Source organism: Perognathus longimembris, chromosome 21, assembly GCF_023159225.1.
Source record: "Perognathus longimembris pacificus isolate PPM17 chromosome 21, ASM2315922v1, whole genome shotgun sequence".
NCBI lineage: Eukaryota > Metazoa > Chordata > Mammalia > Rodentia > Heteromyidae > Perognathus > Perognathus longimembris.
Window position 1 is genome coordinate 30,092,128 of NC_063181.1, and position 117,168 is coordinate 30,209,295.

General features: G+C 44.1%; 3 protein-coding genes and 1 pseudogene across 4 annotated transcripts; 2 read left to right on the plus strand and 2 right to left on the minus strand.

Annotated features, from left to right (window-relative positions):
• The first annotated feature begins 16,813 nt into the window (after window positions 1–16,813).
• On the plus strand, window positions 16,814–50,784 carry Plat (plasminogen activator, tissue type). The gene is made up of 14 exons (XM_048330438.1): window positions 16,814–16,941; window positions 28,522–28,616; window positions 35,695–35,737; window positions 38,648–38,785; window positions 39,404–39,514; window positions 39,798–39,972; window positions 40,979–41,070; window positions 42,456–42,630; window positions 43,172–43,257; window positions 45,306–45,501; window positions 45,612–45,748; window positions 45,852–45,992; window positions 47,484–47,650; window positions 50,039–50,784. Exons 2-14 carry the CDS (start codon window positions 28,545–28,547, stop codon window positions 50,195–50,197), a joined length of 1,692 nt encoding a protein of 563 aa, XP_048186395.1. The 5' UTR covers window positions 16,814–16,941; window positions 28,522–28,544; the 3' UTR covers window positions 50,198–50,784.
• On the minus strand, window positions 48,896–49,997 carry LOC125339321 (40S ribosomal protein S24-like). Its single transcript, XM_048330441.1, has one exon. The coding sequence runs from the start codon at window positions 49,817–49,819 to the stop codon at window positions 49,433–49,435; it is 387 nt and encodes a 128-aa protein (XP_048186398.1). The 5' UTR covers window positions 49,820–49,997; the 3' UTR covers window positions 48,896–49,432.
• An 8,724-nt stretch (window positions 50,785–59,508) lies between the features above and the next one.
• Ap3m2 (adaptor related protein complex 3 subunit mu 2) lies at window positions 59,509–80,688 on the minus strand. 2 transcript variants are annotated; one of them, XM_048330440.1, is made up of 9 exons: window positions 80,578–80,688; window positions 78,130–78,474; window positions 74,006–74,177; window positions 69,164–69,301; window positions 66,625–66,710; window positions 66,295–66,428; window positions 63,462–63,669; window positions 63,114–63,258; window positions 59,509–62,025 (listed from the first exon to the last, which is right to left on the minus strand). In XM_048330440.1, exons 2-9 carry the CDS (start codon window positions 78,400–78,402, stop codon window positions 61,925–61,927), a joined length of 1,257 nt encoding a protein of 418 aa, XP_048186397.1. In that variant the 5' UTR covers window positions 78,403–78,474; window positions 80,578–80,688; the 3' UTR covers window positions 59,509–61,924. The 2 variants fall into 2 exon arrangements, with proteins under 2 accessions (XP_048186397.1, XP_048186396.1); XM_048330439.1 differs by lacking the exon at window positions 80,578–80,688 and adding an exon at window positions 80,435–80,539.
• Window positions 80,689–109,474: 28,786 nt separating this feature from the next.
• Window positions 109,475–110,743, plus strand: LOC125339318 (annotated as a pseudogene).
• Window positions 110,744–117,168: the final 6,425 nt, after the last annotated feature.

Genomic DNA, 117,168 nt, shown 5'->3' on the forward strand with positions numbered 1-117,168 from the left:
AAGAAGTACAGATCCCAGAGGGGCCGGTTACCACTACCCAACAGTTAATAGTGAGCCTTCTACCTCCTGGAGACCTCCTCTCTGAAACCCTGTCATTCTCTAAGTTGTCCCTGCTGGCAGAAGAAAGCATGAATGTGACTGGGCCTGGCCAGAGGTGGCAGCCATAGTGCAACGGGTAGTTATCTGGCCTAGAGCAGACTTGAGTTTGCAACCTGCTCCTGTCCTTCAGGGTAGGCAGTGGACTTTGGCAAGTGTAGTCAGATGGAATTAATCACACCAACCTCATGGTATTGATGAGAATAAATATGAGATCATTTATATAGACTGTCCAAAAGAGTGGCTGGTACACAGTGGTGCATCTATGCTCAGTCCTATTTAATCCCCCCTCTACATCATGATGATAGGGGCCAAAGTCCTCAGAATGGCCCAAGGGGCCTCCCTGAGCTGCCCTTACCCCCTTCTCTAGCCTGTTCTGTTTTCCCAATTCCCCTGGTCACACTGATTGATGGTGGCTGCCTAAAGTTCAACACAGTGCTATCCTCTAGGGTCTTTGTTACAGTAACTTAGACTTTGCCAGAAAACCATGCTGACTTTCAGGTACAAGAACAAAGGAAATGTTTATTGCCAGCAAAGGGATTGACAAGATCCCTTCTCACACAAAAGAAGTAAGAAGAAGTGCCAGCTATTGTGTTAGGTGACCTTTATAACCTCCGAGGTTTGGGAGATCTTGCTGCCTTATATGGTTATAGCTGCCCCAAAGGAGTGCTATCTCAGGTGACCTATATGTCCAATCTCCAGTTCCTGCCTCAGACAAAAGTTAGAGGGGTTATTCATTTGGGCCAGGGCATACCAGATATTATGCATGCAGTCCTGCAAGGGCTCTGAGGAGGAGGAGCTTCCACATTGTATAGCACAGCTGTTTAGGGAAAACAAGCAGAAAATTACTGTAGGAAGTTGCCTGGTAGGAAATAGAGGAGAGACAGAAGGAGATGTAAAGGATATGGTAATTTTAGGTTACCAGTATTTGAAGAGGCAGGGGCCAGTTTGATGGTGCTTCTGCTCCTAAACCCTCCCCAGGAGGAAACGGGTTAGATGTTATTTGTTTGGGGTAGATAGGCTGGCTGGTGGGTTGTTTCCACACTTGACATCTTCAGTGCCTGGTGTTTCTGTGACAGGAAGGCAACTGGATCTGAGTTGGTTTGTCTGGTCTGGTAGACTCAGAGGATTGAGAAGGCTGGTTAGACCAGCAGCATTTGACATACTGAGGAATCCAGCAGTGCTTGGTGGAAACCTTAATGGCCCCCAGTGTCTGTGACAGGCACTGTTCGGGAATGAATATTTGTCAGGTCTCCAACATTTATAGAGTGCTCAGAAGGCACAATGTTAGGTCTGGGGGCTGTAAGGCACCTAGATGTTAAAGGAGGGAAGGCAAAGGAGAGCCTGAGACCTGAGGTGAGGCAGGTAGAGGTGGAGTGACGGTACAGTCAGAAGAAAGCATGTGAGAGGAGAAGAAGGCGAGTAAAGAGGTAAATCTCAGAGGTCTTGAAGCAAAAGGAAGGGTTCAGGGCAGAAAATTAGATAACTTTGCTAGGCTGTCTAGTTCTTATCTCCTGCATTCCAGGCTGTCCTGGAGTTGGTGGAGAATGTCCCTAGCTACTGCAGCTACCTGGCAACTAGGTAGGGGAGGCCATGTTAGACTGGTCAGCATCCAGAAGCTGGGCTATGTTGGGGTGGTTAAGGGGCTGATAGGAGGCCTTGGTAGATCTCTAGATTACAGAGAATATATGGGAGACCCAGGAAACTGCCAAGGCTAACAGTTCTGAATATAAGACTCACTATAAATACAAATAGTTTCTGTCCAGTTACAAGGTAGACAGGTATGGACATTAGGTGGACAAGCTTCTTAACTTATTTCCCTTGACCTTCCGGCTCTGGTTAAATTTGAAAGAGCAGGCACAGAGTGGCTCTACTTAGGATGTGACATCACCTCCATGGTTCCTCATTGTCAGGACTGACCCAAAGGTCCAGGTGCTTGCTGCTGGGATGGCTGGTCCCAGTTGGCATTTACAGGGTTTGAACTCAAGGCCTAGGCACTGCCCCTGAGCACTTCTGCTCAAGGCTAGTGCTCTACCACTTTGAGTCACAATGGCACTTCAAGCATTTGGCCATGCTTCCAGCCTGGCTCTTTGCTCGTTAGTTGGAAGATGGAGTCTCAGAGGAATTTTTCTGCTTGGGCTGGCTTTCCTCAGATTGAATGAGGGTTTTTTGCCACAATAAAAACCCAAAAACCAGGGCTAGGAATATGGCTTAGCAGTAGAGTGCTCACCTTGCATGCACGAAGCCCTGGGTTTAATTCCTCAGCACTACATAAACAGACAAAGCTGGAAGTGACACTGTGGCTCAAGTGGTAGAGTGCTAGCTTTGAGCAAAAAAGAAGCTAGGGACAGTGCTCAGGCCCTGCGTTCAAGCTCCAGAACTGGCAAAAAATAAAACAAAGCAAAAAAACAAAACAAAACAAAGACAACCCCCCCAAATCAATTATGTCCAATTAAAGCAACAAGGAGACTAATGGGAATAAGTAGAGCTTACCTGCATCTTGTCAAGAATTGACCAACAAATACTTTCCAGTGTTCTGCAATGACAAAACTCAGTAGATGTGACTAGAGTTTTAGCATAGTTTTAGTATAGCTTGGCTGCCTGGAGAAGCAGATTTCTGGTGACCCTAACAACACCTATGTTAACCAAGTTACTTTAACCAAAGTTCACAAGAGGCTTTCCTGGCCTACACCTGTTTCCCTAGCAAAACAACAGTCTTTTCTCTGGCATTCTGTCCAGTAATACTGTTTGTCGCTTGCCCCAGTGAACTTGGCAAATTTATAAATCTGTTCTACTCAATGCCTCTTCCACATAAACCCTGCTCATCCTAGCCCCACCCATCCCCCCAGTAAAAGTGACCTGCCCCTCCCTCGGGCCACTCTGTACCCGTGTTTACTTCTGTCCTGCCCACCTACACACGAGTGTAGGGACTAACAAATTGTGACATAGTGCAACTTACTATCTGATTTTATAAAGTTTTTTTTTTTTTTTTTTTTTTTTTTTTGGCCAGTCCTGGGCCTTGGACTCAGGGCCTGAGCACTGTCCCTGGCTTCTTCCCGCTCAAGGCTAGCACTCTGCCACTTGAGCCACAGCGCCGCTTCTGGCCGTTTTCTGTATATGTGGTGCTGGGGAATCGAACCTAGGGCCTCATGTATCCGAGGCAGGCACTCTTGCCACTAGGCTATATCCCCAGCCCTGATTTTATAAAGTTTTAACAGAATGTACTCACACTCGTTTGTTTACATGCTAAGGCCACTTTTATGTTAGAATGATATGTTAGATTTCCATTGCTGAAATGAAACACCTGCGATAACACTTTATAAAGAATCAAAGTTTATTTGGGCTCACAGTTTCAAAAGTTTCAATCCAAAATCTCTTGGCCACATGGCTTTTGTGTCTGTGGCAGTGCTATATGTCATGGTGGGAATTCCTGGCAAAGGAGATCACTCACCTTACTGGCCAGGAAGCAAAGAGAAAAAGGAAAGACAGAGGTCCTCTAGAATGGCATGCCCTTAATGCCCTAACTTCCTTTATGCTCCAATCAGCATCAGTATGTAGGCCTTTGGAGTATTCTTTTTTTTTATTGTCAGGATGATGTACAGAGGGGTTACAGTTACATGCTTAAGGTAGTGAGTACATATACATTTTTTGTCATACCTGTTTCCCCTTCCTCGTTTTCTTCCTCCTTTCCTCCCCCCAGCCTCTTACCCCACCCCCAAGCTTTCTTAATTAGTTTTTCAAAAAATCAAAGTTTAAAATAAAATAAACAGAGATCTTATTCTTAATGTCCATTGTCACTCTAGTCTACAATGCTCTCTATGCTCCTCTATGATTAGTGACTGTAAAACAATTCCTTCCAGCTCAGCTCATCTATTTTCTTTTGCCTCGTATAATCTGTTCCTTCTTTTTCTCTAATTTCCCCCACCCCTGCTGCCCTTGAGTTACTTAGCTTGTTTTCCTCAGTGCCCATTGCAGCTGTTGGGCCCTTTCTACTGTATTTCCCCCCCACACCCCATCTTCCATTCATTCTGTGTCCTTCTTCCAGCTTCTTTCAGATGTGCACCTGTGTACATCTTGCGTGAGGAAAGGATATAGGGTCCTTTAGTTTGTTTCTCTAAGATTGATTACAGGAAGTCCTTTGCTTCTATATCTTTGGTGTTCTTTACAGCCTGGGTATTAAATTATGTACATATGAATTTATGTACATATAATTTAGAGTTTGTGTTTCACTTTTTGGTGCCTTTCTCCCAAGGTGGCCCCCTCTTTTTTGAGGGGTCTCCCTGTGAATTGGCACCTTGGATCCTGCTTTCTTTGTCATGTCTCTCTTTGTTTTTGTTTTTTTCTAACATCTACATATCAGGGAGACCATGCACCTTTGTTCTCTGTGTTCTAGGCATGTCTTGCTCAACATTATTTGTTCCAAATCTGTCCATTTCCCTGCGAATGCCATTCTTTTATCATTTCTAAGCGCTGTGTAGAATTCCATTGTGTACAGTACCACATTTTTTTTGATCCACTCATCTGTAGAGGGGCACTGGGTTGTTTCCATATCTTGGCTACTGTGAACTGTGCAGTGATAAACATGGATGTGCAGATGTCCTTGTGATATCCTGGATCCTGTTGCTCAGGATAGATGCCTAGAAGTGGTATGCCTGAGTCATAGGATATGTCTACCCTAAGTTTTTTTAGGAACCTCCATAGTGTTCTCCAGAGTTGGTTGTATTAGTTGACACTCCCACCAGCAGTGCAGTAGTGTTCCTCTTTCTCCACATTCCCTCCATCATTTGTTGTTACCTGAGTTGAGAGTATAGGCCATTCTGACTGGAGTGAGGTGGTATCTCATGGTTGTTTTTATTTGCATTTCCTTTACTGCCAGGGATGTTGAACATTTCCTTATACGTTTCTTTACCATTTTTATTTCTTCTTCTGTGAAGTCTCTCTTTAGTTCCCTTGCCCATTTAATAACTGGTTTACTAGGTTTGGAAGGGGTTAATTTCTTGAGTTCTCTGTAGATTACGGATATTAGGCCTTTGTCTGTTGCTTTGCTGGTGAAGATCTTTTCCCAAATGATTGGCTGTCTATCTAGTTTAGTGGCTATGTCTTTAGCTGTGCAGAAACTTTTTATTTTGAGCTAGTCCCATTTGTCGAGTCTCTTCCCAATCTATTGTGCCCCTGGGACTCTATTCAGGATGTTCCTACCTATGCCTGTAAGCTCTAGTGTCCGTCCTACTCTGTCCTTCAGTAGTTTAGGGGTTTCAAGTCTCCTATTGAGGTCCTTAATCCATTTTGAGTTGATCTTGGTGTTGATGATAGGCATGTGGCTGCCCAGTTCTCCCAGCACCAGTAGTTGAAGAGGCTATGTTTCTTCCATTGTATGTCTTTGGCTCCCTTGTCAAATATCAGCTGACTGTATGTGTGGTTTTATTTCTGGATCTTCTACCCTATTCCTTTGATCTTCAGGTCTGTTTTTATGCCAGTACCAGGCTGTTTTTGTTATGATGGCTCTATAATAAAGCTTGAAGTCTAGTATTGTGATACCTTTTGGAGGATTCTTGATATTCAAACCACATGGATGGTGGGGATGTAGCTAGGACATATGATAAAGACTGAAAGACTTACCATCTGGCCCTTTATCAGATCATTTTCCTGCCACCTACCTTTAGTACACATTTCTTTCCCCTCAGCAGTTGGTTACTTGAGGGTAAGGAATGGGTGTGACTCACCTCTGTCGCATACAGTATGTCACACACATGGCAAGAACCCAACAAATGAGATTTATCTAAGACTAGATAGATAACTAGTTGAATATGTTTTCTTTATCTCTAGGTAGAGTGAAGGTCCATTATGTAGTTTGAATACATAGTCAGTCATAGGATCTGTCTGATTAGGACAAAGTTTTCTTCTCTAGGATACCAGAATGAAACAGTGAAATAAAGCAGTTATCAGAGTCATGAAAAGCTCCACTAAACACAAAATACTCATCCTCCCACAAAGGGCTCCTGAGAAAGGTGCTAGGAACCCCCAGAACTGTAGAATAGACCACAGACAGAAGATTTTGTAGAAGATGTATGGATCTACCTCTGTCTGAGGACTTGTTTACAGTTAGGTTTTTGTGTGGATCAGAGATCAGGGATCAGGAATCAGCAATCAAATCATCATAAAATGATAGTGACATTAAACTGAAGAAGACATTTTATACTCATGTTTGTGGAGGGTTGATGATCAAATCTTCCTTCAGATAACAGTAGCTATTTTAACTTAGTATGCATTGATGTCCTTTGCAATGCTATTTATTTCACAATGTTCTAGGAAGAGTCCTGGCATCTAGTCCCAGTTCTGCTCCTGACTAGTTGAGTATTCCAGGGTCCAAAGAAGTAAAAAATGTGAAATAACAGACTAGACCAAGTGAAAGCTAAAGCAGCCACTTCTGGGAACACAGCCTCACCCAGAGACCTGAAACCTGGGGAAATAAGAACTTCTGGGTCCCCAAAATGTTCTCTCAGTGGGGCGTGCCTATGCGTGCTAATGGAGAAGTCACAGTTTTCTGACGTTTGAGGAAGTCTGAACCATTGATTGAAATTCACGTTCCTTTCAGCAAAGGACTTGAGTACACTAATAAACAATGGTGTTTGACTTTTTGTCCAGCTCCAACCAGATAGTACAACTTCAGATGTATTCTTGTTTATTGCATTACCTTGAATCATTTATGGGAATTCAGCACTCAGCCACCATTTCCTGTTTAGGAGAGACAGAAGAGCTTCAAGGAAATGGTGCTGTTTAGCCTTTTGTGCCCTATGCTCCCTGGACTAGCCATCTTCCAATACTGTCAATCCCCCTTTTTTAGCTCAACTAGATGGCTTTGAGGGGACCCAACAAAATCCATGAGGCTGTGTTGCCCTCTGCGTAAGCAAAGGTAGTTGTGCCTCCTTCCCCAGCATTTCTGTTCCCTGCCTCTTTTCTGGCCTGTATTCTATGAAGTAGCATCACAGAGAAGAAGTTGTAGCTCTACACCTGTGGGCTATCCCTGTGATCTTAACAATCAGGAAGCTGAGATCTGGGGATTGCAATTCAAAGTCAGCTTAGGCAGGAAAGTCCATGAGACTCTTATCTCAATAAAAACAACTAGAAAGCCAGAAGTGGTGATGTGGCTCAAGTGGTAGAGAGCTAGCATTGAGCAAGAGAAGCTCAAGGACAGGATCCAGGTCTTGAGTTCAAGTCCCAGGACTGACTAGAAGAAGAAGGAAGGAATGAAGGAAGAAGAAAGAGGAGGAGGAGGGAGAGGAAGAAAGTAGTTATGTTACTTTGTTTTGTTTTTGTGTCAGTACTGAGGCTTGAACTCAAGACCTTGGCATCGGTTTTGTTTGGGGTTGTTTTTTTTTTTTTGCTTTTCCCTTCAAGACTGGTGCTCTACTGCCTGAGCCATACCTCTATTTCTGGCTTTTGGGTAGTGAATTGGAGATGAATTTCACTGATTCTCTGGTCTGGGCTGGCTTTGAGCTTAGACTTTACTTCCTGAGTAGTTAAGATTGTAAGTATCACTGTTGTCCAATGGAAGGGTTTTTTTTAAGCTTTTTATTTTTTCTGCTTGGGAATGGAACCAGGGCCTTGAACATGCTAGGCAAGTGCTCTACCACTGAATTATATCCCAACCAGGGAATGATAATGTGCTTTGTATACTGGTGTCACAAATTATCATTTGGTTTTCCTAAACCCCCCTCCAAAACCAGATAGCATAGAGAAGCTGTCTCTAAGAAGTTAGATGGTTTGTTTGGTGAGCCTTTAGCAAGTGATCCCAGGAATGGCTTGACTTCTTGACCATGTCACTCTGTGGCCACAATCAAGTCGTCTCTGGGCCTGTTTCTTATGAGTATGAATGACACTGTTGTGGCTTGTGTTTTGAATGTCCTCAAAGATTCACTCATTCAAGCCTTGTCACCAAGGTTATGCTGTTGGTATTGTGGACCTTTAGAATGCCATTATGTCTTTGGAGGCATGCCTTTGAAAGTGATTGTGGAATATCAACCTTATCCTTCTGTTTCTTGGCTCACAAGGTCAGTAGAGCACTCGGCCAGACACTGTCACCATGACTGTCAACCATGATGAATTTCTTCATCAGAGGCCCAAAGCCTGGGAGCCACTTCATCTTGGACTGGGGCCCCCAAATACATAAGATTGCTCCTGGGGCAGGGAATATGGCCTAGTGGTAGAGTGCTTGCCTCGCATACATGAAGCCCTGAGTTCGATTACTCAGCACCACATTTATAGAAAAGGCCAGAAGTGGTGCTGTGGCTCAAGTGGCAGAGTGCTGACCTTGAGCAAAAAGAAGCCAGGGACAGTGCTCAGGTCCTGAGTCCAAGCTCCAGGACTGGCAAAAAAAAAAAAAAAAAAAGATTGCTCCTCCCTGCTCTTTCTTGCTTGCTCACTCTCCTGTGTGCTGGTCCTGGGGCTTGAACTCTGAGCCTGGGCACTGTCCCCGAGCTTTTGTGCTCAAGGCTAGCATTTGTGAGCCATTGCTTTGCTTCTGGCTTTTTCTGGTGATTTGTCAGAGATAAAAGTCTAACAACCTTTCCTGCTCAGACTAGTTTCAAACTGTGATTCTCAGATCTCAACCTCCTGAGTAGCTAGGATTATACGCGTGAACCATCAGCTCCCAGTATAAGCCTTTTCTCTTTATTAGTTACTTTCAGTACAGAAAGTTGACTGTTCCAGGCACACCCTTTACACATCTCACAGGAAGAGATGTTTATGAAGACAGATGTGACAGTACATGAAGAGCCTCAGATAAAGCACCATACAGAACAAGGTTATTAGCACCAACCCTACCGAATCTGCAAAGCAGACTCAATGAGCAGTCGTAAGCTCTCGAGGTCTTCTACTCTCCCTTCTGTTTTTGTCTCCAAAAGGTTGCTAAAACTGAGGCCTGCAGTAGTCTGCTGAGTATTTACTAAAAGAAGGCTTATAATTGTAAATATTGTCTTCCTCTGTTCAGAAACCTTTTTCAAAAATAAGGGGGAGAAGCATTCCCAGGAATGTAGACACCCAAACAATGTTGACCTCAGGCTCCAGGGGAAGACTCCTAATTAATGTGGGTAATCACTGGTCAGCAAACACAGCTGCCATAGTTTCAATAACATCTTTGGTACTTTTACTTTGTACATCTAGCCATCTTTTTATTTCTCTGATTCTAGCCCCCTCCTCTTGCTTAAGTAGTTGGTTTTAGAACTACTACTATTGGTTTTAAAACTACAGCTACATTGCTGAGCTATATACTGTTACATATATTAGATTATCCCACTTTTTTTTTGTACTGACACTGGGGTTTGAACTCAGAACCTGACACTCTTGCATGGCTTTACTATTCAAGGCTTGTGCTATATCATTTGACCTACACCTCCACTTCTGATTTTTTAATAGTTAATTGGAAATAAACATTCACAGACTTTTCTGCCTAGGCTGGCTTTGAGCCACAATCCTCAGATTTCAGCTTCGTAGTAGCTAGGATAATTATACTTTTAATATCAGGAAGTGGAGAACTCCATGCACAAATAATACTAACTTTGTCATTTTTCTAAATTTCTATAATAAAGAGCCATGCATGCACAGGGGACTGATTATTCCTCCAGTCACTTTCTCCATGCCTTTATTTGCTCTGCTTTTTTAACCTATAAAAACTCCCAGATGCTACTGCCAGGGAGGTAGATTTGAGTCTCCCACCTCTAAGCTTTGCTGCTTTTCAAATAAACATTTTCTATTTTGTAAAACTCATTGTTTTCATGATTGGCATTCTACACAAAAGACAGCATGAACCAGGGTTGGTAGCATCACTATCTCTTGGGAGTGGCAATTTGGGGAACTCCACCATCATGAATTAGAAATCATTTCCACTTTCCATAATGATTCCGAAAGCGGTTCACTTTCCCACAGTTCCCTCCTTTCCAGCTTTATAGTGCCTGATAGCCTTTCCATTCTCCTTCCTCTGGCCTTTGAATCTGCATGGCTCTTCAGAGCAGTGCCTATCCTGAAGTCCTCTGCCAGCCATTACCACAGTGTCCCTTCACGTATGGAACTTTCTTATTTCTATTTATTTATTTTGGCCAGTCCTGGGCCTTGGACTCAGGGCCTGAGCACTGTCCCTGGCTTCTTCCCGCTCAAGGCTAGCACTCTGCCACTTGAGCCACAGTGCCCCTTCTGGCCGTTTTCTGTATATGTGGTGCTGGGGAATCGAACCTAGGACCTCGTGTATCCGAGGCAGGCACTCTTGCCACTAGGCTATATCCCCAGCCCGGAACTTTCTTATTTCTATTCCTAGGGCCTTGTCTCTGGATATTCCCTACTGGTCCTCACCAAGCAGTGGTTCAGGTGTCATTTCAGAGCAATTGCAATTCAAGTCTTTAGTCATAACTTCTTCGTCCTTCAGGAGCATACATGAGAAATAGCATTGAAATGTTTTACAGGCTGACTTATTTGTTCCCATTAAAAGGTAATTTCCATATAAGCCCCCATATATCCAAAGGTAATTTTAGTAGGGGTGGGTCTTTAGATGGTCACAATAGGTGGATGCTGACAGAGGTTTTTCCTCTGTATTAGAGTTTAGGTTGGATGATCTGGATTACCAGAGTCTATCCAGTGCTCTGTGCTCTGGTCATTTCCCTTAATTTCCTTCCCTTACCCTTCCTTCCTTCCTTTTCCTCCTCGTCCTCTTCCTCTAGTTGTTGTTCCTCTCTCTCTCTCTCTCTCTCTCTCTCTCTCTCTCTCTCTCTCTCTCTCTCTCTCTCTCTCCTCTTCTCTTTCTTTTCTAAAGTTGAGGTGCAATACAGAGCCTTGTGCATGTTAGGCAAGTGTTCTACCTCTACCTGTTTTTTTTCTTTTTCTCTTTTGCCAGTCCTGGGTCTTGAACTCAGGGCCTGAACACTGTCCCTGGCTTCTTTTTGCCCAAGGCTAGCACTCTACCACTTGAGCCACAGCACCACTGCTGGCTTTTTCTGTTTATGTGGTGCTGAGGAATTGAACCCACGGCTTCATACATGTTAGACAAGCACTCTACTGCTAAGAAACATTCCCAGCCCATCTACCTATATCTTTATCTCTTTTCCTTAATTTCTAATAAAAGCCACAGACTCATCCACTTCTGTACATGTAATGAGACAAGTCAAGGGATATTTGAAATGTCACCAACCCAATCTATGACAAAAATCAGGCAGGAAGCTCTGTGCCCCATAGATAAAGGAAGCTTGGGAGGAAAATTATCTCAGCTTTGTTTGGATTGGTGCAAATCCATCAAGGGAAAAAAATTTCTGATTCCATTAGAATGAAGTAGGAAAGCATGTCTACCTCCCTGGGGCTAAAAAGGAGTTGTGCACTAAGCAAAAATGGCTGGTTCAGGAAGCAAGTGGGAGCAGGGAGTCATGGAATGCTGCTGCAGGTCCTGTGTGAACAGTGGTGTTCCTGTCACCGTGGACACGTACAACCCATCACCAGCTGGAGATCAGAACTGACGTAGCAGCCGCCCCCTGTGTAAGTCACCATGCTGGCTAGTACCTGTCTCCCTCCAGGATGGGCAATGGATGAGTTCACTGATGAGGTAAAGGGGACTTGGGCAATCTCTCTGGGCCCAGACTAAGCCCACCATCAGTTGGTGACACCTTAGGGTCACAATGGAGTCAAAAGTGAGTGACTGTATCTACTTGACTTCTGTTATTGCCATTGTTGTTACTTTAAAACAAACAAAAAAAGGGGGGGTTGATAACCAGAAAGGCTGAAAGGAAACCAAGTCCTCCATGTAAAGATACAGGGTCTGGTAGCACTAGGAACAAGGCAAGGACCTTAAGCAGAGGTGACCATCATCTTAGCACTGACCTAGAAGGCCTGTCAGTATAACTGAGAGGCCTTCTCAAACTTAAACACAAAGGTTAGGGCTGAGGTGGAGCTCAGTGGCCAAGCATTTGCCTTACTTGAACAAGACTCAGATGAAATTTCAACACACACACACACACACACACACACACACACACCAGTAGAAATCTTATATTACAATAGCACAATTTTCCTAAATGTATTGACCACCAACCACTTTTTTAAAGCTCCAAGGTAATGACAGAATACCGACAGACATTCATTAGATATAATATTGATACTGAAAAATTGCAACACCTAGATGAGGTCCTTTATCTTTATGGTCTCACAGAACGAGTCCATAGGCATGAAGGTATTACGTGAAATGGCAAAGATTTATTGCAGAAAATATACACGCAACTCTTGCTAGACACAAGGGAAGGGGCAATACCTGGACATTACCTGCAGGAGTTAATAAGGTGTCTCTAAGAGAGAGCCATGTGACTCTCAAGATTTGACAGCCTGTGAACCATATCAGTTCCCAGGTCCCATCAGAGGCTCCATGCAGTCTCATGCAGCAGTTCTTGTGTCTGTTAGCGCTCTGACCTGTAGCCTTAGGATGCACCCCTCTTGGGGTCCAATTAGTCCATTGTTCCATGCAAGTCTTCGGCAATGGACCATGACCTGATTGATCCCCAGGGGTCTCCATGTGAGACTGCTCAAGGCCATGGTGATGTGATGTTTAGGAGCCTGAATGCAAGAGTGCTCAAGGCCATGGTAAGGGATGAATAACCTCTATGGGAAGGTGGCCTTTCCCCTGATTTCCTAGCCAGGCTCCTTTTCTGCTCTCAGTATGTCAGGTTGTAAGTAGATGCTAGTGAATGGTCTCACAATTTCTACAAAAGTTCTTAGGTAGAACTGGGCACTGGTGGCTCACATCTATAATCCTAGCTACTCAAGAGGCTGAGAACTGAGGATTTCTGTTTGAAGCCAGCCCACATGGGAAAGTTTGTGAGACTCTTATCTCCAATTCACCACCAAAAAGCCAGAAGTGGTTCTGTGTGTAAGTGGCAGAGTACCAACTTTGGGTGAAAAAGCTTAGAGATAGTACTCAGGCTCCTGAGTCCTGGTATCCGTGTGCATGTGCATGCATGCATGCACGTGCACATGTGCACAAACACACACATATGAATCTTAGACATAAATACATGCAGTAACATGTTATTAATATCACTTTATAAAACTTGAAATAGTTATTGTTAACTGGGTGCTGTAATCCTAGCTACTCGGGAGGTGGGGATCTGAAGACTGCAATTGGAAGCCAGAAGAAAAGTTGTGAGACTCTTATCTCCAATTAACTGTAATTTGGAGGTCAGATGTGGCCAGCACCATCATTGGCCACATGGCGAGTTGTACTACCTGGCATCTTGTCTTGATGGGTGTGCCTGAATTCCTAGAGGAAGGGAAGTCCCATCCCCAGGTGATGGGTGTTCCTGAATCCCTAGAGACAGGAACTTGACTGTCAGTCAAGTGCCTGGAACTGGGAGCTTCCTGTGACCCAGCCCCCTGACCTGACCCTATCTTGGGTCAGATCAGCCCAGGTGGCATTATGCCATGCCACATGTCTCTGTATTCTCATCCTATGTCCTGTTTTCTGGTTTGTCTCTGGTCACCATGACAACCCAAGTCAGCTCTCCATCGGAGCTGAATTGGTTTGTTGGTATTGTTTTTGTTCTTTCTTCCCTCTCTGGCCTGTTTCCTAATAGTGTTAAATGTATTTGTGGGCTTCAGGCCTTTGTAACAACTGGCTGCCTGCAGACTGCTAATGCTCTAATAAAAACTCCAAGATTTGATCTTTCAAAATGTGGCTTCTTGGATAATTTACTATATAACATAACCACCAGTAAACCAGAAATGGAGCTGTGGCTCAAAGTGGTAGAGCACTAGCCTTGAGTGAAGCTCAGGGACAGTGCCCAGGCTCTAAGTCCTACTAGCTTCAGTCCTGGCAAAAAAAAAAAAAAGTTATTGTTTGCATATTCAAGTCATTTTTACAAAATTAAAACACATTTTCTCATAGTAGTTTTAGGTTTACAAAACTGTTAAATGGAAAGTAGAGCTTCCATGCACAGCTTGCTCTCCCCATACCCTAAATGAGCTGTGGTGGCAGTATTTTCAAAGGAAAAATGTATCAGTCCTGATTTTGTTCATGTATATGACGCTAATGTTGTGCAGCCCCAGGTTCTCTGTGCTGGACGGCACAGCTCGGTAGAGCATGCTCAGATAACCCACATTTATTTACTGGTCTTGGCCTTGGAATAGTGAAGCTAGGTTCCCGGTGCTGCCTCTTATCAGGAAGCTTAGGATCAAGGAAAGTTGTCTCTCGTTCAGAAGTCCAGGAAAACAACCTGAGAAAACAACGTGAGAATGTGACTGACTGCTCAAGAAGACCTTGAAAAACTTAATGCATAACTCCATAATAAATTAAGGAGCTGGGCACTGATGGTTCATGTCCATAATCCTAGTTACTCAAGAGGATGTGATCTGAGGATCCTGATTTGAAGCCAGCAGTCAGAAACGTTCCTGAGACTCTCATATCCAATGAACCATCAAAAAGCCAGAATGGAGCTGTGGCTCAAATGGTTGAGTGCCAGCCTTGAGCAAAACAGCCTAGTGAGTATGAGTTCCTGAGTTCAAGTCCCCTGCCCCCACTCTACCACACACATAAAGAATAGTGCAAAGATCTCCCTGAAGAGCTTGGTGAAGAATTCTAAACAAGAACAGCCCTTCCTTCCTTCCTTCCTTCCTTCCTTCCTTCCTTCCTTCCTTCCTTCCTTCCTTCCTTCCTTCCTCTCTCTCTCTCTCTCTCTCTCTCTCTCTCTCTCTCTCTCTCTCTCTCTCTCTCTCTCTCTCTCTCTCTTTCTTTCTTTCTTTCTGGCCAGTCCTGGGGCATGAACTCAGGGCCTGAGCACTGTCCCTGGCTTCTTTTTGCTCAAGGCTAGCACTCTGCCATCTTGAGCCACAGCGCCACTTCTGGCCTTTTCTATATATGTGGTGTTGAGGAATCAAACCTAGGGCTTCATGTATACAAGGCAAGCACTCGTGCCAATAGGCCATATTCCCAGCCCCAAGAAAGGCCATTTCTAAGGGCTCCTTTCAGACTTGCAGCTTATTTCTTGGGTGTGGAGGTAGGAATGTAATTTACATGACAGTCCTCTGACCCTAGTGAGGGTCTCTATATAACTTATGCCACAGTACCACTGATTTCAAATCTAGCCTGCTGGGAATGGAACTCAGAGCCTGCCACACATAGGAAAGTTCTTCACCACTGACTGAGCCACACCGCAGCCCTGGTTTCCAAAACTTTGGCAGTTTGTGAACAAAACTTCTACCTTCTGTCTCAAACCACATCGTCTAGCTTCTTGTCTACTTTTTTTTTTTTTTTAATTCTCCATGACCTCACATCACCTCTTACTCAGACGGTGCTTCAGCGCCCATCACCTCCTTTTGGTGCCCCATTCCTGCCCACAGTTGTGATAAAGGGTCCTGCGGCCTTGTCAATGCCCCTCCCGGTCCCCAGGTGAGGCACACTTTGAATGGGGAAGGTGTCTCACCGTAGAAAGCAGGCTGGCCTGGGACACCTCTGGAAATTCTCCCTTCCAGTTTTTCTGGGCCACTTTATCTCCTTGGTCATCAGGGACTAGGTTTTCTTTCTTGAAATAAAGGGCTTTAATACAAATTTCCCGGGATGTGATGTCATCACGATTTATTTTCATTCCTTCCTCCTACCCTCAGTATCCTTTGACTAAAATCAAAGTCCCTATTGTGGCTGTTCTAACCTCCCTATTCTCAGGCTTCCTTGGAGTTTCCCCAAAGGGAAAACAACCTCCTCTACAGGAGGAACACAAAAGCCTGGGTTTCCAGCTCTGCAGGGTATCAGGGCTTTGAGTCAGCTGCAAAGCTTGGGCACCTATAATGACCCCCAAACACAATCCTTTCAGCAAGAACAAAGACATGCTACTTTGGAAGCCCCAACCAGTGTGTTCACATGCAAGCTCTCTGTCTGTGATCCTCACAAAGAGACTGCAGAAGCAAGAGCCCCAAATCAGCAGGTGGAAAGGCTTCACTATAGTCCTCCCCCCCTGGTGACTTTTGAAACAGGTTGTTTTTAGGAACACTTCCCCTTAAAAGTGTAGAACACCGGGAAGGCCAACATTGGGTTAGGGGATGGATGATGGCTCAGGATATCTCAGATCCCATTTTAGGCAGAACACTCAGCCCCACTCCAGGAATGTGGAGCTGATAAGGCATGCAAGGCTCCTCGGTCCAGGCCTTGGCTGGACAGAGAGGCAAAATGATTCTCCCAGAAGGCCTCGGCTGGGGAGTGGCAGGGCCAACTCAAGGCCAGGGCTCTTTTCACTACAGATGAACCAGGTCAGCCCTGTCCTCTGTGTTGCCCCCTTCCCCAACTGCCCCAACCTTGATGCTTCCTCTGTCTGGAAGCAGCTGGGCCCCTGATCTGAGTGGCCAGTTACTGCTTCAAACTCCATTAGTCCCTGTCCCCCTGCAGTGACCTTCTGGGTATGTTTGTTTAGAAGTGGAAACTCCTACTCAGGGCAGCTTAGGGCCAGCTGGTCCTGAGAATCCCTTAAGGCCTTTGATACTACAGGAAGGTGATTCTTAAGGTCCTGTCCAACTCCCAAATTCCTGTGACTTGATGACATCAGGACTGTGAATAATCAGGCTGGCTCTAAGCCAGGACTGGCTGTGCGGTGTCCACAGTGAACTTCCCTTGCCCCTCCTTCTAAGCGAAAGCCCGCCCCATGCCCCCTGGTTCCCTCCAGGCCCTGTCCACTAGAATCTTCCAGCTCCAGAGGCCCGCCCACCCAGCAACCATGGCCACACCCCTGGGCCTGGAACCTTAAAGGGGGACGGAGCTGTTCAGGGAGTCTCAGCTGAGAGCCTGCAAGAGAAGCTCCTGTGAAGAGAGAAGAAGGCAAAGGGGAGAGAAGCAGGGTAAGCTGGATTTCTGCACCTCTCTAGCCACCTCTGACTTTTTAAAGTCTTTCAGGTAAACTGAGCTGATGGCAGAATGCTTAGATGAAGAGACCAACTGTACAGTGTAGGAATAAAAACGACAGCTAGCTCCCACCCAGGGCATGGCATCTCTCTGTATCTGTACTGCTTGGGTGTGGGCTGGGCTGATGGGATTCGGAAAGGCATGGTAGGGGAATGGGAGGAAAGGAAAAAAGAGAGATGTAGTTCCTACAGAGCCCTCAGCTGCAGAGAGAGGGGAAAGTGAAAAGAATTACACAGAAATGCTCTCCACAGACCCTGGGAGCACTCTGACTAATGGCAGTAGATGTAAAGCCATCTGCTTTCAGATATGTGGCCTCAGAGTTGGGAAGTGTGGTCTGTCTCTCCCTCCCACCCCCGCCCCCCATGAGCCCATGAAGAAACTGAGGCTTGGGATTTGGGGGCAGAGGATGACTTATCTAGAATGCATGATTAACCAGGCAAAGTGCAGGTGACTTTAAAGGACCTTTCATTTCCCTTTGGAGTCAGGGGAAAAAACACACTGACTTCCTTTCCAGTTCTCCATGAGCTCTACCAGTCCATTTTATCTCCCAGCCTTTCTCCCCCCATTAAGCATCAATCAGGCATGTAGTCTTCCTTAAAGACTTTTCAATTGGGGGGAAAATAACATCAGTGTCTTTCCTTCTTAACTCACTCTGCGCAGGAGGTCAGGAAGCGTTTCAAGGCTTCCTAGAATCTCACCATTACTACCTTTATTTTCCTACCTCACTGGGATGATGGGGGGAAAGGAAGGAGGAAAACCTTGCTCAGCTTCCAAGTAATTGGAAAAAGTCAAGTGCAAGGAAGCGCAATGCCAATGGTTTGCTTTGATAATGGAAAAATATTGTGTGTGTGTGTGTGTGTGTGTGTGTGTGTGTGTGTGTGTGTGCTGTCTGTCTGCGCCTGCATTTGCAGTCTTGTGAACAAATCTCACAAACACAGAGGCAGGAGTTTTCTGATAGGTGACTTGGCAATTCTTTTGTGTAGTCAGGATCCAGACTTTTGTCTGGTCCACAAGCCTTCTCTCATGGTCAGCGGGAGTGTCCATTGCTGCAGTCTGGGAGGCCTTAAATGTGTTGCACCAATGCCAGCAATGCTAGCTGCCCTCCCCAGTTTATTCCATGTTTCCTAGCAGCGTCCCAGTGTCTGTGCTGCTCTAGGCTGTTGGAGCCAGACCTGGGCCCTTTCTTCAGCAAGAGAGGAGCTGGGGATGCAGTGATCCTGCTAGTTTCTAACTCAGGGTAAGATTCTGCCTTACTTTTTCCCCAGGATCTGGCAGGCAGATGAGTGCAGCCCGATACATTTCACATCCTGTAACAGTCAGCCCAGATTGGCACTTCGCTGGGTGAATGAGTAGAAGGACCATAACATATTCCAGAAACTCACTAATTGGGTCAGGCCTAGTTCTAACTTGCCAGCTGGGATGTTTTGCTAGCATGGGGTTTTATAGCAGGTCACAGGACAGGGGTCCTGGCTGGGTCAACAATTTGGACTACTGTGAGCTTTGGGACTTCCACTGCTGAAATGAATGATGGATGTTTTCACTCTGATAGCTGAGTGGAAAGGAACATGGCTCATAGGTAATGGGAGTGGATTTAGTTAGCTGCCCTAAAGATTCAAAATCTACTACTTCTGAGATACTGGTATCTTGTAGTGAAGAATTTTTGAGTTTTTAGTTGAAGTTAGCTGCCATTTGATAGCACTAGATCTAAGAGTAAAGTTTTCTGTTATTTGTGAGTGGTCATCAGATTTGTTTTGATAAAACAACGCAGATGGTTAGGGTCTGGAAAATTCTCTTCAGTCTTTCACCCACTGGTTTTGTATATACGGGGGGAGGGGGGAGGGGGAAGCTAGAATATCCTACTAGTTTCAAGCTATAGCCTAACCCTCGTTAGCAGTTCAAAAGCTGGATTTCACACCAAATTTGGCCAGAGTGAGCATGACTTAGATTTACAGAAAATTAGAGCTAGAAAGAGTCTTTGAGGTCATCACCTGGCTCAGGCTTATGAGGAACAAGCCACAAGGTCTTCTGCTACTGGCTTTGTTGTCCCCTTACACCCTGCCGGTAAAGCAGGCTTCTGTAGGAGCAGGAACAGCTCAGCAGAGCTCTGTGCTGACTGTGAGTGCTCAGGAAAGGCTGGCCAGCCTGTCTCCCCGTAGGACTTACCGTTGGGTGCCTTCAGCAGCTGCCCACTGCTGATCACACACCCACTGGCCACCTTCTAGAGAGAGGGTGGCCATCGGCCGGCAGGTCCAGCTGAGGTGTACCTTGTGACTGTGCAATGCCTGATATAGTCACTAGGGGCTCAAGATGCTCATCTGGAAATGGAACTAGATGTCACTTTTAGACTCTGAAATAATCACTCCAAGGCTGGACTGACCCCAGATGCTACTGTAGACCTCTACATGGAATGCCTTTCTGTCTTATACAGTTACAAAGATTGCATTAACTTACAACTAGATTAAGAATTTCAAATTAAACTCCCCCAGAGACTCCGCAACCCCTTCTAAATCTTTCCAACTCTCTAAAATTCAAATTGTTGAAGAGTGTGGATGCCCACTGAGTTGTTTGTCCTGAACCTTGAGGGGCTCTGGCTCCTGGCTGCCCCTACCCTGCAATCCAGAAATGGACTCATCTTGGAGATAGGCTTTGTCAGGAACTCCTTCACTATCTGGTGAATTCTTTACTTTCGTTCAATAAACAGCTTCTATATTAGGAATTCCACCTCTCAGTCACCCTCTTCTTTAATTCCCTTTCCATCCCCAACACAGCGCAGCTCCCAACACTCTTAGACTGTGACTAGCTATTGGTCCACCCTGTGGCGCTAGAGTTTGAACTCAGGGCCTCAAACTTGCTTAGCTTGCTCCCTTGGCTGATGTTTTACCTACCGTGTGAGACATGCCCCCAGCCCTGCTTTTTGCTGTTTTGTTTTGTTTTGTTTTGCTAGTCCTGGGGCTTGGACTCAGGGCCTGGGCACTGTTCGTGGCTTCTTTTTGCTCAAGGCTAGCACTGTACCTCTTGAGCCATAACACACTTCCAGCCTTTTCTGTTTATATAGCACTGAGGAATCGAACCCAGGGCTTCATGCATGCCAGGCAAACACTCTATCACTAAGCCACATTCCCAGCCCCTTGCCAGTTATTTTGAAGACAATGTGCCACAAACTTTTCTGCCCTGGCTGCCTTCAAATCATGATCTTTTGGATCTCAGCCTCCTAATTACATGTGTAAGCCATCAGCACAGAGCTGAGTTTTTGGAGCATAGAGTATGTATTGTCTTTGACTCTCAGAGCCTGGGGCCCCTGCATTTCAGCAGACACTTGATGATAAATATGTGGCTGAGTAAATCACTTCTGAGTATGCCAAGAGTGAGGAATTTTGGCTGAGCAAGGCTTGAGGATCTGCTAGCATTGGGAAGAAGCAGCCTGGGAGATTCTCGAGCCCCTGGTGTCAGTGCAGACATCTAGAAGGCTGGGGGAAGAAGTAGGGATTCCAAACCCAGGAACACCCCCCAACCCCCGGCCACACAATGTAAAAGAAAGACTGCTGGTGGCTCCGTCTCCTTTGGCTGGCCGCACTGTATTGCACTCAGAAAAGAGGCTTGTTTTGTTCTGCCTTGTGTCAAGAGCCAGTGTGTACCACACGGCTACAGAGAGAAAGGACAAGGTTTTGTGGTTGATGTTGCTGGGTTTTCTGGGATGCTCCAGTCCTTTCTCACAGAGCTCACTGGCCTCCAGACACAATGTGCTTCTCATTAGACAGGTCTTGTCAAGAGGACGTCTAACACAGCTGGAGAGATGCCTCAGCTGCTAATCTGAGTTTCCTCTGTGAGTTCACAGTAGCCTTGGCCATGGTGGTGTAGATTGGCCTGGGAAAGGCAAATAGAGAAACAGATTAAAAATCAGGTACAGGTCAGCACCAGTCTATCTATATTCAGGAAATGACTCTTGTTCCTTCTGTCCTTTGAGCGTGGATAAAGGGCATGAAGTTTTGTGTCACTTGTGGGGAATCTAGTCATGAGCTGTTACAACATGCCCAAATGAGTGAGGACACGAGCCTGGGTGCTGACATGGGGCAGAGCGAGGGCTCGTGGAGCCTAGCGCCTTCCAAGGCCTCTTAAGCAGCTTCTTAAGCTGCAACCCAGCTGCCCTCCATGATTCCCTTGGAGAAAGGTGTTCACAGCTGGCTTTTTGGGTTTTGTTGGTGGTGGTGAACATGAGGCTTGAACTCAGGGCCTCAGCACCATTCCTGCGCTCCTTTTGCTCTAGACAAGCACTCTGCTACTTTGAGCCACAGCTATACTTCTGGTTTCCTGCTGGTTAGTTGGAGATAACAGTCTCATGGACTTTCCTGCACAGGCTGGCCTTGAACGGTGAGCTTCAGATCCCACCTCCTGAGTAGCTAGGATGATAGATGGGAGCCACTAGACACCTGGTGTGTTCACAGCTTTGAGTACAGCTCATATCTGCTGCTTATCTGGCCCAGAGCCACGCCTTTATCTGCTGCCTCTAACCAACAGAACAATGTAGGAAGGAGGATGACTAACCCACTAGAAAACCGAGGAAAACCACGCTTCAAGGCCATGCTATCCGCTCAGACCTGTCAGCGGCAGCATCATGACAAGCTGCTCTTAGACACCTCAAGGATGGCACTAGCAAGGTAGCATGCACCGCTCAGTGTTAGCGCCCATGCTTAGCTCGCACAAGACTTTGGATTTCCATCCCCAATTCTGGGTGGTGGGGAGGGGGTGGGTGGGAGAGGTAGAAGGGTGTCAGGTTGCAGGTTTCAACTGGGAGGACCCAGCATTCAGGTGTGAGTACCAGTGCTACCTCCGACTATATGGCGTGCCACCTTGAGGCAGTTCCTTCTGCTTCTGGAGGTTCAATTTTCACATGTTCAAAAATGAGATAATATTGGCTTAAGTGATTTAATGGATGTAAATAAAGTGATTTGTAAACTCAATACCAGGTATTGGCTAGGCAGTGCCCTGGTATGTGCTGAGTGGCATGAGTGTACCCACATTTCTCGCATACAGTACTCTAGTTTTCACATGCTAATTCAGATAAAGTTGCATAAAAATACAATGAAAGCTTCTGATCATTATTTCCTGATTCAAGTGTGTTGTAATCTAGAGACATCTATAATTACACTGTGTGGTACTTGCTTTAGGGAGTGGAGGGAACACAGAGCCCACTGTCATGGCCTAACAAGATGTTCTTTCAGATCGATGATAGATGTCAGGCTTTGCTTAGGTTCCGGATCTATTGTGCTAGCTAACTTCACTTTGACCAGTTGGCCCTGGATTTCTCTTCAGTGGGATCTGCGTGTATTAAAGGTCTCTTCCCTTCCAGCCACTGCTAAGTACAGTGGCTCAATCCTGTAATACCACCTACTTGGAGGTGATACCGAGGAGGATGCTTTTGCTGGCCCAGGAATAAAGCTCATGACATCTCAGATCAACCAATGAACAGTTAGGTATGATGGCACATGCTTGTCATCCAAGCTATGAGGGAAGCATACATAGAGTCACAGGCTAGACCATCTTGAGTATAAACACGTCAGTATTTATTTATTTATTTATTTATTAAACCCTTTTTGGTGCTGCATGTGGCCACAAGACACTATTTTCAAAAATAACTAAAGCAAAAGGGATAGTGCTATGCTTAAGTGATAAAACACCAGCCTGGCCAGTGCAAAGCCCTAAACTCTAAACCCCTGCATCACAGAGAGACACAGACAGAGACAGTGACAGAGAGACAGAAGAGACAGTGGGAGGAAGAAAGCTTTTTAAAAAAATGTGTGACATGGGGCTGGGGATATGGCCCAGTGGCAAGAGTGTTTGCCTCGTATACATGAGGCCCTGGGTTCAATTCCTCAGCACCACATATATACAGAAAATAGCCAGAAGTAGCGCTGTGGCTCAAGTGGCAGAGTGCTAGCCTTGAGCAAAAAGAAGCCAGGGACAGTGCTCAGGCCCTGAGTCCAAGCCCCAGGACTGGCCAAAAACAAAACAAACAAACAAACAAAAAACAAAACGTGTAACACAAAAGGGGCAGAGACTACTGTTTTCCTAGATCCCAACCAACACTTTCTTAATTCTTCCAAAGAGCCAGGTTAGCTGGTAGATGGCAGAGCTCGAAGGAGATGGAGCAGGTACCCCCGTGGATTTTCCCGAGGTTAATTTCATGGAGCTTAGCTGCAGATCGTGCCTATATTTTGAAGATGCTTTGGAGAGCATTTTTCCCTGATAGTGGGCATCAGGGCACCAGGAGAGAATTCTACCTTATTCATCTCATTTCAGTTAATGGATTACATTAGACTAGGTTTTGTTCAGTAAGAGACGGCTGGGGGTGGGGGCTGCAGCCCCCAGCTCTCAGGAAGCTTAAGGGTTATGAGTTCTAGACCAACTTGGCATGCATCACACATATCAAGACCCTGTCCAAAAAAAGTAAAAACAATATAAAGATTTTTTTGGAAAAAAAGGAAAGGAGAGGGGCTTGGGGATTTAGCTCAGTGGAAGAGCACTTGCCCCTTGTCAGAAATGCAAAAACAAAGGGAGGGGGAGGGAGGCAGAGCAAAAGGGAAGGAAGGAGAAAAAGGCCATTTCTAAAGGTAAAGAGTAAGAAGATCTCTAGATTTGGGGCTAAAACTGCCAGGCCTCAGGTTCTTGTCCTGGGGTCTGACCCTGCTAGAACAAAGGTACCTGACCAGGGAGCTCACTGCCTGTTCCACTGCCTAGATCTTTCTCCTAGAAAAACATCTGTGCTGGTGCAAGGAAGGGGATTTGGCCATTTCTTCTCTAACTTGGCTCTAATGGGGGTAAGATCATGGGGGCAGGGGTAGGGTTAAAGCTGGAGTAGTTTTAGGACATTGATACTCTTCGAGATCGACTCTCTCCTACTCAAATTTCCAGAGAAAAGGTAAGAATATAAGACTCTTACTTTAGCAATCCTTGTACATGGTGCAAAATTATGGAAGAGTAACAGTTTACTTGTTTTCCTCTTGCAATCGCAGTCTCCTGTAGTTTGCTGTACAAGCTACAGGTCCTCCAGTTCACCCACATCTAGGGCCTTCTGGTTTGCACCTAGAATCAGACTTTGTTGGATGGGCTGCATTTGTCCAGTACTTTTGTTACAAGTCACTTTCCTGTATTTAAATGAAAGCATTTCTACCTAGGAACTTCTCCATCACCACTGAGCTGTGAGCACTGTGTAGTTCATGCTTTAGATAGCCAGGAAGCTGACATGTGAGGATTGTGGCTCAAAGCTAGCCCAGGCAGAAAAGTTCTTGAGACTCTTCTCTCAATCAGCAAAAAGCCAGAAGTGAAACTGTGGCTCAAGTAGTAAAGTTTCACCCTGATGAAAAAGCTAAGGGACAGTATTCAGGCTCTGAGTTTAAGCCCCATTACCCCCCCACACACAAAAAAAAAAAAAAGTAAGAAAGGAAGGAAAGAAGAAGAAGAAAAAAAGAACATTAGCAAAACCTCTTGGTTTTGCATGGCTAGGAGCAGGTTTGTGCCTACAATAGTAGGTGCTTTTTGAAGGGATGGAGGGATAGAAATGACAACTTCATTTTCAGCTGGCCATTTTTACCGCCTATGAATGTGTTCAGTAGTTCCTTTCCTTAGTGCAAATTACGATGGAGGGAAGATAGAGAAGGTAGGGGAGAGGCTGAGAGGGAAGAGTGGGGAGGCTCAAGATGCCACCTACACGTCCTCAGGTCCTTCTGCCAGGTCTCCTATTGCCAGTGGCTCTGCCCAATCCACAGCAGAGGATAGGACCACGTGGCTGCTGGTCCCTCCCCTGCTTCTGCCTTCCTCCCTCTCTCCTTTCTTCCTCTTCCTTCCTCATTTCCTTCCTTTTTCCTTCCTTCCTCCCTCCTTTTCTTCCTTCTTTCCTCCTCTTTTTCATTCTTCCTCCTCCCTCCCTTCTTTCCTATCCTTCTTTCCTCCTTCTTTTTCCTCCCCTTCTCTCCCTTCTTTCTTTCTTCTCTCTCTCCTCCCTCTCTTACTTTCCTTATCCCTCCTTCCCCCTTCCCTCTTTCTCTTCGTTCCTTCCTTCGCTCCTTCCTTTCTTTCTAGTTTAGTTATTTGATGATCTTGGAAAATTATTACATAGTGCCAAAAGAAGAAGGTAGGAAAACAAAAACTACATAAATACCCCTAAGGGGCTTCTTGGATTTTGTCCTTCAGTCTCACCTCCCACCCAGCCTCCTCACACACATGTGAACCTGCTTCCCTACTGTCCACAGCATCGAAGTCTGCCCAGGCCCACCGGCCTCAGAGTCTGAGTCCACATTTCTGGCGTTCATTTTGTTCTTCTTCCCGGCACCACTCCAGACCTCCACACCCACTTTTCTAACAAAGGATACACTTTCCCCCCCTCTTCACTCTCCCATCTTGGGATTGCACTGTTTTTCGACGGTTGGTGGGTGACTAATTTCTCTGTCATCCTCTTCCCCCATGTGGCCATCCAGAACTCTGGCTGTCTCCATGGAGACGGGTGGGAGCTGTCACATTGCTGATATGAAAGTCATCTCCACTGGACTCAGGGCCTAGCAAGGAGAAAGGCAGCTGGAAGACAGAAAATCAGGCTCTGTCTCTTCCTGAAGCCCACACCATGTGTTTCCATCCCTTGTGCCCACTTGGGAAAAGGCAGAATGCCGTCTGCCTGTTGGTGTCTTCTGCCCTGCCTGTCTTTGAGGCTGATCCCCCCCCCCCAAGCCATGATACCCCTAGTACTCCAGGACAAGGGCTGGTCTTTGGGGAGGAGCAAATATTGTTCCTATCTCACTTTGTCTTGTCTGATTTGTACAACTGGTTCTATTTAGAAAGACTTTGAGTACTTGAAATACAAATTCACTTGGCATGTGTGCCGGCACTTGCCTGTGGTCCTGTGACTGCAGCACCAGAAGTACAAACAGGTGGACACCAAGGGCAAAGGGCAGGCGACTGTAAGCTGAGAAGGCATGGTAGTTTCATGTGCAGGATGAAGAAGAGAGCGTTCGTCTCTGGGTGGTTTGTTTCCTTGCTCGTGTAATTATGTGTTTCATCCAAAAAGGCGCTGAGTTGAGCATGCAATCTGTCCACCCCCTCGGTTACCTGAGACAACAAAAGGTGGGACAAGCTGGATATGGTGGCTCATGCCTGTTATCCTAGCTACTTGGAAGGTGGGGATTGCAGAGTTGGAGCTTGAGGCCATCCCAATCAATCAGTCAGTCAGTTGATCAATTTTATGAGATCCCATCCTGACCAATGGTGGTATGGTGGCATGGTGGTAAGCGCCTGTCATCCCAGCAATAAAGGGAAGCACAAAGAGGAGTACGATCCAAGCCAGCCCAAGCATAAATCAAGACCCTATCTTAAAAATAACCAACCCACTATGTAACTTGTGGGCAGGGATGGGAGGGGAAATGGGAAGAAAGCAAGGAAGAGGTGACATTATCCATAAAAAGAAAGGTACTCATTACTTGACTTATGAAATGGTAACCTCTATGTATAACACCTTAACAATAAATGATAATGAATAATGACGATGATGATGATAAATTATATTTAAAAAAATAACCAACCCAAAGAGTAGTTGGTAGAAAAGCCACGTGGTAGAGTTCCTGCTTGCAAAACGGAAGGCCTGAGTTCAAACTCTTAATACCTAGTACTGCGCTTCTCCCTCCAAAAATCCATCTAGGGAAATGTCAAGATGGAAGTACAGGATCCATGAAGATCTGTTTCTAAAAGTTTGTAAATACTGAGATAAAATTAAGGGAAATTTAAGCAGAATTTTGCAAAATTTAGGAAAGGAAAATTGAAGAAAGATTTGCAAGAGAGATTCCTCAAGATCAGAAGATTATACCACAGGCTCCTGTTTTTGAGTGGCCGTCACCACTACTTCCTTTCTCCTTTGGCTCCTTGGCGCCAGTGAGCAGTGGCATCACTATCCCTCCGGTGCAGAAAGGCCCTCAGAGTGCTCAGCCTGCCCTTCCGGGAGCCGCTGGAGAACAGAGGCCCAGCGTGGAGAGAGGGTGGTACTGCCTGAGCACTTGTGTGCTCTGTCTCCTCTCTCTCCCCAGCCTCATCCTCCTTCATGCCTCATACATATCCCGAAGGGAGATGGCTGATGGTGCTTCCAAATCCCAGACAGTCGGAATCCTGGCAGTCTCTGATCTCATGGCTTTGGGTCCTGAGGATGGGGGAGGGGTGGGAATCAGGGTTGTTGTGACTGAAGAGAAGTGAGTCAGGGAAGGAGGTCCTGCTGTGACTCTGTGGAATCAGACCACAAAACAGTACTGGCCAACTAACCTACTTTCAGCCACTCAGGGCAAGATCTAGAGAAAGGCTGATGGGAATCTGGAATTTGAGGTCTGGGAAGATCTGAGTATAGTGGCCAAAATCCAGGTGCTTCCTCTGTGCAGATCTTCACTTTACTGGGTCTGTCATAGTCTAAAAAAAGGAGGGCGTAGGGCTTCTCCTGGGATGAGACCAAGGGGCCTGGAGCCAGCTCTGGCCCTTGCAAGCAAGAGAGCTGAGGGGTCAGGTAGGTGGGCTATGCTGGGATGTGCCAGCAATGAAATCCCTGCAGCCGACTCTGAAACAGCCAGAGGGCTCCGGCGACATTACTCCAGGACAGGAAAGCCCTTTCCTGGAAGCCAGTGACTGGGACTGTGGTCCCCAGGCCCCCAAGAAGTGCCAGAAATGGCCTTGCCCTTCTACCTGCAGAAATTTCTAAGCAAAATAACCCTTTAGCAACCAAAGCTTCCATCGGCAGATGAATGGGTATATAAAATATGATTTATCCAGACAGGATAGGCAGAAACCTGGATGAACTTCAGGACACAAGGCTGACTGAACTAAGCATTGTGATTCATGGCCACCATGTATGAAAAGTAGTCAGGAACTGACAGAACAGAGGATGTCAAGGGCTGGGAGAGCAGGAGACTACTCTTTAGTAGCTACAGAGCTTCAGGTCCTAATGGTTAAGTTCTAGACAGGGCCAAGCGCTGGTGGCTCACTCTGTAATCCTATCTCCTCAAGAGGCTGTAATCTGAGGATCACAATTCAAAGTCAGCCTGGGCAGAAACGTCTGTGAGATTCTTATTTCCAATTAACCACCAAAAAGTCAAAGTAGAGATGTGCCCAAATGGCAGAGCGCCAGCCTTGAGCAGAAAAAACTTAAGAGCATCCAGGTCCTGAGTTCAAGCCCCAGGACCAGCATAAAAAAAAAATTCTGAATTGGATGGTGGAGACATTTGCACAATAATGTTTATGTACTTACTAATGAACACTCACAAATGGTTAAGGTACTATATTTTATGGTATACATGTTACTATGTATATATGTATGTATTTATGTATGTATATACTATATTCATATATACAGTATATATATGCAAATAGATCTATTGCAATTAAAAATCATCTTCTAGACACTTGCCCCAGGACTGATGGTGGAAAGATTTAAATCCCAGGCTCTTAAACTTTTGCACTCTTTGACCTCCTGCATTACTGCCTTCCTCTTCTTCTAGAATTGAGAGAGACTGAAGAAAGGATGAATCTGATGAGGAGAGAGCTTTTGTGTGTACTGCTGCTCTGTGGAGCGATCCTCACCGTGTTCAGCCAGGTAGGTATCACCATGTCCTTGAACCTCGCCCTTCCAGGCAGCTGTGCTTGCAGATCCTCTTGGTATAACCAGGAGCCCACCCCTTCCAAGCACCCCAGGAAGGGAATGATGCCCCACAATAGAGAGCATGACCACAGGACACAAATGTACTGTACACGGTCCCATCTGGGTGAGACACTTGAGGTCTAAGCTCCCACAGTAGAACCTAGGCACTTATTCTGAGAACCCTCTGCTTTTGATTGCCTTCTTTGGAGCTATTTTAAAGAATATATTTGAGCCAAGAGCCAGTGGCTCATACTTACAATCTTAGCTATTCAGGAGGCTGAGATCTAAGGATTGCTGTCCCAGGGAAGAGAAGTCTGTGAAGCTATTATCTCAGCTAATCACCAAAACTCCAGAAGTGGAAGCTGATACCAGTGGCTCATGCTTGTGATCCTAACTACTCCGGAAGGTAGGTCTGAGGATTATGGTTTGAAGCCAGCTCAGGCAGGAAGGTCTATGAGACTTATCTCCAGTTAACCACCAAAAAAAAAGCCAGAAGTTGAGCTGTGGCTCACATGGCATAGCACTACCTTAATTAGAAAAGCTCAGGGACAGTGCCGAGGCCCTGTGTTCAAGCCCTAGGACCAGCACAAAGCCAGTAGAGGTGAGGCTCAAGGGGTAGAGTGCCAACCTTGAATGAAAAACTAAGGAACAGTGCCCAGTGCCCAAACCCCAGTACCAGTACAAAAACTTAAAAAAAAAAAAAAAAAAAAGAATGTATTTGAGCCATACCTGTAATCCTAGCATTTGAGAGGCTGAGGCAGGAGGATCTCAAGTTTAGGGCTTACTATAAAAAGACAGTCTCAAAAAAAGGGTCGGGGCGGGGGAGGCTAGCTGGGAGCCAGTGGCTCATGCTTGTAATCCTGTTTAGAAGGCTGAAATCGGAGGATTGTAGTTTGAAGCTAGTCTAGGCAAGAGCAGTCCATGAGACTTTTATCTCCAATTAATCACCAAAAAAGCTGGAAGTGCAGCTATGGTTCAAGTGGTAGAGCACCAGCCTTGAACACAAAAAGCTCAGGGACAGGGCTCAGGCTCTGACTTCAAGCTCCAGGACTGGCACTGAAAACAACAATAATAACAAAAATTAAAGGCTATAAATGTAGATTGGTGGCAGATAACCTGCATGGTATGTGTAAAGCACTGGGTATGATTCACCAGCACTGGAAAAAATATTTGAATAATTCATCAAGTATAGAAGACAATGCAAGCACTATGTGTGAGCCATAGAAGAAAACAAATGGATAGGAATGGAATCTACACACTCTTCAAAAATTCACACAGCAAAGGCTGCCATACAAGGGCAAAGATAAGATGTCTCTATAACAAAGTTTTAGAGAAGAAAGAACTGGACTAACTACTTAGAGAACATTGTGCAATATGACAGCCACTGATCGACATATGGTTAGGTAAACTTTCAATTAATTAAAATTACCTGAAACTGGAAAATCAGTTCGTTGGTCATGTTATCAAAATTTCCATTGGCAACTCTATTGGATAGCATGGATAGGAACCAGTTCTACTTATGCATAAAGTTCTGCTAGTGAGGAGGGGAAGGATTAGAAGAAGACAGGAAATGGACATTCCATCCTGGCCATTTCCTGAGAAGGGGGTCACCTGAGCAGATAGCACCTGATTGACAGATTCTTTTTTCCCCCAAAGATTTCTTTATTGAGATTAAGTAACTACATAAATTTCACAGTACTGTGGCGTAGTTATACTGAACCAAAGTCACAATACACATTTTAACCTTCACAATGATAAATACCATCGTTCTAATCTACGAAGTTTATGAACTCTACGAACATTAACAATGAAACTATTTCTTCCAGATCGTTTGATATGTACATTTCCTTTCTTTTGCTTAGTGTCAGCTGTTCCCTCTTTCTCTCTCATCCCCTCCCTCCCATCACCACCTTTGAGTTGCTTAGTTCACTTTCATTAATGTCCAGTGCAGCTGATGGGCCCTCTGCTGTATTTTTATAGCCACTTTCCACTCATTCTGTGCCCTCCTTCCAGCTTCCCTCAGATGCGCATGTGTATACACCATATGTGAGGTAAAGAAGGCTTCTTTTTGCTCAAGGCTAGCACTCTGCCACTTGAGCCACAGCGCCACTTCTGGCGGTTTTCTGTATATGTGGTGCTGGGGAATTGAACCCAGGGCCTCATGTATACGAGGCAAGCACTCTTGCCACTAGGCCATATCCCCAGCCTGCATTTTAACTCTTAACACCTGCATATCAGGGAGACCATGAACTGTTTGTCTCTCTGATCTTGGCTTATCTAGCTCAACGCAATTTGTTCTAGTTCTGTCCATTTCCCTGCATTTGCCATTATTTTATCCTTTCTAATGGCTGTGTAAAATTCCATTGTATATAGGTACCACATTTTTTGGATCCATTCATCTGTAGTGGGGCATCTGGGTTGTTTCCCTATCTTGGCTATTGTGCAGTGCAGCAATGAACATAGAGGTGCAGGTGTCCTTGTCGTATCCTGGTTTTTGTTGCTCCGGATAGAAGATGCCAGGGAGTGGTATGGCTGGGTTGTAGGGTATGTCTATGTTTTCTGATAACCTCCAGACTGCTTTCTAGAGTGATTGTACTTGTTAATCTTGCAAGAGGTCTGTCAATTTTATTTATTTATTTTTAAAAAAACAGCTTTTTACTGGCTCCAGAGAGCCCTGTTCCCATTTGATAAGAAAATGTGTCCTGCTTGAGTGATGTTCTGAGTGTTGCATCTCTAGGATCTGACATCTAGACACAGCATGGTCATAGATTTGTCTTCTGCTCTCTAATGTGGCAATATGAGCAGGATGAAACAATGTACTTATTGTTCTTTCTTCTTTTTTTTTTCACTTGCTAGCATTCACAACCACATGAGGATAGTCACATTTTTAGTGGCAGTGTTTTTGCCCTTTTCAAGTTGTTTTCTACTTTATAAGTCCATAATGCCCAATCAGAATTCATGTTTTAGAGGGAAAATTAGAAACTTAAACAGAAAGGAATAACTAAAGGCATGATGTCAAGTGTTCAATATTAGATTCAGCTTATAGGAGTGAAAGAATTTTAATAAGTAAAAGATTGCACAAGACTGCTTTAGCTCTGCCTTTCCAGAGAAGCCAAGTGGTGGGTAAAGGGTATAGGAGAGCAGCAGTATGCAATAAAAATGAAATTGGCGGGAAGGGGTTGGTTGGAAGGGATGGGTGAGAATATTACAAGGGGCAACATTGATCATGATGTATTGTATTCATAAACTTTCTTTAATAAATGGCAACTCCTTTGTACAACTACTTAAAGATAATAAAAAAGAGAAAAATGAAATTGGAAAGCACATTTAGAAACATTAGAAGTGGTCTACCGAGGATACAAGGAAATTACAGCAATTAAACAATTCACTACTAGAGTAAAAATAACCAGCTTTTTGCTTCATTAATTTTATGTATAGTTTAAATTTTTTTCTCTTGTTAATTTCTGCCCTAATCTTAGTTATAGCTGTCTGTGTAGTAACTTTAGATTTAATTTTTTCTTGCTTTTCTAGAAGTTTGAATTGCATCATGAGATTATTCACTGAAGCTGCTTCTATTTTTTGAAGTGTGAACTAAGCTATGAGCTTGCCTCTCAGCACTGCTTTTGCTGTGTCCCAGAGATTCCTTTGTGATATATTTTCATTTTCATCGTATTATAGGACCTCTGGGCTGGGGGTGTGGCTTAATGATAGAGTGCTTGCCTAGCATGCATGAAGCCCTGGGTTCCATTCCTCAGTAAACAGATAAACAGAAAAAGCCGGAAGTGGTGTAGTGACTCCAGTGGTAGAATGCTAGCCTTGAGCAAAAGAAGCTCAGGACAGTGCCCAGATCCTGAGTTGCAAGCCCCAGTTTTGGCAAAAAAAAAAAAAAAAGGAACTCTAATTTCTTCTTTAATTCATTCTGTGATCCAGGTGTTATTCAGTAGAGTGCTGTTCAGCCCCCATGTACTGAGTAATTTCTGCAGTATGCTTTGTTGTTAAGAACTAGTTTGATTCCACTGTGGTCAGATAGAATACAAGGGATTGTCAACCTTCTTGTATTTGCTAAGGCTTTGTGTGTGAACTATGATATGATCTATTTTGGAATATGTTCCATGGGCTGCTGAAAAGAATGTGTGTCGGGTCATTGTTAGGTAGAAAACTCTGTATATGTCTGTTAAGTCCGTTTGGGATATGGTGTCATTTCGATCTGAGGTTTCTTTGCTTATCCTTTGTGTGGTTGACCTGTCTCGGTGAAAGTTGGGTATTAAAGTCTCCCACTACTACTGTATTTGAGTCTAGCTTGTTCTGTAAGTCTGAGAGCATTTAATGTATTTAGGTGCTCCATTATATGATTAAATATAAATGGATGACTGTTATATCCCCTGTGTGGATTGTTCCCTGTATTAATATGTAATGACCCTCTTTGTCTTTTTGAACTGATTTTCATGAGAATGCTAATTTTTTAGAAATCAAAATGGCAACCACTGCCTTCTTGCTGGGTGCATTTGCTTGGAAGATCTCTTTCCATCCCTTCACTTGGAGTTTGTTTTCAAATTTAGCTGTGAGATGAGTCTCTTGGAGACAACAAATGGATGGATCTTGTTTTCTGATCCGCTCTGCAGTTCTTTTTCTTTTGATAGGAGAATTTAGTCCATTAATGTTTATAGTTATTTATTATAGAGAGAGGTGTTGTGTTTCCTGCCATTTTCCTGCTTAGTTGTATTTGGCTTCTTTCCTTCTCTTGTGCTTACTAAATTGATCTCCTAGTGATTTCTATCTGATGTAGTTCCCTGATCTTGATTGTCTCCTTTAGATTATATTCCTCATCTCAATATTTTTGTAGAGCTGGCCTATTGTTCATGTATTCCTTTAATTTTTCTTTGTTATAGAAAGTTTTAGTTTCTCTGTTGAATGTAAATTCTAGCTTCGCTGTGTATATCAGTCTGGGTGAGCAGTTGTTTGTTTTCAGGGCTCGGATAGTACCTTTCCAGGCTCTTTTTGCATTGAGGATTTGTGTGGAGAGGTCTGCAGTGATTCTGATTTTCTTTCCATTGTAGTGTAGCTCCTTTGATTTTGCCACATTTAAAATCAGCTCTTTGCTACTCGGATTTAATGTTTTTACTATGATGTGTCTAGTATTTCTTCTAGGGTCCTCTCTACTAGGTATTCTGAATGCTTCTGTTATGTGGTACCACTTAAGTGAATATTATACTTCTTGGCTTTGTGCCAGTTCTTGGTCTTCCCTTTGATGGATTTTGAGTGCTTTTTCCATGTCTATGGCTTACTGCTCCAGCTCCTCTGGTTTTGTTTGTTTGCCAATCCTGAGGATTGGAATCAGGGCCTGAACACTGTCCCTGGTTTCTTTTTGCTCAAGGTTAACAGTCTACCACTTGAGCCACAGCACTACTTCTGGCTTTTTCTGTTTATGTGGTGCAGAGGAATTGAACCCAGAGCTTCATGCATGCTAGGCAAGCACTCTACAGCTAAGCCATATTCCCAGCCCAGCTCCTCTATTTTATCTCTAACTCCTGATATTTTATTTTTCATCTCACTTACTCTGTTACCTACCATTGTAGTTTGCACTGTGGCAATTGAACCATTTATGGTTCCTGTATCGGTTTTCAAAGTATTAATTTCATCTTTTAACAAGGTATATGCTGTGTCTATTTTTATCGGCATTTCTTTTTTGAACTCATGAATTCCTTTGAGATTTCTTCTTTATGCTCTTGAAATTGCTTTGGAACTCCCCTTTTAATTTTTTGGCCGGTTCTGTCCTCCTATCTTTAACTGTTCTTTGTTGGGCTCTCCATTTCTGCGCTCTCACTGGATGGCTGCTGGCTTGTTGGATTGCTACAAGGCTTTTCCCTCGGCCGTTCCTGACTCACGCGTCTGGGTACTGGGCTGTGTCCCACGCTCTGCCTGGCTTGGACGGCCCGTGGCAGCCTTCGCTTTGCCCCCGGCTGGTTCACACGGGGTCTCTAGACCCAAGCTGGGTCAAGCTCCCGGGATGGGCGTGGCTTCAGAAGGGTTGGGTTCCCATGGGTGCCCTGGGTTTTTTGGGTCAGTTGTTTCTCGCTCCCCAGTGGCCGGTGCCTGGTCTGCCACTGGGTCCACCTCGTCTTAACGTGCACGTGTGTGCTCCGCCCCCTGCCAGCGCACTTGCACCATTTGCCTGTCCGCTGTTGGAGCACTTACTTACACAGTTCACGCTTCGAGATGAGGCAGCTGGTCCAGCAGCTCCCTCCAGGCCCCAACCCGGGTGTGCCGTCCTTGGCAGGCACCTTGCCAGCTCGTGCTTCCTGCCAGGGGCTGGCGTGCAGGCACACCCACGTCCTGGGTCTCCCCTGGCTGCTGCCCCACGCGGTTCCCGGCACAGAGCCCTCCACCAGCTGCTCACCCGTGCTGAGCTCCCAATAGCCAGCACGATGGGAAAGGCAGGGTGCCAAGGCCTGTCAAATACCCGCCCCTGTGGCCTTGCACCGGAAGCCAGCCGGCGGCTGGGTTAGGGTTAGGGGCACTGGGAAGGGTTCCGGCCTCTTTGTCTCCTTAAAGTGTGGGGGGAGAGGGTGGCGTCCAGGCCAAGCCTCCTGGGTCACTGCCAGCGCTGGTCTCCCGTGGGGCAGCAGGGGTCCTGGAAGGGGTTGTGGGCTGCCCGGCAGTGGGAGCTCTCGGGGTCTGGATGTCAGGACTCCTCGCCTCTGGTCTCCATCTCTGCCTGTCCCCAGTTTTCTGCGTCTGGGTTCTGCAGGCCGCTGCGCCAGGGGTCGGGGAGGCCCTTGCTATTTTCCCTCTTTGCGTGCGCGCAACTTGTGAGCTTTTTTTTTTTTTTCTTTCTTCTTTTCTGGTTCCTGTGATTCTTCTGTTCGTTCTATTTCTCGTTGTTGTCGATCTCTTCGGGGAACTGTGTGTTGGGACCCCCAACTGGAGGGAGCTAGGGTGCTTCCCTATTGCTTCCACACCATCTTCGGATGGACAGATTCCTAGGTGGTCTCTTCCCATCACATGCTGATCCTTCCTCCTGGTCTCTTTGCAGGAAATCCTCACCCGATCCCGAAGAGGTGCTAGATCCTTCAGAGGTAAGAAGACAGGGTGGATGGAAGCAGAAGGCAGGTTCAGTCTGAGGTGCTTTATACTGTCAGGAGATTCATCTTCTACCCATTGCCTACTTACTTTTTCAGGGGCATTCTGCCTACATACAGCCAACCAATTAAACTCCCCAGATGGGATTGAAGAGAAACAATCAAGTTGTCTGGGAATCATAAGTCTGTGGGAACCCACCAGCCCAGTGGTCCAATGTTCTTGTTATATGCATGAGAAAGTGTTATATGCACAGCCATAGCTGTGCAGGTCCTGTGGAGTCTTCCTTGTTCCATGATTGCTTAACTAGCTCTGTTCTAGTACTTCCTGTCAGTAAAACGAAGGTAACTAAGTGGGGCTATCTCATAGGCACAGGGGTGAATTTTCTTTCCACTACTCTATGTTTAGAGTTCTCTCTAGGAAGCAGAGGAACATTTTTATGAGGATTCCAAAAAGAATGAAAATTAATAACAGCTGCTTTTTCTTGATTTGGATTTGAAGAACTCAGTTGAAATCATAAGTTACCAAGCTGGGGCCCCATCTTTTCTCCCTTATGTCTTGGTTCCTTTAAGTTTGGAAGACAACCCCCTCCCTCTTTGGGGGAGGCTGTCAATTGGCAGGCTTGAACTCAGGGTCTGGGCACTAGCTCTGAGCTCTTTTGCTCAAGGCTAGCACTCTACCACTTTGAGCCACAGTGTTACTTCTGGTTTTCTGGTGGCTAACTAGAGATAAGAGTCTCACAGACTCACAGACTGCCCAGGCTGGCTTCGAACCATGATCCCCCAATCTCAGTCTCCTGGATTATAGGTATGAGCCACTACACCTGGCTCTATCCTCTCCTTTTTTGGAGGGGAGTGATGCTAGGGGTTGAACCCAGGACCTCAAACCAATGAGGTACACATATGCCTGCCCTCTAGAAATCTTTCCAACATCCCTTTAATAAGTGAAAGTTTTCTTACACTAAGCCTCCCCTTAATGACTTTGTTGTTGGATGGCATGTTGTTTTACAGCAGTATCCTGGAGTCAGCAGACCCTCAAAACAATTAACAGTTCTATTTATTTAATTTGTTGATACTGGGGGCAGAACCCAGGAATGGTATGTGCTAAGCAACTACTCTGTTACTGAACCACATCTCCAGTCCCATATGTTACTTCTTTAGTTAATCAAAAGTAAAGTTGCCAGGTGCTGGTGGCTCACATATATAATCCTAGTTACTTGGGAAATTGAAATTGGGAGGATTACAGTTCAAAGCCGGCCAGGGGCGGGAGGGGGGGGGGAGGAAGTCTGGGAGACCACATATCTCAAGGGAAGATGTTGGGTGTGGTGATGCTCATCTGTTATCCCAGGTTTGATATGAAGTGAAAAAAGGGAAGATTGTTGCTGAGTGCCAGTGGCTCACACCTGTAATCCTAGCTACTCAGGAGGCTGAGATCTGAGGATTGAGGTTCAACGCCAGCCTGAACAGGAGACTCTTATCTCCAATTAACCATCATAAAACCAGAAGTGGTGCTGTGGTTCGAAGTAGTAGAGTGCTAGCCTCGAGCACAAAAGCTCAGGAATAGTGCTCAGGCCCTGAGTTCAAGCCCCAGGACTGTCAACAAAACAAAACAAAAACCAGGAGGACTGTTGCCCAGGCCTAGAGACAGACAGGAATATCCAAAAAAGTAACCTAGAAGTGTGGCCCAGCAGTATTGCCTAGAAATCATGAAGTCCTGTGTTCAAACCCAATATTGCCCCTGCCCCCCCAAATAAGGAAAATGTTTCTAAGTTAACATTTCTCTTTAAATACAGAAAAAGGAAGAGAACATCAGCGGAATACTTTGCCTATTTCCCTCATATCAAATTAATAGGGTCTGGGAATATGGCCTAGTAGCAAGAGTGCTTGCCTCATAGACATGAAGCCCTGGGTTCGATTCCCCAGCACCACATATATAGAAAATGGCCAGAAGTGGTGCTGTGGCTTAAGTGGCAGAGTGCTAGCCTTGAGCAAAAAGAAGCTAGGGACAGGGGGCTGGGAATATGGCCTAGTGGCAAGAGTGCCTGCCTCATATACATGAGGCCCTGGGTTCGATTCCCCAGCACCACATATACAGAAAATGGCCAGAAGTGGCGCTGTGGCTTAAGTGGCAGAGTGCTAGCCTTGAGCAAAAAAGAAGCCAGGGACAGTGCTCAGGCCCTGAGCCCAAGGCCCAGGACTGGCCAAAAAAAAAAAAAAGAAGCTAGGGACAGTGCTCAGGCCCTGAGTCCAAGGCATAGGACTGGCAAAAAAAAAAAAAATTAATAAAGGTCGTATACTTCTACATAGGCTAAACTATATTAACATTTTCTTTGGGGCAAAAATATGCATTCTTTCTGCATAGTGGTGCTTATTCAGATCTAAAACCTTGGGAAGTAGCTAACTCAGATGTATTTTCAATGAATTAAAATGAGCACTATTTAATGTTATTACATACATATTAATAAATACTTTTAAAATGATGCACACCAGAGGAAAACCAATAAGAGGAGTCATTGATGATATAACTTTAGGCATTTTGACTGTGTCTGCAGGGCCTAGCACATCCTGAGGTTGTCAAAATCCAAACCATGGATGTGCGGATTCCTTATCTAGGAAGGGTGCTGATGCCCCCATACTTTCAATCATGTCTAGATTCCCTATGATACCTAACATACATGCAAATCATCATTATATTGTATTACTCAGGAAATAATGACAAGGAAGAAGTCAACATTTTCATCAGTGCAGATACATTACTAACTACCTTGTCCCTATAGAAGGCCCACTGTATATTGAAAGTGTAACACTACTGAAGTGAGAGACTATTTTCAGTAGGTCCAGGGGTGTGAGCCTTTATTAATATTTTTGTTATATTCTGAAGAGATCAGCTTAGGGTGTCCTGTGTTACAGGGACCTGCAAAGATGAGAAAACACAGAGGATTTACCAGCAGCGTGAATCATGGCTGCGTCCCGTGCTCAGGGGCAACCGGGTGGAATACTGCTGGTGCAACAGTGGCAGATCACAGTGCCACTCAGTGCCCGTCAGAGGCAAGTATCCAGGCCAGACAGGGTGGTGCACACCTGTAATCTCAGTATTTGGGAGAGGGGGACAGGAGTATCCTGAACTTAAGGCCAACCTGGGCTATATTAGTGAGATAGTGAGCCTTTGTCACCCCCCACCCCCCGAAAGTGTATTGACTTTCCAAATGCCATCACTCTACCATGTAAGCTTCTGGCTTTTTGCTGGTTACTTGGAGATAAGAGTTTTACAAAGCTGTCTCCCTGGGCTGGCTTTGAACAGCAATCCTCAGACCTCAGCCTCTAGAGTAGCTAAGATTGCAGGCATGAGCCACCAGTGCCCAGCTTGTATTGACTCAGTGCTTCCTGCCTGAGTCTCAGCTCTGGCCTGATCCCATCTCCAGTGTGTGTGCACCTTCAGCAGAAGGCACACACGGCGCCCTTTGAGCAAAGGTGAAGGAAGGTGACTGTGGTCCTGGGCAAGTGCTGTAGGCCTCTGTTTCCTCAAATGTAAAATGGGGTGACACTTTGTGGCTAGCTGGGACATCCCTTTTGTGCATTGCAAAATAGTTGTTTAACATCATAATTCACATTGTTCTTGGAACTGCTTCCAAAATAGCTAGAGGTTTCCTCACTTGCACTTGACAGGTTGCAGCCAGCCGAGGTGTTTCAATGGGGGCACGTGCTGGCAGGCTCTGTACTTCTCAGACTTTGTGTGCCAGTGCCCTGAAGGCTTTATGGGGAAGAGCTGTGAAATAGGTGAGTGCAAAGGGGGGGTGTGTAAGATGGGCTGTGATTGGACCCAGAAAGAAACGGAAGTGTATGGTGGAGGGAGCAGGGAAGAGGGACTGGAAAGAGCTTAGGGAGCCCCAGCATTGGGGCCAGTGGGTGGAACCTGTCTTGGCACTGCCTGCTGGACAGCTCTGGCCACCTCGCTCACTGGCACCAGCAGCTTCAGCAGCCAGTCTGACCCACTGGGCTGAGAGAATGCAGAGCAAAAGGGTCTTGAAAGTGAGTTGTCACACGTCTTGCTGTTAATCAGATGCCAGAGCCACATGCTACAAGGGCCAGGGCATCAACTACAGGGGCACATGGAGTACGGCGGAAAGTGGGACCGAGTGCATCAACTGGAACAGCAGTGCGCTGGCTCTGAAGCCCTACAGCGGGCGGAGGCCGGGAGCCATCAAACTGGGCCTTGGGAATCACAACTACTGCAGGTGAGAGGTGATTTTCCTCCAGTGTACAGCTGCGACACAGACAGGGTCAGATCCGTACAAACAGCCAAGGCCACACAAGATAGGAGCTAGGTGGCAGATGGGCGGATCGATGGATGGGTGGCTTAATTGGACAAATAGGAGATAGATAGATAGATAGATAGATAGATAGATAGATAGATAGATGATAGGTAGTTGGGTAGCTAGATGGATAGACAGACAAACAGGTGAGAAGACAGAGGCTGATTTTGGGGGAGCACTGGTGAGGCTGAAATTCTAGGGCAGGCCAGAAAGCTGAACACTTGGGCAGGAGTTAATATTGCAGTCTTGGAGCCAAATTTCTTGTGCTTTGTTTTTTTTGTTTTGTCAGTCATGGGGCTTGAATTCAGGGCCGGGTGCTGTTCCTGAGCTCTTTTTGCTCAAGACTAGCACCTTACCACTTTATGCCACAGTGCCACTTCCAGTTTTCTGGTAGTTAGTGGAGATAAGAGTCTCACAGACTTTCCTGCCCAGACTGCCTTTGAACCAGGATCTTCAGATCTCAGCCTCCTGAGTAGCTAGGATTACAGGCATGAGCCACCAGCACTGGCTATCTTGGGCTTTGCATGTAAGGCCTAATTAATTGGTTGCATGAAGTTCAGATTCATGATCTAGGATAATATACTTAAAGTCCACTGATTGTCAATGCCAACCACAGCTATAACATTCCTGCATAGAAGCCCCTGGATTAATGTTTGATGACCTACCTGGTGACTGTAGCCTAGTCATGTTGATTCAAAAACTGGCATTGTCCACTGCTTGTTAACTCGGCATCCATGTACATTTCCTTCAATTATACTTAACTTCTAAATATAGAGAATAAGTGAGTCATATTTCTGCATAACATGGTGCAACCATCCAGTGTTCAATCCACAAGGCACTAGCTTAGCCCCAGAGAGTAAACAGTCTTGGGTCTAAAGTAGGAGGCTTCTTTTTAACCTTCCCTGGTCTTCCCTGGCTGATTTTTCAGAAATCCCGACCGAGACTCGAAACCCTGGTGTTATGTCTTTAAGGCGGGGAAGTATATTGCAGAGTTCTGCAGCACACCACTCTGTTCCGGGGGTAAGTGAGAGCCAGAGCCGGCCCACCGGCCCCTGGAGTGGTCCTACGGGAGAAGCACCTGGGGTAACAAGCCAAGAGTCTTTCTTCATTTGAGGAGAGGAGGAGCAGGCCGGGAGTGAGTGGTCACTCCCTTAGAAAAAGCAGAGGGAAGAACTGAGGAGACTTAGGTCCTCCCAGGCCTGGTCAGCCTCCTCATCTACCAGGCTGAGAATGGGACTGAATCAGTGCTTTCTAGTTCTTGAGAATGAATGAGGATTTTCCCTTGTGGATTAATGGTGCCTCTTTCTTCCTTCATCCCTCAAAACTTGTAATGTGAAATAACTTCCTATGTTGGAAAAAATGTTACAAAAGAGCAATCAGTGATTGCTTCACAAGTAATTATATTATTGATCATAATAGCATGAAATGTTTTAAGTTCTAAACACACACACACACACACACACACACACACACACACACACACACACACACTCCTCTGCAGGTCTCCAGGCAATGCTGATGTACCTGTGAGGACAGATACAATCATTCTAATGCGTTCTCCGCATCTCTAGACCTAGTCTAATTGAAGAGTAACAGATCTTATCTTCCAGATCCCTCCTAACTATGCCATTTTGGCAGAGGTGAACTTTGTCAGTCTCGTGGGGAGAAAAGAAGGGGAGGCAGATGGCATACCACAGGAAACCCCAAACTGCTTTCAAAGCAGCTTCAAATCCATCACCCCCGTGTCACAGGGCATCTATTCTCATGCAATCTGATGGGATCCGGAGCTGTTCCCAGAGCTGTCAGGGGGCCGCAGCTGGTGGAAGCTGGCACAGGAGATGAACTCTATTAGTCAGCCTTGCATCACATCTGAGATCACATCTGAGATCTGCATCACAACTGCTCCAGAGGAAGGATTTATTTGGGCTCACAGTCTTAGGAGTTTCAATCCAGGATCACTTGGCCCCATTGCTTTGGGCCTGTGGTGGCACGTCATAGTGAGAGTGTGTGGCAGGGAACTGACTGGCCACCTCATGACCAGGAAGTGAGAGACAGAGGGATGAGACCAGAATGTCCCTGACCCCTCAGAGCCACACCTCTCTGATCCATGACCTCTGACTTAAAAGTTTCCACCTCTTAATGCTTCCACCACCCCCAGTAGTGCCCAGACAACAATCAAGCCTCTGACACCTGGGATCTGGGGGACATTCCTGACCTAAAAATATAACAAAATCCACCTGCTGTCTCCATGAATGAAGAAAGGGAAAAAAGGGGGCCGTACAAACAACCACTCCTCTTCATGTTCAACTACCTCCACTTCCCTCGCCAGCATATCTAGTTCCTGTACTTTGCCCACCCTGCCACACAATTGGCATTGCTTCAACTTCATACTTCCTTTGTTCCAGGAATGAGTGAGGACTGTTACGATGGAAAAGGGTTGGCCTACCGTGGCACCCACAGCCGCACCACATCCGGGGCCTCTTGCCTCCCATGGAATTCCATGATCTTGATAGGCAAGAGTTATACAGCATGGAAGAGCAACTCACAGGCCCTGGATCTGGGCAAACATAACTACTGCCGGTAAGTCGCCCAGGGTCGGAGGGAGTCAGGGCTTGGCAGAGAGGAGAGCTGGGTATGGGAGGGGAGAAGACTGAATGCTACATGATTGGTCTCACATGTGGGAGGGAACCATGCGTGTTACCTAGTCCAAGCTATTCACTTGCCACAATAACACCTACTTTTGAAAAGCAAAGTATACCTGTTTTAGAACCAAAATCTCAAGTTTGAGATATGTGTCCTACAACGACTTCATCTTTATCTGTTGTGTTCACATACAACATTCTATGAGGATGCATACAGAACGTTCTTTACAGAGCAGCTCCAGTTCCTCTCAGCATTCCTGGGAGATTACTCAATTACTGATGGAATTACTGATAGAAAAACAGATATAAAGGGAAGTCTACTTCCCCATGCTAGAGTCAAGCTGAGTTTGAGACCTCCATCCCTCCTTCCCTTTCTTCCTCTCTCCCTCCCTCCCAGCTCAATAGCACTCCTTTCACTTCCTCTATGGCTTCTAATGTGATTGTCAATGTGACAGAAAACCTGACTTCCATGTATGTAGGAATCCGGATGGAGATGTGAAGCCCTGGTGTCACGTGCTGAAGGACCGGAAGCTGACGTGGGAATACTGCGACCTGCCCCAGTGCTGTGAGTGCTGGCTCTGCTTCAGGCTGTAGCTGCCAGGTGTCCATGGAGGCCACGCCTTGTTGGGGCGGGGCTTCCATTCCTGACAGAAGCAACAGGGCTAGTTGGCACTCTTGGTCAGCCCCTGATGGGGGGAGAGCCAAAAAGAAATACAAAGCCGGGTGCCAGTGTCTCACGCCTGTTATCCTAGCTACATAAGAGGCTGAGATCTGTGGACTGAGGTTCGAAACTAGCCCCGGCAGTAAAGTCCATGAGACTCTTACCTCCAATTAACCACAATAAGCTGGAAGTGGAGCTGAGGCTCAAGTGGTAGAGTGCTAGGGTTGAGTACAAAAACTCAGGGACAGCACCCAGGCCCAGAGTTTGAGCCCCACAACCAGTGCACACGCATGCTCACACGCATGTGCGCACACACACACCATTGAAGCAATTTCTGTTATATTTAGTAGAAGCTAAACGGCCCTGTCTTGGTGCCAGTGTAATGATGGCAGTGGTGAATAGGAGGAGGAAGCAGAGGAGGAGGAGGAAGAAGAGGTGATAATGAAGTCTCTCATACATGGTTCCTTGGACAGTGCCTTTGCCACATTTTCCTAGTAATACAGTCTATCCTGGTAAGGGGAGGCAACCTATCTCCATTCACTGGCTAGGAAACACTCAGAAATCATGTTCCTGCCAGGCTCTGGGCTCTGAGGGGTAAAGCTGGGCCTCTGGCTCTAAGGCTTGTACTTCTATAAACTCTTCCACATTTCCCCTGGAGCCCATTTAACACAGAGTGACTGGGTTAAAGATACAGGGTGGAGCCGAGCACTAGTGGCTCACCCTGTCATCCTAGCTACTCAGGAGGCTGAGATCTGAGGATCACGGTTCAAAGCCAGCCTGGGCAGGAAAGTCTGTGAGACTCTTATCTCCAATTAACCACCAGAAAACCTGACGTGGCACAGTGGCTCAAGTGGTAGAACACTAGCCTTGAGCTGAAGAGCTCAAGAACAGCACCCAGGCCCAGAGTTCAAGCCCCACACCTGATTTAAATTAAAAAAAAAAAAAAGGCAAGATACAGGATAGGAAACTAAGGGCAAATTCAAGTTGGCATGTGTTCTCAGAAAGTCCAAGTTTAATTTGGAAATTACTTGAGCATAGATGATCACTTAGTTCCTATGAACTCACAGACAAGCCAGAACATTCCTCAAGGAATGGAATCTGACTGGAAAGTAAGACATAAACTACCAGTTGACTCCCAACCACAGTCATGTGCAATGGGCCAGTTTAGGCTGGGATGCTAAGGAAAGCTTTGTAAGTGGGATATCACCTGGCCCTAGAGGACAGATGAGGCTGAGTAGTTGGAAGAGAAACTGAAAGGCATTTCTCAGAAGCAAGCTTACAGTATTTCCTTCCTTCCTTCCTTCCTTCCTTCCTTCCTTCCTTTCTTCCTTCCTTCCTTCCTTCCTTCCTTCCTTCCTTCCTTCCTTCCTCCTCTCTTACCTTCCTACCTTCCTTCCTTTTTTTTCTTTCTGTGCCAGCACTGGGGCTTGAACTCAGAGCCCAGGTACTGCCCTTACTTTTTGTTCAAAGCTGGTGCTCTACCACTTGAGCTACAGCTCCACTTCCTGCTTTTGGGTGGTTATAGAGATAAAAGTATCAGACTTTCCTAACTAAACTGTATTTGAACCACAATCCTCAGATTATACCTCCTGAGTAGCTAGGATTACAGGTGTGAGCCAGTGACCAGCTTTATTTCATTATTTCTTAGACCAGGAAATGGGAGCAGGAAAATTAGAAGGGATGAAGCACAGCAGAAAAATCTTTAGTTTGTGAATCAAATAGACCTGGCTTCTAATCCAGTTGCCATAGTGACCTTGAGCAAAATTTCTCCATCTCTGCAATTTGGTGTTGGGAGGGATAAAGATAATGCATGCACAACATCTGACAAGTCATTCAGTGTTCTCATGCAAGCTGTGGTTTGGAGGCCTTTGGAGGCTGTTCTGCCGAGGACAATGGCCTGTGGGAACTTGGGTTTGCAGGAGAAACAAACTCTCCGCTCCTCTCCTTTGCAGCCACCTGTGGCCTGAGACAGTACAAGCAGCCTCAGTTCCGCATTGCAGGAGGGCTCTTCACCGACATCTCCTCGCACCCGTGGCAGGCTGCTCTCTTTGTCAAGAACAGGAGGTCCCCGGGAGAGCGGTTCCTGTGTGGAGGTGTGCTGATCAACTCCTGCTGGGTCCTGTCTGCTGCCCACTGCTTTCTGGAGAGGTAGAGAGGCTTGAAGCCACATGAATTCCCCCGCCCCTGGGAGGACTCGAACCCAGGACCATTAGAGTAACTCAGCCAAAAAGCACTGAGCAGCTATTCCTCTGCCTTAGGTTTCCTTATCAGGACCTTACAGTGATCTTGGGCAGAACATATCGGCTGGTGCCTGGAGAAGAGGAGCAAAGATTTGAAGTAGAAAAATACATCGTCCACAAAAAGTTTGATGATGACACTTACGACAATGACATTGGTAAGAAGCCATTGTGTGCACCACTGTCCGCACGCACAGCCCTCCTTCCAAGCCGGGCGCCTCCGCTTCCTCCCCCACAGCGCTCTCTTCCCTCTCCCTCCAGCGCTGCTGCAGCTCAAGCCCAGCGCCGGGCAGTGCGCCCAGGAGAGCAGCTCCGTGCGCCCCATCTGCCTCCCAGAGCCCAACCTTCAGCTGCCCGACTGGACCGAGTGCGAGCTGTCCGGCTACGGCAAGCACGAGGAGTGTAAGTGCCCGCACGCTGGGGCCCGCACGCTGGGGCCCGCTGGGGCCCGCTGGGGAAGCGGCTGCCGAGCAGCGGGAGGGAACGGCGCCTTGCGCGGCGCCGCGCCGGGCAGCGGGGGAGCGGGCGCGGCCTACCTCGCCTCCGCGGAGCCCCGCTTCCAGGACAGCGCCGGGAGCCGGGGACTATCCGAGCTGTGGGCTGTGCGGCGCGCCCCCTCCCCGCCCCCCCGCGCCCCCCTCCTCCCCGCAGGCTGGGGCTTTTGAAGTTGAATCCAAACCTCAGTCCTGCATGTGCTTTAGCTGTGCGCCCTGGAGGCCCACTTCCTTTCTGTCATGTTAACACATGTCCGAGTAAACCAACTTAGGAAGAAAGCTTGGTTTTTGTCATCCAGTTTCAGCCCCTGGTCAGTTAGCATATTGTTTCCGGCTGTCCCAGAGAAAGGGCCTCACTTCGTGGTGACCCCAAAACGGAGATAGGAAAAGGAAGAGCTAGGATCCTAGGCACAACTACAAAGACCTCCCTTCTCACAGGGTTCCACCCACAAAGCTCTGCCACCTCCCCAAACACCACTGGCTGAGTCACATCTTCAACATAGTTCTTAGGAAACACTCAACACCCAAATTCTACCACAAGCTATGGATTTTTAAAAAATTATATGTATATATGTATACACACCACACACACACACACACACACACACACACACACACACATCTTTTTTTTTCTTTTTTCTTTTCTGAAGGGCTATCACAGTGCTGCCCAGGCTAGCCTCAAACTTGATTTTCCTTGCTCAGCCTCCTGAGTAGCTGAGACTAATGTGAGCCGCTGTACTGTACCTGGCTTGGACGTGGATGTTTTTATTTTAAACTATTATAAGCCTCAGATTACTCCCTGCAAAATGTAAGCTGGAACTAGATCCCTAATTAGATTGTAAAACGTAAATGGGCTATTTCACTGAACTGGTGAATGGAGTGATTTTGCGCAGGAAACACTTGGCAGCGAGCAAGTGAGAGCCAGGGCTGGGAATATGGCCTAGTGGCAAGAGTGCTTGCCTCGTATACATGAAGCCCAGGGTTCGATTCCCCAGCACCACATATATAGAAAACGGCCAGAAGTGGCACTGTGGCTCAAGTGGCAGAGTGCTAGCCTTGAGCAAAAAGAAGCCAGGGACAGTGCTCAGGCCCTGAGTCCAAGGCCCAGGACTGGCAAAAAATAATAATAGTAATAATAATAGACACTTGCTGCATAGGACTAAGAGCTGCCTGGCACGCTGTCCATCAGCCGCCATTGAGAAACCCCGGAGTGAACCTTAGAAAACTGCTCTTTTTTTTTTTTACATAAAAACAAAGTATTGGTAAGTGTCACAGAATTCAACTGAATAGATGCAAACACTTTATGAATGTTAGCTGTTTTGAGAATATTTGCCTTCTCTTTCCAAAACATTGACAAATAGCTTTCCCTAAAATAACAAGACACGTTCTTCTCTTTCAGCTTCTCCTTTCTACTCCGAGCGGCTGAAGGAGGCTCATGTCAGACTGTACCCACCCAGCCGCTGCACATCACAACATTTGTTCAATAGAACTGTCACCGTCAACATGTTGTGTGCAGGTGACACTCGGAGTGGGGGAAGCCAGGCAATGCTGCACGACGCCTGCCAGGTAAAGACAGACGCCTCCACTCCGCGTCCTCCTGGAGGTAGGAATGTTCCTTGGCCAACAGGTTCTGAACCAAGGAAAAACATTAGAGCCAGAATGGAGTAGTTTCATCTTGACTGAGGCCCTGGGGACCCTAAATGCAGCCTCAGAAAAGAAAGCAATTGGAGAAAGATCAAAGTTACCTTAACTTAAGAAATTTAAGCAGCAGGAAATCTCCCTAATGTCTGTATAGGAAACTCTACTTGCTACAGGATTTCCTGTGAGCCCAGGTGAGTCAGTAGTTACTGAAAGGATGGGCAGAACAACATAATTAAGAAGTTCTTGACTTCTTTAGGTGTTAGAGAATCAGGAGTCTGCTTTGTAGAGGCACAAGGAAGATAGGAAACTCACCAGGGAACGAGATATGGACTCATCACTGTGAGGAATTAGTTTTAAAAGCTGATGTTCAAGCTAGCAGGTGCTAGTGACTCACCATCTAGAAAAAGAACTTTAGTAGCTGGTTGTGGCAGAGAAGAAAATTGCCAGCCACCTGTGGCTCAGAGCTGTAATCCTAGCTACTTAGGGGGACTGAGATCTGCCAGAGCAGGCAGCAAAGTCTATGAGACTATCTCCAATTAACTACCAAAAAGACAGAAATCTTGAAGCAAAAAAGCTAAGGGACAGTGCCCAGACCCTTAGTTCAAGCCTGGTACACACAAGGAAAAAGAGGCCTAGTGCTCATATCCTGGGAAGCAGAACAGTTTAGGTTCTCTGCGTTTGGATCCTGTTTAGAGTGAGCACTGTTTCATGATTAAGATGACCTTGGAGCATGGGAGGGATGACCAGCTTGATGACATTAAGAACTAAATGTAGGGGCTGGGAATATGGCCTAGTGGCAAGAGTGCTTGCCTCGTATACATGAAGCCCTGGGTTCAATTCCCCAGCACCACATATATAGAAACGGCCAGAAGAGGCACTGTGGCTCAAGTGGTAGAGTGCTAGCCTTGAGCAAAAAGAAGCCAGGGACAGTGCTCAGGCCCTGAGTTCAAGGCCCAGGACTTGCAAAAAAAAAAAAAAAGAACTAAATGTAGGCCAGGAATTGCTTTTGCTTGGCCATCTGGGTGCTAGGCTCTCCTGTCTGGGTTGTGGCTGTTGAGGATACCGAGGCCCGCCGGGGGGGGGGGGGGGGGCAGCGTGGAGGAGATGTGTGGTCTTATTAAGGTATGCATATCAGCATTCTTCCCTGGGTTCCTTACATTGTTTTGTCTCTTCATATGTTTCTTTTCAGAAACCTCAACTGTACCACCTAGTCACAGTCAAAACAAGCTAGCACACAGAGTGAAACCTTGTTTCACCCAAGTGTGTAGAGTTAAAAACAAAAAGTCATTTTGATGCAACACAATGATAACAGCTAACAATTCCCAAGTTTGCCAGCTTTTCATACATCTTCCCACTTAATTTCCACAACAACCTCATGAAATAGATAATATTGTCTCTATGTTACAGTTAAGGAAAATGAAGCACAATGAACCTGAGACATAGCTAGTGGTAAAGTCAAAACCAGAGTTTTGATGAAGGGTTTAAGATGAGATCTAAATTTCTGCCCACGGTGGCTTCAAACCACTGTCCTCAGGTTCCATCATCCAAGTAGGTGAGATTACAGGTGTGAGCCACCAAACCCAGCCAAGCTTTTGTTCTTTTTTAAGGTTTTTACAGTTTATTAATCTGTTCATGAAAAGTTCACCATCACCACAGTTTAACTCATTGAAGGATCTTTATTCCTTTGACTGTTACCCAATCTCTAGCTCACTTTTTGCCAGCTCCAGCATTAGCCTCTCCAATCCTTCTGACTTTCCTCATTCTGTTTTTGTGTTCCTTTCGCTGTTTCCTCAAGGCCTTTTTCTCTTCATACAGGCCATGTCTTGCAAGTCTGTGTTTGGGCTCATTTTTCTTTGCACAATCCAAGGAATCATAAATCATGCCAAAGCCAGTTGTCTTGCCACCACCAAAATGGGTTCTGAATCCAAATACAAAGATGACATTGGGTGTGATCTTGTATATTTTAGCAAGTTTCTCCCCAATTTTTGTCTTTGGCACTGTTGCCTTCCCAAGGCCACTAGTGGCCATTTGCTTCCTCTGAAGTAATTGGTTGGTCGTGAACATCCTGCTCTGGACAGTGACTGTGTCATTCATGATGGTGGCAGACTGGCAGACAGCCAAGGAGGAAAAGAATATTTGCTTTGTTTTTGAAACAGGCTTTCATTACGTAGCCCAGGCTAACCTCACCCTTGTATCACCCTCACCAGACTAGGTACTTAGAAGAATACCATTTCACCACAAATAGTAATGCCCATTTCTCCCCTAAATATTCTGCCCTGTTTACAAACAATGGGCCTGTTCTGTCTTTTGCAGGGTGACTCAGGCGGCCCCCTGGTGTGTGAGAAGGATAAGCGCATGACCTTGGTGGGCATCATCAGCTGGGGCCTTGGCTGTGGGCAGAAAGACATCCCTGGGGTGTACACCAGGGTCACTCGTTACCTTGACTGGATCCACGATAACATTGAGCCATGACTAAGAAGATCTAGCTCCCTGGAACCCGAGATCTTGCCACCACCCTCTTCAGGAGCCACTGTGCAAGGATGGAGTGCTTCTCCAAGCCAATTTCCCCACAAACCACTGCACACTAGCAGGGGAGGAGCCAGAGGCTTCCATTTTGGAAGCTTTCAGGGATGAAGGTCTGATTTCAGGATATATTCTGTCAGATGAGAAGACATCAAAAAATGCCCACCCCTTTTAGAAGCCCATTGTCTAGAGCCAAGGGCCTACTCTCTTAATCACTTGTAATAAGCTTTGGAAAGGGGATTACAAAAACTAAAGCACATCTCTGATAAAAATAGTTCTGGAAGGAAAAGCTGTAATAAGTTGTGTGTTTATAGTCACAAGGGAAATGGACAGAGCTCCAAATAAGAGCTGAACTGGCTGGCCAGATCCTGTTCCCAAAGCAAGTATCCTTGCAATCAAGTATTCTTCCAGCTTTCCACTCCACCACTCAGGTGGTATTCTTTGGGTGTACAGTGTAAATCATTTTTCTTTATAAACTTTAGAGTTGGATGGGAGTATATACTATATTTAAATAATAAATTCAAATGTATTTTTCACATTTTTCTCAAATTGGAGTGGAATGGTTTTGTTGCATATGTAAGAATCCCACAGCTTTTTTTTTTGTTTTTCTTTTACACAGCTGACTTTTTATGTCACTCACATTCACATTGGAATTGCTTTCTTTTTCTTCTCCAGCATGCAGGGAATATCCTGAACACCGTTGGAGAAATTTGGGGTTTTCACAAACTGAGTGAGACTAGATTGTGGGCAAGTACAGAAACAGCAGAACTGAGACCAAGAATTTCACTCCTTGGAACTACAAACACTTGGAGACATGGAGTGTAGGGGGAGGAGAAGTGAGTGTCACAAACCCGAGACTGCAACTTAGATTGTGGGGCTCAGAATACCATCTGAATTTAGGCAATTCTGTAGGCAACAGGGAGCCATTGTGTTTGGTGGGTGCTGAGCAAAAGCGTCCGCTTGGTGGCGAGAGTGAGCAGAGGTCATGGAACAGGAACACGGTGAAAGGAGTCCTCTCGCAGCAGCATCACATTTGTAGGTTCACCGTAGAGCCAGCACTGGAGCCAGTGTTTGTCATTTATGTTTCTGCATCAAAATTAACTGCTAGTCTACATCTGTACTTAAGTCCTGCTGCTCTGTTTCTCACACAGCTTTCTATCTCTCGTGCTCTTCAGCCTTCATCACTAATGCCCTAGTTAAAAGAATAAATCTAGCAATGCTATGGGCATGCCTGGGTGTCTGCTGACATTGAGTGAAAGGTCTTAATCTGTTGATGAGCTGACAAAACTTCTCATCTTATTAGTTTATTAATTCTTGGACAAAAAGTAGCTTGAGAGAAAATCTCTATAGCCCAAGATCTTGGTGTGGGAAGGGGAATCTTTCCTGAAATGCTGATGTTCCCTAGGTTAGTTAATCAATGGAGCTTACACACTTAAATCACAGATTTCTTTTTCTTTGATGGTACTGGGGATTGAACTCAGACCCTCACGCTGGCTAGGCAAGCACTCTACCACTTCAGCCAAACCCTTAGTCCCTTTACTTTCAGTTTGTTTTTCATATAGGGTCAGTTTCAGACCGTGATCATTCTACTTGTACGTATGGAGAAGCAGGAGTTACAGATATGCACCACTGTCCCTTTAAAATAAAAGACTTCCTGGTTTCGTACAACCTGCTTAGGTTCTAAAAGGTTTTGCTTTGGACAGAAATTACCTAGCACAGCTGTTTCCAAACACTTGAGGATGGTAAGAAGCAGGGCCCGCCTCACCCCCTCCCAACCAGCTTTCCTTCAGATACGGGGTTAATGAGGTGAGGCAGAGCAGAAAGGCCTCTAGGGATGGAACTAGAGTCAAAAGGACCCAACATTCCAGAGTGGAGTCCTGGAAACTTCAGACCAGATGAAGACAATGGCTTAGGTCAGGCTGAGTTACAGCACAGAGGCCCAGCCCAGCAAGGCAGTTATTTGAATCACACTAAAGTATCAGAGGACAACATATCACAACCTAGTATGAATTAGGAAATTCAGGCTAAATGCCTGGACCTTGCCAGGGAAAGAGAAAGAATCTAAGAGTAAGTCAGGCATTATTTCTTGGCTGGCCCTGGCTGATTTATAAAACAAGTAACTGCTAACAGACCAAGAGGGGAATGCAGCTGTGCAGTTCTCTTCAATGGGTCAGACAGAGGGCTCCCGCTGGAGTGCTACTCTGGCCTATTTATCAGAAAATGTCAAGAACTTCTGGCTCCATCCTTAAACACTGAAGACTCATACATTTCCAGTATTTAGAACCTTGGAGAAAGCTGGAGTTTCCAATTAAATTCACTTTGAAAAATCAAATCATGGCAAATGACAGGGCACTGGAGGCTCATGCCTGTCATCCAAGCCTGCTTAGGGGGCTGAAAACTGAGGATTGTGGTGACAAGCCAGCCCAGACAGGAAAGTTTGGCAGGTTCTTATCTCCAATTAACCAACAAAAAATTGAAGTGGAGCTGTGGCTCAGGTGGTAGTGCTAGCCTTGAACACAAAAGCTAAGGGAAAGCATCCGGGCCCTGAGTTCCAGTCCAACGACCCATGTGTGCTTGCGCACACACACATACACACACACTCAAACTTAACCCTTGCAAACATTGGTACTGATGGCACCTAGTCACCACCTACTGGCCATAAAAGAAAGTTCAAGTACTTACATTTCCTGTCAGGCCAGAGCAACTACACCTAATCAGCTGGCTGGCTGCCGCTTGTTACTCAGAAGGTCCCTTGCCAAGGATGTAAAGGGTCAGTACTTCATGGTGCAGCACATCAGCAACTGGAACACATGTTCTGCTCATGGTTTCCACTCACACACTTGACACCTTGCCATCCTAACCAAACACTCATAACATTTTGACAGTAGCTTTTTACAGTTTATAGTGTGAAAACAAAGCTGGTTAAAATGGTTTCTTCTTTATAATTTCAGATAAATGTTTCATTCTAACTGTAGATGTTATGTGTGGTTTGCTTTATTAATCTGACAACTTTTGCTTTGTTAATTAGAGGAACACTTCTTTTGGGCACATCCAAATTGCCAGCATCAATCTTGTGCTTTGGAGCCATTATTTAAGGGTTACTTGAACACAAAGCACTGTCATACTGTAACAGTCAATCTGATAACCAAGACAGCTTCTTAATGACTATCAGGAAGAGTGTGAACACTGGGGGCACCATGGGACAGTGTAAGATCTCACCAGGTAGCAAGATGGGAGATTAGAAGCATCTACCATTTTGACTCTGTGAATGAGACAGGTCAGGTAACATAGAAGTAAACCACATTCTGTAGAGAGAAAGAGAAAGCGCATCAGAACTTTGGAAGGCAGCAAGATAGCAGAAAAGCAAAAAGAAACCAAGGCAATGGAGAAAAGCAACAGGAAGTTTCAAGCTGTCCCTGGCTTCCTGGAAGGTTGAGGGGAGATGAAAACACCATCATCAGATAAGACGATGTCATGGTCAGAAGTCTCACCTTCCATGACCAGGGATGAGTTCCATTGGCTGAGGTCTGAGGGAAAACAACACTGAGGCTGTGGCTGGCTTACTGTTCAGTTTCCCGGGGCCTGCTTCCTGACTGAGCGCGTTGACTGCTGGGTGGGCCAGAGCCTTGCATTCAAATCCTCAAAACAAGGTGACACTCACACCCCCAGTACTCGGGAAGGTGAATCATCAGGTAGGGCTTGAAAGCATGGGACTTGCACTTGCTGATATTTAGGACCAGGGGCTCAAGTCCAGACCCTCTGAACCATAAAACTAAGCATTGAGACTAGCCAGCAGGGCAACTAGGTCCTTCAGGCCTTTCCAACCCAGTACTCAACTCAGTACTCTGTTTGTTCCTCCCACTCTCTGACATACTGAGGGCCACCCCAAGACTTAAATGCTTGTTGCCCTGGTGAAAAAACTGGACACATGAAGCAAGGAAGAGCCTGTCCAGCCTACAGGCTATGAAACTCCCCGAAGCCAACAGGAGCACCCAAGACACAAAGAAGGGAGGTCTCACATAGTGAAAACCAGCATAACAACTAGCCCAGCATAAAAGACTTTTGCTAGTTTACCTTAATCTAAGCAATGCAGGTTCAGGCCTGGTGCCCCTAGTCCTAGGCAAATGCTTGGCTACTGAGCCATAGCCTCCATTCCAGAGGTGAGAAATAGGACTCCGAGCAGGCCAGCATATTATTTTGTTTACAGGTGGAAGACTACAAGTGACTAAAACTCCACCCAATAACTTTGCCTCAGATACAAAATCCCAACATAGAAATACAAGTAATTGAAGAAACAAAACAAGGCAAAATATCCCAAGCAAAAGTCAACAATTCTGCAATAAAGGACTTGAATGATAGTAAATTTTTAATAAACTCAAATGAACCCTGATAAGAATGACCAATGAAACTTCAAAAGGCATGCATAAGTACCTGAATTAATTAAAATAGACTATAAGTAGACAGTGGGATAAACTCATTGAGAATTCAGATGAACAGCCTAATAAAATAAAGAAGACAATACAGGATATGAAGGAATTTGATAAAGATACAAAAATCCTAAAAAAATTAATTTCTGATATTGAAAAGCTTAATAACTCAAAAACTCAAATAAAAGCCTTACTAATAGCATGGAATAAATTGAAAATAGAGGATCAATGATTAAAGATAAAGTAGAGAATGAGATCCATCAAGTAAAGACAAAAAAATACTAAGATAATACCAACAAAACACACAAGACCTCTGGGACACATTAAAAAAAAAACAAAACAGATTTGCAATTCCAGATAAAGGAGAAGCAAAAAAGAGAGAAGCCACAGAAAACACAATCATTAGAGTAACTGCAATCTTAAAAAGGTCATCTAGGTAGAGAAAGCTTTCTGAAAACAAAAAAGGCAACATCCTAAAAGAAACACCAAATAAACAGAATACAGAAAAAAATTGGGAGCTGCAAGAGAGAAGTGATAAGTCACAAAGGTAAACTCATAAGTTTTTCCAAGATAAACTCTATAAGCAAGGAGGGTATGGAATGATGACATCTATCATCATCATTTGGTTACCCAGTAAAGATACCCTTAAAGAAGAAATAAAAGCCTAAAACTAGAGTTCATGACCACTAAAGCAGCACTACAAGAGACTTAAAGAAATCTTACACACAGAAGAGGACAGTAAATGCAACTAAGAAAATATAGGAAAGAATGAATTCTACTAGATGAGTAAATTAGCAAGTGAGGATTAGATTCGTTGAAAAACAACAAAATAGGGCTGGGGATATAGCCTAGTGGCAAGAGTGCCTGCCTCGGATACACGAGGCCCTAGGTTCGATTCCCCAGCACCACATATACAGAAAACGGCCAGAAGCGGCGCTGTGGCTCAAGTGGCAGAGTGCTAGCCTTGAGCAAAAAGAAGCCAGGGACAGTGCTCAGGCCCTGAGTCCAAGGCCCAGGACTGGCCAAAAAAAAAAAGAAAGAAAGAAAAACAACAAAATAGGAAATACTACACACTGTACCTTTCAATTATTAAAATTGAATGTTAATTATCTCAACTGTTCAATCAAAAACAGAATAAGGCTTAAGGTATGTCTCAAATAGTAGAGCTCCTGCCTAGCAAACTCAAGGTTCTAGGTAGGAGAGAGACAGAGAAAGAGAGAGAGAGAGAGAAAGACAGAGACAGAGACAGGGACAGGCAAGCAGGCAGGTAGACAGAGAGACATAGAAAGGGAGAGGGAGATGGGGACAGAGACAGAGCGACAAGTAGGTTGGATTAAAAAGCAAGACTCTATCCTTTGTGGCCTACAATAAACTCAACCCACTAACAAAGACAGTGTATTGGGATGAAAAGATAGAAAAAGAGTTTCAAGGTAAATGGATCTCCAAAGCAGGCAAGAGTAGTTATAATATATGAATATATACTGACAAAAACAGACTTCAAACCAAAATTAGTCAGAAGAGACAAAGACGATCACTTCAATAAAGTAACAATCCACCAAGTCGCACTAATAATTTTCAACATATACACACCAAATATTGATGGATACAATTTCAAACAGACATCACTGGGCTTATAAGCATAGATAATAGTGGGAAACTTCATAATTACAAGAAAACAACAAAAAACTTCAGAATTAATAAACACTACAGACCAAGTGAATATGACCGACATCCAACAGCTGCACAATTAATACTTATATCTCATATTTTAGAAAACAAAGTAAATCTTAACAAATGTAAGATAATTCAAATAACTCCCTGTTTTCTATCAGGACACAACAGAGCCAAACTAGAACTCAACAGCATAAGAAGCCACAGGTAGTATTTAAACACATGAAGACCAAAACATAAAGACTTGAATTAAAGAGGCTGATGATGTACTCTAAGTTCTAAACAAGAACAAACCAAACCCCAAATTAGTGGGAAGGAATAAAAAAGTTTAATGAAAAAAGTTAATGAAATAGATTTTAAAACAATACAAAGAATCAGTGAAACAAAAAGCTAAGTCTTAACTCAGTGTTTTCTGCCTCTGGACCTGCGCGTGTCTTATTCACAAATCAATGCTCCAGGCCTTTGGAATTAAAGTCCTCTGACAACCCACCAGCAATACCAATAAAAGATTTTCTCCTCCCCCCAAAAAAGTTAAGTCTTTAGAAAGATATATATGATTGTAAGCCCTCAGCAAAACTGGCCAAAAAGGAGAGAAAAGACCAAAATTAATAAAATTAGAGATGTAAATGTAGATATTACAGCAAAGACCAGAGAATCGTGAGAAAATATTTTGAAAATGTATATTCTGATAAAGTAGAACACTAAGAGAAATGGATGAAATTCTAGATACATTTGACCTACCAAAACTGAAACTAGAGAATTAAGCCATTTAAACAGCAATGCGATTGAAGCATTAATAAGTTTCCCAACAAAGAACTACTCAGAACCAGAGAGATTGACAGCTCAATTCTAGCAGACCTTTAATAAAGAATTAACACCAGTGCTCCTCAGTCCTAAAATGGAACATTAAACACCTCAAATAACAAAAGTAATCCTGAGCAAAAGGAACAGTGCTGGAAGCATCAAAAACACTGGATCAAACTATACTTCAAAGCCATAGTAAAAAACATGGCATAAGCCAGGTGCCGACAGCTAACGTCAGTAATCCTAGCTACTCAGGAGGCTGAGATCTGAGGATTGAGGTTTGAAGCTGGGCAGAAAAGTCCCTGTAAGACTCTTGTCTCCAATTAACCACTCAAAAATCAGAAATAGTGTTGTGACTCAAAGTGGTAGGTCACTAGCATTGAGCAAAAAAGAGCTCAAGGATAGTGCTCAGACCCTGAGTTCAAGCCCCACAACTGACAAGAACAACAAAAAACCCAAACAAGCAAGCAAATAAGGGAAAACTACCCAGCATGCTACTGGCACAAAAATACACAGGAAGACTAATGGAACAGAAAACTTAGAAATAAACTGACACAGCCACAACCACCTTAATTTTGATACAAGTGCAAAAAAATACACACTAAAGATAGCCTCTTCAATGGTTCTGGAAAAACTGGAATCTACATGCAGAAACCTGAAACTAGACCTTTATGTCTCACCCTGTACAAAAAACAACTCAAAATGGATCAGAGATCTTAAGGAAAGGACAGAAACTTTGAAACTACTATAAGGGAACTGAAAACACTTCAAGGAACAGGAAAATATTTTTGAACAGGACTCCAATTGCCTCAAAAATAAAAGTAAGAATCTATAAAGGGGACTTCCTTAATTAAAAAGCTTCAGCATATACATGGAAACAACAAACCACCAGAATGAAGAGACAACCCACAGAATGGGAGAAAATATTTTCTAGATGTTAAACAGGTAAAGTACTAATATCCAGAATATACAAACAGCTTAAAATATTAAACAGCAAAAAATAATCTGATTACTAAATGAGAAAGTGAATTGGACAGTCCTCAGAAGTACAAATAGCAAATATATACATGAAAGAAAACATCCTTAGGTACAGAGGAGATATAAAACGACACTGAAATTCCATCTAAGCCAAGTCAGAATGTCTGTCATCAAGAAAAAAGATGCTGGTGAGAATGTACAGGAGCCTTCATGCGCAGTTGGTAGGAATGTAAACCAGTGGAACCACTATGGAAATCAGTAGAGAGGTTTCTAAAATAGACCAAAGGAGAGTATATCAATATACATGCTTAGAGCACTTTCACAAAAGCCAACCTGTACATTAATGGATGAAGTAAATGTGTAAATGTGCCATAGGTTATTATTCAGCCATAATGAATAATAAAATTATGTCAGTTGCAGGAAAACAGATAGAATTGGAGACCATCATGTTAAATAAGAGAAGCCACAGTCAAAAGGCCCGATATTTCTGGATGCCAGTGTCTCATTCCTAAAATTCCTAGCTTCTCAAAAAGTGGAGATGAAGAGAATCACAGTTCAGAGCGATCCAAGGAAAACGTTTACTCATTGTTGGAGACCCTCCCATATCAAATAGCTGAGCCCAGTGTGCATGCCTGTCATCTCAGCTACTGCGGAAAATATAAAGAGACTGTAGTCCAGGCAAGCCTGGGCAAAAAGCAAGACTGCTTCAAAAACAATCACAGCAATAGCTACACACACACACACACACACACACACACACACACACGAGTTAAAAATAGGGGACGAACTTACTCAAAATACACTGTAAACATTTATGGAATTTTTGCAGTGAAATCTTGTTAATGCATGCTAACAAAAATAGTAAAACAGGGTTGGGAACAGTAAAACACTGGCTTTGCTCAGTGGCAAAGCGCTTGCCTAGCAAGTACAACGTCCTGGGTTCGATCCCCAGTACCAAAAAAAGAAAAGACAAAAAAATACAGTTAAAAAAAAAACCCAACCAAAAAAAAAATAGTAAAACAGCAAAAACTCCATGAAACTACTCAGAATGGTTTAATTTCGAGCTGAGAAATGCAAAGCTGCAGGTAAGTGGGAACTTCAGTACTAATGAATGGTTAAGAGTAAAAGATGCAATAGTAGTAACCACCACTTGAGCTCCTAGGAAGGCTACATATTCAGATACGGAATGTCTGTGGACATACTTCCATGCCCATCGGGAGGGAGCCCCATATTCCTGAGGCCTCCTCTCCTACACATGAACACTACAATAAAAAAAATGCCTGGTGCCTTGCAGTTCAGTTTCTTGCCTAACCAACCAGAGATGTTGGGAGAACAGGGAAAGCATTAGAATACACACTGGCAGCTTTAATGGCTTTTGTGATCTGAACCATAGTTCCCACAACCTTAGAAATGACAGCAACACCAACATTCTCCATCCTCGGGAGGTGGGTAGAGATTCAAACTTTCTATGTGGCTTGGGGTCTCTTCAAACAAACTCCTCACTGGATCTACAGAGTGGTATCTGGCAGAGTTCATGATGGCCCTGTCCCAGGACACTTGGGCAACAGAAAACTGGTACAGCTCAACTTTATTAGGACTTAAACAGAAGCATCTGTGTACAGTGCTCACATGGAACTGAACGAATGCTGTTAGGTGGTGGCAGAGACACTCAGCTGCAACTACATCCATATCAAGACGTTACGTTACATGTGCGTGGGTACAGTTCTCATACTGCAGACACTATTTCTTCCCAGGTCCAGCCCTTGAATAGGATGCACTGCCCTAGAGAAGTAAAATAGTTGCACTTGTAGGAACCAAAGGCTCATTGTCTCCTGCGACCTGGGAGCCCTCAGAAGTGATTCCCAGCATTCTGAATCCACATGCAGAGATGTTTCCCATTGCAAGAGAGGTGTGTGTACAGGCATAGTAATTCTGAAGTGACACAGCAGGAATCACAACTGGTTCATACAGCAGTTTATCCCAGAGGAAAGCCACAAACCAACATTACTCTGCAGCAAAACTAAGTCATAGGAGTAACAAGATTAAACTAGCAAAAAATTTGCATAAGAATTTGGAAATAGGACTTTAGGGGAAATTTCTATGGTCTGGAGAACACAGATTTCCTTTTTCTCCATGCACAATGCAGAGCACAACACTGTTCCCTAAGCTATGGTTTTAACGCAAAAACAAAAACCTGCCTTTTGTGTAGACAGGTAAGTGCATGATGAACATCAGTGAAGGAAAAATTACTCTGTGGGAAAGCCTTAAATGTTCCTTAAATTGCCAAGTTCACTAAATATAATCCACATGGACCATTATCTTATAGCATTAATCATAGTAAAAGATTCAGGAGATTTTTTTGTTTCTAAAGAAAACTGGACTGATAGGTATCTATCATTAATACATACATTACAAAGTAAGAATATAAGGAAATGATAAGTTTACCAAGCAACTTCCAGAGTCTCATGCCCTCAATGCTTCTTTTTTTCTTTTTTGCCAGTCCTGGGGCTTGAAGTCAGGGCCTGAGCACTGTTCCTGGCTTCTTTTTGCTCAAGGCTAGCACTCTGCCACTTGAGCCACAGTGCTATTTCTGGCCTTTTCTTTACGTGTGGTGCTGAGCAATTGAACCCAGCGCTTCACATATACGAGGCGAGCACTTGACCACTGGGCCGCATTCCCAGCCCTTCAATGCTCTTTTTACCTAGGGCTCCTCATATTAAATTCTCAGACAGGCAGCCTTAGGACAGGGGCCAGTCCAGCACCAATAAACGTAGATATGAGATCACTGGTTTCAGGTGAGGAACACCTTTATGGGAAATGACTTGCTGTTTCTACTCCAATACTATGATGCATAAAGGCTGGTGTCACTGAAAGTCTCCTACTTTTGAAAACCATGGGCAAGTGTCAGGTAACCAGAAAGGACTGTGAACTGTGAACCCTGAAGTGAGGGGAACAGTTTTGGGCAGACGGGTGATCTTCTCACTAAAGATGACAAGCTACATACTAAAGGCAATCAAAAATTAGAATGAAGAGCTAGTCCAGTATCACCACAGTCTTTAAGGTGAACTCTGATTCTACTGGAGTTTTCCATGTCAACAGTAGACTTGAATTTAAGAATTCTCCAGTTAATTTCAACAAGTACAAATGATTTTTACACATTAGAAGGATCAGTAAGAAACCAACTCAGCTTTATTCTCCCAATCCTTCCTTCATGTGCTCGTTTCTTACTGGCCATACATTTTAGTACATCTCCTCACAATTAGTCTCCCTCTTTCTTCTCTCTCATAGATCAAATTTATTTTACATCGCATGTGTTGCTAGGGATGAACAAAGGCCTCACACATGCTAGGCAAGGGGCTCTATCACTGAGTCACATCCCCGGCCCAACACGAAATCTTTAACTGGCTTTTCCTTAACTAACATTGATTTTCTTCTTCTTCCAAACTTTCTACCTTAAAAAAAATCAAGATATCTTTCATTGGCTTTAGATACTAAAGCCAAGCAAGTAACAAACAAACGCTGGTCTTCTTCTACAAGTGCTAAATCCAGTGTCAGGTACGGCTTCCCTCCATCACACACCTCGTCTCCAGGATGGAGCTGGTGCTCAGTTTCAGTTCTGCCAAGATCTCCCTGGTGACCCTTTTCTCCCTTGATTAGTTCCATAGCACTGAAGGCTGGGGAAACCAAGGGAGCCAGTGGGCCCCGGAGGGCACTGACCTAAAAGACAGGCTGATATTTTTAGACAAGTAAGAAATGACAAAAGTGTTTATGACTGCTCATTGGCAAGACTCTCCTTTCAGGTTCGAACTTGGAACTTTCCAGCTTTGGTCATGTATTTTATGCCCTTGAAGGGCTTGTACTTTTCTCCATACATATCCAGCCGGTTCACTTTGAGTCCTGGAGAGAAGAGAGGAGGGAGGACAAGGGGAAATAAGATGTGAGTATTTTTTAGAAGACACACATTTTAGCTCAGAGGTCAGCTGGAATTAACGGAGATGGTCTGTGCAGCCAACAGACTCTTGGTTCTCAGTTAACATTGACAGTATGACTCTGCTTCAATGAAAATGCTATCATACAATAAAGCTTACTATTCTTATTATTACTTAACTGAACTCTAATTACTTAATTACTTTTAGTGGAGAAAACCAAGAATGTCACATAAAAGCTAAAGTCCATTCCCTCTGACCTATAGGGTTTCTCTAAAAATTAAATAATACACAGAAAGAACTTACAAGAGTACCAGCACATATTGATGCCCAGTGAGTAGTAAAGGTATTTTTGTTTTGTTTTGGTTTTGGTGCTGGTCCTGGGGCTTGAACTCAAGCCCTGGGTGCTGTCCCTGAACTACTTTTTGCTCAAGGCTAGTGCTCTACCACTTCAGCAATAGCTCCACTTCTGGCTTTTTTTGGTAGTTTAGCGGACATAAAAGTCTCATGAACTTTCCTGTCCTGGTGGGCTTCGAACCATGATCCTCTCAGCCTCTTGACTAGCTAGGATTATATATGAGCCACTGGCATTAGGCTAGTTATTACCTCTGGTCTAGGAAGGTGAGACTAGACTAATTGGCAATGTTCCAAAATCATATTAAGGGCAAACATCTTTTAAAATTGGGAGAGGAGTGGACAATATTCTTTACTACTACCAGCTAAGATATTATCAGACTGAAAACTTGGAGAATCTCAAATCAACAATCCTGGTCTGACCCAAACATGGCCTGTGACCCTGCTGACTGCCATGGCTGCCGCTTCTCACTGTTCTTCCAGATGCGTCTACTCAGGACACCTAGACCAATTTCAAAGTGAAGATTGCAAACTTACACAAGAACATGCTGGAAAAACTATTTACTAAGGCCACATGACCGGTAATAAAGTCAAGGTCTGTAACGACTCCCTGTTCAGAGGCCTAGGAAGTCTTTCTGTAATGTACCCCTTCTAGGAAAGAGCCACTTCTCTCCCAGGAAAGCCTTACAAGCTGTGGCCACTCACCAGAAATGGCCAGCTGCTGGATCTTAAACTGCAGGTTAATTGTGGGGTTCTCATCCGGCTTGGAAGTTCCAGCCTGAAGACTCATGGTCCCCTTTAAACTTGGTAACTTCTGAGGATTTATTTTCCCTACATCCCAAGACAGCATCTTCAAAGAAAATGAAAAAAGTGAGATGGTCTTCCTTCATTTGAATTAGTTGAGCTTCAACCTCAGGGCATGTGTTCACCATATTATAGGAGCTATAGTGTTTTTAATAGAAACACCTGTTTTCTTAATGAACTATGTTCTTTGATGAATCTTACCTTGAGGGCTGTATAGAGCCACTGCTGGTTAACTTGAGCAATTCCTACCTTTGTCACAGGGTCAAATGTGTGTGCCCCCTGGGATGGAGACAGGCTCATATTCAGGACTCCTCTGGGCATCTGACTGGTGACAATCACTCCCTCTATGGTCTTCCCCATGGTCTGTTTGGGTCCCACTGTTATTTCAAAACGTCCAAGTGAACTGCTGTCCCGGAAATTGATACTATGTTTGACATACACTGGGATTGCAACCAGGCTGGAAAGAGAGAGACAAAGAGAGAAAAAGCTACTTCATTAATGTACTGCAAAATGACATTTTGACATTTTGCTTTTGTGTGTGTGTGCGCATGCCAGTCCTGAGCCTTGAACTCAGGGCCTGGGCTCTGTCCCTAAGCTTCTTTTGCTAATGGCTAGCACTCTACCACTTGAGACACAGCTCTATTTCTTGTTGTGTGGGTAGTTTAGTGGAGATAAGAATCTCATTCTCCTGCTAGGGATGGCTTTGAGCCATGCTCCTCAGATCTCTGCCTCCTAAGTAGTTGACATTTTGCTTTTTATGTGTTTGTATGCGTTATGTGGTGGTGGTAGTGGGAGTTACTGGGACTTGACCTCAGGGCCTAGGGACTCTCTCAACTTTTGTATGTGTGTGCCAGCCCTGGGACTTGAACTCACAGCCTCAGTACTGTCACTGAGCTTTTGTGCTTGAGGCTCTTCTACTTGAGCCATACCTCCACTTCTGGCTTTTTTGGTGGTTAACTGGAGATCAAAATCTCACATATTTTCCTGCCCTGCTGGCTTTGAGTTGTGATCCTCAGATCTCAGCCTCCTGAGATTCATGTTTTTGAATCACCAGTGCTCAGCTGTCACTCAGGCTGGCACTCTACCACTTGAGCCTCAGATCCACTTTTGGATTTTTGCTGGTTAACTGGAGATAAGACTCCTGAGTAGCTAGGATTATAGGCATGAACCACTAGTGCCCAACTACATTTTGATTTTTTCTTCCCTTACCGGTGTCCTGTTTATCTTCAAAAGTAAATAAGGAATATAATAACCAATGTTTTTCCTTTTTGAAAAGCAATGAAAGTGTGTAGGAAATAGCTTCTGGTGATTCTGAATAAAATGAACAAGACCAAGAAGCACACTGAGCCTACCCCAAGAAAGCCAAAGTGAGTAATACGAAGAGCCACTGGCCTTATTTATGGCATATGATCCATCATTTATACTGGTAACAATAACACACCTCAAGGAACTTTCATAACTTTCTCTCTCTCTCTCTCTCTCTCTCTCTCTCTCTCTGTGTGTGTGTGTGTGTGTGTGTGTGTGTGTAACTGGAGCTAAGACAGACTTTTCTGTCTGGGCTGGCTTTGAACTTCAATTCTCAGACCTCAGCATCCTGATTAGCTAGGATTACAGGCTCAAAACACTGGTGTTCAGCTCTTTTGTAACTTCTTGAGAGTAGTTTCATTTGGCCTCATTGATCCTCACAAGACCCTTAAGAGGTAGGCTAGGCTGTCATGATTTGACAAGACAGGAAAAGGACTCAAAGAAGTCACAGAATAATCTTAAAGTAATCACAGTTTCTAACATTCATTGAGTACCTTCAGTACCAGTGGCTATACTAAATTGTTTCTATCCATTTGCTCCTTAGCGTATTTAAGTTCTCTGAATAAGTACATGACACGGGTACTGAAGCTACATGCTTTCCTAATGAGAATTAGGAACTGAGGATGGACATTTAATTGAGGTTAAATATTTGGCCCAAAGTTATAGACTGTACGAGTACCAGGCAGGGTTGGGTCCAGAAAACCTGACTCAGGACCTCTGACCTCAAGAACCAGCACTGTTCCCTAAGTCACTGATTCCAAGCTGTCCAGGGGAGGAGGCGTAGCTCTGTGGTCTCCTGAATAACTTCGGTGTCCTCACCCCCTTGCCTTCTACCACGCACTACTGTTTCCAAATAAAAAGAACATCTAAGACACTTTTTCAAGTCAGAAGATTAAACAGAGGTATACTCCGATTCTGAGTTGAAAGGAAAAATGTAACAACAAAAATAAATGCAAAAACTAGGTGTGGCATATACGTATAATCCCAGTACCCAGGAAGCTGAGGCAGGAGGACCACAAGTTCCAGGCCAGCCTGGGATATACAGAGAGATACTATCTTACAAAACAACAGTGGCCAGGCATGGTGACACAAGCCTGTAATCCCATCTATTTGGGAAGCAGATGTTTGAGGATTTACATGCACAGCTAGACTAGTAAGCACAACATTCTATCTAAAACTCAACTAAAAGTAAAAGGACTAGGGGCATGGTTCAAATGAGTGCCTAGCTTTATAAACCTTGAGTTCAATCCCCAGTACTACCCATAATAATAATACCAGTAATCTTTTTCTTTGGAGGGAGGGAGGCATTTCAGTACTGGGGCATGGACTCAGGGTCTGGGCGCTGTTCTTAGCTTTTTTGCTCAAGGCTGGTGCTCTACCATTTGAACCACAGCTCCACTTCAGGCTCTTTTGGTGATTAACTAGAAATGAGTTCCCTAGACTTCCTTCGCAGGCTGGCTTCAAACCTCGATTCTCAGCTCTCAGCCTCCTGAGTAGCTAGGATTATAGGCATGAGTCACAATCATAATGAGCCCTTTCTTTGTATTAAGCATTATTTAAGTTCTTAATCCTCATGAGGTACTCTTCTTTAAATTATTATTTTCAGATAAGAAAACAGACATAGGGTAGGGAAGACTTCACCAGCAGTGACACAGTTGCAAATCAGAGAAGCTGGAACTTGAGCCCAGGTTAACTCTAGAGCCCAAGTTCTTAATTGCCCCAGACATCATGTCCCCACACAGAGACAGGTTCCATTCCTGGTAACAGGACTGCTTACTTCTGTGCACTGACGTGGTAGGAGAGCAGGCGGAAGTTCCCATCTGGAGGGATAAAGGAGAGGATTCGTTCGGATTCCCAGCGCTTGAAACGAACACAAGGATGGAAGCTGACATCATCCAGCAGCCTGGGATTCTGTGGCACCAGGCAAGGGAGAGCAAGACTCAGGTCAGATATCCAGTTTCTTCTGAAGTGCTTCCACCCCTGTTCTTGTTGAGACACTAGGGCAGACAGCCATGTGCTGCCCTAGGTACTTGCTGTCCTCCATGTCCACCACCCTCAGAAGCACCCACATCCATCCCAGGGGCTCGCACCCCAACCCAGACATTACCATGAAGGAAAGGGTGAGGTCTGGCATCCCTGTCAGCTTGACACAAGCATCTATCACACCCTGGATCTCAGCAGCCACTGTGGAGCCTGAGGCAGGAATAAGAATGATGAAGGCTAATATAACATAATATAGTGACATCGTGGGATCCTAGGAAAATGCCACATGAAAAAATGAGAAAAAATTTGGCTAGTTGTAATTTTGTGGGGAAATCTGTGATTGAGAATTACAATTGTCTGAATTAAAAAATATATATATAGGGGCTGGGGATATAGCCTAGTGGCAAGAGTGCCTGCCTCGGATACATGAGGCCCTAGGTTCGATTCCCCAGCACCACATATACAGAAAACGGCCAGAAGCGGCGCTGTGGCTCAAGTGGCGGAGTGCTAGCCTTGAGCGGGAAGAAGCCAGGGACAGTGCTCAGGCCCGGAGTCCAAGGCCCAGGACTGGCCAAAAAAAAAAAAATATATATATATATATATATATATATATATAAGAACACCTAAGACCTAAGACGTCTCTGTCCTTCCCACTGACTTATTTCCTCTCCTCCTCCTTTCCCTTTCTCCTTCCTCTCTTCTTTTTTCCTTTTTTCTAGCCATCCAGCTCATATATCCAATCCATCTATACATCTTCCAGACATTTATCCACCTGCACGTCCAGAGACATTGAGGAAGTAAAGGGTACAAAAAGAGGAGCGGGACAGTTCTTATGGCAGAATCTTGTGCCATAATCAACTTGCCATCAGAACTGCCTTCTCTAGGGTTCCTTGTGAACTCTGCTCTAATTACAGGAGTCTCTTTGCATCCTTGTCACTGCTAGCCCTTCCTTCCAGCTCAAAATGCTGCTCTTCTTTTTCCCCATTAAAAGCTCCTCTTCCTCAGTGCTCTTCACTGAAATGTCTCCTGCTTCTATAGGGTGCTAAGCCCTCCTATGGCCTCAGTTTCTACTACAATCACTTCCTGTCTCCAAAGCCTGCCAGGCTCCTGACTACCAGATGTCCCACTGGACCTCAAAGGATACTTCAAGTAATGAATTAAGTGTCTAGTGCCTGTAATGCTAGCTAATTCAGGAGGCTGAGATTTGAAGGTTCCACCTGAAAGCCAGCCCTCAAGCCTCCATCTCCAATTAACTAGCAAAAAACCAGGCCAGAGGCGTGACTCAAGTGGGAAAGCACCAGCAATGAGCAACCAGGTCAAGCAAGGCTCAAGCCATACCAGAGTACTGGGAGGAGAAGGGCATAAATTCACTATCCTCCTCCCTTCCCACTGCTCCTCTTCCCATGTTTTTATGATGACACTGCCGGTTAAGCCAGAAACACAGATGTGTCTTTGCGCCTGGTCAATCACTAGTTCCTCTCCTTTCCCAGAGTCATCTCCCTCCCGTTTATTCACTCTGGGCATCTGTGTTTGGGCCCGGATGTCAGTTACAGCCTCCTCACAGCTTCCCTAGCAGTACTCTCCCCCACTTCCTGTCAATCCCCACACAGCCAGACCCGCCACTCTGAATAATAAGCCTGATCAAGCTATTCTGCAACTTGAAACTCTTCAAATGCTCTCAACTTCCCTCCTTAAAATGGCATACAAGGCTCTTTGTGATCTGGCTATCACCTTCTTAAAAATTTCCACTGAGGTAAAACGGTAGAATCCAAATATGTCAGAGAAATAGTGAGTTATTAAGCATGTCCACATCTCTGAGTTACCTTCTGTTCACATGATATTAAAAAATTCTTTTATTACCTTTTCAACCTTCATATAAATGCACTGGATATAATTATAGACATTGAACAGTTTGGCTCAATATTGTGGGATCCTTTCATGTTATTGGTTAAATCTATAATTCATTTTTCACTACTATATAATATTCTGGTAGATACATCAAAATTTATGTCCTTTTTATTGCTAATGTGTTTTTGCATTATCTCCCATTATGAAATATGAGGAACTACTAGATTGCCTTCACTTGAAAGCCTCATGGCTTACTTTTCTCTTTAGGCTCTCAATCCAGCTATACCTGAACTACTTTATTTCTCAACAGCACTTCGGGAAACACTCATTACATCAGTTGCTCCCAAATCCATGCAGGTCTTAAGACCTCCTGCTCACTCTGCTGATAAAGTATGCACAGCTGCCTCAGCATGCTATGCTCATCTGTTCCACCTTTCCTGCCCTTTTCTCTGCATCACTAGACTAGCCTAAGATGTAGCTGTTACAGTAGCCACCTCACTAGGTTTTTCTTTAGCACCAAGTACCCATTATTACCACTGTGCTGCAGCAACACAATGAGATTTCAATAAGCATGTTCATCAATGTGAAAAGAACTTCCTGCAAACTGCTCAGCTCTAGGACTCGTAACAACAGTAGGAGTATGACACAGATGTGTGTCATAATACCAAGTCCACTACCATCACCACATACAGTGCCTGCTGAGGAGTCGCTCACTCAGAAGTACTGACCCGGGGGGAGGGGTTCTGACACTAGCAGTCTCCTGGGAAGGGGTCTCTTTCTATTTGCATACCTGTGAACATCTTGGAAGCACCTACCTGATTTGTCAATGATGGCATCGATCTCTTCAATCACATCGAAGTAGGCCTCGTTGTTGGTGTACTTCACCCCAGTGCGTCGCCAGGGCACCACCGACAGCTGCCCAGTTGGCAGCTGGTCCCCCACATTGGTGCTTCCTGAGACAATTCACACCGGTACTGTTAGAATCCAATCGACACTTCTGTGCCAAATGGACTCTAATGTAACCAGAGAACACTTCCCTAGAAGTTTCTCTGCCCTCTCTGTCCATGCACCATCGGACAGCAGACAGGTACTTCACGTCGTCTCTATGGGGCAACATGAGCGGTACCAATGAAGGGCAGGAATCCCAGAACAGAGAGGGCTGCAACACTTTCTCAGTAGGATTATTACAGAAAATTTCCCCACATAACAGAAGCATCTGTTGGAGCGGAATGAAGGCTTTTTTAAAAAAGTTATCTGTGAAACATATATTTTGGTTTTCAAAGTAACAAGAACTGGAGTATCTCAAATTCCACAATAGCTTGCAACTTTAATAATGTATTGGATTTCCACAGAGTTGGTAATTTATATATTGTTATAAAATTTTCATGGGTAAGAAGAGCATTCTTGTTTGAGGCAGGCTCTGAAGTACATCAATGACAGGTATCAAAAGGTACATGTCAACTTTATCTGTCCCACACTAATACTGAAACTTAGGAAAAGAGTATCAGGGAGAGCCTTCTCTGTCCTTCAGAACTGTAGATCCAGTCACTGACCTGGTTATTTCCCCAATACCCTTACACACAGGTAGCAAAAATTACTTTTTTAATTAAAGGTTTTAAACTGAAATAAGAAGCATAATTTAAATTCCATTTCCTTTATCAATTACCTGGATCTTTATTTCTAAAGAAAAACAAGGGTGTAAGATATCACAAGAAATGTACTCACTGCCCTGTTATGTAACTGTACCTCTTTTGCACAACACCTTGTTAACAAAATTTAATGAATAAATAAAAAAAGAAAGTTAAAAAAATAATAAAAATAAAAGGAGGTCCTATATGCTTCCTATGAAGCACTGATAAGTAAACAGTTTATCCTTGCAAAAAAAAAAGAAACAGTAAATTCATAGTTATTTCAGCATGTTTGTAAAACATTTCTATTTTTTATTGTATTTTATTTTTCCAAAGAGTCCTTAGATACTTTCACCTTTAAATAGGATACAAGCTGAAATAACTTCACAATATCCATAGCACCCATGAAGCTTTTAAGGCTTGAAATGAACAATGAATAGTGTAAAACATACCAAATCTATTTTTTTTTTTTTTTTTTGGCCAGTGTTAGGCCGTGAACTCAGGGCTTCTTTTTTGCTCAAGGCTAGCACTCTGCCACTTGAGCCACAGCGCCACTTCTGGCCATTTTCTGTGTATGTGGTGCTGAGGAATCGAACCCAGGGCCTCATGTATACGAGGCAAGCACTCTTGCCACTAGGCCATATTCCCAGCCCCTCAAATCTATTATTGATCTAACACCATAAGCTTTTTTTTTTTTTTTGGCCAGTCCTGGGGCTTGGACTCAGGGCCTAAGCACTGTCCCTGGCTTCTTTTTGCTCAAGGCTAGCACTCTGCCACTTGAGCCACAGCGCCACTTCTGGCCATTTTCTGTATATGTGGTGCTGGGGAATCGAACCCAGGGCCTCATGTATATGAGGTAGGCACTCTTGCCACTAGGCCATATCCCCAGCCCTCCATAAGCTTTTTTAATGATCAAAACTTCATATAATGCCCTGTATCTGGTAGGACACTTTCTGTCACTCTGTCCTTAAAACTTTTGTTTGTTTTTGGTTCTTCTAACATGGCTGCTCTGTGAGCCTCTGCCTTATATACTATAAGAACTAAATATGCCTGGATAGTTCACAGGGCAAATCCTTCTAACCCTTGTATGTAATTTGTTTTCAAAATGGTCCTGGCTAGTCTTCACATTTATACCTTTTTTTTCCTTTCTTTTCTTCATTTCTCCCTCCTTCCTTCCTTTCTTTTTTTTAGTGGGGGAGTAAGGGGTATATCGGGGTTTGAACTCAGGTTCTTAGACTTGCTTGGCTAGTACTCTACTACTTGAGTCACATACCCAGACCTATTGTGCTTTAATTTCCAAACAAGTTCTCATGAGTTTTACTCATGGCTGGCTTCAGACAACAATCCGCTTACCCATGCCTCCTGTGTAGCTGGAAATAGAGTACATACCACCATGCCCACCTTGTTTGTTAAGATGAGGTCTTACTAGCTTTTTGCTTGAGCAGGCCTCAAACTGCAATCTTTCTAATATCTGCCTTCCAGGTAGCTTGGATTACTGGCCTGTGCCTCCATGCCCAATCTCTTCATACTTTTAAAAGTATATTTTTCAATTTGCACGTCAAATTCAATGAAACTTTAATTTACATATCAAATAAGATCCCAAAGTAAAACCTTAACAAAGCACAATGATTATATTGACTAAGTGTGGCAAGTGACAATTGTGAGAACCTATCTTTCTTTTTTTTTTTTTTTTTTTTGGTCAGTCCTGGGACTTGAACTCAGGGGCTGGGCACTGTCCCTGAGCATCTTTTGCTCAAGGCTAACACTCTGCCACTTGAGCCACAGTGCCACTTCTGGCTTTTTCTGTTTATGTAGTACTGAGCAATCAAACCCAGGGCTTCAAGTATGCTAGGCAAGCACTCTACCACTAAGCCACATTCCCAGCCCAGAGAACCTATCTTTATGTATTACTGCGACAGTTTTGTATCCTGAAATAAAAGGAATTCTTTGAAATCAGTATGAAAAATATTTCAACCAATAAAAAGGACAAAGAACATAAAAAGGTAATTTACAATACAAGGAAGATGGTCAATAACTATGTACACAAGAATTAACCTTGCTAGTAACAAAAAATGAGTGCAAATAAGAAGACATCAATAAATTATCATACCACCAAAGTTTCTAAAAACAATAACAACAATAATGATGATGATGATGATAGGGTTGACTGTGGTAGATAGAAACTGCAAATGAAAGCAGAAATTAGTAACCTTTCTAGGGGTCAATTTGGCCCAGTGCATGAAAGTCCCTATAATGTACACATGTGTTGGCCTAATACATCTATTTCCAGTATACAAACATTAATCCTTTGTCATTTAAAAGGAAAAATATCAGAAACATCAGAAAAGGGACTAAGTAAACAATTTACAGGCCATCCAACATGGAAGAAAACTAGTCATTTAAATTATATGGGGCTGGGAATATGGCCTAGTGGTAAGAGTGCTCGCCTCGTATACATGAAGGCCTGGGTTCGATTCCTCAGCACCACATATATAGAAAAAAGCCAGAAGTGGCACTGTGGCTCAAGAGGTAGAGTGCTAGCCTTGAGCAAAAAGAAGCCAGGGACAGTACTCAGGCCCTGAGTCCATGCCCCAGGACTGGCAACAAAAACAAAACAAATAAACATTGGGGCTGGGAATATGGCCTAATGGCAAGAGTGCTTGCCTCATATACATGAGGCCCTGGGTTCGATTCCTCAGCACCACATATACAGAAAATGGCCAGAAGTGGTGCTGTGGCTCAAGTGGCAGAGTGCTAGCCTTGAGCAAAAAAGAAGCCAGGGACAGTGCTCAGGCCCTGAGTTCACAGCCTAGGACTGGCCAAAAAAAAAGAAAAAAAATTATATGGACTATCATAACAGATATTCATAAACTGATAAGAGGTTAAGTTTAAATACACACACACACACAGAATTTGTTACTTAAATTTGTTTTTGTCCATCTATCAATTATCTGTGCAGAAGAGACAAGGCTGGGCACAGCATCCCAGGCCTCTGAAGCCAGGCCTGGGTAGGAGTGGGTAGACAGGAAGATTAGGAGTTCAAGTAAAAAGTCTCAAAAACAATTTTTTTTTGAAAAAAAAGAAATGAGAACTTGGGGCTAGGGATATAGCCTAGTGGCAAGAGTGTTTGCCTCGTATACATGAAGCCCTGAGTTCAATTCCCCAGCACCACATATATAGAAAACAACCAGAAGTGGCGCTGTGGTTCAAGTGGCAAAGTGCTAGCCTTGAGCAAAAAGAATCCAGGGACAGTGCTCAGGCCCTGAGTCCAAGCCCCAGGACTGGCAAAAATAAAATAAAATTAAAAAAAAAAGAAATGAGAACTTTATACTAAAATATGTTAAAAGTAGAGTGAGGCTGGGTGTTCACACCTGCAAGCCTAACTACTCAAGGACTGAGATCTGAGGATCACAGTTCAAAGCAACCCGGTCCAGAAGACTCTTGTCTCCAATTAACCACCAAAAAGCTGGAAGTAGAGCTGTGGTTCAAGTAGTAGAGTGCTAACCTTGAGCAACAGAAGCTCAGGAGCAATGTCCAGGCCTTGAGTTCAAGCCCCAGGAATGGTGTGCATTCACACACACACACACACACACACACACACAGGTGTAGTGGGGATTAAAGTATTTTCATGTTCTTTGTGTTCTTCTATGTTTCTGAAGCTTTTATAATAATATTCTTCTTCTGTGACCAAACTACTACTACTACAAATACTAATTATTATTATTATTACCTTAGTGCCAGGGATTAAAATAAGCCCTTGTACATACCCTAAGATGATATTACCCTAAGATGATAAATACTTCTTTTTGTCATGGAAATCAAGGTACTGTCTATACAATAAAACATTATTATTTCAGGTTAGACTCAAAGACTATGAAGAAATTTGGAAGCATGTGAATACTTAAAATTCTAGAAGATTCCAAACAATGCACACACTCCACTAGCTACATTCAGAGTGGTAGCAGTTCTTTGTTGTCACGTGCATGTACACACACACACACACACACACACACACACACACGCCCATACCTGTTATGGTGTTGACCACTGTTCGAAGGATAGTGGGAGGCTTTATCAGTTCTTTGAGGATGTTTGACTCAGTAGCCAACGGAAACCCATTGTCAAGCATCTCTTCCAATACCTCATAAACCACAACCACATTGTCTTTGATCACTGGCTCTGAACAGACTCCAAAATAGTCCTGGTGAAAATATAATACACACATTAATCACTCAGAGATAACCATAAAAAATGAAAGAGTATTCCTAAGCATCTGACTGCCCACCATGTTCAGCTGGTGCTTTGGGGGCATTCTTCCACAATGAGATGTGCAGAGCCACTTTTCCCCCTAGGCAGCCTGGGTTGGTGGAGAGCTTGGATTAGAACCATTACTAGAACAGTACTAGAACCATTAGCTTCTCTCTCTAGGAGCTTTAGGAAGTCAAACTCTTAGGGGCAGTTGCCTTAACATGATAATATAGACAGAATACAAAGCTGAGTCTGGATCCAAATGAGAAAAAATTATACAAAATCATAGTACTTCATATGACAGAATTGTATATGAAAATATTTTTTAACCCCTTGTGTTATTTCTTAATGTTCACACATTAAATAAGAGATAGAGAAGAGAAACATGAAATAGGGGTTGGCTGGTATAGCAGAAAATCTCTTTGGACCATCTCTCATGGTAGAATTCAGTGAATTCTTTGTCCTTCAACTTAGAAGACTGCTTATATGGTCTTCATTGTCACTCAGTAGGTTAAGTCATGTTAAATAATTTGGGTCTTGATTGGTTTAATGGTATGATCAAGATGACTTCAGGATGACACACTGGGGTGTTTTAAGAATAAGTATGATTGGTTAAGCTGGGCATCAGTGGCTTACTTACGCCTGTAATCTTAGCTACTCAGGAGACAGAGATCTGGGGATAGCAGTTAGAAGCCAGTGTAAGGGGTAATGTCTGTGAGACTCTTACCTCCAATTAACTATAAAAAAGCCAGAATTGGAGCTGTGGCTCAAAGTGGTAGCGTATAAGCCCCAGGACCAATACCAACAACAACAACAAAAAGTAATGTTAGCTAAATGACTGTGTGTGAAAGTGTCTATACACTGTAGCAATGAATGATGACTGTAAGGATTTAAGAAAAGCTGTGGTTGGCCAATGTAACCTTCTAGCAATGTCAACTTGACTTTCACAGAACCTGAGGTAGTTGCACAGTCCTTCTGTAATTCATTGAGAGCTCTGATTATTAGAAGTCATTTCTTTTGCTAAGCTGAAATCTGCCTCCTAGCTCTACCAGAGCCAGTTTATACAGCAGTCCTGTCATTCTTTGAAGACAAAAATTCATACTTAAGTCTTTTTCTCAGGACCAAACTCCTGAGATCCATTTGTGCTGTGGTATGATTTTCCAATTGTTTCACCACTTGACAGTTCTTTGACATCCAAAATTGTAAAGATAGTACCAGATGTACTAAACATTACACCCAGTAATGTCAAGTACCAGTGAGACTCTAATATCCATGACACTAAGGAGTCAGGAATGGATTCCTAAAGCAGCAAAGGAGGACTTTTAAAGTGTATGTATGTGACATGTTCCCTTCCCAAGAGCAATTTTATTTAGATAATAAAACACTTGGCTGGGTTTTTATAGATCTGGTATAATAAGAAGTGGGCAGATGGCAAGGAGCCTTGCAACATGACAAGGTGCTAAGCAAAAGCACAAGTAGCTCTGTAGCCAAACCTTTCTACCACCCTCTAAAGACCACAGCAGAATATCCAGACATGTCCATGTGGTTTTGTTATTGTTTGGGGGTTTTGTGCCAGTACTGGGGCTGGCACTCTACTATGTGGGCCACAGTACCACTATGGCTTTCGGTGGTTAATTGGAGGTTAGTCTTATGGATATTTCTGTTGGAGCTGGCTTTGAACCTCAATCCTTAGATTTCAGCATTCTGAGTAGCAAGAATTTCAGGAAAAGCAACTGGTACCCAGGTAGGACATATCTACTTTCAATAACTACTTCAAAAATGATAAGCTCTGAAGTCCCAGAATTCAAAACCACCAACTTCACTTCGTTTTCCCACTTCCTTTGTGGTTTGAAATAGATGAAACAACTTTATTCACTTCTGCCTTTTAATAATTTACATGGTATTGGCATGGCACTATGAAACTGCTGTGGAACTTCTCTGATGGGACTGTTAATCATAGAATGGGTAAAATAAGTGAGGACCTCGTAACAGAGCTCAGGAAGAATTTACTCCCAGACTTTCCACAGACTGAGGTTTTTTTCTAGGGGTGGTACGTATGTCACATCAGAACTGGAATCCCAAGATAACACTACCATCAGTGTTTATTCAGGAAAAAAACTTTGAATACATGTTTTAATTCTCTTGAGGATGAAAGAAGCTACAGTCATGTGATATAGATGTGAATGCAGATGAAGAGTTGCTTTGGAGCATAATGCCTAGGTCCTCATCTTGTTGTGCTAACTGCAGGCTCATTCACGTTGATGCAAAGGTTGCTGATGCAGAGTGAGTGGCAGGGAAAGGACTCCCCTGTCTGAACCAGAATCTGGCGCTGTAAGTAGTGCTCATCTTCTGGAATAGCTCATCTCCCCTCTACTCTGCTTGTTCAAGATCTGAAGATCAAAAATGAAAATGGGACCTTGGAAAAGGTGTCACAAATTCTTCAGAAACTTCTTTCTCAATCCTATGTTTACAACAGAGCTCATCCTCAGCCCTCACCCCAAGCCCATGACAAAGGGTGGGCTTGCAAATAACCCCCATAGGGAGACTTTAAAAATCAGCATTACTTAGCTTTTACTGTTTCTTCTTTCCTTTTATTTTTCTTTTTGGTAGAACTAGAGTTTAGTACACTTTACACATTAACACTTTTGATGTAATTAAAGCAATGTAGCTAACAATAGCCAGATTAAAAAAATCTAAACTATAATAGGACTAAAACTGAAAAGACTGTATAGTCCAAATAAGTAGGGTAGCTTTCTCATGCCAGAAGATTCAAAAGTATTCGATTTATTTTAAGCAGTTCTGAGATTTGAACTTAGGGCCTCATGATTGCTAGGAAGGTACTCTACCACTTGAACCATACCCCTAACCCTTTTCTTGCTTTATTTTTCATCTAGAGTCTTAAGATTCCTCCACCCCAGGGGCCAGCCTCAGACCAACATCTTACACATACATGGTCTCCCTGGTAGCTGCCACCAAGCTGGGCTGACCTCCATCATGATCCACCTTATCTCCACCTACTGAGCAGCTACAATTACAGCTGTGAGGCACTGCACCAAGCTCAGTTAGTCATTTTGGATACAGCCAATTCAGCAAACAATTAAAAAACGTCATCAAATAGGAGAGAAACCAAAAAACATTTGTATTTAAAATTTCTAAAAATTTTCTTAACTTAAATTTTTTTTCTAGGGGCTGGGAATATGGCCTAGTGGTAGAGTGCTTGCCTCATATACATGAAGCCCTGGGTTCTATTCCTCAGTACCACATATATAGAATAAGGTGGAAGTGGTGCTGTGGCTCAAGAGGTAGAGTGCTAGCCTTGAGCAAAAAAAAAGAGCAAGGGACAGTGCTCAGGCTGTGAGTTCAAGCCCCAGGACTGGCAAAAAAACTTCTAGGCCAGGAGTGGTTGACTCATGCCTGTAATCCTAGCTACTAAGTAGGCTGAGATCTGAGGATCACGGTTCAAATCCAACCCTGGCCAAAAAAAAGGTCTTATCTCCAATTGCCACTCAAAACCTGGAAATGGTGTGTGTCCAGGCACTGAGCTCAAACACCACAACTGACAAAAAAAAAAAAATCTAGCCAGGTGCTAGTGGCTCACGTCTATAATCCTAGCTACTCAGAAGGCTGAGATCTGAGAATTATGGTTCAAAGCCAGCCTAAGCAAGGTAGTCCATATGACTCTTATCTCCAATTAACCACCAACAAGTTAGAAGTGGAGCTGTGGATTGGGTGGTAGAGTCCTCAGCAAAAAAAGCTAAGGGATAGCACCTAGGCTCTGAGATCAAGACTCAGAACTGGCACACACATGTATACACATACACACACACATTTCTTAACACTAACAGACATAGGACCATAAAGACACTTTACAGGCTACATATAGAAACCTTTCCACATTCACAAACCTGGAATGTGTCCACTACTCGGTGAAGGAACTCAATGACAAACAGAGGTGGGACCTCCGTCTGGATCACTGCCACAAAGAAGATCTTGTGGCGGTAAACACTTAGGAGATAGTGATGAGGGGTAGGGATGACTGGAGGCACATTTTCTGCCTCAGTAGCTCTCTCCTGTGCCTCAAAAAAGTAATCACAAACAGAACGGCTGACCACACTTTTCCAGTGTTTCTCCAAGAAAATGTCTCCAGAGGAGTTGATCAAGAAAAGACTATGAATCATGGCTGAGATTTATTGATGGGAGATGGAAGTCTTTTCAGTCAGAAAGCCTCTGGATTCTTCAAATATTCAACCCTAAAAACAAAAGAAGGTTCATTCAGTTTCATTTAAACAAAAACACCATCCTCATCTTTCCCAGTGGTCCAAGAGTTGCACATTTTTCAAAATTAGGTTCAAGTCTTTCTGTACTATATAAGCTTGAAGGATCCTTCCCATTATTCTTATCATTTTATTTTTGTGCTGGATACTGGGGCTTGAAGTCAGGACCTGGGCACTGTCCTTAAGTTTTTTTCCTTAAGGTTACTGCTCTAGCTCTTGAGCTACAGCTCCACGTCCATCTTTTTGGTGGTAATTGTACACAGAGTCTCCATTCATATTTTCTTCAAACCTTGGTCATCAGATCTCAGCCTCCTGAGTAGGTAGGATTACAGGCATAAGCCACTGGTGCTGGGCCTTCCTATGAATTGTTAATTACCAGCAACTCATTGTTAGTCATGTACTCAGTTACCTTTTCTATTAACTAAATTATGTCCATTTGAAATACTGCTTCCAAACTGAAATGCTGCTTGTATTCCCATTTTCTCTTCAACTGCACTGGAAAGCCAATGAGGGAAAAGGGGTGGAGCCTTTGCCTCAGTTTTTGTTGCCTTACTGCACAGTATCTCCTTGCACACCAGGGAGCTTTAAAGAAAACCTGTAACTTTGCTCTCATGTTTTGGGCACATATACCCAAGAAATGTGCAGCTTAATATAGTAGGGGCCGAGGAGGTAGAATTTAGTAGTAGTGACCATGCTCATGACACCATGGATCCCCAGGAAAGGAAAAAAATGAACAAGCATGTTAGTCTCTAGCTAAATGGGGCCACTGAGTGTTTGCACTGTGGCTGAGAATGTGTTGTTAGGTAGACAAACAGTGGATACTGGTAGCTCAGACCTATAATCCTAGCTACTCAGGAGGCTGACAACTGAGGACTGTGGCTCAAAGCCAGCAAGAAAGTCTGAGACTCTTATCCCCAATGAATGACCAAAAAGCTAGAAGTGGAGCTGTGGCTCAAGAGGTAGAATGCTAGCCTTGAGCAAAAAAGCTCAAGGCCCCAAGCCCCAAATTCAAGCCCTAGGACTGGCACACACACACACAAAGTACAATAGATTTTTTAAGGTTTTAGGTAGAAAAAGGATTTTAAACATTTCATCAATAATCTAATACTGTATTTTGTAATGATGTTTTAATATACTGAGTAAAATGAAATGTATTAAAGATTAATCTGTTTAATATGGATACTAGAAAATGTAAAATTACACCTGTGGTGTGCCTTGTATCTCTATCGTACACCGTTGGCTTATGGGATGGAAGGGTGTCACGGTGGTCTTGATTCAAGACCCTCTTTCTCTGAACACTTGTTTCGCACAAGTCTCTTGTTTGGTGCCAAAAAACAGAGGGAGGGAGGGAGGGGGGAGGGGGGGAGGGGGGGAGGGAGGGAGGAAGGAAGGAAGGAAGGAAGGAAGGAAGGAAGGAAGGAAGGAAGGAAGGAAGGAAGGGAGGGAGGGAGGGAGGGAGGGAGGGAGGGAGGGAGGGAGGGAGGGAGGGAGGGAAGGAAGGAAGGAAACCAACCACCCCTGGAAGACCCCAGGTCTCTCAGGCTGCAGCATCCCTAGGGTGCGGGCTGCCAGGCTAAGGCAGGCAGGCGGCCGCCGGTGGGCCTCCGGCGGAGGCCTGTTGCACCGGTGGCCCGGGCTAGCTGTCCCGGGGCAGGTCGCCCGCGGGAGGGAGGCTGGGGAGACCGCGGGGCGAAGCAGGCCACAGGGGGTGTTTCTGCGCTGGTCCAGGCTGGCGACACGCCAGCCACACTGATGGAGGGGCAGACAGTGGAGGAGGGGAGGGGAGGGCTTAAAGCCCGCGCACGTCCAGGAGGGAGCGGGATGCGGGCGCCGGCGCCTCGCTGGCCTGCGCCCAGGCGCTGCCGTGGTAACAGCGTCCCTCCTTTCCCCGCCATCCGGCGGGAGACCACCGCCTCCTCGAGCCTCTACTCCTTACCTGCACCCACCGCCAGCCGAAGCGCTGAGGACCCAGCCAGCGCCGCCTCGTGACCCCGCCCCGCCCCGCGCCCGCGCTCTGACCCTCGCGTCCCCACCGCCTGTCCCCAACCCCGCCTCGGCCAGGGTCGCGATTCCACTCACCGCCGCGCTCCCCGCAGCGCCAACGCTCCGCTTTGCGGAACGCTCCGCCTCCCGCGCGCACCGGCCGCCGTTCGCACGCTGATTGGCTGGCTGTCAGCCTGCGACCCGGCTTGGAAGGCCTCTGATTGGGCATCGGGAGCGGTCCTCTCCTCTGATTGGTCTCCGTTCGTGGTGGGGCTCGAGCCCCGGATTGGCCCTTGAGGATAGGCCCGTAACCGCGATGGTTGAGGCTCGGAGCCTGAGTCGCCCTGATCTTCAGGCCTCCCCGCTCAGCCATCCAGTCACAAAGCACTCGGCCGGCCGCTGGACGGCTATCTGCGTAATTGCGGCTGCCCCTCCCTGGGGACGCCCAGGACGTGCAATGGGAAGGAAAGGGCTGGTTGGAGAGCATGGTTCGTCCCACAGCACCTCCTGCATGGCCAGTCATTACGTAGGTGCAACCTCTTCAGTGACACCTCGTGCGCTGGTTAAGCCACCCGTAATTGGCTGCACAACCTCTCATCCAGAACTCTGGACCACTCAGGCCACCACCTGCCTGCCCTGGACTGGCATTCACCTTTCAGGAGCTCGTTTCCGGGTCTGAAAATGAAGAGGTTGGGGAAGTCTTTCCCCAAATTGCTATGGAATTGTAACAACTGATCCTAACTTAAGTGGATCAAGCCATTGTGGCCCATAAAAGTGTGATTCGACTTCAATTAAGCTTAATAGCAAGTAGAGGAAGTGTGGAAAGGGTTGACCCAAATGCCTGGCATCGTACCTGGACCTCAGGATGCATTTTGGTAAAGCAAAATGTGGGTGGAAGATCCTTCATGCACAATGCCTCTGTTGAAAGTGGTATGGATTGTTCTTTGTCATACAGATAGTTGGCTGACTCCGAAATGAGAAAGGGAGAAGAATGGATGGATGCTGCAGTAATGTGTAAAGTGAGCAGCTGTGGTGCCTGAGTGCTGGAGTCAGAATCCTGGCCAAATACTTTCCACCCAAGTGACTTTGAGAAGGCACTTTCACTTTTCCCACTTTAAGTTTCTTACTTCTCAAATTAGAACACTTATAGTACCTGCTTCAATAGAGTGGTTGTGAGGGTTATGTTGGAAAAGTGCTACCAATTGCTGTTACCTAAGAAACGTTACAAGGCACAGTAACACATATTACTGTGTGTCTATGGGCCCAGAAATACAGTCTGCCAGGGGCACTTCTCATTCACTCATGGAGTTAACATTTACTAAAGATGCTGCAATGATTACTACAACAGGTCTAGCTGGCAAGACAAGTGAATAATTGCAATACACGGAAGACATCCAGAAACATATGAGAGGTGTGCTGAAAGAGGGGACTGATCTTCTAAACTGAAACCTGAAAATGTATGTGTGTTCCTCAGAAGGAATGCAAGGACATGGAAAAGAGTACCCATGGAAAGTTCTGGAGAGCTGAGCTAGACTGGGAGAATGAGTGCAGGAGATGAGATCAGGAAAGTACATAAGAACCAGGTGGCTGTCAGACTTAGGATAGCTGTATTTGTAGCACACTGTGCTGTGTACTGGCTGTTAAGTCCATTTTTAATTTGTATTATCTTTAATTGCACAAAGAGGTTTCAATTCAACATATCAGTTTATGAATACAAGGCATCTTGATCAATGTCACTCTTTTTGTCATTCCTCCATTTCTCCTAACCCCACCCATCCCCTTGTTACCTGGTTCTACTTCCACTTGTGTACTTGTGTACTTCTACTTCCACTGAGTATTCTGACTGTATTTGTCCATACTTCCTCATTCCATTTGCCTTCCTCCACGCTTGACCTGCCCTCCTAACTATAGAATTCATTTTGTTAAACTAAGTTAGTTGCTCGGGTTGGCTCTGATCTCCTAAGTTCAAGTAATGTTCCCTAAGCCTCCCAAGCATCTGAGACTAAAGGAGTGAACAACTGTACTGGTTTTGTTTTATATATATTTAGTAGACCTTCCTGTGTGCCAAGCTATATTCTAAGATGGGGATATATCACACCAGCGAGGTCATGGTGGCTCTACCTACAATCTCAGCTACTTGAGAAGCAGAAATTAGTGGTAAGCTTGAGGTCTGAAACCAGCTGAGCAAAAAGTTTGAAAGACCTTACTTCAATTGATAGTTGAATCTCCTGTGGAAATTGCTGGTAAACCAAATGGCATTTACTGGATGGTCACCATGAGAGGGTCCTACCCAGAGGCCTAACTTATGCCTCAGGGTTGAGGATATATTCTATACTTTATATGTAGAATATTGTCCTTTTTCACACTCTTGGCATACATGACTTCATGAATGACAATGACTCTTGATATTTTATCTCCAACACCAACCCCTTCACAAGCATTCAGACCCACCTATCCAGTCACAAGTTCCCAATCTACAATTCCAATTATGTCTCACAGACACCCTAATAGACCCAAAGGGAATCAGAGTTTCTATCCCAGTCTGTTCTTTATCCAGCTCCAGTTCATTTCTACTTTTCTATCATATCAATGACACTAATGCTCACAAATCATCCTTAAATCCTCACCTGTCATCCGATTCAGAGACAAACCACGTTGACTCCACCTCTAATATGTCAACTCTATTGTTTCCTTCCAAATTCAGGTCACTATCACCTCTGGCCTGAAGGACTGTAACCTCCTCTGCACTAGAAAACTTTCTGCTTTATTTCCACTTTCTTTAATAGCAGCAACAGTGAGCTTTTGAAACTGGAAACATCTGAAGCTTAGGTCCATCCATGCATTCCCATGCCATAAAACCCAAATATTTTCATCTGTCCTTCCCTATATCTCCAGTTTAATCTCTTGACACTCCCTGTATCCTTTAGTCACCTCCCCCAGCTTCTGGGCCTAGAAAATACTCCTTCCTTTGCCTGGAAGGCTTTCCCCCAGTTGCCACAGACCTAACTCTTGTTTTTCTTTGAGGCCATCTTTATGTTACACCTATAGTTTGGCTCTCTGAGTTCCTCTTCCAAGGGTCCATAAAGACTTGGCACTATCGTGAGGTGGTAGAAACTTTGAGATGTGGATCCTAGTGGAAATTCTGGATGGTGTTTTTTTTCTTTTTATCAATGGGATCATGAGATTCAGTTTCCTTCTTTATTTTCCTGGCTAAGGAACAAGTAGTTTTGCTCTGCCATGTGCTTCTACCATGAGGCATTGCCTTGCCATAGGCCAAAATCAACAGGGCCAAGGACAGACTGAAACCTCTGAGACATATCAGAAACAAAGGTTTTCTCTGGATAAGTTGAGTATCTCCAAAATGTGTTGCAGTGGTAGGAATCCAAATTACTTTCTCTGGCAATCTTCTGTTTCTCCTTTATCTAAGGCTAGCCCCCATCTTGTTCATACTATAACATCTAACTAGGTATTATGTCTCTTCTTTATAGTATCATTCTAGTTTGTAATTATGGTGCTATTGATCTGTTGTCTTTTTTTGTTGTTAATCTTCTTGTTTGCAACATGTGTATCTTGGGACATACACTGTACCTGTCTTGCTTGCCCATGCCTAGCATGGTATCTGGCCCTCAAGAGGTCTCAATAAATGGTTTCTGAATAAATAGAATGTTCTGATTATTTCTGTTCACCTATTAGTGATGGAGGGGTACCTACTCTAAAAAGTATGGCATGAAATTCTGGTGTGGTGCACTCTTATAATTCAAGCTTCTCAGATTGCAAAGGTAGGACCACACACAATCTGAGGCCAACCTTGGCAAAGTTAGCAAGAGACCCTTCCTGATAAACAATAAAAAGCAAAAGAGCTGGGGACATGACTGAAATGGTAGAGCACTTGCCTAGCAAGTTCAAGGTCCTAAGTTCAATCATCAGCACCACCCGCATCAGCAGAAAAAGGAAGTCTGATCTGTCCAAACACCTGACTCCTGACACTGGACGGATGCAATTGATAGCAGTTTACCAGTGTTCACACTCATCTTCTGGAGGAGAAAGGCACTGAATGCCAAGAAGGATCCATACTGTTGCCCCTGGGGTAGAGAACAATATCTCTGAGAGACTGGCTTGATACTGACAAGATGGAAGAATGTCCCATCTGCCCTCTAGGGTGCATGATGACCTTATTTGGGTAGTGAAGAAGGGAAACAGAGGAAGACCTGGAACTTTCTGCAGGCAGATGGGTAGGGGTCATATTTAGTGCAACTGGTCGCTCAGGCCTTTGGGCCCTGTAATAACCAAAATGTGAAATCATCATTTGAAGTATTAGGTTTATAATGCATGGATCTTGGCTCTGACCAAGAGACTGAACATGCCTACCATAGTGGGGAAAGGATGATACTATTTCATTACATGACTATGAGTCCTGTAGTGTTGCATGTACAGTCTACTAGATGAGCAGATCTAGGGAGGTAGCTCTTACAAAAGTGTCATTCAATAAAACTGAATTCCTAACCTATTTTGTTCTTATCCTACATGAGAACAAATGGGGATTAACATGGCTAATCAAGATAAGCATTTCTATTTCTCATATGAGAAGTCTGGAAATGGTAAGTTCAGGACAGCAATGATAGTTTCCATCCAGAACTCAGTTTGTTGGATTTTTTTTTAAGCTATCCATTCCACCACTACTGGAACAGAGCTTTTACTCTCATGCAATGTTATTGCTGTGGCTCCATTCTTTAGGTTGTCTTCCAGGCAAGAAAGGAGAAAAGACGAAGAAAAAATGGGCATGAGCCAACTGAAACGCTTTTAAAACATGACTTTTCCTGAAGTCCCACTCATGCCCAATTGGTCAGAATTGAACTAAAAGAGGTTCTGGGGTTTTTTTTTGTGGATGTTTGTTGTAACCTGCTCTCCCACTTGGGACTGTTAATAAAGGAATGGATATCAGATAGGCAACTAACTTCAGTTAGTGGGAGTGAACAGTGCAACTACAAATCAATGAAAAGATGGGAAAAGATGAAGGATTTTTAAATTGCATGCAAATGAAGGCTTAGTGAAAGCAGGCAAGATTGCTTTGATAACTTATTGGAGAAAAAAATACAAATATGTCTAGAGTAAAAGAATCCTAGCTAGTGATGGCCAAGGCAGACCCTTGAACAGCTACAAGAATGAGCCACTGATGCCTGGATGGACTAAAGTATCCTTAAGACCTTTGTCAACTCTAAATTTCTATTATAGTTATAATAAAGATGGTCATAAACTTTAAGAGAAAAAATTTTAGGCAGATGAAAACACATAGAAAATAAAGCAGAGGTGAATTCTGTCTATATGATTTCATGTATAGTTTTAATAAAACAGTATGATGTATTAGTAAAATTCAGGCTACAAGTATACCATGAGTCTTACTGTCAGAAATTGAAGATGGTTATTACTTGGTAACAAGAATCTCCAGCTCCAACGGCTATGTACATATGATCATATAAGACAAGGATAAGCAAAAACAACTCCAAGAGAAGGACACAAACACATACAAAAAAAACCTTGTCAGGAATTGGGAATATGGCTTCTGGTAGAGTGCTTGCCTAGCATGCCTGAAGCCCTGGGTTTGGTTCCTCAACACCACATAAATAGAAAAAGCTGGAAGTGGCACTGTGGCTCAAGTTGTAGAGTGCTAGCCCCCAAGAAAAAGGAAGCCAGGGACAATGCAAGCCCCAGGACTGGCAAAAAAAAGTCCTGTCAAATTAAATGATTTAGGAGTTTTAGTTTGTACTGCTGTGAAGTCACTTGAAATGTTCATTTAATGAAAGAATTCCCTCTGGAATGTACACACAATGAGAGAAAAATGGAGCTTGGATAGCAAAACGAGTGTTTGGAGCAACATACTTCTTTTCTAGATAGTTATTCAAAAATTATTTTCACAGGGAGAAAAAAACACAGATCTTCACTTTGCAAACATTGGTTTCCTGTGTACCAGACTTGGCTACTTCCTGATTATCAACTGTAATTGTTAGTAATTGAAAGCAAAGGTCAGCAAAACATAACCTCTTGTCATCATCAGCTGAACTTCCTTTTCTTAGCATGTATTTAGTTAGCATAAAAAACTTCCAAAAGTTTTTTGGTTTTTTTTTTTTTTGCCAGTCCTGGAGCTTGGACTCAGGACCTGACCACTGTCCCTGGCTTCTTTTTGCTCAAGGCTAGCACTCAGCCACTTGAACCACAGCACCACTTCTGGCCTTTTCTTCTTCTTTTTTTTTATTTTCTTATTTATTGTCAAAGTGATGTACAGAGAGGTTACAGTTTCATAGGTTAGGCCTTGGGTACATTTCTTGTACTGTTTGTTACCTCCTCCCTCATTCCCCCTCTCCCTCACCCTGACCCTCCCCCCCTCAGTTGGTTTACACCAAATGGTTTTGCAAGTATTGCTTTTGTAGTCCTTTGTCTTTTTGTCCTTTGTCTCTCGATTTTGATATTCCCTTTCACTTTCCTAGTTCTAATACCAGTATATACAGTTTCCAATGTATTCAGATAAGATACAGTGATAGTGCGGGTACAACCACAGGAAGGGGATACAAGAGGACTTCTGGCCTTTTCTATGTACGTGGTGATGAGGAATTAAACCTACAGCTTCATGCATATGAGGCAAGCACTCCTGCCACTAGGCCATATTCCCAGCCCCCCAAACTTCCCAAAGTTTAAAAATGATTTGGAAATTACTTTTTTGTATATGATGGTACTGGGGTCTGAACCCAAGGCTCAGGCACTCTCCCTTTCAATCAAGGCTGTTTCTCTACCATTTAAAAAAAAAAATTTTGGTAATTACTCTGTGTGTGTGTGCGTGTGTGCCCGCGCGCTGGCACTGGGGCCTGTCCCTGTCAATCAAGAGCTGAGAATCTGGTTTCGAATAAGATTGACAGGTCTCAGCCTCCTGAGTTTCTAGAATACACTGTAAACCACCGGTGCCTGGATTGGTGATTACTTTTTTTTCTGGTGCCTGTTATAGGGCTTAAACTCAGGGTTTGGGCACTGTCCTTGGGTTTTTGTGCTCAAGACTAGGGCTCTAGCATTTGAGAATTTTGTGTGTGGTGGTGATGGTGAATTGGAGATGAATCTTAGGACTTTCCTGCTGGTGCTGGCTTTGAACCGCCATCCTCATATATTCTTTTTCTACAGCTTGGTAGTTACTTTTAAACTTTATTAAAATAAGCATACGAACTCAAATGTCTTCTAGCATCTATTATTTTGACTATTTTTTAACGAATGCACTATTTTCCTCACCCACAATCTGAAATGTGTCATAATTCATCATTTTCTCTGTCTACACTGCAGACCCATCTACACTTCTCCCTGCGCAGCCTGCACCTGTTCTTGCCCTTTCTCTCCGCGCTGTAACTTTTCTGCCAATCCATCCTGAAAACACCTCGTTCCCATTTCGAGAGGCCCTGGGCAGGTGACAGGTTGGGGGTGGGGGGGACTCTGTTTTTGGAGCCCCGAACACTGACACGGCAACCACATTTTTTCCCCCTGAATTTGTCTCCTAAAATTCCTCCATAGTCAAGAGAAAGTAAACATTACGTAGGGATTCGCTCAGGGTGATTAATGCGTCTACGACGACAAATGCCTGGGAACCCTGGCTTCTCAGCGGTGCTGTCTTTCGGTGGCCGCGGGGACGGCGGGGCGCGAGCGCCCGGCGGTGGCGCCGCCCGACACCAGGTGGTGCTGTGGGGCCTGGCGCCCGGCGGGCTCCGCGCTCCACGGAGCCGAGTGGTAGGAGAGCGGGCGTTCCGCGGGCTGCTCCCTTCGCGCTACGCGGCCCTCAGAGTGACTTTCGGCGGCAACTCACATGGCAAGCAAAGGCAGACGGCGGCGGCCGGGGTGCCAGGAGAGGTGCGAGCGGGCCGGCGAGCGGCGTGCGCGGCGGCGCCCCGCACCAAGCGACACCCCTGGGACGGGCAAAGCTGCTGGGGCACAAAAAGGGGCGACGAAAGCTCACGCCTTTCATCCCCGGAGACAAAGAGGCGCCTTCTTCCCACAACAGCTGCCAGCGCCATACACGCCATACGGCGAGGCCGCGGGCGGGGCGGAGCGGCGACCCGGCCGGGACTGCGCGGACTCGCAGGGAGGGGCGGCTGCCATGGCGACCGGCCAGCATCCGAGGAGCGGCTGAAAGGACCCATTGTTCTGGGCCGGGCTGCCCGGGGCGCGCCTGTTCCCGAGAGCCACCTTCCGACGCCTCCTCCTCCGCGCTGGGAGGCCCGGGTCGGTGGCCGGGACGGTGGCCGGGAGGCCCATTCCGGAAGGTCGCGCCGGGACCGCAAGCCATGGGGCGCGGAGCCACCCTGGCTCCCAGTGCAGGGTACAGGCGCGGCCGCCGCCAGGCCCGCGGGGGCCCTGGGCGCCCCGCCCCTCGGGTGAGGCCGCCGCCGGGGCGACGAGGCGGGCGGCGATTCCAGACTTGCCGAGGTCTGGGGCGCAGTTCCCTGAAACCGTACGGTCCTCGGAAAACCAGCCCAAAGGGGACGAAGAGGAACCGCGTGGCGGTGCGCTCCGGCCTTTAGAGCAAGCCAGTCGGGCCCCGGCGCTGGCTAAATCACGGGGTCGGGGTTGGGAGCACGCTGAGAACCCGAGGCCGCTCGCAGTGCACCGGCGGGGAGACGGCGCGTGCGCTCTCCGGATTGACTGAGCCACCGACAGGTGGGAGTGGGCGTGGCCAAGACAGGTGTGGCCCGCTTCCGTGGACGCCTTTGAGTCCCGGATGCGAAATGGGGGAAGAGGAGAATTGTCACCATGTGATCATTTATATAGTTTGGGTCTTGCCTTTTGCGTTACATGTAAACAAAATTAAAAAGAAATTTAAAATAAAATTGCATGTTTACTACCTGATGGCATTTGGAACTCATCACAAGACATCTAAACTTTTTCAAAGTGCTTTCACATGAGCTTTCAGATACACATGCACAAATACCTTTGGTGCGATAAACAGGGAATTAGGAAGATGGAGGATTACTCAACTCAAGAAGACCTGTCATAATCTGTTGGTTTTTCTGACACTGTGATGAAATACCTGGTATAACCAACTTACAAGCAAGAGAAGTTAGTTTTGGCTCTGGATTTCGGGTTTCACACCATGGTTTTGATTCTTGAGGTGGCACAGTGCTTCATGGGCAAAGCACATGGTCAAGAGATGCTCACTTCATGTCAGTGGGAAGCAAAAAGAAGAGGCCCAGGAACCCAGTCTTCCTTTTGAGGTCATGCTTCCAAAGTCCTCACTTCCTTCCGTTAGACCTCACTCCTAGAGGTTCCACTCTTCCCAGTAAGCACCCAAGACTGGGGGCAAAACCTTTAAGAAACAGGACTTTGGGGGACACTCCTAGATCTAAAGTATAACCTCACCTATTATATCAACAGAGCCCCTACATTAAACAAATATGTTATTTCATTGGTGCAATTTTCCTAATTACCAAACAGTGTATCATCAATGAAATAATGAACTTTTGGATCTCAATGTCATAGATGATCTTTCTACACAAATGATTGGCAATGAGTTACTGAATAGTTGATAGGGAGTAGTTATCTTTTACACATTGTGTGGCTCATTTAGCACAGTTAAGATATGATGTTCATGATTTCCTTTCATCAAAACAAACTTCCTGTTATACAAATGAATGGAAATGTTTATTGATTGGTTAATTCACATAACTAAAACTAAAAAGTCAAGACTTGAATTCACAAACAACTGGCTCTAAAGCCTGTCTCTAACTTCTAAATTATGGTTATTAAATAATTATGGTAAAAACCCAGCCTCTATATGACTCTTCCCTAGTCATGTGGATCTACAAACAATAAATGATACCCAAAGATTGTAAGCTAGGTGATATCTGAGGAAACAGTTGTAAAAAGTGTAGAGAGTTTATACATTTTAACACACAAATCTTTGTGGATAATGTAGTTTTTGTTTTTTTTTTAATAAGTGGTGGTACTGGAGTTTGAACTCTGAGTCTCATGTTTGCTAATCAGGTACTCCTGTTCTACTTGAGCCACAACCCTAGCCCACCCCCCTTTCTATTCACATAAAATCTCACATGTTTGCACTAGGGCTGGCCTCAAGCAATTATCCTCCATCTCCTGCTTCCAAGGGCATTGACAGCCATGGGCCATCATACCTGGCCATGAATGTAGTCTTTATTTCAATGTTCACAAGGTTTTATTGGAACACAACCATATTTGCTAATTTCCTTATTGTCTGTGGCTGATTTTGTGCTCCTGTGACAGTTGAATAGTTGTAACAAACTATGACTTGTGACATTTTAATTTTCTGCTCTCTGAGATACTGGCTCTGATGGGGGTTTGCCAGTGGGCTAATGGACAACTAAACAGGAGTACATAAGGGTGGAGATGACCAGAGTTATTTGCATGTATAGAAATAGAACAATGAAACCTATTGAAAGTTTTTTAAGAAGAGGGAGTGGGAGAGCAATAGGAAGGGAATACATTGTATACATGGATGCAAATGTCACGTTGAAACACCTTTTGTACAACTAACATGCTAATAAAATCTCTTTTTACTACCTGGTCTTTAGAAATACATTTGCTGGTCCTTGATCTGTAGTGATGGCCCTGCATTTCAAGAATGGCAAAAGAGGAGAGGAGCTTTATAAATTAAAAATGCTATTTCTGCAGTGTGTCAGTGGCTTATACTTACAATCCTAGCTCTTCAAGAGGCTGAGAACTAAGGATTACAGTTCAAAGCCAGCCTGGGCAGGGAAGCCCATGAAATTCTTTTTTTTAAATTGTTACTATGAAAGTGAGGTACAGAAGAGTTACATAAGTCTGGTAAAGAGTACATTTCTTCTTGGATGGTGTCGCACCTTCCCTCCCATGAGACTCTTATCTCCAAGAAACTACCAAAAAGTGGGACATGGAGCTATGGCTCAAGTGGTAGGGTGCTAGCCTTAAGCAAAAGAAGCTAAGGGACAGGGACCAGGCCCTGAGTTCAGGCTCCAGGACCAGCGCAAGTCACACACACACACACACACACACACACACACACACACACACACACACACAACTATCCCTATTCTGAAAGCGCTATTTTCAAATTTACTCAAGTTCTCAAAGTGATGGAATTTTACCCAAATGAAGCCCTGGGTGACATACATGTCTTGTGGTGGTTGGAACTTGTTAGCATGCCCTCCATCTCAGGTCCTCAGACCCTGGCAGTTCACTTCCAGGGGCATCAGCACCATCCTCCACCCAAACCTAAGCTCTACCCTGCTTCACGAAGGACTCTCCTGGGAGAAGAGGCCCCCACACTCTCCACCCAGACCTGGCTGTGCCCGTAGAGTGCCTCCGGCCTGTAGCTCCCAGCTGTCACAAGGACGCCCTGGAATAGGGACAGGCGCCCAGTTGCTCCCTCTTCTGTGAGGGAGATGGGCTTGCCGCCCCCCTGATGAGCCTCCTGTGGGTGACAGTGTCTGCCTGGCCTTCTGGGATGGGTGCTTTCAGAACCAGTTTAGAGAGATGACATTAGTTTTCCTTAGATTTAAAAGTTGTAGCCCAAGTGTGCTAGAGATTGAACCATGGGCCTCTACTTGCTGAGCCAAGCCTCTAGACCTTTCGGCTTCTATTTTTCAGAAATCCCAAACATTTGCCTTGGCTAACATCAGATTGTAACCCTCATCCATCCACCTCTGCATGGCTGGGATTATAGGCACGAACCCTGGCCCTAGCTGTAAGGTCAGCTGAAAGGAGACCCCGCCCCCGCAGAGTTCAGGCAGAAAGGAGTTTACTGGGGGGAGAGCATACTGCCAGCCTGCAGGAGATGGAGGCGTGCAAGGGAGCAAAGAATGCAGGGGAAGGGAAACGGAAGGGGAGGAGGGAAAGGGGCTAGGGGCAAGGGAAATGCTGCAAGGGGAACAGGCAAAAAAGAGGGGGGCAGGAAACTAATGATGGAGACTGAGAAATAGGGAGGGGGGAGGAGTGGCCTCAGAGAAAACCTCAGAGGCTGGGAGACCTCCCCGCTGCCCACAGTTACCTGGGTTATGAATGCTGACTGGGGACTTCCTGGGAGGGGGCCACTGTGCACCCAGGAAGAGCAATAGGGAACGGGCCATTTTTCCAGGGCAGACCTAAGACTAGCCTTTCTTTTTATTTGGTTAGTTGGTTGTAAGGGAAGGTCTTGAAGCTACCCCTTGCCTGGTTTGGCCTTGAGCTTGAGATCCTTCTGCATCCCTTTTGTGGATGGCTAAGAGCACCGGCAAGGGCCAAAATATTTGGCTTTAAAAATAACATCTTCATAAGATTTCAAGAAATAATATGGATAATATTTCCAGCCATGCCTTGCCACTGTAATCCTAACAACTCTGCAGGCTGACATTTGGAGGATTGAGGTTTGAGGCTAGCCTGGACAGAGAAGTTCACTAGACTCCATCTCCAAATTAACCAGCAAAAACCAGGGCATGGCCCAAGTGGTAGAACACCAGCCCAGCAAGAGTGATGCCCTGAATTGCAACCCCAGTACAGCAAAAAACAAACAGAAAGCCTCAAGTGGTTCTAGAAAACAGAGAAGGAAGGATATGGAAGGTATATGGAAATGAGAACATGTGGGAGAAAGCACTGTGCTAACCAAAGTTACTAATTTTGCAGGAAAATGGATGGCATGAAGACCCACTTTGCTTCCTTTCTTATGGAGGGCTGGTCATCTTCTAGTCAGCACGATGGCAGTTACTCAGGAGCTGTACAATTAGAAGGTCCTAAATTTATGCTTATGGACATCACCTGCTTCTAAGAGCCAAAAGCTGTAGGTGTGTTTAGGCAACAGGCCAGGTGACTTTAAAACTGTTTCTTTAAACTGGGAAGCACTCTCTAGAAGCTCCTCCACCCAGCTAATAGCTGGCCTGTGTTGGCTTGTTTAAAGTACTCATGAAACTGGCACTAGTACAAAACTCTGATGAAGCACTGGGCTGCTCAGAGGGACAGGACTCTTCTGTGTCACTGTGAAAGAGCCATCACTCTGCTCAGTGTCACCCATAAGCTAGGAAAACACAGTTCTACCTTATAAAAATGAAATCCCAGCTATATGGTGAGCAAGTAGGTACTAATGCATATTTCCCATTTATGTATATTTGAAAGTTTTTCTACTGAACTGTTGAATCTGAATTCTCTATGCAATTTTATGAAGAATCAAAAAATTAATATTTAAGAAAATATTAGGAGGAGGGCTGCGAATATGGCCTAGTGGTAAAGTGCTTGCCTCATCTACATGAAGCCCTGGGTTCGATTCCCCAACACCACATTTATAGAAAAAGCCAGCAGTGGTGCTGTGGCTCAAGTGGTATAGTGCTAGCCATGAGCAAAAAGAAGCCAGGGACAGTGCTCAGGCCCTGAGTCCAACTCATAGAGACAGCAGAGACTTTAAAAAGCCAATGTTTTAAACATTGAATTATATGGTAGCAAAGTTGAATGTCTAAATGAAACAGATAATTCCCAGGCAGAACATAAATTACAAGTAGTCACTCAAGAAAAAAAATAGAAAATCTGAATGGTCCATTATTAGGAGAAATTGGAAAAGTAATAAGATATCTTCCATCAGAAAAAGATGAAAGAAAAGCCTGGGATGGTGGTTCAGACGTGTAATCTCAGCTACATGGGAGGCAAAAATGGAAAGAGAAATCCAAGCAAAACAAAACAAAACAAACAGACAACAAGTGCCAGACCCTATCTAAAACATAACTAAATTAAAGGGACAAGATAAGGGTGTAGTTCAAGTGGTAAGATTATCTGCCTATCAAACACAGGGCCCTGAATTCAAACCCCTATAACCACAAAAAAAAAAAAAAAAAAAGAACAAAGGAAGAAAAGATCTACGGTATGAGAACAGGTTACTATGAATAAAGAATAACAAAAACTTATAAAAACTTAACACAAATATTCAATAAAATACTTGCGAGCAAACCTAGAAAGTTCCCCAGGAAGTAGCGGGGGGGGGGGGGGGGGAGACCCCACTACACACACACACACACACACACATACATATACACAAAAGAAGAGAAAAATAGAAGACCAATCCAGCAAGTCTATTTTATTAGCAAATACGGTTGATATTAGAGAAAATAAGCAAAGGAAACTTTATTTTTTTAATCTAGCACATTTCAAAGCATTAAAGGAAAATCACTGAATTTCTAAACTGAAAGTAATCACCAAATTCCCAAAGATCAAAAAATCAACCCCAAATAAGAAAATAATCTAAAACCTATATGTATTTTTAAAAGAGTGAAAAATAAAAAAGAAGGGGAAGAAGGAAGAAAAGAAATAATCAATTATTTGGTGCATTTGGCCTGATGGGAAACAATAGAGAGATGCCAATAGTTTTATTAAAGAATAAAATAAGAATGATTTGGGTACATAAAAAATTGAGAAAACACATAAAAATAAACAGCAACTACTAACTTAAGTGAAAACAGAAAGTAATGCAAGAAATAAAATGCATCACATTATGATTCATCATTGAATGTTTTTGGGTAATCACAAGTCCTGTCCACAATAAGACTTTCTTTTTATTACTAATGAATCTCAAGCACTTACAATAGTAGCTGGCTGCATAGTATGCTCCCCACAAATACTTGGTAACTTAATGGGTGAATGAATACCAAATCATAATTTACATTAATAGTAATATAGATATGCTGGAAAGATAAAACATGAGAATGGGGAGGACTAAAAGAATATTCAATATTCATCTTCTACAATGGAAAATGCATGTGGAAAAAGTGAGTGAATATATATTAATAACAGAGTATTAGTGGTAGAGCACTTGTACTTGTCCAGCATGTGTGAGGCACTGAGTTTGATCTCCATAACACACACACACACACACACACACACACACACACACACACGTAAGAGAGTACAGAATATATTCCCGGAATAAACAAGTAAAAGAGTCACAAGAGGTTGACCTTGGGGTGTGGGCCTCAGGGGAGAGGGTGGGAAGAGGGTCATATGTTATCATTATAACTTGTGCAGTATAAGAAAAGGCATGTGCCTGGAGCTTGCTTCTCTTCACCTCTGCACCCTTTCAGCAACTTATGGAGAGGCTTGTTGGGCAGGTCTGAGCACAACAGAAGAGCTGGAGGCCTCTGGCTGGCACCCAGAGCTTAGTTCTGGTGGCAGTCCATTTTCTTCCCTGTGAAGTTCCTGCTCCTGCCCAATGGATGCTGCATCTCTCCCGTCTTCCAACACCACTACAGACCTCCAGAAGAACACAGGCAGAGTCCCCCTGGGGTTCTTCCTGCACTGACAAATTTCTGGGCCCACTAAGTACATCTTTTAGAGAAAAATGAAAGCCAGGAGTCATTCCTGAGAATGTGGAAGGCATTCTTTTTTTTCTTTTTTTAATTAAATTTTACTGACAAGGTGATGTGCAAAGGGGGTACAGTTATATAATAAGGTAGTGAATACATTTCTTGTCATATTTGTTACGCCATCCCTCATTTTTCTTTCCCTTCCTTAGTTCAGGTAAGCATATATACAATATCCGGTGTACCAAAATCATATACAGTAACCACGTAGGGTATGGGAAGGCATTCTTTCTGACAAAGTACCAGTGAGCTCTGTCTTAAATACATATGTGGGGCTGGGGATATAGCCTAGTGGCAAGAGTGCCTGCCTCGGATACACGAGGCCCTAGGTTCGATTCCCCAGCACCACATATACAGAAAACGGCCAGAAGCGGCGCTGTGGCTCAAGTGGCAGAGTGCTAGCCTTGAGCGGGAAGAAGCCAGGGACAGTGCTCAGGCCCTGAGTCCAAGCCCCAGGACTGGCCAAAAAAAAAAAAAAAAAAAAAATACATATGTGGTTGATTGGTTAGCACAAGTGGTGTAGGTGGGCCAACCAACATCCTTTAAACACCATGGTGCTGTTTTACTTTGAATACCACACACTTTGTATTCTTTTGATTTAAAACAAAACCAGTTGGGTGCCGGTGTCTCACACCTGTAATCCTAGCTACTCAGGAGGCTGAGATCAGAGGATTATAGTTTGAAGCCAGCCCAGGCAGAAAGTCCTCAATACTTTTATCTCCAACTAACCACACAAAGCTGGAAGTGGAGTTGTGGCCCAAGTGTTAGAGTGCTAGTCTTGAGCAAGAAAAGCCCAAGGTCAGTCCACAGGCTCACAATTCAAGCCCCAGGACAGGGGGAAAAAAAGGAAAAAGGAAAAGAAAACAAGCAGGAGATGTAACTTAGTGGTAGATCACTTAGCAAGGACGTGCAAGAAAGAAAAAAGGAAAGAAAGAGGAAGGAAGACTAAAATAAAACTTTCACTGGAAAAACTTGCTATCACATGTGAAAGAATGAAGTTGACGCTAAACTTAGATCATATACATACACTAACTCAAAATGGATCTAATACTTAAATCTAAAGCCAAAAACTATATAAAACTCTTAAAAGAAGACAAGTGGAGCCAGATGCTAGCCTTGAGCAAAACACTTCAGGGACAGCACTTAGGCCCAGAGTTCAAGCCCCAGTACTGGCACAGGACAAAAAAAAAAAAAAAAAACCAACACAAAAAACAAGGGGAAAGCATCCTGTCATTGGATTTAGCAAGGACTTCCTGGATATGATACCAAAAGAAAATGAAAAAGGAAATAAATTGGACAACAATCAACTTTAGTAGCAGCAGAATTAAAGATGTTTTTATAGAGCTGGCATTTACTCTCTTTATACTACTGACCATTCCTTCCACAGTGGTACTATGAGCATACATGGAATGCCTGTCTAATAAATTTTTGCCATGAAAAATCATAATCAAAATGATAAACGCTTTTTTTTTTAAAAAAACTATGCTGGGATTTCATAACATTTAACTTATATTATTCTTATGTTACAATTTTTTGTTAGAATTTTTTTGATGTTTGTGTCATACTGGGGCTAGAACTTAGTCTGGGCACTGTTCCTGAGCTTTTATGCTTGAGGCTAACACTCTACCACTTGAGCCACAGCTCTATTTCTGGATTTCTGGATTTTTGGTAGTTTGTTAGAGATACGGTTTTCACAACTTTCCTGACTAGGCTGGCTTCAAACTGTGATCCTCAGATCTCAGCCTTTTAAGTAGCTGGGATTACAGGCATGAGCTACCAGTGCCTTGCTTTAGTTAGACTTTTTCAGCTATGATTTCTTTCTTTAGAGTCACCTGTGCTGTCCTTTTGAGTAATCTCATTGTATGCTTAAATGTTTGGAGAATTTTTTCTTTGTCCTTTAAATTCAAGAGCTTATCCAATATGTATCTCAGGGAACAGTGTTTATCAAATTTATCGGCCACAGTATGTTATGCAGATTTAGTTTTTTTTCCTTCAGGTATGTGCTCTTCTATGATCTTTTAATATAAATTTTTCTACTTAATAGATTCTTCGAATACGGGTTGGATGGTATTTCTTTGTGTTCAAAATGCCTTAGATTCTCAGTTGTTTTGCTGGTTTTGTATTTTTTGTCTATATTTGCTATGATTATCCTCTTATTTTATCTAACTCTCATGTATTAGAGTTGAATATTCTGATTATCGCTTTTTGAAATTTAAAAAATTCTGTAACAATGCTGATTTGGGTTTCTATCTATGTTCTATAGTCTTCTTTTCTATTGCATCTGTAACCTTATTTTACTGTGTTCATATTATTATTAAAACATTCTGTAGGGGCTGGGAATATGGCCTCGTGGTAAAGTGCTTGCCTTGCATACATGAAGCCCTGGGTTTAATTCCTCAGCACCACATATATAGAAAAAGCCAGAAGTGGTACTGTGGCTCAAGTGGTAGAGTGCTAGCCTTGAGCAAAATGAAGCCAGGGACAGTGTTCAAGCCCCAAGTTCAAGCCCCATGACTGGCAAAAAAAAAAAAGTATAATGTGAGAAATGTCCCACTTTTCCTTGAATTCTTTCATTTTTTTGTTAGACTCTTTGCTTTTTTTAGTCCATGACAGCGTTTATAATTGCTGGTAAAACTGCAAAATTGTGCAGTTACTTTGGAAAACAACTAGCTTGCCTCAAAAAACTGAACAGATTTACCAAATGATCTGGCAACTTTGCTCCTAGGTGTAACTCTCAAAAATAAAAATACATCTCCACAGGAAAATCTGTACATGAATTGTTCACTGCAACACTAGTCAAAGTAGCAAAAAAAAAAACTAGCAACAATCTAGATGTTCATTAATGACTAAGTGGATAAACAAAATGTTGTGTTATCCACACAATGGACTACTATCATTCAGGTATAAAAGGAATAAAGGACTGATAATGTGGGCCACAGGATGAACTGTGAAAGCATTGTGTTAGATGAAAGAAGACAATGGCAAAAGGCCACATATTGTGTGAATGCATTTATGTGAAAGGTCAGAAGTAGTGGGATTTTCTGTGTAACTGAAGGTGGAGTCCACAGGATTTGTTGATACTTTGACTGTCCCTATAAGAGTAAGAGGAAAAAAAAAAAAAAGAGTAAGAGGAGTCAAGAATGACTTATTGTTGGTGGAGCACCTGGAAAGAATGAGAATGCTACTCTTCACTATACAAAGAAGAGTACCAGAGGAGCTGGCTTGGGTTAAATACCAGAAAGTTTGTTCCAGACAAGTTCAATTTGAGATATCTATAATATAAAACAATGTATTTAGTATTTGTCTTAGATTACTGACTTGGATCTTCAAAGTTTCTTGTAATCTCCTATGGTATGGTGATAGAAGGATTTTTGTTATGCTAACAAAGTGACTTAAGGTGAGACCTGATAAGACTTAAGGACAGAGCTGGTCACCAGAGATTCCAACTGGGTGATTGGAGGATTGGAACTATGAGCCAGCCTCTCATTAGGAGAGAAGGGGGTGAATGTACATTGAGGTTAATGGGAAAGCCTGACAGCCAATAACCAATCAAAACTATGGACAACAAGGTTTGAGAAGAACTTTCTAGTTAGTGGGCACACTGACATGGTGTGCCAGAAGGATGATGTTACCTGATCCCATAAGGAAGGGGCATGGGAACTTGGCCCTCCTTCAGGTTATCCTTTATAATAAAAAGGGAACAGAAGTAAAGAGCTTTCAGTGCATTCTGTCCATCATCTTATTGGATTATTGAATATTAGAAGTAAAGCCAGTGATGGTCCATTTTTCTTTTTCTTTCTGTCAATCCTGTGCCTGGGCTCTATCCCTGAACTTCTTTTGCTCAACTCTACCACTTGAGCCACAGTTCCACTTCTGGCTTTTTTGGTAATTTATTGGAAATAAGAGTCTTACAGACTTTCATGTCCAGGATGGCTTTGAACCTGGATCCTCTGATCTCAGCCTCCTGATTAGCTAAGGATTATAGGTATGAGCCACCAGCATCCAGCTGGTAATCTATTCTTAGGACAAGACATTAGATCCTGAGTGGAGAATTACCAGTAGCTTGCTTGCATATAGACTTGGAGACATGACAAAGTTTATGTATTGGAAAGTTTTTAGACAGATAGAACGGATTAGGAGGTTGGTTAGCAAGGGGAAGAATAAACTACAATAAAGTGAGAAAATAGTTAGAAATCTAACACTCCAGAACAGCCTTCCCACCACACAAGAAAAGGAGGATGAAGACAGCTGAAAGCCCCCTTGTAAAATTCAACTAAATGCAAGAGGTGCAAGTACTTAAATTATCCAATAAAAAGTATTATAACTTAAGTTACATTCTGGAAGGAATGAAAACTCCACAGTACTCAGACCAATGAAGAACTGGGGGAGAGACCACCAACTAGTAAGTATAAAATTGCTGCTTGTAATCTTAGAGAGGGTGCCTGCCTTCAGACAGACATCTGGTCTTGCAAGACTGCCATTAAAGTCTCACTTCTTGTCTCTGTGTCCATTCTTTGATCTTGGATCTCACATCAAAACTGAGGTGAGCATGAGACTCCTTCAATTTATAGCCAGTTATTCAGAACTGCAGGTGGCCATGGGCCCCGCTCATGACAGGTGTCTGAAGTAAGGAGCAATGAAGCCAGTTCCTTCGAATTCATGGAATCTGATTGCTAACATGGATGATAGGCATCAGAATTGGATGGCATGGCAGCACGCCCAGTAATGTTGAGCTGGGTGGAGTAGAGACGGAAATTCAGGAAAACAATTGGCTCAAGAAAAATACTATGAAAAGGAAATGCAAATAAAAACAACCCTGAGATACCACCTCACCCCAGTTAGAATGGCCTATACTCTGAACTCGGGAAACAACAAATGCTGGAGGGGGTGCGGGGAAAGAGGACCCCTTCTCCATTGTTGGTGGGAGTACAAATTAGTACAACCACTTTGGAGAACAGTATGGAGGTTTCTCAAAAAGCTCAATATAGACCTACCCTATGATCCAGCCATACCACTCCTAGGCATCTATCCAGAACAGCAGGCCCCAAGATATCAAAAAGACATTTGTACTTCCATGTTTATCGCGGCACAATTCACAATAGCCAAAATATGGAAACAACCCAGATGCCCCTCCACAGACGAATGGATCCAAAAAATATGGTACTTATACACAATGGACTATTACATAGCGATTAGGAATGGTGAAATATTGTTATTCACAGGGAAATGGTCAGAACTCAAACAAATAATGTTGAGCTAGACAAGCCTAGAACATAGAAAACAAAGGGGCATGATCTCCCTGATATATGACTGTTAACAAAGGGAGACGGAGAGACAGTAGAGACCAAGTCTGTGAATACTATATATGTTCTTCATACATTGTATATTGTATATATGTCTACCTGACCTAGAGAAGGGATAGAAAAACAGGACGTAAGATATCACAAGAAATGTACACACTGCCCTACTATGTAACTGTACCCTTTTTGCACAACACCTTGTAAAAAAACTTGTGTTCAATTAATAAACATTTAAAAAAAAGAAAAATACTATGAGTTGTGAGCATGTAGATCGTTCAAATGATTGAGTGCATGAAGATTTTCAAAGAGTGGGGTGAACAATAAAAAATAGGCATTTCATTAAAGTGATGGAATTCAAGGAAAACTTGGAGATGAGAAATCAGAACAATTCATTCATTAGTTTGCCTTAGGAGAAGAGAAATGAGGTGATAGCTGGAGGAGGGCAATGGTTTATTTATTTATTTATTTATTTTTGATGGTTGAATGGGTCTCCAAGGATTTAATTGGGAGGGGGGTTTATATAGCGGTAATGGCGGGAATGGGAAGGACTTGGGCCATTGGCTAAGCCAGGCTGCCCATCAGGTGATGTCATGAAACTTCCTTTGTGGGCTGGACAATCCCTCTCATGGTGGCACGCACATGTCTGCCTCCCCCAGGGGCGGGGTCTTCTCTTCCAGTTGAGGCCCGAAGGTGGGAGGGACTCGCTGTTACACTGTCCCAGGGCTGGGGGAAGGGCAGCGTCTCGCTCTTGGCACCCTTCCCCCACCAGGGCCAAAAGTGAGTCCCCAACATCTCCCCCTTTTTTGTTTTTTAAATGAGCAGGGGATGCTGTGAATACATGGCATATGTGAGCATAAGGCAAATGTTGACATAAGATCTGTGGGGCCCTTTCCACAAAAGGGGTGAGGGGTAGGTAAGGGGCCATCCGTCTGGCTTTGTCCAGAGAAGTCGCAATCCTCAGCTGGTTTCTGCCAAGTGCAGGAAGGTGCAGACATCAGCCCTCTTTTGGTGGTGAGGTAGAAGTAGGCTGGAGCTCTGGCATCCCTAGTAGTTCACAGTAGCTGATAACGGCCTCCTGCCATATGCATTCAGGCTTTCCATATTTCCATGGAAGAGCAGAAGTCCAACATGGTCCTCATTTTCCCAGAAGTTTCCAAGGCTGGGGCCTCCAGGGTTCAGGTCTGTGTTACGGTGATGGCTATGAACGGCAAATTCCCAGGTGGTGATCTCAGCAAGAGATTTTATGTGGACTGCTCTAAGCTGAAGTGGGATGCCGAAATCCCTTCCTCGGCCCCCCCATAATGTGTCAGGAGCCGCAGGACAAAGATATCGGGGAGACGGTTGGATGGTTGAATGGGTCTCCCCAATGGTTTATTTTTAATGGAAGAGGTGCAAGACTTCTAGGACAGAGGCTCGACTCCCGTGGTTCCAACATGTCAGGACCGGTCATTCACTCCAATGACCCAACTAAAGAGACAGTAGTGGTGAAAGGTAGAGAAAGATGATTTATTATATATCGTGGCATACCTTGGGAAGGGGCAAAGTGAACATTTTAGCTTATTTTGGGGGTACATACATGAGTTTTAGGGTTAAATAGAAGAAAAAGGTACAAGAGGTGTGTATAAACAATCTTAGTCACAGGTGTGGTCTGGTTGATGATTATGTTCAGGCAGAGCCTGGTCATATGAATGGCTCATAGCAAGCTAGTTGCCAGTGGCTCACACCTGTAATCCTAGCTACTCAGGAGGCTGAGATCTGAAGATTGCAGTTCAAAGCCAGCCCCGGCAGTAAAGTCCATGAGACTCTTATTTCCAATTAACCACCAGAAAACAGAAGTGGCACTGTGGCTCAAATGGTAGAACACGAGCCTTGAGCTGAAGAGGTCAGGGACAGCACCCAGGCCCAGAGTTCGGGCCTTAAAACAACAACAACAGCAAGACTCAGAGCAAAGAAAGGCCAAATAGAGACAAGTAGGTCAAGTGTTTTTGGGTTTTTTTCTGCTTTTAATTCCCCTTTGGACATGTGCAGCCCAAATGAGAAGTCAGTGCTTTTCAGCAAAAACAGCTTGCAAGTAATTTTTTTTAGGAGTTTGTATACTGTTTATATACATGATATATGTACAAATATAAATATGTATCATATATTTTAGAGGTTTGTATACTCTTCTGCCTTTTTTTTTTTTTTGGCCCTGGGCAGTTGACCTGTGTGGCTTATTTTAGTCCCTCCCTATTACATTTGTTGGACTCAGTTATGAAAGATCATCATCAGGAAATCAGAATTAAGGGGGAGAATGAGTTCCCTTGGTTCCCTTGCAATGTTGCCTTTAGGCTGGCTGAGTGCTTTGGCAGTAGGTCACTGGTTCTCTGAAGGCAGTTTAATCTACACGATTAAAGGTCATCCCTTCTCACACCCTGTTCCAGACTCCCTTTTCCAGGGCCTGTCTAGTTCCTCATGTGGCTTGCCTATATAAGTGACCGCATTTGGGGAATTAATCCCACTGTAAATAAAACATTCTTTTTTCTAACTGCCCTGCCCTGTAAATCCTTATCTGTCAGTGGAGCAGATCAGACTGGAGGACAAAGAATTGGGCACAGACTATAGTCAGAGAGATGTGTGTTAGAGGGAGCCTCCCAGGGGCAATGGTCACATCCATGAAACCAATTAGCAAGAAAGAGAAACTACTGGTCTTAGAAGAGTCAATGTTTCTTCAGAGACCATTGACATAAAGATAGAAATAATGTCTATCTCTTGCTTCATCCACTGCTTTTGCCTCTGTCATTGTGGATCTCATTCATGGGCAAGCTCTTTCTTTGAAGAAACAAAGCTGGTCAAAGTCGAAGCCGTGCAGGCTCATTCCTGTACCAGTCATAATTACCAGGGCATGATGAAATAGAATAATCCAGACCTGGTTCAACTGCCCAACTTCCTGATAGCAGATGGAGGACAGCCAGCCCCACATGAATTTCTTACAAGAGCTCTATAACTAGTAGTGGGACTAGAAGAGGGTCTGAGAAGCAAAAGTTAAAGCCACTACAGTTCAGTATACGTGATTTAGGCAGCCTTTGAGAATTCTGCTGTGAGAAAGGCAGAGCCCATTAACACTATACCAGGTGCTCTTGGTAGGAAGTGGGTCTTTGACATGTGAGCTTACCTCAAAGGTGCAAAGCTGCTTAGGAACTTGAAGCCCATTTGGATAGATCACTGGCCATGCTGTGGATGGCGGTGGGTTCTGAGAGCCACGTCAGGGAAAGCCAAGAGTCCCTGTCTTTCAGCCAAACAGGACAGAGTCTGGGAGCCAGAGACCTTGATTTATTGGCTTTCCTTCAAGGAACTGGCTTACATCCACTTCACTGGTCTTATTTTTGTTGGACCAATGCAAGTGAAAAAAAGACTTGTCCAGTTAGGAAACCTTAAACTCAACTCTGTTAATTCCACTCTGGAGAGCGGGACACAGATCTTAGTTCTCCTGGGACAGGGCTAGAAATTCAGCCTTTTATAGACACTGTGTGAAGACAAGAAGACTTCTTACAAAGACACAAAGGGGTATATCTGTCTCACCTTTCTGTCTCCAATGTGTTCCACCAGTGTCTCAATGAAGTGAAGTTGTATCAGAGATTGGGAGCCAAGAGTCAGTCTGTGAACCAGGAGCTAGAGTACACTCACAAAGCCCAGGACCTGGGCTCATTTGGTTGATACAGAAGAGCTGCCTGCTGGAAAATGGCCTTGTCTCTTGACTAAGTACTTGGAAAGAGATCTCTTCTTGGTAGACAGATTTACTGAGCCAAGAGATAACAAGAAATAAGGCAAGGGCTAGTAATAGGACTAGAGATAGGAGACAAAATGGCCAAAGTGGACCCAATCAGCAAGAAGGCAAAGATGTGTGGGAGGGCAGACATAAGATTAGGCAGGTAGAACTACTATAGACACCTGGCTTCGAAGAAAGCAAAGTCCTTTTGTACTTACCTGTTATATGCCCATCAGGAACAGAGGAGATCTTATAGGATACAGGATTGCATTTAAAATCCCTAACAGGATAGTCTCACTTGGACAGCTTAGGCTAGACCAGAAAGTTTGAAGACTATAGCAATTGGCAGTGGATCCAAATTGCAAAGTAAAAATGGACATATGCACAGAGTCTGTTTGCCTTTCTTAGAAATGAATGAACAAAGATGGATGCCAGTGGCTCACACCCTGTAATCCTACCTACACAGGAGGCTGAGATCTGGGGATCCAAGTTTGAAGCCAGACTGAGCAGGAAAGTCTGTGAGACTTTTAATTTCAATCAACCAGGAAAAGGCTGAAATAGAGGTATGGCTCAAGTGGAAGAACACAAGCCTTGTGCAAAAAAGCTAAATGATCATGCCTATAATCCTAACTACTCAGAAAGCTGAGATCCAAGGATTATAGTTTGTAGCCAGCCCATGCAGGAAAGCCTGTGAGCCTCTTTATCTTCCACAAACTACCCAAAACTGGAAGTGGAGCTGTGGCTCAAAGTGGTAAAATACTAAGTAAGAGTATGAGGCCCTAAGTTCAAGGTCCAGTACTGGCACAAAAATAAAAATAAAAATAATGAATTGATAAGAAATCAAGAGAGAGATTAGAAGAGAGTGTCTGGAGATTGGAAGGTAATACATAAAAAATAGTGTGTGGCCTCAAAGTGTGAGGAGTCCTAGAAACAGGCAAGAAGCGTGGAGGATGAAGAGGTGGAACTGCTCATCTATAGATGGAAGAAATTATAGTTCCCAGATAAGATAATGGCTTAGGATAAATCCCTTTTTATACCTAGTCTTTATTTCAGGGCTTTTTTCTGTATGAGCCTTTAGGGTACCAATGGGCCAAAGCAGGCTATTTCTAGATTCTCCAAAGCTATAAAATATATGGGTACCAGGTGGCTTGTACCTGTAATACTAGCTACACAGGAAGCTGAGATCTGAGAATCAAGGTTCAAAGTGAGCTTGGGCAGAAAAGTCTGTAAGATTCTTATCTCCAATTATCCATCAAAAAGCCAGAAGTAGAGCTGTGGCTCAAGTGGTAGAGTGCCAATCTTGAGCAAAAAAAAGCTAAAGCACAATGCCTAGCCCCTGAGCTCAGGCCCCAGCACTGGCATACACACACACACACACACACACACACACACACACACACACGTATATAGGCTCCTTCACGGGGGGGGGGGGGGACTAAACTTAAACAGGGCTTCAGTGACTCAAAACACTGTTTATAGAAAGATGAGTGAATTCTACGGGACTCAGTTTTTAAGAAGGGAGGACAGAACTGGACATTTGTGGCTCATGCCTGTAATCGTAGCTACTGAGGAGGCTGAGATCTGAGGATAGTGGTTCAAAGACAGACTCCAATTAATTACCAATTAATCTTCAGAAAGCTGGAAGTGGAGCTGTGGTGGTTGAATGCTAGCCTTGAGCACAGAAGCTCAGGGACAGTGTGGAGACCGTGAGTCCAAGCCCCAGAACACACACACACACACACACACACACACACACACACACACACACACACACACACACGAGGAGGGGAGGTCAGAAGAGAAACAGGCAACTAATGAGACTTGGTAAGAATCCCTACTCTGGACAAAACCAAATTCATTTCTAATCTTCTCTTCAGTGGCCCCTCTGGTGTATTTGTTCTTTTTTTTTTTTTTTTTTTTACATTTCTTGTCATATTTATTACACCCTCCCTCATTTTTCTTTCCCCTCTCTAGTTCAGGTAAGCATACATATAGTATCCAGTGTACCAAAATCACATACAGTGACCACATGGGGTATGCCAAAGGAAGGTCACCTAGTACATTAAACATAATGACAACAATAAAATCCTCCTGTTTCCTTCTCTTTGAGTTAATTTTGCTTAACCCCATCTTATATAATCATATGTACATAGCTGTTGAGCTATTGTGATCCTCTGATAGGTCTATCCTAGACCTTTTTAATGTTTGTTTAGTAATTGTTTGGTTTTAGATACATAATGTAAAGTCGCTGACCCAAACATGTGGAAATACCATTTGAAAAGAAGTTTGTTATTTTACAGACCTGATCTCTAGTGTTCTCCCCCCTCCTGCCCCCCCGCACAACAATCATATATCAAGGAGACCCTGCGCCTTTGTTCTCTATGTTCTAGGCTTGTCTCACTCAACATTTTTTGTTCAAGATCTGACCATTTCCCTGTGAATACCATTATTTTATCATTTCTAATCACTATGTAATATCCATTGTGTACAGGTACCACATTTTTTGGATCCAGTCATCTGTGGTGGGGCATCTGGGTTGTTTCCATATTTTGGTTATTGTGAATTGTGCAGCAATAAACATGGATGTGCAGATGTCTTTATGGTTTCCTGGGACCTGTTGTTCAGGAGAGACCCTCTGGTATATTTGGATGTTGCCTTAACCTTCTCCTGGCCAGCTATAGGAACTGGTGACAAGGCCCACTGGAGTAATCCAGAAGGCCATAGGGAGCTGGAGTCCAACCCTTCCCCTGATTTTCCAGGTCCCTCTCAGCAGGTCAGCTTAAACCAATATTCCACGTCCACTGTCTGAAGACAGTTGCCACAATAACTCTAATCCCACATGGTTTGTTTTTTTTTAATTGTTATTGTAAAGGTGATATACAGAAGGTTTATAGTTATGTAAGTCAGATAATGAGTACATTTCTTTTTGGACAGTGTCACCTCTTCCCTTGTTTTCTCCCAGTGTTTCTCTCCAGATACGCCACCTCACAAGTTGTATAATTCATTTTCCACACACTGTCTAGTATCACTGATGCATTTGTTCACCCCTGTCCCTCCATTTCTGTGCTCCCCCAAACAGATAAACTTACATACAAAACAAAAACAGCGCCAAAGGAGAAAAGAAGTAACCAGAAACACCATACAATTAATCTATTTAAAGTATACAATCCAATAGTTTTCTTATATTCATTTGTGAAGCCATCACACAATCAGTTTTAGAATATCTTCATCATTTCTCAAAGAAACCACTTATCTGACAAATGCCTCCCCTACCAGTTGCAGGTAATCCCTAATCTAACTCCTTTCTACAGATCTGCCCATTGAGGACATTTGGTAGGAGTGCTGTCCTAATGTGCTTTCTGTGACTGGTCCTTTGCTTGGAGTTACATTTTCAAGGTTCCTCTGTGTAGCAAAGTGAGGCGGGAAGGCATGTCTGGAGTTTCACATCTCTATCCCACAGTGTAGGTTTACTGCATGCCATCCATCTGTCCATCTCACTATGGATGTTATCATTTTCAAGCTTTGCTTGTTATGAATAATGCTTCTATGAACATTCATGTGTAAGTTATTTTTTGTGTGTATGTGCTAATACTGGGACTTGAACTCAGGATCTGAGTGTTATTCCTTAGCTTTCTTGCACTCTACCATTTGAGCCATAGCTCCACTTCCAGATTTGTGTGTGTGTGTGTGTGTGTGTGTGTGTGTGTGTGTGTGTGTGTGTTTAATTGGAGTTACAAGTCTTACAAACTTTCCTTCCTGGCCTGGCTTCAAACTGAAATCCTCAGATCTCAGCCCCGGGAGTGACTAGGATTATAGGCATGAACCTGCAGCACACAGCTTATGTGATTTTATATGAACATCACTTTTCATTTCTCTTGAGTTGCTGGGCCCCATGGTAACTGTACGCTTAACATTTTGAGGAACTCCCATCTTACATTCCCGTCAGCAGTGTGTGAAAGTTCTGATTTCTCTACATTGTCAACACTTTATTTGGTGGGTACTGGAATTTGAACTCAGGCCTAGGCCTTGATAAGCAGGCACTCTACCTTTTGATCCCCTTTCGTACTAGTTACCTTTCAGATAGAGCCTTGGGATTTTGCTGAGTCCTCCTACCTAAAGCCTATTGTGTAGCTCCATAGGGATCATAGGCGCCTACCACAATGTGGGGTTTATTTGTTGTGATGAGGTCTCACCAAGTTTTGCTCTAGCTGGCCTTGAACCATGATTTCCTGCCTCCTTAATACCTGGGTAACAGGCATAGGTCACCACATCCAGCATCAGCACTTATTATTATCTGTCTTTTATTATAAAGCCATCCAAATGGGGGATGGAGTGGTATCTTATTGAGGCTTTGATTTGCATTTCTCTGATGACATTCATCTACCTTTTGGCCATTTGTAAATCTCTCTGGAAATATTTATTTCTTTGCCCACTTTTAATTGAGTTGTCTTTTTATTATTGAGTAATAGGATTTATTTTTTATTTATGTAATTTAAATAGAAAAAGATTACAGATAATAAAAATATATAAAAGAGGCAGCCTCCCCTCCCCTCCCACAACATACGACCCCAGGATCCTCCTCCCCCCAGCCTGCCACCATGGCCAACAAGGAAGCAGCCTTTGATGACGCAGTGGAAGAGCATGTGATCAACAAGGAGTATCAAATATGGAAAGAAGAACACTCCCTTTCTGAACGATTTGGTGATGACTCATGCCCTGGAGTGGCCCAGCCTCACTGTGCAGTGGCTTCCCAATGTGACCAGACCTGAAGGGAAAGATTTCAGCATTCATTGCCTTGTCCTGAGAATACACATATCAGATAAACAAAACCACCTTGTGAGAGCCAGCATACAGCTCCCCAATAATAATGCTCAATTTGAGGCATCATATTATGACAGTGAGAAAAGGAGAATTTGAAGGTTAGAGGAAAAATTGAAATAGAAATCAAGATCAACCATGAAGGAGAAATAAACAGGGCCCTTTGCATGCCTCAGAATCCTTGCATCATTGCAACACAGACTCCATCCAGCAATGTTCTTGTTTGTGACTACTCAAAACATCCTTCTAAGCCAGACCCTTCTGGAGAGTGCAACCCAGACTTACATCTCCATAGCCATCAGAAGGAAGGCTATGGGCTTTCTTGGAACCCAAATCTTAGTGAGCACTTACTTAGTGCTTCAGATGACCATATCATCTGCTTATGGGACATCAGTGCAGATCCAAAGGAAGGAAAAGTGGTAGATGCGAAGACCACCCTCACCAGGCATACAGCAGTAGTAGAAGATGTTTCCTGGCATCTGCTTCCTGAGTCTCTTTTTGGGTCAGTTGGTGATGATCGGAAACTTATGATTTGAGATACTCATTCAAACAATACTTCCAAGCCAAGCCACTCAGTTGATGTTCTCACTGCTGAAGTGAACTGCTTATCTTTCAATCCTTACAGTGAGTTCAGTCTTGCCACAGGATCAGCTGACAAGATGGTTGCCTTGTAGGATCTGAGAAATCTGAAACTTAAGTTGCATTCCTTTGAATCACATAAGCATGAAATATTCCAGGTTCAGTGGTCTCCTCATAATAAGACTGTTTTGGCTTCTAGCGGAACCAATTGCAGACTAAATGTCTGGGATTTAAGTAAAATTGGAGAAGAACAACGCTCAGAAGATGCAGAAGATGTCCTGTCAGGGTTGTTGTTTATTCATGGTGGTTACACTGCCAAGATACCTGATTTTTCCTGGAATCCCAATGAAACTTGGGTGATTTGTTCTGTGTCAGAAGCTAATGTCATGCAGGTGTGGCAGATGGCAGAGAGCATTTACAATGATGAAGACCCCAAAGGAAGTGTGAATCCAGAGGAACAGGGATCCTAGATACGCCTGCACTTGCGACTTTAGACTCCCCCGCTTTATTATTTTCTACCCTGAGATTTTCAACTTTGGTGGTACTGGGATTTGAACTCAGGTGCTTGCTAGGCAGCAGCTTTGTCACTGAGCCCTGCTCCCAGCACTTTTTTGCTTTAGTGTTGTTTTTCAGGTAGTATCTCAAGTTTGGCCTCTGACTGACAATCCTTCTATTTACAGTCTCCTAAATAGTTGGGATAACAGGTGTGATCCAGTTCTGTCTTCAGTTTGCAGGGCAATTTTAAGTTTTGATGAAATATAATGTATTTACTTTTTCTCTTATTGTTTGTGCCTTTTATACTGCACTTAAGAAAATATTGTTTAATCTAAAATTATAAATATTGATGCTTATTTTTCCTTCTAACAGTTTCATAATTGTAGCTCTTACATTTGAGTTCCAGTGATGTAAAGGTTACCTTCATCCAGCCATTACACTCTCTCTACCATTGATAGGAACCAGAGACTTTCAACTTTGTTCTTTTGAATTGTTTTGACAATTCTGGGTCCATTGTAGTTCTTTTTTTGTTTGTTTGTTTGTTTAGGATCAGTTTGTCAATTTCTGCAAAATAGCTAAAATGTTGATAGCAATTACATAGAATCTATAGATCACTTTGGTGAGTATTGTCATTTTAAAAAGACTACATTTTCTAACCTATGAACATGGAATTTTTGCATATCAATTCATTTCTTTAATTTCTGTGAACAGTATTTTGTAATTTTCAGAGAGTAAGTTTTATACTGCTTTTAGTTATTTTTAAGTATTTTGGTTTTTCTTCAGTTTTATGTCAGATTGCTTGGTGTATGAATTTTTTTATATTTTGATTTTCTCACCCTTACACAGTTTTGTTGATTTTTTTTTAGTTTTCATAATTTAAATGGATTCCTTAGGGTTTTTATATTCAAAACGGTATAATCTACAATCTGAAATCCATCTACAAATAGGGGTAGTTTTACTTTCTTTCCTCCAATCTGGATGCCTACTTGTTAATTTAATTTAAGGCCTATTTTTAATTTTGATTTTTATTTTTTAATGCCTATTTTTAACTTCAGTTTTTAAAAGTGATGTACAGAGGGGCTACAGTTACAGGCTATAGTTATATAAGTCAGGTAATGAGTAAATTCCTTTTTAGACAATGCCATTCCTTCCTTTGTTCTCTCCCAGTTTTTCCTTACCATCACAAGTTTTACCTTCACCCACAAGTTGTATAGTTCATTTTCAACACGGTATCTAGTGAGTACCACTGCTGCATTTGGTCACCCTTTGTCCCACCATTTCTGTGCACCCTCTTACCCTCCCAAAGACAGATAAATGAACAAACAAGACAAAAAAGAGAAAGAAAAAAAATCCAAAAATATTAAAAAATAGCCCTCTTTTTTTCATTTTGTGTATTTTTTTTTTTTTTTTTTTTGGCCAGTCCTGGGGCTTGGACTCAGGGCCTGAGCACTGTCCCTGGCTTCTTTTTTGCTCAAGGCTAGCACTCTGCCACTTGAGCCACAGCGCCACTTCTGGCCATTTTCTGTATATGTGGTGCTGGGGAATCGAACCCAGGGCCTCATGTATATGAGGCAGGCACTCTTGCCACTAGGCCATATCCCCAGCCCCATTTCCTGTATTTTTAAAAGAAGTTAAATCCAACTGGGCACTGGTGGCTCATGCATGTAAGCCTAGCTACTCGAGAGGCTGAGATTTGAGGATTGCAGTTTGAAGCCAGCTTGGGCAGGAAAGTCCCTGAGCCCCTATCTCCACTTAATTACCAGAAAACCAGAAGTGGTAAAATGTTAGCCTTGAGCTAAAGGATGAACACACACATACACACACACATACACACACACACACACACATACACACCGTCTAGTGGAGTGGACAATGCCTACTCACAGTATCTGAGACAATCTTTTACTTAAAAATCAACTCGTTATACATGTAAATTCCTTTACAGCAAAAGCCAGATTAGTGTTTGGTTAAACAACTGAGTTCTCTATAGCTTAGAAGTTGACATGTAAAGCTAACTATCACAGGTATGACATCTTGGGAGGCTGTTACCCTGTCACTATAGGTGGGAATAGTGAGAAGTGTCCATCTTTTTTCCCAAGAGTCTGAGGGGGGGGGGTTTCTTAGTAAGAGAAGGGTCCTCAAAGTGCAGATAACAGTTGGTTCAAGAAAATACCAAAAGGGGCTGGGGGTATGGCCTAGTGGCAAGAGTGCTTGCCTCATATACATGAGGCTCTGGGATCAATTCCCCAGCACCACATATACAGAAAATGGCCAGAAGTGGCGCTGTGGCTCAAGTGGCAGAGTGCTAGCCTTGAGCAAAAAGAAGCCAGGGAGAGTGCTCAGGCCCTGAGTCCAAGCCCCAGGACTGGCAGAAAAAAAAGAAAGAAAGAAAGAAAGAAAGAAAATACCAAAAACATCATTGCAGAGGGGAAATTTTCCCATAAGAAGCAAGACAGCATATCTGGCTCCTGGAGAAGGGGGAGTTGGGGGAGGGATGCTAGAAGCACTCATCAAGTCTATGTAGAAGTTCCCATCTCTGAAAATAAAAGTACTGAAATGAAGCCTTGGATTTATATCTTCAGAGGTTCTCAGGTGCAACTAGGAATAATTTCCAACCGTAACTTCTCCATGTTTCCTTCAGAGGAAAAGCAAAATAATCCTGCTTGTGAGGAGAAGCTCTGAAAACAAGGGCCAAGGATATTGTGATTGCTATGGCTGAGGGGAGGAGAAGATAGAGAATTAAGTACTGATTTGGCGTGGAGGTGGTTGCTGCCAACAAAGGAACTTGTGTCTAAGACAGCAATGAACAGCTTCCTGGTTGGGACGCCAAGTTGAAAGGCAAGGGCATAATCATCTAACATTGAGCACTGGGAAGCAGGGGATGTCCTTACTTCCCACCGCTAGTCCTGCTCAGCAGCCTGGATTTCATAGACAATCAAAACATTTTGATGGTGAAACCTGCATATGTTGAACTTGCATGTAAAGCAGAGAGTGGATCAGTTGTTCTAGAGCCATCTGTATAGAATGAATATAGATGGGAGTTTGGATACTGCTCCTTAAATATGGGCTGGGAACTCATATTTAGATTATATAGACTGAATGTTCACGTTCACAATTCATGCTGAAAAATGCTTTCCAATACAACAGTATTAAGATGAGGGGGAGGGGTTAGATGGCCCTTCCTTCATGGAAAGGATTAGCACCCTGATCAAAGCTGGTTACTTCCATCCCTTCCTCCATTGTAAAGACACATCAGCAAGAAGCCCACTTTGGAAAGACAGCAGCCCTCTATAGTCTCCAAATCTGCCAATAACTAGAGCTTGGACTTTCAAGCCTCTGGAACCGTGAGGAACAAGTTTGTATTATAGACCAGTTTATCCAATCTGTAGCATTTTGTTATAGTCACAGGAATGGAGAAGGGTAGATCTTGCAGGTGATGTGTATCAGCAAACAAAACCATACAGCAAAGTCTTTTCTCAAGATACATTTACATGATTCATGTACTTGCCTCTGATTGGGACAAGACTCTCTATCTTAACCAGCAAATAGCTGAAAATGGAGGTATGGCTCAAGTGGTAGAGTGCCATCCTTGAACAAAAAAAGTCAAGCGAGAGTGCAAGGCCCTGAATTCAAGCCCTATGACTACATCAAACAACAAAAAAACAAACAAGCAATAGAAAGTTTTTAGTAAAAAGTTCAGGGTCTTAGGAGTGACAGTCAAGGCTGGAAGAAAAGACAATGTACAGTTGAGAGACATAGTCCCCATGCACCACCGGATGGGAGTTTCAAACTGCAGCCATCAGTGAGAAGGCTCTTCTGTAGCTGCAGGGGACAGACCTCCTCCAGCCTGGCTCCGAAGAGTTTGGCCTGGCCTGTACGAAGAGATCAACTGTCTTCCTGTGATACAGGCAGTCGCTAAGAAATAAGTTACTAGCTAGGAGTGTCTGGAGCTGTGCTTGGCCAAGGGCTAATTCCTCACTGCTGAGCCAAATCCTTCAAGTCCTCCTTCAATCCCACTGCCGGTGGCTTTTCAGACTTTGGCTCCAAAAGATGGTCCTGTGGCATTCAGGCAACACCTTGAGTTCTCCTAGGAGAATCTTGCCTCTGCCTCATCTCCTCACACAGGTGCTCTCCACCTGGCAGTGCTCAGGGAGGACCCTCTGGAGTCCTCACCCTCATCTTCTCACAAAGGTACACTACCCACCTCTCGGTTGTGCTCAGGGAGGACGCTCTGGAGTCCTCAGCCTCATCTTCTCACAAAAGTGCACTGCCCACCACTCGGCTGTGCTCAGGGAGGACTCTCTGGAGGCCTTTCCCTCATCTCTTCACACAGGTGCACAGCTTGCCACTCGGCTGTGCTCAGGGAGGACTCAACTCCTCAGTCTCATCTCTCCAAACAGCTGCACTGCTCACCACTTGGCTGTGCTCAGGGAGGACTCTCTGGAGTCTTTAGAGTTTCCCCTCATACACATCTCCTCTCTCCTTGCTTCATTGTCCTGAGAATTGTTGATCTTGGTCTTCCCCACCACTCAGCTCCACTGCCAGAATGTAGAAATTTATCTTAACTCTGCTTCAGAGTTTCTCCTGCTCTGGGGTTTCTTCTAGGCAAGAGCCTGAAGCCATGGTACTGCTCCCCAAATTTGCTTCCTGTCTTATAGGACAGTCTTTCATTCATTGCCTTTTTATATTCACGTTCAGTTCTTGAAAGCCAATGTCTCAAGTATTTAGCCTGTTTGCCACTGTCCATTCTGTACACAGTGAAATCCTATCTTGAAAATAAATGTAGCTATTCTATAAAATTCTATTTCAATTAAAAATTAAACTGGGCATAGTAGGTCATTCCTGTAAGCCTCTAGCCACCCAGGAGGTTGGTGTGGGGAATACTGTGATTGAAGCCTAACCCAGGCAAAAAAATTTGTTTGCAAGACCCCATCTCAACTAATAAAAAGTAGGACATTGCTGGCAAACAACTGTCATCCCAGCTACATGGAAGCATAAATAGGAAGATCATGGCTCAAACCAGCCTAAGTATAAAAGCAAAACCATACTGGAAGAAATAAAGAATGCAAAAACAGACTGGGGTGGGGGGAACTGGGAATGTGGCTTAGTGGTAGAGTGCTTGCCAGAATGCACGAAGCCCTGGGTTCGATTCCTCAGTACCACATACATAGAAAAAGCCAGAAGTAGCGCTGTGGCTCAAGTGGTAGAGTGCTAGCCTTGAGCAAAAGAAGCTCAGAGACAGTGCCCAGGCTTTGAGTTCAAGCCCTAGGACTGGCAAAAAACAACAACAACAACAACAACAACAACAAAAACCAGACTGGGGCATGGCTCAAATGATATAGCACTTGCCTAGCAAGAGCAAGGCCTGAGTTCAAACGCCAGTATTGAAAACAATCCCTTGACTGTTCTCTTTTCTTTGTTAGGGTCCTCTAAACCTTTGTAGGTTGTGAGAACTTAGTAGCCACTGTGGTAGCCAAGACATTTATTGACCTTCTAGATGTCCATTTAGAGGTGATAGTATCCATCTGGAGTCATTTCCAAACTGATTGTCTGAGGTGAGCAGGAGCCACCTTCTGATCAGATAGAAGTCTTGGATTATTTCTGGGTGATTTTGCATTTTCTTTGAGTTATCTGAGTAACTCCAGGAGCACTTGTGCTAAAGAAGAAGCGGGTAGGCTGGGAAGGGGAGGGGGAGGAGAGGGAAATTTCCCAGGCAGCAGTGGCTCATGTCTAAAATCCTAGCTATTCAGGAGGCTGAGATCTGAGAACTGAAATTTGAAGCAAGCTTAGGCTGATTAACAATCTCCAATTAAACAGCAGAAAAAGCTGTACTGAAAGCCCATCTTAAGTGGTAGAGCTAGGAGTGAAAAAGCTGAGCAAGAGCTTGAGGCCCTGAGTTTAAGCCCTAGTGCTGACACAAATAAAATTAAAAACTAAAATGAGTGACAAAGAGAGGGAAAATTAAGGACAATTTGATTTTGTGTTACTGTTGTGGTGATGGGGTCATTGACAAAGGAAAGGGAAGGAGGTTGGGGAAAGGGTAAGGACCAGCTATATCACTTAAGTGACACAGCGCAAAAGAAAACTCAAGGCCTCTTATTCAAAATGCAGGAAAACTTCTCCCCCCTCCCACTTTCTTCCAAGATCTCTCACATTTGTTACGATGGCCTGCATTTCCTACTTAATGTCCTGCTCCCTTGGGCACAGAGGGTGAGCACAGATCCTCGGAGACTAGCGAGGCACTGACTTCCTGACTGCACACAGAACTGCCAGAACCCCAGATTTTTCTAGCCAGGGATCACTACTTCATTAGACAATCTAGGTATATCCCCTTACCAAAGGCCACTTACCCCCAATTCATAACAGATGGTGCCCCCTCCCAAATATTGTTTCTCTTCCA

What these genes read in the sequence shown, in the direction of transcription:
- Plat (XM_048330438.1), top strand. Translation starts at nt 28,545, where the DNA reads ATGAATCTGATGAGGAGAGAGCTTTTGTGTGTACTGCTGCTCTGTGGA. An exon ending in TCCTCACCGTGTTCAGCCAG is followed by an intron (nt 28,617 to 35,694) that starts GTAGGTATCACC and finishes GTCTCTTTGCAG; the next exon opens with GAAATCCTCACCCGATCCCG. An exon ending in CCACTCAGTGCCCGTCAGAG is followed by an intron (nt 38,786 to 39,403) that starts GCAAGTATCCAG and finishes TGCACTTGACAG; the next exon opens with GTTGCAGCCAGCCGAGGTGT.
- LOC125339321 (XM_048330441.1), bottom strand. Translation starts at nt 49,819, where the DNA reads ATGAATGACACAGTCACTGTCCAGAGCAGGATGTTCACGACCAACCAA.
- Ap3m2 (XM_048330440.1), bottom strand. Translation starts at nt 78,402, where the DNA reads ATGATTCATAGTCTTTTCTTGATCAACTCCTCTGGAGACATTTTCTTG. An exon ending in ACCTCACCCTTTCCTTCATG is followed by an intron (nt 66,429 to 66,624) that starts GTAATGTCTGGG and finishes CTGGTGCCACAG; the next exon opens with AATCCCAGGCTGCTGGATGA. An exon ending in CCAGCAGCTGGCCATTTCTG is followed by an intron (nt 62,026 to 63,113) that starts GTGAGTGGCCAC and finishes TCTTCTCTCCAG; the next exon opens with GACTCAAAGTGAACCGGCTG.